General features: G+C 35.8%; 11 protein-coding genes and 1 pseudogene across 14 annotated transcripts; 6 read left to right on the plus strand and 6 right to left on the minus strand.

Moving 5' to 3' along the window:
* Positions 1–275: 275 nt before the first annotated feature.
* Positions 276–2,013, plus strand: LOC132179847 (dirigent protein 16-like). Its single transcript, XM_059592639.2, has one exon. It carries the CDS (start codon positions 1,261–1,263, stop codon positions 2,011–2,013), a length of 753 nt encoding a protein of 250 aa, XP_059448622.1. The 5' UTR covers positions 276–1,260.
* Positions 2,014–2,284: 271 nt separating this feature from the next.
* Positions 2,285–3,610, minus strand: LOC132179846 (hydroxyethylthiazole kinase family protein). Its single transcript, XM_059592637.2, is given in 3 exon segments — positions 2,285–2,954; positions 3,119–3,306; positions 3,309–3,610. Coding segments are annotated over 3 exon segments (834 nt in total). The 5' UTR covers positions 3,559–3,610; the 3' UTR covers positions 2,285–2,558.
* Positions 3,611–6,016: 2,406 nt separating this feature from the next.
* On the plus strand, positions 6,017–10,419 carry LOC132177767 (Core-2/I-branching beta-1,6-N-acetylglucosaminyltransferase family protein). The gene is made up of 4 exons (XM_059590214.2): positions 6,017–7,106; positions 7,221–7,296; positions 7,384–7,499; positions 9,888–10,419. The coding sequence occupies exons 1-4, from the start codon at positions 6,506–6,508 to the stop codon at positions 10,400–10,402; spliced, it is 1,308 nt and encodes a 435-aa protein (XP_059446197.2). The 5' UTR covers positions 6,017–6,505; the 3' UTR covers positions 10,403–10,419.
* A 16,741-nt stretch (positions 10,420–27,160) lies between these two features.
* LOC132178350 (uncharacterized) lies at positions 27,161–32,533 on the plus strand. The gene is made up of 3 exons (XM_088515687.1): positions 27,161–27,575; positions 29,868–29,971; positions 31,982–32,533. Exons 1-3 carry the CDS (start codon positions 27,161–27,163, stop codon positions 32,531–32,533), a joined length of 1,071 nt encoding a protein of 356 aa, XP_088371813.1.
* A 660-nt stretch (positions 32,534–33,193) lies between these two features.
* Positions 33,194–36,863, plus strand: LOC132180013 (putative F-box protein PP2-B12; annotated as a pseudogene). Its single transcript, XR_015911975.1, has 4 exons — positions 33,194–33,490; positions 35,105–35,241; positions 35,370–35,771; positions 36,776–36,863. The product of XR_015911975.1 is annotated as a putative F-box protein PP2-B12 (transcript).
* Positions 36,864–39,143: 2,280 nt separating this feature from the next.
* On the minus strand, positions 39,144–47,343 carry LOC132178654 (protein PAM71-homolog, chloroplastic). The gene is made up of 10 exons (XM_059591134.2): positions 47,094–47,343; positions 46,267–46,426; positions 45,127–45,310; positions 44,204–44,251; positions 42,854–42,950; positions 40,396–40,559; positions 40,200–40,265; positions 39,784–39,834; positions 39,592–39,696; positions 39,144–39,512 (listed from the first exon to the last, which is right to left on the minus strand). The coding sequence occupies exons 1-10, from the start codon at positions 47,212–47,214 to the stop codon at positions 39,447–39,449; spliced, it is 1,062 nt and encodes a 353-aa protein (XP_059447117.1). The 5' UTR covers positions 47,215–47,343; the 3' UTR covers positions 39,144–39,446.
* A 2,882-nt stretch (positions 47,344–50,225) lies between these two features.
* Positions 50,226–52,104, plus strand: GATA1 (GATA transcription factor 1). Its single transcript, XM_059592013.2, has 2 exons — positions 50,226–50,587; positions 51,276–52,104. The coding sequence occupies exons 1-2, from the start codon at positions 50,408–50,410 to the stop codon at positions 51,873–51,875; spliced, it is 780 nt and encodes a 259-aa protein (XP_059447996.2). The 5' UTR covers positions 50,226–50,407; the 3' UTR covers positions 51,876–52,104.
* A 9,011-nt stretch (positions 52,105–61,115) lies between these two features.
* LOC132177453 (uncharacterized) lies at positions 61,116–73,810 on the plus strand. Of its 3 annotated transcripts, none has more exons than XR_009439763.2 (4): positions 61,116–61,860; positions 62,378–65,354; positions 65,726–66,104; positions 73,588–73,810. XR_009439763.2 is itself a non-coding variant. In XM_059589786.2 (3 exons), exons 2-3 carry the CDS (start codon positions 62,429–62,431, stop codon positions 66,043–66,045), a joined length of 3,246 nt encoding a protein of 1,081 aa, XP_059445769.2. In that variant the 5' UTR covers positions 61,116–61,860; positions 62,378–62,428; the 3' UTR covers positions 66,046–66,558. The 3 variants fall into 3 exon arrangements, 1 of the variants encoding a protein (XP_059445769.2); XR_009439764.2 differs by having other exon boundaries at positions 65,726–66,100; XM_059589786.2 differs by lacking the exon at positions 73,588–73,810 and having other exon boundaries at positions 65,726–66,558.
* Positions 73,811–73,823: 13 nt separating this feature from the next.
* LOC148586554 (Plant self-incompatibility protein S1 family) lies at positions 73,824–76,372 on the minus strand. The gene is made up of 2 exons (XM_088515688.1): positions 76,058–76,372; positions 73,824–74,201 (listed from the first exon to the last, which is right to left on the minus strand). The coding sequence occupies exons 1-2, from the start codon at positions 76,370–76,372 to the stop codon at positions 73,824–73,826; spliced, it is 693 nt and encodes a 230-aa protein (XP_088371814.1).
* Positions 76,373–85,257: 8,885 nt separating this feature from the next.
* Positions 85,258–85,882, minus strand: LOC132179994 (S-protein homolog 5-like). Its single transcript, XM_059592827.2, has one exon. It carries the CDS (start codon positions 85,774–85,776, stop codon positions 85,333–85,335), a length of 444 nt encoding a protein of 147 aa, XP_059448810.1. The 5' UTR covers positions 85,777–85,882; the 3' UTR covers positions 85,258–85,332.
* A 3,695-nt stretch (positions 85,883–89,577) lies between these two features.
* On the minus strand, positions 89,578–97,186 carry LOC132178652 (holliday junction resolvase). The gene is made up of 7 exons (XM_059591132.2): positions 97,086–97,186; positions 96,367–96,460; positions 95,219–95,352; positions 94,998–95,087; positions 93,967–94,116; positions 91,283–92,883; positions 89,578–90,818 (listed from the first exon to the last, which is right to left on the minus strand). Exons 1-7 carry the CDS (start codon positions 97,146–97,148, stop codon positions 89,924–89,926), a joined length of 3,027 nt encoding a protein of 1,008 aa, XP_059447115.2. The 5' UTR covers positions 97,149–97,186; the 3' UTR covers positions 89,578–89,923.
* Positions 97,187–102,940: 5,754 nt separating this feature from the next.
* Positions 102,941–103,915, minus strand: LOC132179836 (glycine-rich protein). The gene has a single exon (XM_059592621.2). The coding sequence runs from the start codon at positions 103,811–103,813 to the stop codon at positions 103,202–103,204; it is 612 nt and encodes a 203-aa protein (XP_059448604.2). The 5' UTR covers positions 103,814–103,915; the 3' UTR covers positions 102,941–103,201.
* Between the last annotated feature and the right edge of the window lie 4,087 nt (positions 103,916–108,002).

A 108,002-nucleotide genomic window follows, 5' to 3' on the forward strand; every position in this document is an offset into this window, starting at 1 on the left:
AGTGGTTCTAAATTGCCTTTTTGGTTACAGTTGGAGCCGCAGCTTTGTTTTACAATGAATTCTACATTTCCCTCCGTGAAGAGTTTCCATAATCATCAACACCAGATAAAGATTGCAAATTTGCTGAGTAATTACTCAATTTCACCAATTCCAAAAGGTGAAAAGTAGTGTCTGCTTAATTTGATTTCCACTTAAAATGTGGTTTCCGAAACCTGTCATCCCTACAAGTCAGGCATGTTCCCGAAACCTTGCTCTCAGCTGGCCTGTATTATGAAGAAAAAGAAAAGAAAAGCTTAAATCTTATTTTAAACAGGGAATCATTTCTAGAAACGGATTCAATGGCGCTTGGCATGCTCAAGGTGAATCAGAGCAAAAGGTGCGGAATTGTTCCAGATTAGCCAAAACTATAGCAGTGATATGATTTTAAACTTTCCCCGTGACTCCTCCACACAACCAAAGAGACCAATGTTAAAGAGACTCTGCCACTTCAATCATTGGCAAACTCAACGAACATTGATGCGCACACATCCAATGAATTTTGAGCCCATGACTTCATCCTTTACCCTATTTTTATGGAGAGAAGATGCATCATTTTGAGCTAAAACTCATGGATACTGCAATGCACACTCTTGTTTTTAGTGCTTTCAATGAAAATCTTTACTTATCAATGGAATAGGAAGCGTTGCCTATAACTAAAAACTTGTAGACTTACCGTTTGGTCTCCCAAGAGTTCCACAATATCAGCTTCATTACTAGTGTAGACAACCAGCAATTGCAGGGGGTTTGACGCGCTCAACATATCATCAGCTTTGAACCAACGTTATCCCAGCAATCTGTTGCTGCTATTAACCAACCGTGAATCAGCAGCTAGGAAAATACTCCGAAATTTACACGGGTGGGGTGACAATCAATTCAAATTTGTTGTGAATAAAGTTTGGTGTGGAACCAGCATAGATGAGACCATGCTTCTGCATGCCATATGTAACTTACTTATTTATTTATTTTGGTTCCCTTCTAAAAGATCAATAGCTTATACCTAAAACAAATCTAGAGGATTAGATGATCAACAACTACTACACCTAAAGCAAAAATAACTTCCCATAACTAACATTGCTTCAACAACTGCACCACCTTCTTCCAACAACTCCACCTTAAGCTGGTTATAAGAAGCAAGATCCATAGGCCACTTGGATAATCATCCATTAACCTTTAGTTTCAATCCTCAAGGATCCAATAACCCTTGGATATACACACACCAAGATGTTCAAGAAATCATCACCATCAATTTTCATTGCAATGCTAATTGCAACTGTGCACATGGCAAGAGTCATTGCTGCAGTTGATCCTGCAGCATCCAGCAAAGAAGAACCAGTGCTTGAGTTATACATGCATGACATTCTTGGAGGCAGTAGCCCTACAGCTAGGCCAATCACTGGCTTGTTAGGTAGCATCTACGACGGTCAAGTGCCCTTTGCGAAGCAGATAGGGTTTGACACTCCACAAAACGGGGTTGCCATCCCCAATGCCAATGGTGCCATTCCAACCGTTAATGGTGCCACTGGTCTCCCACTAGGAACTGGCTTAACTGGTACTGCTTTTGCAGGAAATCCAAATGATCAAAACCCACCTCAGATCCAATTGGGGCCTGATGGGTTGGGACTAGGCTTTGGAACGATCACCGTCATTGATGACATATTGACCTCCAGTCCGGATTTGGGATCACAAACACTGGGAAAAGCTCAAGGAGTTTATGTGGCAAGCTCTGCAGCTGGGACCACCCAGATGATGGCGTTTACGGCTATGATGGAAGGAGGGGAATATAATGACAGCCTAAACTTCTATGGAGTATACAAATTTGGGAGTACTGTTTCATATTTGTCAGTGACAGGAGGGACAGGCAAGTTTAAGAATGCTTATGGGGTTGCGGAAGTACGATCGCTGATACCTCCAGGTCAACATGTCACAGATGGTGCAGAGTCATTGTTGAGGATCACCGTCCATCTAAAATATTAAGAATGTATGAGAAAACAGAATGTATGATAAAAATGTATGCTGGTTTGTTTGTGTGGAAGTGAATGTGGGGATGATTAGTATCTATTAATGTAAGTTATGCAATTGCTGTAAGTGAAGATAATTAAAAATTGTGTTTCTCTTAGTTGTAATCCTGTCATGACTTCTGAAGTGTTCTGCTTTTGGTGATGGCATATGAAAGATGATGTCTTGGTACTAGATTCCCCTACTAGGGGTACAATTGCTATTATTATTATAGATAATCGAGATATCATTAAAAGTGCAACACGCCGCAGGTACGCATGAAGTATAATCATGATAACTAAGCATCAAGGAAAAACAAGTATAGTTGTTGAGTAATGAAGAACAAAGACTTGAGCTCCACCAAAGCTGCCTACAATTCTCATGAAACAAAACTAATTCAGCAGCTCTATTTCCAAACAAAAATGTGTAGCAGCAAACACACTGACCAATTACAAATATGGGCGCTATACACTCGTCTATCAGGTCTAGTGATAGTCAACATACCATATTTACGGCTCCCCCATCTACCGTGACAAGCTGGTTATGTTAACGCGAGAAAGAACATCAGCCTCATCAAGCCCATAGAGCGAATCTATCAAGTGCATTCGCAATGTGGCCGGACCCTTGGCCATGTTCATTCCCATCTCACCGGCAACCCCAAATATGGATAAGGCCGAAGCTGTTGCTTCAAAAGCATTTACAGGATCAACAGCAACAAAGGCAGCAATGAGGGCAGTGACTGAACATCCTGTTGCTGTAATTCTTTGCATCATGGGCACCCCATTGTGAGCACCTACAACTCTCTCCCCATCTGTAACAATGTCAACAGCTCCAGACACTGCAACTATGGCACCACTTGCTTGAGCCAACGACTTTGCAGCTTCCACTGCATCAATTGACTCGTGAGAACTGTCTACACCCTTGAAAGCAAATATTTATTAATTCTTAATATTAAGTATTTTATCAAGTAGATTTTCAAAGTATATGTTAATCTAATAAAATTATTTATCGTTTTCGCGATCACCAATTATGCTAAACCTCCAACAGAACAAAGCAAAATCATCGTATTCTTTAACTGAATTACCTTAGTGGGTCCGACAGAAGCCTTGGAGAGCGCGATGATCTCGGAGGCATTTCCTCGGATAACGCAAGGCTTAAGCTCCACAAGCTCCAAGCAAGCCCTTAACCGGAAACCGGAAGTTCCGGCAGCAACGGGATCAAGAACCCACGGCTTGCCGGACTTACACGCCAACTCGGCGGCAGCCAGTTGGGGGAGAGTGTGCCCACGTTTACGCAGAGCGCGTGGGTGTGAGGGGTGAAGTCCGGGATCTCCTCCACGGAGTGGATCATCGCCGGCGATGCTCCCGCGGATAGGAGCGTGTTGGCCATCAGATCCATGGAGACGAAGTTGGTGATGCATTGGATGAGCGGTGATTGGCTTCGGATTGCGCAGAGGAGTGCCCACGCGTTCGAGGCCCACCTCGTTAAGTCTGGTTTCTCTCTTGGCTTGGTTTCCATTTCCATGTGTTGCGATTTGAGTCGCTCAAAGAATTGTCTTCAGTTTCATTTGAGTCGCTCAAAGAAGAGAACCAAGGTGTGTTTTTTTTCTTTAAAGCACCCCCCTTGAGCCACCCCCAAATGTCCAAGGATTTTTTTCTTTTATTTTTTTTGAAAAAATATATTTTTTTAATTTTTAATTTTTTTTAAAAAAAAATTAATTAGGTGGCCACGTCATCACTGAGGACGTGTCCACTTGTGCTAAATGTCAACTTTTAATTGGTCCAGTATCAGTCCGTTAAGTCAACTAACGATTAACGGACAAAATTATTAATTTGGTCATTTATATAATCACAGGGATCTCCTGTGATAAAAATCAAATCTTAAGAATAAAAAAATAAAGTTATGAAACGTCAGGGTATTAGATATTTAACCCTCGCAAAAAAAAAAAAATTATGAAACATGTTGGATTTAAAAAAAATATAATTATTAATTTTTAAATTAAATGATACATATTGTATCATTCTATATTTAATAAATTAAAACATTAAAAATAATCTAAAAATGATAAATGTGATGTGATAAAATCTTAATGAATTATTTTAAAAATAATAATCTTTTTTTTTTAATTCTTGAATTATTGGTAAAAAGAAATCTAAAAGATCCTAATTGTGTCTTGTCCATTTTTATTATGGGCTTTTGTTTTTAGACATAACATTTTTACTATGGGGTTCATGTAAATTTGGTTTAGAAACTAGTTTTATAATTTTTTTTTTACCAATTCTGATCCCCAATTAAATGAAAATATTCTCTAGAATTTGGTAGTATTACCTCAATTATTGTCTTCAAATTTAATGGTAAATTTTTTATCAAGTCAGTATTTGTCACATGTAACAACTTAACATTTATACCATATATTTCCCCCCCCCCCCCCCCCCTTATTTTAGAATTTAGAACAGAAATAACAAAATTTGAAAACAACCATTGATACTATGATAATGTAATATTCACATCAACCACCATTATAATTTGCAAGAGCTTAATATAAATAACAACTTAACATTTATATATACCATATATTTTTTCCCCTTATTTTAGAATTTAGAACAGAAATAACAAAGTTTGAAAACAACCATTGAAGTTATAGTCTTGAACATGAGAATATGCAAATGCAGCCCTATAAATAATATGCAAATGCTTAACATAATATTCACTTCACCCACCATTACCAACAAAAAATTACAGACAAATAATTTAAACTAGAATGATGAATCCATTCGGTATTGAAAATGTAGTATTGAAGGTGTTGATTCTTGTGTTGCTGGTGGCAACCACGAGCAACGCCGCTGCTGTCGATGACGACAGAACACGCGTCCAAATTACTAACAATTTGGGTTCGAACATGACGCTTTCGATTCTTTGTCGATCCAATAAGGGGGAGTATCTGGGAAACCAACGAATCGTCCCAAATAGAAGCTATGAAATCAGTTTCCATCCAAGCTTCAAGGGGACCAAGTCCTTCTTTTGTAGGTTTCTGTGGCATGGAGCCAAAACTCGTTTTTTTGTTATTTATAGGATGGACAGGGACCAAAGCATATGCAACCTCCAATGTTTGTGGAGTATCAAAACAGAAGCCACTTGCTTGTTTAACAAACACACTAATAAGTACGACATATGCTTTCCTTGGACCTCCTAGAAATCACATGATGTGATAATAAGGGATTTACATATATATATATATTTTTCTAATAAGGATTTACATGTTATATATGTACTCCTTAATCTTAAATCTAATAAGAGTTATGAGGGTTTGAGTGATTCCTATTCTTTCTTTAATAAGTGAACCATCTTTAGCTTGTTGATCATCACTTCTTTCATTAGTTGTTAAAAAGAATATGAAGTTGGTCGGATATTCTCTGGTCATAACTACAAATAATTAGAATCGTTATTTTCTTCCAGTATCATGTTAATTACACCCATATATAGCTTGTATAGTTGAAAAATTAAAATGCTATGAGCTATTAACAAAATTGGCCTAGAAAACATAAGGGATTTGTAGATAGATTTTACCCTAAAATTTTTCTCTCTTCTTCAATTTTCATTATTTCTTGCGAAGGCAACGCCATTAGACTTAACAACCTGGATACCTGACTCGCTTAACCTATGACCCAAGCATCCAAGTCTCACTATAAAAGGGACATGTTCTCCCAAAGCCAAAGGCAAGCATGTTCTCTCTCTTCGTGATACTCTCCCTTCGATTTTTATCTCTCAAGCAAAAGACTAACTTTAAGTATTGAAATGTTGTCGATCTCTTGAGAGACCGACCGCCGACGGACTCCAACCGTTCAAAACTATCTAAACAGCTGTTGGGCCTAGCAACCCGAATATCTAGCCCACTCACCATAGGGTCCAAGCATCCAATCTCACTATAAAAAGGAATACTCTCTCCCACAGGCAAGACATATATCTCTCTCTATATCTTATATTCTACCTTCGATAAGCAGAAGACTAACTTAAGCAGGAGATTTATTGCCGATCCGATTGTCCGAAAACTATCCGAACACTCTCCAAATAAAAGTGAAAGTGATGCATTTCTTCCTCATCTGGAGCCAGAGTTGCTGAGTTGGATTCATAGAACATCAAAAACTAGGGAGCAAGTCTCGTTCTCACAACCTCTATATCTGTCTCACGGCGCGCGCGGGGACATAGTCGTGCGGTAGTTTTTGGTAAGACTCTCTCTTCCGCACACGACCAAAAAACTAAGCAGACAGACAACACATCGAAGCAAGCATCGAGTAGAGACAACAAAAAGGTGAAACTTGTAAATCAAGAAAGAGCTCAACACTCCCAACACACCCACAGCCACATAGTAGAACACCATAAAAAATTATAAAGAAAAAAACCAAAACCAATACCAAATCCATCTCTGTCCGCAACCAAACCCACCCGAAGAAAGAAACAGGAGAGACAAACGATGCAAAATCCGCCATCACCACCGCCACCTGGACATCCACCCTTCATGTCCACCAGCATAACCACCATTTCCAAGGACCCCAAGACCACCCTATACGTTATCTTAGCCATTTCCCTTTTCTCCCTCTTCTTCTTCCTCTCCCTCTCCTCCTCCTCCGCCTCCACCTCTGCCTCCCAACCCCGAGCAGACCCGTTCCTCTTCCCGTCACACCAAACCCACCAGGTCCTCTTCCCCAACCCCAACTCTGAACCCACCCCTCCCTCAATCGCCTACCTCATCTCCGGATCCGCCGGAGATTTGGGTCGGATCCTCCGCCTACTCTTGGCCACCTACCACCCCAGGAACTTCTACCTCCTCCACCTAGACCTCTCCGCTCCCCAGACCGACCGCGACGCTCTCGCTCTCATAGTCCAATCCGTGCCCGTTTTCAAAGCTGCCCGGAATGTCAATGTCATTGGCAAGGCCGGCTTCGCGTACCCAAAGGGCTCGTCTACGATCCCCTCCACCCTCCACGGCGCTTCCATACTGCTCCGACTGTCGTCGAATTGGGATTGGTTTGTCAGTCTCAATGCCGCTGATTACCCACTTGTCACACAAGATGGTACAGTGTCGTTGGAGTTTTTGTTGGCATTGCTTTTGGGTTTACACTGGCCTGATTTGTAGGTGTTTTGTGCTTTTGATTGGTTTTCTGATGTGAGTTTTTGTGGGTTTGCAGATCTTCTTCACATTTTGTCATTTCTGCCCAAAGATCTTAACTTTGTGAATCATTCAAGTTACATCGGCTGGAGAGAGTATGATATAATTACTTCTCAGATTTGTGAAATTTGTTGGTTTGTGTAAATTATAAGGTTTTGGCTTGTGTTTTTGGTGCTTTATAGGTCTAGGAGGTTGAAACCGATAATTGTTGATCCGGGGCTTTATCTTTCGGAGAAAACTGGGATGTTTTATGCTTCTCAGAAAAGGGATTTGCCTAATGCCTTCCTGCTGTTTACAGGTGTGGCTTTATCTTATATGCTCGGTAATTGTTTGAGTACTTTCAGTCGTTCAGTTTAATGATTGTTTGGGTACTACCAAGCAATGAAAAGCTCGATCGGGATTGTTTCATCCCACTAGCAAGTTTTGAGTTACATATGCGATATTGAAATAGTGAGGAATAGGTGCATAACTAATGAGGAATACTAAATAAAGGTAGAGATATGGTTGTACAAGAAAACGATATCTAGTTTTGTTTCCACAGCTATCCTAGAAAGATTTTCCCTGATCGAGCTTTTCATTGCTTATTGGTATGATTCTGGCAATTTGAATTGCAGCATTTAAGTTTCAGTTAATGGGTCCATTGAATTAATTTTTTTATGACTGGAACCCCCCAAGACAGGGTCACTTTGTTTACCCACTCTTGAAGTTCCCGGACCCATGTAATTAATCAACATAGAATATTTATTTGCATTTGGGTATGAAAGTACTAGGTTTCTCAGATAGTACTGGGCCTTGCTCCCTCAGTTCCAGGGGGAACATACACCTCCTTCTTTGCGACACCGCCATTCATCCCATAGGGGGAGTATTGCATTAGAAAATGACTTGTTAAAAGATAGGACATTGAGAGAGTATGATTTATGAGCTCTACTCTGTGCGATTATAAAATTGTTTAATTTGGGTGGTTTATCAATTCTAGTCTTGTGCTTGATGGGGTTGGACATAAAGGAACTGAGAACTCTATGCTGTATTTTCTTGAGTACTGGTGCTATAACTACATTTTTGGAGCAAGGATCTTGAAGCAGCTATTAGCTCAAGACCACAACATTACTCTTGAGCTTGAAATTTGGTTATTAATCCTGTGCTGGTCTTGCCTGTAGAGAAAGGAAAGTGGAAAGAAGCACATTTGGTTCATTTTTGGCATTGTCAATGGTGCCAAACATTTGATAAGTAGTCGGATCTTGCAGTTTTGGCCTCTGTCATTCTATTTGTCTCTTCATTTTTATGTAGAACATAAAAATTGGGTAGTGATTCCTGTTGATAGAAGGTTGTTGCTTGATGTAGAGGTGATGTATAGAGGAGCTAGAGGTTTGTATGAAAACCAGCAATTTCCATTGCAACATAGTGATTTTTATTTATTGGTTTCATGCTTTTTTGTGGATGCAAAAGTGGTAGGCCCCCCAGAAACCCCTTAGTTGAAGAGAGTGGGTTCTGTTGCTCTGATTCCTTTTTAGAGATTTGAGACTGAGCCAGTGCCTTAAAAATACTCACACACTGATAGAGAGATCACCAAGAGGTGTAGAGAACTTATGTGGAATTGTAAGATACAGAAATTCAAATAATCCGCTCTGAGCTTAAATTCAAAAGGTTGAATCAATAGAGATTTTAAACAAGATCATTGATATGAACATAAAGGAATTTTTTTATTTTTTTAAGTAATCATGATTTGAATTATTCAGTAAGCTTTTGCCTGATTTAGGACCGATGAATACCATGGTTATGTGATGTAGTTTGGTTGGGTACTGGAGGTCTCAAATTGTACCTTAACTTGACACAAAACATCCAGTTGAAAATCTGTTAGCTTAGAATTTCAAAATAACCAACATTAGGAAGTTTCTATTTTGATGATGATTTAAATGTTGTTTTGTATTGAGGAGTGTTGCTTAAGAACATTTTTGTATGTGTGAAATACCCAAGTCTTCAACTATGGAGTTCTTGGCAACTGGTTTGACAAAAATTCGTCGTTGTGGTTAATCATTATTGCCAGGGCTGTTTATTTGTTTCCATTGCCTTCCAATCAGAAATATCCAGTCTACAACATCAAAATCAGAAGCAACCAAATAGCTCTAGCAATATCATGACCATTCTTTACTTGTTTGTCATTAAGATTTACAAGAGTGTGAGCCATATTTTTACCCATTTGAAGTTCTTTTGTGTGAATAATTTTACTCAGCCCATTAAACTGTTGTTTGTATGTTTATAGTGTAATGCATCGATCTAAGTTCCTAGTTAACTGTGATTATGTTGTGCTGTACCATTCAAAAATAGCGTCGACTATATGAATTCTATTTCATTTCGAGTTTTATGGTGTCACAGTTGGATATCTATGACAGATTCCAATACTTCAACTTTTCCTACAGAACACTTGAAATTATTACACTTGCATCTAATTGCTGTTGTGTTAAGACCAGGGATCTATTGGGAAAAGAAAAATGTAGACCATTAGCCCACCCTGAATTATTTATTAAAAATAGCACATTGAATAGGCAATGTGAAACTTATTTTTCCCTCCCTTATAGCATGGGCATTTCATACTGGGAAAACTTTTTAGGAGCATTCGCTTGTCCCATCCCTAACAAAAAATTAAATAAATGGTCAAACTGACACTTAATTTTCCTTTTTTATGCAGGTTCGTCTTTCTCCATTTTAAGTCGAAAATTTATTGAGTTCTGCATCCTGGGTACAGACAACCTCCCGAGGACTCTACTGATGTATTTTGCAAACACTCTATCATCCCTTTCCAGTTACTTCCCCACCATTCTTTGTAATTCCCATAAGTTCAACAGAACTGTCATAAACCACAACTTACAATATGCTGCCTTTGACAAGCCCTCTAGCGCTGAGCCCCGCCTACTCAGTTCCAATGATTTTGAGGTTATGATTCAGAGTGGGGCAGTGTTCGCCACACGATTCAAATCAGATGATCCGATGCTTGATCGCATTGACCGAGAGATATTGGGGCGCGAACATGACAATGTAATCCCTGGTGGCTGGTGCTTAGGTGAGTCTGGAAATCGCACATGTTCGGTTTGGGGAAATGCTGATGTTCTTAGGCCTGGTCTTGGAGCAAGAAGACTTGAAAAGAGAATTGTTGAATTGCTCTCAAATGGTACATTTCGGTCTCAGCAATGTATGGTTGAGTGATCTGATTCTGGTTTCCACTAGAATGAACCATAACCCACAAAACAAAACAAAAAGGGGAGTTAAAAGTTGAGAGAATGAGATGCTTTGATTTGCTTACCAAAAGAAAAACTTTAGGATAGATGTTAGTTCAATCAGCTGATTATTTTAGCAAAACTGAGGTTTTTAGCTCATTCAAGATGAGATTATTGGAAAGTGTGTTTTGCAAATGATTTTACTATTAGGGTTGACTGAAGTGCCTTTAGGGTTGATATGTAAAATTCTGGTTTTCATTATATTTCTAACAGAAATACCATGTTGGATTGCAATAGTAGATCGAACTTTCATATTCATAGATTCTGCAACTCCCGTTCTTAGAATTTTTCTGACTTTTATTTCTCAAACTCGGGAGTTTGTCCTGTGACTCCTGGAGTGAGTCTGAGGAGACTTGAGCATGCTTGCTTCTTTGGAATATAGGTTGAGCACACACCACACAATTGACCCCCGAGAAGTTTCTGAGATGGGTGTTCTTGCAATTCATCATCTGAGATGGGCAATTTTTTGTCAGGAATTTCATCAAAATTTGCGGTTATCCCATTAGCCACCATTGACTTCTTCAAGGTCTCAAAACATTAGGAAAACCATTTGTGATGGCCAGTCATGTTAACGCCATTTTGGCTGTGGCAATAGATCGAGCAGTACTATTTTTTATACCGACAAACACCTTAAACGCTTTAGTAGACAACATTAAAAAAAAAAAAAAAAAAAAAAAAAATTGAGGACAACAATAGACCCAAGTACAAAAATTAACAGTGCAAGTAAATGAAACAAAGTAGGAAATGGGCCAAATAAATGGTCTGGTCCCCTCTAAAGGACCGCATAAAATGGTTTTAAAAGTAAAAAGAGTACAGGAAGAATCATAAATCTCAAGAGGTTTACAAACCCTAATTACAGGTATAAGAACCCCATGAGGTCCAAACCTATCTGCACCCCGGCACATAACAACATCAATCACCCGAAGGAAGTCAATACAGGAAAGGCATTGGTAAGATCCGAATCTGGAACCAAAGAGAAATGAGTACTGTTTCCGAAAGTACTAGTCACAAAACAGCAGAAAATACATGGAAACAAAGGAAAAAACAGAAAAATAAAAACTACAAGCGGAAATATAACACAAAACCCAACAACCAGAAGTGACAGCAGTGAAGAAGGTGGAGGAGCGGCGGAGAAGCGATCAACATTTTTTGTTCACATCAAACACTTGATTACAAACATGGTAATTAAAGTAGTTTAGAAAGTAATGGTGGCAATTGCCAAATTAAGGTTTGTGTATGAGACAGGACACGTTGCTCCTAATGAAGCTATAGAACGTCGTCGTCCCAACTGCATGCAATGCATTTTCAGTAGTTGGGATTTAGCATATGCCCCAGCAGATGCATGCATAAGCAACAGAACCCATAACACATTTTCCATTACTTGCTTGCTTCTTCTCCTTGCAAAACCTGTCACATTTCGCTGAGTTGAAGCGGGAGTTACAGAACTTGCCGGTTGTATGCTTACAGACTCGATCTTGATAATCATCTCCTCGTGAGTGCTGTTATCATACAAACAGATCGTCAGAGAGAGATCAGAAGAATGTGCATTAAATATACAGAAACTGGAAACTATATACATATATATGCTAGCTTCTTGTTATATATCCTTGGAAACAAATATGAGCTACACCTACTCACCTGCGTTTGCAGAAGGAGGATGATGAAGAAAGTGACGATTGCAACAAGTTTAAGAGCCTTTGCCATTTTTGTCACTCACTTGTGCCAAATAGAATGAGGCCTCAGGGCTTTTATATATAGCATCTGTTAAAGTGCTTCTTTTCATGCTTTTAGTCCGGCCAAGGATATGATTGGCAGAACGCCATATATATATACAAATTAAGCTCCAAGATCTTTCAAATCTTGTTTGAGATTGCGTTTGAGAAATAGAGCTTGTAAATCCTAAAAGTGTGTTTTTGCCATTTTTAGGCCTTTTAGACCCTTCAAAGCTCTTTCAATTTTTTTTACCATTTTTCAAATAGACTTTCTGAGTGTTAAACGTACTTTTATGCTCCTCAAATGCATATCCAAATAGGCCCTTAGTGCATTTTATTAGGATTAATTGGAGGATCTACGTTATCAATTATAACTTTTTTTAATGAAACTATGATTCAGTCCAAAGCAAGAGACACAGTTTGATCAGTACTGCACCTCTCATTTTCCTTTTTTTTTCTTTTTTTTTTTTTTTTTTTAATTACATTAATTTTCATTGTAAAAATTTGATTACAACCTTAATATTATCTTTAACATATCAAAAATATTTTTTTTTCCTGGAAAAATATTAAAATAGAAGTAAACCAATAAATCGAATGCCAAATTTTGTTTATTTTAAGAATATTAAATATAGGGACGAATTGATTGATACTAATACTATCAAATCTGATTAGAGAGACCCCATAACAAGTTGAAAGAACACTTGAGCATTAAATACATGGAAGTATCTTCAATTGGTTACCCATTATTAGCCACCATTGATTGATTTCGTCAAGCTCTCAAAACATCAGGGAAACCATTTGTGATGGCAAGTCACGTAGGTTAACGCCATTTTTGCTGTGGCAATAGAGCAGTACTATGTTTTATACACAATATAAGAACTCATAGAGTATAGAATGCGAAATAATATAAAATAAAGAAAAGAGAAAAAGATACAGAGATTAAGGTAGTTCAGCATATAGTTTATATCCACACATCAAAACCTTAATAGGCTACATATTTCATCGGAGTACATAACTTTATTTATAGAGCTTTACATATCAAATATTTTCTAAATTTCTTGATTTAGGGGATACAAAATCAACATTATATCCTTAACAATACATGAGAATATATATATAACTGACAAATACCTTAAACGTACACTTTAGTAGATGGACAACATTTAAAAACAAGACAAGAATATATTTTTGTTCACATCAAACAACACACCATTACAAACAATATTTGTGGAGTATAAATCTTGTGCTAAAGTAACGTACACTTTGGCAATTTAGAAATTGCCAAAGTTTTTTCAGTATTTGGGATTTAGCATTTCTTCGAGCAGATGCATGCATAAGCAACATAACCAGCTTGACAGTTTCCACGAACTGCTTTCTGCTTCTCCTTGCAAAACAAGTCACATTTCGCTGAGTTGAAGCGTGAGTTACAAGGCTTACCGCTTGAAGCCCTACAGACTGGATCGTCATCGCCTCGTGAGTGCTATCATAATCATACAAAGAGATCGTCAGAGAGAGATCAAAGAATGTGCATTAAAATATACAGAAACTGGAAAATATGGAATTAAACTAATGCAAAGTTTTAAATTAAGCCACTATATATAATTAATACTTATATATTTGTTATATATTATGATTGTTGTAGTTGTTCAAACAGCTGCAACTTGTTTAGGATGTTTCTTATAGCAACCTACTCTGAATTTTTTTTTTTAGGAGAAACTTCACAAAGACCCCCTGAACTTTCATGTGCTTTGAAAAGACCATCATAAAGTTCAAAAACTCTCAATTTCACCCATCGATCAAACTTCTATTTTGATGCAATTTACCCTCCCCCGTTAGGCTTTGGCGTTAAACAGACGTAGAAGTTCGATAATGGGTAAATTGAAGGTTTTTAAACTTTAGAGAATCTTCTCAAAACACGTGAAAGTTCGTGGGACATTCATGAAATTAACCCTTTTATTTATTTATCAACCCGCAGACAACTCACTCATAAATGTATCATGACATGATGACTTTTGTTTTTAATGTAGTTTTTTAGTAAAAGGAGATGCTGAAATGCTAATGGTTCATCTTGGACAGAACATATATATATATATATATATATATAGAATCCCTATGCTATTCACGTTGGGCATTTTTGAGCAAGTTTTTTTTGTAGGAGATTATAAATGTACTCCTTTATTTATGTAATTTGAATTTCACTAGCTATTTTGGTGCATCATAATCACCTGCGTTTGCAGAAGGAGGATGAAGAAGGTGACGATTGCAAGAAGTTTAAGACCCTTAGCCATATTTTTCACTCATTTCATGTACTAAATAGAATGAGGCCTAGGGGCTTTTATAGCATCTGTTATTGGATGTTTGGAGCGTTTCATTAGGATCAATCGGAGGATCTACGTCATCAATTATAACTTCTTTTTTTAATGAAACTATGATTCAGGCCAAAGCAAAAGACAAAGTTTGATCACTTGTACCTCTCATTTTCCTTTATATATATACACATTAATTTTTTTCTATATTGTAGAAATTTGATTACAACCTTAATATTATCTTTACCATATCAAAAATATATTTTTCCTGGAAAAATATTAAAATAAAAGTAAACCAATAAATGGAATGTCAAATTTTGTTTATTAAGAATATTAAATACAGCTAGGGACGATTTGATTGATAATATCCAATCTGATTAAAGAGACCCCATAACATGTTGAAAGAGGATCAAGATCCCCTCAAATTTCTTTCAAATTTGATATTCTCTTATTATTAAATCCTAGCCATACTTTACATCTAACAATCCACAACGTGTCATTTGTCACACAAAATAAATACTAAATTTAATGAAATTTTAATGCCTCAATGAATTATTGAGAGAAAATAAATTTTCATTAACTTTAGCAATTATTTTGTGTGACAGCTAGCACATTATAGATTGTTAGATGTAAAGCATAACTAGGATTTAATAATAAGGGAATCTTAAATTTGAAAGAAATTTGAGGGGATCCTAATCCACACTAGACCATTAAATACATATTTTCAATATGATTGGTGGTAATGTGGCACAATTATGAGTTATGTCAACTTGTCGTCAAAATTATGTCAACATACTTCCAAAATAAATCTCATAATAATAGACGCAATAAATACCTACTTTCGCTAAAAACCCCAAAACTCACATTCTCGCTCACTATTGGTTTTTCTGAGGCAAGAGGGCATCCAAATAAAGTAAAAAGGCATAAATGATCAACATATAGGCTCTCATGCACCTACAAGATAAGCGAAGGTGTCGACTTTCAATTGCATGGAATTGGCATCGAATGTTCGAGGCACACATCAAACGATCATTAGGGTTTTTGAACATCGAACAATCCAACTTTTTGTTGATTGTTCAGCCCTTGCAAAAAATTATAAAAGTCCAAAATCTCTCACTTAGAGCCTGTTTGGAATTGTGTTTGAGAAATATAGCTTTTAAGTCAAAAATCATTTTTGGGCAAAAGCTTCATTTTTAAGCTTTTGCCAAAAGTGCGGTTTGGTCATTTTTAGGTTTTTAGACCCTTAAAAGCGCTTTTAATATTTTTTATCAAACGAGTACTCTTTTTTTTTTTTTTCAAACGGATTTGAGTGTTAAAAGCACTTTTAAACACTTCAAACGCAATCCCAAACAGACCCTTAATCTAATCCTAATATCCTCGAGTTTTAATTAAGGTACTCCGTACTCTTACCTTCGATTAATATTTTGGGGTGTTACACATTGAGGGCATTCAATCCCCATATGACAAATTGCTCAAAGTTATCATAAGAATGAGGGGCTATTGGAATGGTAGGGCTGCCATGCCCCAACAGCCCATGCCAAAAGCCTAAAAAGGGGGAGACCCAAACCCAGTCCCATAAAAGAAGACAGAGGGATGAGCATTGCCAAAAAAGGCAACCCTCATAAGGAAAAAGGTCCCATTATTAATGATACAATAAGACCATGAGAAATGATAAAAATAATTATTTCAATCATCTCTGTATACCGAAATGGTGAATCTACTATTAAATTTTTGTGGGATCTACATAAGTCCACAAATTTAATAGTGAATCTATTAGATTTGTAAGAAGAGGTGGTTGAAAGATAGGTGATAAAATGATGTGTACCATGCCTCTAAGCCCACATGCGTAGGAGGGGAAAGAACAACAGCCAAACAAGTTGCTTAAGGAAATGTCCCACTAAAGGCAAGGATTCATTGGTTCCACAAGGAAGGAAAACGTCAAAGAAAACCCAGCATCAAAAGTGATGTTGCCACCACCAATGGCGTGTCACTTTGACTCTTGGCTTTCTTACAGGTTTTCTGTGTCGAGGATGCTTGGTGTATGTAATAAGAAAAGGTAAACCAATAAATGGAATGCAAAAGTTTGTTTATTAAGAATATTAAATATAGAGACAAATTGATCAATAATATCAAATCAGATTAGAGGGACCCTATAACAAGTTGAAGTTTTGATCGAACGCTTCATTCTCGAGTTTCGTTTGATTGAAGATGTGCGTCATGTCTCATATTAAAACCCGAGAACTTCGTTTGTAAGTTCGTTCGATCAAAAATGATGCATGTGCATCATGTCTTCATACTGAAACCCGCAAGCTTCATTTGTAATTTCGTTCCTAATTTGTTCATTAAATTGATGCAATTTTTTGAACCCTAAAGTGTCACCTCATCTTAACACATGGCAAGGGGGGACCCTCCAAGCCCCCTTTGTTAGTGAGAGGATCAATCCTCAGGGGTCAGAAACCTTAAGGATCGAATGAGATTTTTGTTGGGAAAATTGATAATTAATTGGCAACCAATTTTCCACCAGCCCTTTATGCAAAAGACAAGTTTGGAAAGAAAACACATGAGAACACACACCAATCACACACATACACAAAGAATTTATGTGGTTCGGCAATATGCCTACGTAAATGGGGCGTGATCTGGTATCCTTCTTTACTATTGAGAAATATTGAGTACAACGATACAAGCCTGAACCGCTCAAGTTTAATATCCCATACCCAAGCCCTTAACCCCTTATACACCCCACTCAACTGTCTCTCTCAATACCTAATAAAGAAACACTCCCTACACTTTGTAAATGCCACAAAGTGCTCTCACCAATTTGGATTTTCCGGATCCCCCTTAACCAAGGATTGCATGTCCTTTTATAAAGGTTTAATCACGAAAAAATAGGAGAAACAATTCTAATACAATTGCTGCTGGAAAAACGAAACCATCATGAATACAAAGTCTTTTCCATGATGAAGATAAGCATTGCAGCCCACATGTTTATCCACACACGTTTTCTCCAAAAATCCAATTCCAAGTTGTTCTTGGACTCCTTTTAAAACTAACATTATCCTCTTATAGATAAATATGACTTGAGCCCACCAACTTGAATATTGATATTTTCCAGCAATTATCTTCACACTTATTGACAATTTGAGCCATTATCAACAATCTCCACCTTGGTGAAAATTTGGCAACCTCCACTTGAGACCTCAGGTTCGCATCTTAACCGATGCCCATCCCCACGCCCTGGGATGTCGTACAAAACACTGTCTACACCAACAGTAATAATTCTACAAGAATTATCATGCTCCACCATAAAGAGCACATGCACTTAGAATTAAACCATTCCAAGAATTTTTATTTTCAGCACATGTCGAAAAAATCCTGCTGAAAAATATGGTGCAACTTCCATGTTTGGTTCCCCCGGAAGTTCATCAGCCATCGACACCCTTTTCCACCACATACCCAACATCAAAAAACCAAACCAATGTCTCGTATGCAAATGTGGACCCGCTAATAGAACACATCCATTATCCTGACATTTTTAGAGGTGATGCCAAATGATGTACATGCCCTTATCAAAGAGCATCATCATAATCATCTCTCATTGCAGCTAGAGAAACACTATTAGCGTTTTTGGAGCAATCTACCGAACCTACTCCTCTCAACGTTTTGTGTAACCCAGATTAGATGTCCTTGACTTGTATTTGCCACAAGCCAAAGTTCATTCTCCCGTCGAACCTTTCAATCCCAAACTTCAAGGACCGCATTTCTTCTTAACGAGTAGAAATCCGTAACCAAGCTCTGATACCAATTGTTGGGAAAATTGATAATTAATTGGCAACCAATTTTCCACCAGCCCTTTATGTGAAAGACAAGTTTGGAAAGAAAACACACGAGAACACACACCAATCACACACGTACACAAAGAGTTTACGTGATTCAGCAATATGCCTACGTCCACGGGGCGTGATCTGGTCTCCTTCTTTACTATTGAGAAATATTGAGTACAATGGTACAAGCCTGAACCGCTCAAGTTTAATATCTCAAACCCAAGCCCTTTACCCCTTGTACACCCCACTCAACTGTCCCTCTCAAATACCTAGTAAAGAAAAACTTTCTACACTTTGTAAATGCCACAAAGTGCTCTCAACAATTTGAATTTTCCAGATCCCCTTAACCAAGGATTGCATGTCCTTTTATAAAGGTTTAATCACGAAAAAATAGGAGAAACAATTCTAATACAATTGCTGCTGGGAAAACGAAACCATCATGAATACAAAGTCTTTTCCATGATGAAGATAAGCATTGCAGCCCACATGTTTATCTATATACGTTTTCTCCGAAAATTCAATTCCAAGTTGTTCTTTGACTCCTTTTAAAACTAACATTATCCTCTTATAGATAAATATGACTTGAGTCCACTAACTTAAATATTAATATTTTTCAGCAATTATCTTCACACTTGTTGACAATTTGAGCCATTATCAACAATTTTAAGGTTTTCTAAAGGCTTAGTGCAGTCGTAACTTCTTCATATTCATCATTAACCTGCTCTCAATCAATTTGCACCAATTATAACATATTGAGAGGTTGTCAGTGTGCCAGGGTGAAGAAAGAGTTGTCGTTTCGTCATTTTGAAAGTAGTTGTGAGTTTGTAAGCCCTAGAAGGTTAGTGTGATGATTTGTTATTTGTTGCAGAATTGTTTATTGTGAGCGAATTGTCTAAATTCTACATCTTAAATTGGTATCAAAGCGATGTACGTACGTACACTTCGTTTGGATTTATCTCCCGAGTATAATCCTTGACCCCAATTATCAACGGCTCAATCACATTATTTGTTGTGCTCCCTACTTTAATGGGAATGGAACGAGATATGCCACAGTTCAAATGACATCGGGTCAAACACAGTAAATTTTCTTCGAGTTAGTGTCACATCAGTACTCCACGCAAAAATTGACACTTAAAGATTCCTTTTTGGTAATTAAAAAAACACAGTAGCCCATTTAATTGCAATCTAACACGAAACATTAAAATGTGCGTCAAATCAGTCAATTATATATGTTTGTGACAAGATCCTAATGGTCCATCTCGAATTGTGATTTGTTCTTGACTTGACACTTAGAGATGCTTTGTTGTTTGAACGACACGTTCCACCATACGAATTACATTCTAGCATCTTCTTGTTAAGTAGTATAATTCCATCATTCCAAGCATGAACTATAATTTTCTCCCGGGTGTTACACTAGTGATTGCATGCAACTGATGACATTGCCATTTTAGCAATTGTGGCAATAGAGCAATACTATGTTTCATACATAATACAATATATATATAGTACATGAGATATAGCCGATCAATAAAGACCTTAAACACTTTAGTAGACAACATTAATTGTTTTTTAATGTAAACCAAAAAAGACAAGATATTTTTGTTCTCCTACTGAAGCTATAGAACGTTGTCGTCCCAACTGCAACGCATTTTTCAGTAGTTGGGATTTAGCATTTCTCCCAGCAGATGCATGCATAAGCAACAGAACCAGTAACACATTTTCCATTAATTGCTTGCTTCTTCTCCTTGCAAAACCTGTCACATTTCGCCGAGTTGAAGCGGGAGTTACAGTACTTGGCGGTTGGATGCTTACAGACTGGATCTTCATAATCATCTCCTTCCGAGTGCTGTTATCATACAAACAGATCGTCAGAGAGAGATCAGAAGAATGTGCACTAAATATGCAGAAACTGGAAAATATTACACATATATATGCTAGCTTCTTGTTATATATATATATATATATATATATATATATATATATATCCTTAGAAACAAATATGAGCTACACCTACTCACCTGCGTTTGCAGAAGGAGGATGAAGACAGTGACGATTGCAACAAGTTTAAGAGCTTTTGCCATTTTTGTCACTTACTTAATATATTGTGCTCAATAGAATGAGGCCTCGGGGCTTTCTTTAGTGACACAAAACAATTGGTTTAACTACTTACTAAGCTACGGCATTCTTTATATATAATAACCCTTTTTTTTTTTTGGTTTTTTAAAGAAACTACCATTTAGGCCAAAGCAAGAAACAGATCGCTTGGGTTGTTTACCCTTCAGCTCATTTGCTTTTTTTTTTTTTTTTTTTTTTTAAAAAAAAAAAAAAAAAAAAACATTAATTTTCATTGTATTATAGAAATTTGATTACAACCTTAATTAACCTTATAACATTTCGATTCAGAAAATGTATTTTTCTAGAAAATATTAAGGGAAAATTACACTTTACCCTCTTAAAGTTGGCAGGGATTTTCAATTCAACCTCCAAAGTTTTAATTTTTGCAATCTACCCCCACAAAGTTTCAATTTTTTTCAATTCAGCCATTCCGTCGGTCAAAGTCGTTATGACTAACGGAACAGTAATCACGTGCGTTGCACGTGATCACTTATGCCTTTTCGTACCCAAAATGCCCCCCATCCCAACAAACTCTCACTCCTCTGTTTGCCGACAACGACCTAGCTCGCAGCTCTGATTTCCACTCCATCTCGTCGTACACGAAAGCTAGGATGTAGCATAACTGGGGCTACTTGGAAGGAACGAAGGCTCACCGCCATTCATCTGTTCTCCATAGATGTGCTTCCTTAGCTCTCCAGTGAAGAGGTCTACTTTGGTGAAACCCGATACTTTTGGCCACGCTGCTTCAGCGACGGCAAGAGGCGGGTTCTAGGCGAGGAGGAGCGCGCTGTTGAGAACGTCTACATCAAGGTCTTCTATTGTTTGGTGAGAAAATGAAGAAAGCGCTAGGAAAAAAAAATGGAGAAGTGAAGAAATTAAATCGATTACAATCAGGTCCAATCAATTAAATCGATTCTAGTCCACCAATGGATTAAATTGATTCCAGTCTACCAATAAAAAAAAAATTGAACAAATTTATGTTGATTTAATTAAATCAATTCCATTTTTTTTTTCCATCAACCAATCAAAGCGATTCCAGTCCAACATATTAAGCGGACCTCTGTTTGGATGCTGAGAAAACTTGGAGAAGTGAAGAAATTTTGATATTGAATGCTTACTTTTTTTTCTTTTTTTTTTTTTTAATCTGAGCGGCTTTGAACATCATAACCCACCTTGTGGTTCTCGGGGATGAAGGAGATCGACTGATCGTAAAGTTCAAGATCAACATTGAACCCATCTGTTTTGCTTCACAGATGAAGCCTGCAAATTGCAAGCAACTGGTGGAGGCTTAGTCTCTCAAAACCGCATGTTTATGTTGAGAAGGTTATGAGAAGAATTGCAAAAAGGCCTAGCTTCACATATTGACCTTCCTGTTCTCAAAACCTGTATCAAAACAGGTGAGGGTAGTTTTTGGTAATTGATTTGATGAGGGTGGGGACATTTTGGGGAAAAAAAGGCAACAGTGATCACGTGCGTCGAACGTGACCACTGTTCCGTCAGTCAAAACGGATTAGACTGACGGAATGACTGAATTGAAAAAAATTGAAACTTTGTGAGGGTGAATTGCAAAAATTGAAACTTTGGAGGTCGAATTGAAAATCGCTGTCAACTTTAGGGGGTAAAGTGTAATTTTCCCAAATATTAAACTAAAAGTAAACCAATATATAAGTGGAATGTCGAAAGATGGGCTTTGATGCGAAATGGGTGGGGCTTGTAATGTCTTGTGTTACTAGTGTCAATTATTCAATAATTATCAATGGGGAACCCGTTGGTCTCATCCGTCCTTCTAGAGGGATTAGACAAGGGGATCCAATTTCGCCTTACCTTTTCTTGCTTTGTGCAGAGGTCCTCAGTTTTAAATTCCAACAGGCTGCTTTAAATGGAAGGCTTAAGGGAGTCCCTACTTCCCAAAGGGGCCCTAAGATTAATCATTTATTTTTTGCAGACGACTGCCTAATTTTCTATAAGGCTAATTTGCAAGATTGGGCCTTTTTGTCAGAAATTCTAGAAGATTATGAGGCCGTCTCAGGGCAACGTTTGAATAAAGAGAAGACTGCTGTTTTTTTCAGCAGAAATACTAGCAGGGAAGATCGGCTGAAAATCCAGAATTTGTCCGGGATACCCGCTTCGCAGCGTTTTGACACTTATTTGGGGCTCCCAGCTTTGGTGGGAAAATCAAGGACTAGAGAGTTTCATAAGATTAAGGAGAGAGTGAATAAACATGTCAATGATTGGAAAGCAAAATTCCTTTCACAAGCAGGAAATGAGATTCTAATTAAAGCTGTGATACAGGCAATACCTGCTTATAGTATGAGCATTTTTTTGCTGCCCAAAACACTATGTAGTGAGTTAAATGGAATCATGCAGAAGTTTTGGTGGGGACACAAGGATAATGTGAAGAAGATACACTGGATGAGCTGGGAGAAAATTGGGAGATCAAAAGCTAACGGAGGTATGGGATTTAGAGACCTTATCTGTTTTAATATGGCCCTTTTAGCCAAGCAAGGATGGAGGATTATCCAAAATCCTGATAGCCTGGTGGGGCACATTTTAAAAGCCAAATATTTTAGCCGAAGTTCATTATTGGAAGCAAAAATTGGTAGCAGGCCGTCCTTTGCGTGGAGAAGTTTATTGGCTGCTACTGTTTTGTTGAGGGAAGGGATGATTTGGCGGATAGGGAACGGGCAGAGTGTCAATATCTGGGGGTCTAAATGGATCCCTAAGCCTATATCCTTTAAAGTTCAGTCTCCATGCTTATCTTTGGCAAGTGATGAGAAAGTTGCAGCCCTAATGGACCCACATTCAAGGGGCTGGAATGTTCCTCTGATACAATCTCTGTTTGAAAAAGAAGAGGCAGAAATTATATGCAATATCCCTCTCAGCAGATTTGACTGTCAGGATAAAATGGTCTGGAGAGCAACGCCATCGGGAATATTTATTGTCAGAAGCGCTTATTTTTTGGAGCAAGAAAGAATTCACGGTGAGGAGGGCGCGAGCTCAGAAGGCAACGGCTGGAATTTTTTCTGGAAATTGATATGGGGCCTTCCAATCCCAAATTCCACGAAAGTCTTCCTATGGAGGGCGTGTAGTAATCTGCTCCCAACCAGAGATAATCTTCTGCGGAGGGGAATGGACCTGGAGGTGGGGTGTTTTCTGTGCAGTCAAGAGACCGAAACAATACTCCACGTGTTGTGGGAGTGTCCAGCTGCACGGGATGTTTGGGGGGTGTGTGATAGGAAAATCCAGAAAATGGGGAGTCTGGGTACAGATTTAAGAGAGATATTGGTGAAGCTTTCGGAGAGGTGCAGTTCTGAAGAGATGGGATTAATTGCAACAATAGCCCAATGCATTTGGAAAAGGAGAAATAACGTTTTGCATGGAGGTATCTTTATACACCCAAACCGGTTGACCCATGAAGCAAAGGAGACCCACGAGATGTTCCTGGAAGCAAATCAGAAGCAGGACAGGTTAAATGAATTTTTACGTGAAACAGGGGTGGATGCGGAAGTCTGGAGGTGTCCACCACCTGGGTTCTACAAAATTAATTGGGATGTAGGTATGGATGAGAGGAATAATCAGTTGGGTGTTGGGGTGCTTATAAGAGACTCCTTTGGAGAGGTCATCGCAGCAAGGAGCATGACAATCCAGACTAAACAACCACCAGTTATAGGGGAAGCCATGGGAGCAGTTTATGCAGCAGAGTTTGGACGTGACACAGGTGTTCAAGATGTAATTTTGGAAGGGGATTCTCTGATTGTGGTTAAAGCGCTTCAAGCTGAGACTGAAGACTTGAGTCCTTACGGACACCTCATAGATGATGCTAGAATGCTTCTACGACATTTTCGAACGGCTCAAGTCAGACATGTGAAGAGAAATTCTAATAAAGCTGCCCATGGTTTAGCTAAAGAAGCAGTTAGAAAGTGTATTGATAATATATGGATGGAGGAGATGCCTCCATGTATTTCTGATATACTTGCTATAGAGCGTGCAGCTCTTGTAATTTAGAGTTTTGAAGCTCTGGTTTTTCTCATTAATGATAAATTCTCAACATTTTTCAAAAAGAATATTTTACATATAGGGACAAATTTATCGATAATATCAAACATTCTGATTAGACGGATCCTATAACAAGTTGAAAGAGCACTTGAGTGTTAGATACATGCATCAAAACATCTTCGATTAGACTAACAAACATTTTTGTTTGTTAGAATATAAATTAAATAATTAAATTCATTATATCTTAACTATTAGTTTAGACCTTTCGAATAATTAGTAATTTAGCATTGCATCAGATCAGATGTTCTGAGTTTGAGCTCACACGTAAGAGTGAATATTCGAATTTTAATTAAATGATTAATTCACACAGGGCCGGCCCAACCGCTAAGCGAGTTAGGCCGGCGCCTAGAGCCCCAAATTTTTAGGGCCCAAAATATTTTTTAATAAGGCCAAAAAAAATTTGCATAAAGGCCCTCAACATGCTTTAAGAAAAATATTTTTATTTGTTTATAATATCAAGGCCCCAACATGCTTTCTTGAGGCCTTCAACCTGCTCCTGCTTTAAAAAAACAATATATATATAATATGGAGGCCTTCTGCACAACAACCACGAGGGCCTCAACACTCAACATGTTTTTTAAAAAATAATATTATTTCTTTATAATATCGAGGCCCTCTATAAAATAAGAACGAAAAAAAAAATCTGAGAATCCCACAGATTTGTCTGTTGTAGTTATTTTGCAGAAATCCAACCCCTAAAAAAAAGATTAAAATGTTCAACTTTTCACATTTCAAAAAGGTTAAAATGGTTATTTTGCAATCTACAAAAATGTTGAAAGACAAAAATAAGCCTGTTTAATTTAAGTATAAAGAACAGAGAGTAAAGGCAAAATGGTAATTTTAGTCTCAAAAAAAAAAATCATTAAGTGCGGAATCGCTTATTAGGTAAAGATCTTCTGCCATATTAAAATGAATATTATTTAATTAATATTTAAATATTAAAAAAATAAGGCCCAATTTTAAAGTTTTGCCTTAGGCCCCTAAATACATTGAGCCGGCTGCCGACCCTGCATAAACCATAGCTCCTCACCCCTAAATATAGTGACAAGTAGTGAATGTCTAAGTTTTGCAGAGATAGATAAAATGAGGTATACCAAAAGATCTATAAGAATTTTGAAATTTACATTTGTGGTTTCAGAAATTTGATATTGACATGTGCGGTTTAAGGATCTTGATATATTCTATAGAATTTAATGGTTTTGAGGTGGAATTCATAAAAATCTTTGAGGTAATTCTTAGAATTTGAGGTGTTAAGTCTTATGTGATTGAGATAAACGATATTGAAGTGACGTTTAAAGTTTTGAAGATGAATTGATGCTCATAGGTTGTGAATAATAGTTAAAAGTATTGAGGCGTTAGTAGATATTGTATTAATGTATTATGATAATTTTAGTTTCATACCAAAGCCTTAGTTAGAATTTTCTTCACTAGGTAGAGATGATGGATTATTATTCTGAACGTAATTTGAAGTATAGAGCTAAAAGTTGGAAGACAGTATAACACTTACAGCCAGGGACGGAGCCAGCCAAAATTTTTTTTCAGTTCTTTAGAAATTTTTTTATTAAAAAAAATTATTTTAGTTGTTTTTTATAAAATAAAGACTACCGTAAGGGCCAAAAAAAAGTGAGCATTTGAAAGTAATGGCCAAAAAATGGACATTTGAAAGTAATGGCCAAAAATAAAAAAACTTAATGGGTATGGCCCAAAAAAAATTAAGAATAGGGCCAAAAGTTTTTATTGGACATGGCCAAAAGATCTAAAAATAGGGCCAATTTTTTTTTTTGGCCCAAATAACTAAACTTAAAACTTTAGTTTATTTATTTATTTTTTTTTTTTTACTTATAATTTTTTTTTTCCTTATTTTGGGGGGGACCATGGCCTACCCTTGTCCCCCCCTCCCTCCGTCTCTGCTTACAGCTCGCATGTTTTATGAATTTTTTTTGGAAGACAGTATAACACTTACAACTCCCATTTTTTAAAATTGGGGAGGAGATTATTTGTCTTTTGCTTAACTCTGCAGCCCACATCTTTTGACTAATTTGAAAAATTTTAGCTGTTGCCAAATGGAACCTAAATTGAGTTTACCAAGGTAAACAACAAATGCTATTTAAAGTGCCCACACACACATATATGTATGCCTATATAAACATATGAGAAAGGTAAATTATTTTATGCTCGGTATATCACATAATAGATAGGAGTGGAATTTAATTATGACTTGATACAAATATAACCATTACAAGAATGAAATGTGACTCTCATAAATTGATTATCTGGTACATGATGCATTTTATTGGATCCTGAAAATACAGATTTACTATATAGGCAAGAAAGGACATGGGTAAGTTTTCAAGCTGGAAGTTTCAAAATACCCATGGTATATATTCTCCCTATTAGGTCTTGCAACGTCAAGAAAAGAAAAAAGAGAAATTAATAGTCCTGCTATGCCTTATTTTTTATGCTTTTTTTTTTGGGTATATTTTTCTCTTATTCTTTTGGTTAATCTTGAACTTTTTGTGGGTATTGATTTTTGGGTTTGTTTGAGAGCTCCATATTTAATGAATGTTTGCTATGAAATATGTGTAAGTACTCACCGATATATATTTTGATAAATTATTTATGATTAACATTCTTTGTATGAGATACTAACTTGTTATTTAACGTACAAGAGAGGATGAAGGAACTGATACCCACTGACCTGACATTGACGTCGAGTGTGACTGAACGAACGGTATGGTGGACACCTAATGACGCATATGCTCAAGCGCACGAAAATAAGCCTGAGTACGTTGACAAGGTCCGACAGGTGGGTCTGAATGTTCTACCAGTGCGAGGCAGCATATATTCGTACTATACACCGTCCCAGGCACGGTCTCAGAATCCTGGGAGCTCCTCATTCTCACAGATGACAGATAAGATTAGAGAACTTGAAGAGGAGCAGACACAACAAAGACGTGCGATGGATGAGATGACCAAACAGATTGAAGAACAAAAAATTCAGATAGCAGAGAAAGATGCCATCTTTGAGGCCCATTTCCGCCAACTTGAGGTCATGCTCGCGTCGACCTCTGGATCTGCGCCCCACAGAGGTAATGATATATTTTGTGTTGTTTTTCTTATTCTTCGGTTAACATGACTATAGCCCGCATCGATCACTTTAACTGTTAGAAACCCCTATTCTTCACAAAAGTCACAGTTAGCAACGCTTTCTTACCGTGGTTCATTTTAGAACTAACATATATTTGCATCACTGTATATCTGTGTTTTGAACTTTTTTTATTAATTATCATTAGTTCATAACTCATTTGCAGGTAATACAGATTAAGCGTTGGGGGATGACTATGTTGACTTGGGCTGAGCATGTCGTTTCTCATCACTGTTTGTTGAGTTTTATATATATTTTGTTACTATTTGTTGATGTATATAGTTAGATCGAACTATATGTTTGTTGAGACTAATTGGAACTTATTGTAGTAGATAGAACAAAGATAGTTTGATTGTATATTTGTTTTGCCTTATGTTGGAACGTATTTTCGATCTATATGTGTTGGAATGTAGTATATGTAGTATATGTGTTGCCTTGTGTTGTGTTGGAACATAGTATATGTGTTAGAATTTTGTTTAATTAATTTGTGTTGGAATTTCATATGTATTAAATGTATTGGAAATTTGATATGTATTGGTGGATATATATTTGATATGTATTGGATATTGGATATATATTGGATATGTATTGGATATTGGATTTGTATTGGATATTGGAATGGATATTGAATATATTGGATATTAGATATATTGGATATATATTGAATGTATTGGATATCAGGTTAATACGTAAATCTAGGTATAAACCCGAATAATATAAAAAAAATATTTAATTGAAAAAAAAAAATGATTTTTGACGTGTCAAACGGAGTGACATGTCAAAAAATTTCTCCAAAATTTTTGACCTGGCAGAAAAATTTTCTAACGTGGTAATTTTCACCACGTCAAAAATTTCTTGACGTGGTATTTTCAGCACGTCAAAAATTTTTGACGTAGCAAAAGAAAAAATTTTTGACGTGGCATTTTCTGCCATGTCAAAAAATTTTGACGTGGTGAAAATGCCACGTCAAAAACTTGGATTTTTTTACACCCCCTTTAACCGTTAAGACACGTCAAAATGCACACGTCAAAGGGGTTTCTGACGTGTCAATACCATTGACACGTCAGAAACTCCTAGTCAAAAAATTACTCAATTTTTGTAGTGCCTCCTTTCTTCTTTCCTTCGTATTCACAACATCTTCCTTTGTTCCTTGTTTTGAGGCTTTCTCTTGCTTCTTACTTCTTCTGGTTTATTCTCTCTTCACTTAAAACTGATTGTGTGGTTCTATTGGTATTTGGTTTTATGTTATTCAGGAAAAACATAATTTTAGGAAAAAATTACTTGTATTAACATTTTTATTGCAGAAAAGTTGGTACTATAATAGACTGTCGTGTATAGGTAATATTTTTACTTTTTGTTTTCCTTCTTGGTTCTCAGCAGCCAAACATAGGTGTACCTAAAGCAAAACTTTAGTGAAAAATGGCCTCAGATCCGAAGGTTGACATTCTTGAAGAAGTCACAAAGCACAACAGCACCAAAGATTCTTGGCTTATTATTTATAGGAAGGTCATATTTTTATCGGGAACTTTTATCTTTTCTCAGTTAGTGTTCTTTTCTCTTTTCTCTGAATGGTCTTATACATGTAGATTACACCTTATTTCTTTAGATCCATCACACGTATGGTTTGTTGAACATGTTCGTTCATTATTAAGTCTACAGAAACAGAAGAAAGATTTGGTGATTCATTAAATTCGCACATAAGAAAGATTTCATTCATTCAATTCGTACATAAAAAAGATTTGGTCATTCATTCAATTTGTTAAACCACTCTGAAGGTAGATAAAACACTACATAGAAACATAGGTCAGCACAAAAATGAATTTATATAAAAAAGATAAAAGTTCAATAAAGATAAAGCTTCTAAAAGTAGACTTACTGAAGGTACATAGCCTTTTTCTATTCGTTAAACCACTTTGAAACAGATGCTCTTGGTCTGTATAAATTATTTTTGCAGATTTTAAGATATTTTAGATAATTAAATCGCAATTGACTCAAAATAAGTAACATAAGTAAAAAAATGGAAAAAAGTTTTAAAAAGTAACTTACTGAAGTTTATAGATTTTTCTTTCACAACTTGCTTTAAACTTGGAAATGTTTTGTAATGATTCCCACTACACTTATTTCAGAAGCTCGAAGGTTGCTTAAAACATCATCTGATTCCATATCAAACAAGAACAATAAATGACGGTTTTCGCAATTCTCGAGCACCATCCTTGTTTTACGACTTTTTTTCCAGACATCTTTATGGCTTGGGCATTGGCAAACAAGGTCATTAAGGCAAAGACTTCTGCATCTCTAGCCTTAAAGAAAGAAAACCAAAATGAAAATGAAAATGAAAAGGTAAAAGGAAAATCAGATCGGCCAAACTGCTTCAGAAGCTCGAAGGTTGTTTAAAACATCGTTTGAATCCATATCAGACAAGAACAATAAATGACGGCATTTGCAATTCTCAAGCACCATCCCTGCTTTACGACTTTTTTCCAAAAATCACTTGAGCGTTGGCAGATAGGGTCATTAAGAGACTTCTGCACCTCCTACGAGTAGAGCTAGGGGTGGGCAAATTAATCGTTACCATTTAACCGGCCGTCTACCGGCTTCGACCGAACCGATATAAACCGTAGCCGATATGCCGATATCCTTATCGGTTAAAAAAAGTATACCGGGATTCGGTCCGGTCCGGTTAAGCGGTTCTTATCGGTTAACCAATTTAACCGATAAGAAACCGATTTTTTTTTTCTTTTTTTTTTATTTAAAATTCTAGTCCCAAAACGGCGCCGTTTAGTCTTTTAGAGAGGTTTCCAAATTCCCACAAGTGACACAGGTTTCCGAATTTGTGTAATGGTGTTGCCCATGACTTATTTTCCTTTTGCTAAGTGACTTTAATTAGTTAATACTTTGTTTATTATTCATTAATGAATTTTATTTTAATTTGGGTTTGAGTAGGTTTGATGTTTTTTTTTTTAAGTGATGGCATTTGATGGGATTTCTTTGCCTTTGGTAAAAGCATTTTTCATTAACTAGTTTTGCTAGTCTAATTAGCATTCATTATGTTAATTAGTACATTTGCTTTAGAAAAATGTATTTTATAATATTAAAAAAAAAAAAAAAAGTTGAAGTGGATCAATATAAAAAAGCTTCAATTTTTAGCCCAAAAAACAAATATTTGGTCCCTAAAACAACTCATTTTTAATAAGTTATTTTAGCCCAACAAAAAGTATTTGGGCTCTCAAAAGTCAAAAAAAACTTATTTTTGGTTTTTGGCCCAACAAAATAAATCAATATAAAGCTCTCGGTTAAATCGGTTAACCGGTTTAACCGGACCGTTTAACCGTGTACCGTTTTAACCAAAATTATCGGTTAAAATTCTTATTGGTTCGGTATCGGTTAATAAACCGTTTAACCGAAAATTATCGGTTAATAACCGATAAGGTCCTTAACCGGACCGTTTTGATCGATACCCAGGCCTAAGTAGAGCCCCAGCATGGCAGCGTGGCATAAATATTTTGGCTCAAGGAGCAAATCCGGATTTCAAGGTTGTCATTTTTTATTTATTTCTTTATGATCAAAATTCTAAGAATTACCTCAAAGATTTTTATGAATTCCACCTCAAAACCATTAAATTCTATAGAATATATCAAGATCCTTAAACTGCACATGTCAATATCAAATTTCTTAAATCAAAAATGTAAATTTCAAAATTCTTATAGATCTTTTGATATACCTCATTTCATCTACCTGCAAAACTTAGGCATTCACTACTTGTCACTATGAAATCCTCATTCATAAATCCATACTTTACAACCTCAATTATAGTACTATTATTGTCACCAACAAATCTTAACCATGATCAAAAACTCATCTAAACTCTTTTTTCACCAAATCAGTTACTAACATTCGATCATTTCACAACCTAAATCCATAAAACCATAATACAATTATTAAATTATAATCAATAATCTTTTCTAAATCTTTGAGATACCTTAAAATATATTTTTATCGATCGATACTCAAGAAAGTTGCCGATAATCCAAATGAGTAGATACTACACATCACAACCTATCTTTCATTTTTTAAAAAAAAAATATATCCATCTATATCCCCAATTTGACTGTAATACTAAAATCCTCAAAATTATTACACTAAATTGATTTTTTTTTTAAAAGGTGATAACATAACAAACAAAAAATATTAATCATTAGAAAAATACTCATGGATCATTTATTAGAGACCACAAAAATACAAACTCTACTTGGTTGGAACGTGGCTACCCAATACTTTTTTTTTTTTTTTGGGGTCAAAAATCTACGTAAGTAACGTAACCTTATAACCATTGCTATTGCTATGATATAGGAGGGATACTGGAAGTGGATTCCTTCGGCTAATTTGCCAATTTCAGCCCAATTCAAGTATCTCTCTAGCTACCACTATGTTTGCCTGTTTGTACATGCTTGTTTACCCTTTTTGTACATGGAACTGTGGGTAGTAATCTTGGTGTATGAAATGTACAGATTCTCGGAGGTGGCTTATCTTCTAGAAGTGTGTTGGCTTGAAATAGGAGGTAGAATTGAGACAAAAATCTTGTCACCAAACACAAGATATGGCGCATACCTCATCTACACCATTAAGGGTAATTTCCATCTGCTTTACATCCCAGCAAAGGTGTCCATTAGATTTGAAAATGAGAATGAAGGTAATGGTACCATTGCTTATTTGCAACCAGATACACCAGAGGGAGTTGATGGACAAGTTCCACGAAGGAGAGAGGACATGTGGTTTGAGATTGAGATTGGGGAATTCTTCAATGGCAAAGTTGATAGCCTGGTGGAGATGCACTTGATTTGTACTGCCGGTGACTGGAAATCTGGCCTTGTTGTCCATGGCATTGAGCATCGGCCAAAATAAGAAATGTAAGAGAAATAGTTTTGCAATTTATGGGCTGGCTTTTCCTTTTGTCTTTGGTAGGGTAGTTTAATTATACTCGATAAGATGCTGTGTGTTGTTTTGCTTTGTGTCCAAAGCTTACGTTCAATGAAGTTCGATAGATTAAGATGAATTGCAATTTAAGATTTATTATTATTATTATTATTTTCATATCTATAAAAATTAATTTTTATTCACATCATAGAAAATATAAAATAATTTTCTAAAAATTTGAGTTCATCTGACGAAGGTATGGCAAACTCCAGCAATTTAAAATTAAAAATCTCAAATCCTAAAAATTATTTTTACTATTTAAATATTATTTTAATAATATTTTATAATATTTTAACACCGGCGTACTTACTGTTGAAGCACGCCGGTAGCACTTAGAATAAATAAATAAAAACTTAATAAATTATGATGGTTCACAAATTTATCAAACTTCTTCTTAATAAGATTGTTTATGGGCGGATTGGCGCTCTTTACAAGCCATGTGCCTGTTGAATTTTTTAATTAATTTGTGTTTTCACATCACATCACATGGAGTCAACCGATCTGAAACATCCAAAACTAGACGCGAAGGATTAAGGCATTGTCCAGTAAACTAACACAAGCCCAGCACAATTTATTCCCAAACTGAAGAAAAAAAGAGGAAAGGAAATGGATGTTACTGCACTGCCGGAAGAGTGCCTCGCCACCATAATTTCCTTCACATCCCCTCGCGATGCTTGCAGGAATTCGCTAGCGTCCCGGAGCTTCGGATCAGCCGCAGGTTCGGATCTCGTGTGGGACAGGTTTCTGCCACCGGATTATCAGCAGATCATTTCTGAATCGGTTTCTTCGGGATCATCGTCATCATCGTCCTTGAATAACTTATCCAAGAAGGATCTTTATTTCCATCTTTGCCACAATCCCATCCTCATCGGCAACGGTAACCTGGTGAGCAAGAGTCACTAGCTGCTCATGTTTACTAGTTTCGTATTGATTTTGCTTTGAGAAATAAATACTCTTGTCATAGGAGGGGGATGCTAGGCTGTTTCACTGTTAGTTAAGCGGTACGGATCCCGAGATTGATAAATAAAAAAATCTTTTTAATCTGAAATGATTATTTTGGAATGTTTTAATAAGTAATGAAAAACTTTTACAAAAAGCCCAAATCGCCCCTAAGTCCACAGGCAATATACAAAGAAAATATGCTCCGAATATCTATTATTAGCTAAGTCCAATTTAGTAATTAGGGAAGATAAATGTTACTCACCATTATTAGGAGTCCATTTCCTAGCATTTTGTTTGTTCTTTTATATTTTCTTTAGCTTTTGCCCTTTTTTTAAAAAAAAGAACAAGTGAATGTGAATGTGCTTAATTGACAAGAATGTTAAGAGATTGACGCTTGATAATGCTAAATAGTATTTCTAATTAGGGAAAGTACAAATACTCTCATATATTTCTATTGTTAATGTTCTCCAAAACTACCAATTGTGTCAATTTTTCCTTAAAAGTGCAAACAAAATGTCAATATTCCCAATAAGGTAAAAAATAGGCTTTATAATTTTTTTGTAATTATAAAAAATATATATATATATATTTTTTTTTATAAAAGTAATCTAAAAATTGTTTTAAAATCGGCCACCTCTTGGCTGAATGGAAGTGATTTAGCCATCCCTTAGGATTAGCCTAAATAATCAATAAAATGGTAGTTTAAGGGAGTATATATACTTTTTCTAAATAAGACAATGTTTCTGAACAAACTTGGATGACTTTTAATGGCTGGGTGGAGTTTGTGTAATACTTGTCCCACTTTTAACATTCCTTTGCCTAAATGAAATGGGGAAGATCATTTTCCAATAAAGTGATGATTTCATTGATTTGGCGGCTTACTATTTTCCAGAAAGGTTATTACTTAATGATTTTCTCTATGTCACTATCCATGCTGGCTTGATCTTGCTTGGTTTGGGGTTCCTTAAGAGAGAATCATAATAACATGAAAGTCGACATGCATTTGAGATCTTCTTAGTGCCCCGTTTTAAAATGTTTTTTGTTATTAAAATTGAAACCTGAGAGGTACAGCAATTCCGATATATTTTTTAACGATAATTTCGAATGCTATTTTTCTTCTAGAAGTTCCAAATGTACAGTTTGTCACATGCTAATAATTTGTCACCTAGGTCCGTTTTGTTTATCTGTTTCAAATCGCACTGTTTGAAAAAATAGTGATTTTAAAATACATTTCATTTCATGAAATGTGATTTCTAAGAACAAAATAGGCATTTGTGAAAACGTAATTTTAGTATGCAAAATCGTAAAAACGGACTTTTAGTTTAATAATTGCTTGAATGTTGTTAGTATGAAATCCAGTGGTAGCACATCCGGTTGGACTCATGTCTCATTAACTTCTAGTCACTAGTTTGAATCTTTCCTCATTTCTTTTCTCTTAGAATCACTCACTCAAAAAAAAGTGTGGTTCGTATGTTTGATTTTATTAAAATTGCCTAAATTTTATCAAACTGAGAATCTTTGTGATGTACTTCTGACTTTTTTTTTGTCACTAAACAGAGCTTCGGAATAGATAAATTAACTGGGAAAAAGTGTTACATGCTGGGAGCGAGGGAGTTACATATAGTCTGGTCAAACATGAAGGTGTACTGGGAGTGGTTTTCTTCAGCTGAGTCTCCAGTTTTACCCCAGTCCAGGTCTCTCTCTACCGCTCTGTTTGCGTGTTAATTTGTGCATGCACATATATATATATATATGCATGCTTATTTATCCTTTTTTACATGGCAACAGTGGGGATAATATTACTGGTGTATGAAATGTGCAGATTCTCTGAGGTGGCTCTTCTAAAAGCGGTTTCGTTTGACATACGAGGTAGAATTGAGACTAATATCTTGTCCCCAAATACAACATATGGGGCATACTTCGTATACACATTAATTGCAGATAGTTTCTCTCAACTTCACCACCCAGTGAATGTGTCCGTTAGACTTGAAAATGAGAATGAAGGTAATGCTACCCATGCTTATTTGCGAGCAGATACACCAGAAGGACAGGATGGACGACTTCCACGCAGGAGAGAGGACAGGTGGTTTGAGATTGAAATTGGGGAATTCTTCAATGGCCAAGTTGATAGCGTGGCGGACATGCACGTGCTGGAGAATAAGGGCTATGTCTGACAGTATGGCCTTGTGGTCCATGGCATTGAGCTTCGGCCAAAATAGGATAGGTAAGAGAAATGGTTTTTGCAATTTATGGATTGGTATTTCTCTTTTGTCTTGGTAGGGTAGTTTATACTCTATAAGATGTTCAATGAAGTTATGTTGATTATGATGAAGTCAGTTCCCTCTCCAACCATGCTTCTTGCACGCACAAAATGTTTTTGAAGTCTGATGATTTTGAAATGATTCTTCCTTAGAAGTCGAAGGCTTGAGAGTTGAAACAATCCATATGTTAAATCACCAAAAATCCCAAAAGCTTAAGTTGATAGGAAGAGGTAAATTTAATCACTTAATCAACACTTTAACACTCCCCCTCATGTGTGGGCTCAAACTCCCTTTTATTAGATGAGGTCCAACACATGGAATATTTAATTTAAATGAGGACGATTTGACGGAGTCAAGGTTCGATTCTAGGACCTTTGGCTCTGATACCATTTTAAATCACCAGTTATCTTAAAAATTTAAATTGATAGGAAGAGGTAAATTTAATCACTTAATCAACACTTTAACACCATAGCCTATAAGAAAGTCTTACCCCTGCCCTTGGCTATTAGTTAGGAATACTATCAACACAGCCAAAAGGCTGAAGGAGTTGCAAGCCAACATTCCAACACTTGCTTTTCCCAACGAGTAAATCTGTCTGCAAAAATAGCACAATGAGAACTGATTTTACTTGCTAAAACTTTCCAACGTGTACCTAGTCATTCTAATTGCTAAAATAGTAAAATTATCATTTCATTTAGTTGATATATAAGATAATATTGATTATTTCAGACATTCTATTAAACAAATTACAGGTAATTGTTAAGGCTCCTTTTGTTTCGGTGTAAAATGTTTTCAGTTGAAAATATTTTAAAAAAAAAAACTGGCCATTTTTCGTTGTTTGTTAGCAAACTAAAGAGCAATTTGTCAGACTCAGAGCAACAAATTTTTGACGATAACACTTAGAAAATTTTCAAGCAAGTTCTATATAAGTGTACACAAGAACTAATCTATTTAAAATTTTCTGCAGGAAAATTCTGTATTCAGTGCAAGGCCAACATCTGCTGTATTTGCATAAAGGTATTGTTGGTTTATAAGAGGACAACAGTTTTTAAAAGATCAAGTAAAGGTATTGTAATTATGAACGTTTACATGTTGTATCATGATATACATGTGAAACCTTTATTATTTGTGTTCTTATGAATTCTGACTAGTTAAGATCCATGGCTTCTTTGCTAAATTATTGGGGACCGGCAAGAACGAAATCAATCTAAAATTGCAATCCTAAATAGATTAGCATCTAAGAAATTGTAGATTCTCAAATTATGAAATTTATGCCATTTTTTAAGCATCAAAATGTTTTAGACAATGACATATTATTTAAAAAGTGGCTTGTTACATTTGAGAATTAAGTATGTTTTCATCAGGTTCTTGCTTTTTATGTGGTAAAAAAGGTTGAGCAAAAAAATTGTTTTTTGGATTTATGAAGAAAAAGTGTCTCGAAAACAGTTTTTTCTTTTTTAAATAAAAAAAACATTTTACAAGGGAAAGTTTTTCTGGCTATTTCGATAATATGTGACTTTTTGATAAGTGACATGTTTCAAGCGTTTTAAAGCTTGGATAGAGTTATATAGTGTCATGCAAAGTGGTATCTTGTCTTAAAGTTAAATGACCATAACTTATGAAACTAAATTGTGTTAAAGACAAACGGTTAAAAATAAATCAATGAATAGTAAAAGATTTTATTGACTAACCGTAGAAAAAATCAATGGCACTTGCAAAGCTTTTAATGACCAAATGGCTTTTTTTTTTTTTACATGTCCACACAAGAGGAATAGGGGGACTCGAATTAATGATCTCTACTGGCCGGATGGGGGTGGCCGAAACCACCCCCAATGGTGGTTGGGGGTGGTTTCAGCCACCCCCTTGGCTCCAAGGGGGTGGCGAGTTGCCTCATCTGGCCAGATGGGGGTGGCCAAGCCACCCCCATGGCCAAAGGGGATGGCCAAGAGCCACCCCCAACTTTTTTTCTTTTTTTTTAAATACATTTTTTTAAAAAAAAAATTAATAAATAAATTTTAAGTATGTGCCACGTGTCAATACTTGATTGGTCCACGTAGACTTCCGTTAAGTCAACTGACAGAATGACTAATTTTGTCTATTATTAAAACCACAAGGACCTTCTGTGATAAAAATCAAACCCTAAGAGGAAAAAAATAAAGCAACAAAACCCTAGGGGGGTATGAAGTATTTAACCCTTTAATTTATGAAATAAAATATCTTTTATCAAAAAAAAAAAAAAAAAGGATTCTTTCCAGTACACAGATCTTCCATGCGAATTATATTCAATATTTCGAAGCATAAAAGATCCAAGAAAAGGATGAAATCTTTCCATATTCTATGCATAGCACGTCTCTTTGCATTTACTAGCTAAATAATTTTTTTTTTTTTTTTTTCCTTAGCAAATAAGGAAAGAGGCACAAGGATTAAAACATTGAAAATGGGGTGAACTCCCTTATAACAAACCCAAAATAAAAATTACAGTGCAAAACATAAAAGTAAAAAGTAAGAAATTGGTCATGACCTGGTCCTCTCAATAAGGGCGGTAAAAAGCAATTTAAATACCAAAACAGAATAAACGGGTAAGGGCATCAACTCTACCAAAACACTTCTAAAGTAAAGGCAACCACCAAGAGGAGGCTGCCGAAGAAAAGGCATCATAAAAAGTATGCATGATGTAACTCCATACAAGTTACTTGAATATTAATTTTAGTGCCTGAATGTAATTCCCAAGTATGACTAATCTAGAATTATATGCTTTTTCTTTTATGAGCAAATCATTAAGATTCCAAATTCCTTTCATTTTTGAAATTATACATTTTTATCCTACAATACTAATGTGACAGTTCCAATCAATCTTTATATCAATTGATGTAAAAAAAAATCCAAATGTTGGTTGAGACTGCCACAACGTCAACCTTGTAAGGTATTTTTAGGATAAAAATGTTTTTATATATAGCATTACTCTTTAATACATATATCAAAGTTTTGGCATAAGAAAAAATTAATAGAAATATGTATGGTATATTACAGATGTTAAGGTAGAAGATTGGTAGACGTCTTTCCTATATCCTCCTTATGTCTCGATCTCCAAAATTGACGTAGCTTTTAAATCATCCTCCTAACTTGATCTAATTAATTGTGATTTTAAAAGCTGCATTAGTTTTGAAGGATATGAAGAGAATGTCCGGCATCACTCTTCCAAGGCATTTTAAATAAGAGAAAATCTGAAAGTATTAATTAAATAATTAAATTTACTATTTCTTATAAGATTAAGCCTTTGAGAACACTCGTAACAGCCACATGTTTAGACATTTTGCGAGTAATTCATACCAAAAGACAATAATAGAGAAACCAGCGTCTTAGAAGAATCACAGTACAAAATCTTTTTCTTTCTAAATGACCCAGAATTCTCAAAGATCCTAGTTATCTTACAAATCTCTCTATCAAGCATGACTTACAAGTCATCAACCATGAGCCTTATGAAGTGTTTTATATGCCTCTCATACAATAAATCTAAAGTTCCTTATGCTACCTCTTTGCTTTAGCAAGTAACTCTGTGTGGGCTGTTGATGGCACGGTTCTGTTGAGGCTGACCTCTCCGTCTGGCCGTCTCTCACTGGTGGCTTGAGAAGACTTTGTTAGAAAACTCCAAAGAATGTGGCCACAGCAAAGACTAGGAACAGTGCTCCTCCCAAATAGCCAACCTGATTGAGGATTGAGTGAGTTGCAAAGATATCAAAATGCAACAGTTCTTAACCGCAAGTAACAGTTTGTAGCTTTTACCAGTTTTTCAGAAATGTGGTTGGCGAGAAAAGCTCCTCCTAGAATAGCAATAGATGTTGCAAGTAGGTGTCCAGCGATGGCTCCACCTGCTACTCCCCATGGGGACTGTAGAAAAGAGACGGGTGAGGAGCTCTGGTTTATGTATAAATATGGAATTGTGATGTTTCTGTTTGGAAATTGAGAAAATCATACCTGCGCAGCACCAAGAGCAATTGTTGCAAGCATTGAGCGGTCTCCCCATTCCTAGAAGCAATCACAAGATACTAAATTTGTAATGTGTAGTTCAAGATGTAAAACTTATTAACCCTAAATATACCCAGATGAAGTTCTCATTGTTCCACACTCTGTACATGCATCAAGTTACCAATGGCCTTCTGCCTTTTTATCAAGAAAAAAAAAAAAGTGAAGCATAAAACGTTCTGAAAAGATCTATAGATTCCAGGTAAAATGATGGTAATTTTTATACCGATGCAATGCTAATGGTTGCCAAGTGCAAAAATTATGGAGTCTGAGCTAATCAATTAAGTTTTCCATGTTTGCAACTGATCAAAGTAATTAAAGCCTCACCTAGATAAAAAATGACTGCAAATAAGGACAAAAGAACTAACCGCAAAGAATACGAGGCTGAATGACTTCCAGACAATTTCAAATGGATTAGAGAGCTTTTTTGACGCCTGAAGGGAAAAAAGGTACATTTGTAGGTATCAGCTATTTGAATAGTTAGACAGAATTACGGTCTGCCAAGATAATTGGGAGAGCAATGAACCATGGACTAAAGCCCCATTATATGCAGGCTAAGATTACCTTTTCTTTGACAAGCTCCTCAGCTTCAACAAATTCATCAAGTTCAGGGTTGCTCTTGCCACCACTTTGAACTACATTTGATGGAAGGTCCCATGCATCTTTTATTGATTTAAGGCCGAAGAACAATAAAAGTGTTATGGCTGCATATTCTCCAATTGGCAATGCTGTTTGGATGACAACAGAATGAAATTTTCATGTGAAAAATGAGAGACCAGTGGTTCATCGGGACAAAAATATTATATTTGAATGAAACGAATTTGAAGATGTGCAATTTGATGTATATAGATTTATTCAGATAAAGACATGAGCAACTGTCGATGATATTATTAAATCAACTTCTGCCACTGACATAGTTACCATACTTCACCAATTAGTAAAGCAAAAGATATATCCACCTAGATGCCTAAATTTATAATGGATAACCATTGTAGTGGTCTTTGGGGGCAATGACACTCAGATTCGAGGCTTTTCTAAGAGATTTTTTTTTTTTTTACAAATAATAATTTATTGACAAGAGGCAAAACCCTCATACATGCAAAGCATACAAGAGAGACAACCACACTAAAGGCGTCTAAAATCTAAAAAGTTGACAAGATCTAAAAGAATCGAAGAGGAGAAAGCAGGAACATAAACTACGGCCCAATATAAGAGAGATCTCAAAAAGAGGATTTTAAATAAAGCACAAGGGTCTTGCTCACAGTCCACGAAAAGGCGCTGATTAATTTCTCTCCAAATGTTTCACATTAAGAATGCAAAAATGACTTTCTAGATAGCCTCTTTGGAATGTCCCTACCCTTGAATCTTCCAACAATGTAGGAGCTCTATGATGTTGCTAGACATAGTCCACGAAACTCAGAATAAGTTGAAAACCATGTACCAAAGGTCACTGGTGTACTCACAGTGGATGAGGAGGTAATTCACGGCCTCCTCATTCTTTTTGCATATGAAACACCAATTGATAATAGTGAAACCCCGCCTTCTAAGATTGTCCACCGTGAGGAAAGCTTGGGAGACAGAGCCTTAACCTTCCAAACACTTTACCAAAGGAAAGGACAAGGATCTCCGGCCCATAAAGTTTTATAATAGTTCTTCACTTTAAAGTCATGATTACTAACTAGAGTCCACAACATTCTATCTGCCTACCCCAAATGAGTTCTCGAGAAGTATAACAGATTGAGGAAAGAACTAAAGATTCCAACTCCCAACCTGAACTGCCCTTGTAAAACTTGGATTCCAATGGAAAGAAATGCCGAAGGAACACAAATAATCTAACACCATAGCCTCTTTGTGACGAGCTATCGAATAAAGGTCTAGAAATATAGTCTTGAGAGCAGCTTCTCCGCACCAAACATCATGCCAAAAGCAAGTGCGGCACCCATCCCAACCTCAAAGGAGACAAAGTTGGAAAAATCCTCCCATACATTCTGTATATTCCTCCAAAAACACACCCCGTAGGGCCTTCGAGCTTCCACTAAGAACCAACCACCTCTATGGAACCCATATTTCCCAGCAATCACCCGACTCTATAGAGAAGACACCTCTTACACATATCACCAAAGCCATTTATTGAGTAAAGCTTTATTGAACAACATGAGGTTTTTAACTCCTAAGCCTCCTTTAGGAACTAAGGAGCAGATAGTCTTCTAGTTCACTAAATGAAACTTAGGTGCACTGCCCATTCCATCCCAAACAAAGTCTCTTTGAAGACATTCAATCTTCTAGCTATACCGGCTGGCAAAGGAAAAAGGGACGTAAAGTACATAGGAACGTACTCTTGATTAGTTTAGGCAAGCTCTCTGAGACAAGTAAATCTTCTTCCAACTAGCCAATCTTTTTTCCATTTCTCAACAACCCATCCCAAATAGCTTTTTATTTAAAGGAAGCATCCAGAGGAAGTCCCAAATATTTCAAGGGCAGAGAAAAGATACTATAGCTGAGAAGATCAAGTCCAAGAATATCCAAATCAAGCCTTCGTTAAATAAGGTAATGTATCAAACAATGCCAGCTACATTTTAAAAGATTAAACTGCAATTTGATTTTCTTTTTCATACATGAATATTTTAAACTGATGAGATAGAAGCAGGATCCTGGTGTGTCTTCCTCTGGTCAGCCTGCCATCGAAGGATGACTAATGTGCAACAGAGACAACTATTGCACCAGCCCAAAGGGAAAACAATTCACAAGAGAAAGTCCATAATGGACATTGGTTGAAGACATATAGAAAAAGATGACACTGCAATGATCTAATACAGATATAGTGGAAGATTGGGCAAAATACATAAGCAGTGAAAAATCAACACATCGCATGCTATGATAATATTTTAAGAAGAAAATGTAGTGTTAGAAATACAATTGGATGGCCTCTATGCTCAAATTGTTAGCTGTTTTTCAACTGAAGAATAATTACACATATAAGCAAATATGGTCAAGATGACTGATGCTCATGAATACAACTTACTGGTCTGAAATTGAGCAGGCACGGACTGAAATATCCGTCCAATTACAACAGATAGCACGGTCATAAGTGCAAGAGCGCCCATTGACCCCAACAAAACCTGGTCAATGATTAAATACCACGTGAGAACAACACCTCTCAAATTACACTTCTATCATTCAATGAAAAATCTGCTTCTGGACATTATTAAACATTGTCTGCAATACAGTAAACATTTAGTTGATCTCATAAGTTGATTTCAGAGATAGTACATAATACATTCACCTTAAAGTAGTAGGGTGCATGAACGTCACAACATTTCTGTATAACAAAAATGCAACCCTAATCCAAGTAATAATCAAGGCATTAAGAAATTGGTGTAAACTTAAGAATTAAGAAGATTATTTTCTAGGAAAATCTAAACTATTATGTCTGCATACGATCTAGGATTACTAATATTTGGAGCCACTCCCCCACCCCACCCCACCCTGCGGGGGTAAAATTCAGGGAAAAAATATGAAAAACAATAATATATAAACACAAGTTTGACCCCCAATATCTTCAAAAAAATAATAATAAAAATAAAAAGCATAAGCCTTTTTTAAGGTTTTTTTTTTTTTTTTTTTTAATTCAAACTAGAATGTTTAATATGGCCAAAGCCAATGACACTATGACAAAGTGTTATCTTAGATAGTAATTGACCATAATTTTGTCATTCAATTTTTTTTTCTTGCCTTTTGTTGCTGATCAAACAGGAACTTATGATTCAATTAAGAATGCTTTCACTCCGCATCAATGAGCCGTTAAAAAAATCAATTGATGACAAAATAGATACAAATTTATCAAAGAAGAATGCACAAAAAGAAACTACAAACAAGTGCAAGAACTATATGAAAAGTAAAGCTGAAAAAGAAAAGGTTTAAACGACTGAACATCTTCATGTTTTTCCATTCTATCCTCTCCTAGAAAAAATTTAATATCTAAGGAAAAAAAAAAGAAGCCTTTTGTTCTCCTTCTATGTCCCAAGCAAATAGTCAACAGCAGAAATATTCAAATGCCCCTTATAAAATTTCATGCTTGGAGACCTCGATCAGCAAGTCTTTCTATTTCTTCTGGAAGAATAGGCAGAACTCTCTCTATATATATAACTTAAGTTGCATTCAATTAAAAATGGAAAATAGATATAAATACAGGATGAAGAATGTGAAGAATAATAAAACAAGAAAGAATGTGAGTGAACAACATTAGAGGGTATGTAGACATAGACATATTTAGGGAGAGATGTAGACACAAACACACACGAGATATATGTGGAGAGAGAGAAAGAGAGAGAGAGAGAGAGAGAGAGAGAGGAAAAGTTTGGAGAGATCGTACCAGTCCTTTCTCATATTGCATGGCCAGGAGTGCAGCAATGAAGAATGTCTGCCAATTGACAACAAGTAAATTAAGGCTCATTTTTTATTCTAGAATTAAGCATAAAAAAAATATTATGGAGTGAAGGAAAAATCAAAAGGGCCCCGGGGGGGTTAGCCTTCCAATCGCAAGTAACACTTTAGGTTTCAAATCTTAATGATAATAATTACATTTTTATCAGCCAAATAAAGTGATTAAATGGAGACATTGAGAAGACAATAAATTTTTTTTTGAAAAGTAAGAAGACAATTAAAAAAAAAAAAAACTGCTGTCTTATGTGGGAAGACAATAAAACTCAAGATATAAATATATAATATATGTGAAACAACACAAATATTACACTGAGTAAAATAAATCTCAAGTCTACTTAATGCATAAAAGCCATCCCAAGTATTTGGGATCAACTATGTTTATTTCCATATATTAATCCAATGCCTATGTCCAAAAAGAAAAGCCATCTATAAAGGATTAGAAATAAAGATTATACTAAAAGAAAATTTGCATTGAAATTATTAGCCCACCTTAACAGATAAGGGTGCAATAACATAAAAAAAGAATGACAGCGACAAGGAAAAGAAAAACATTTGAAGTTTAAACTGTTACAAAACAGAAGTGCTTTTCCTTTTTCTTCTTTTCCAGCAGAGACACATGATAGTTTCAATTTGCTGTGAACCAAATCCTCCAAAATTTGGAATTAAATTTTTATTTGAGGAACATAGTTCTAGATATTCTCAAGAAATGAATTATCCAATATACAATCACTTTACTACCCAAGAGAAAGACGAATGCACTCACGGCCGTACATAAATTGAACTATTTTCCCATTAGAATGAATTTTCAACAGAAAAGACGACATATCATCTAGTCTATGCTATTTTGTTTACCTTGTCTCCAATTTCAGACACAAATATCAATGTAAATGCAGCAGTGAAGCCTGACTTTGCAATTGCTGCTAAGAGTGATGAAGGTCCTCCTTTCACAAAGGCAACCAGCGAAAACACTAAAGCACATGCAAACAGCACAAGAGCAATTGACAAAGGATAAGGTATTCGATTAGGATGCCTCCCACTGCCAAATTGAGAAAGATATATACATGAGTATGAACCGAACTAAGTTGGCCATAATGGTCCATTAGCAGATTAACATACAAATTTCAAATGCATTGAAATAGATGACATATAAGGCAATTCAACAAGATAGAAAAATTGTGTATGTGTGTGTGTGTACAGTGTGTGTGTAAACAAGGTGTGAACATTAAGGATCTTTAAGTACTCAGAGCAAGTGTGCTTTTTCGATTCAAGCTTAAAATTAAATTCTATCTGAGCAAACTTACAATCAGATCTCTAGCAGAATGTAAAGTAGGTTCCAAAGACATTTGGAACTTCACTTAATGCTTTGCAATTTTGTGATCCACGAAAGGGGAAAAAGTAAGGTCAAAATATATTCAGTTTATATTTCCAATAATAACATGCATATGACATATTTCTATAGAGTGGAGAACAATGGAGAAGCTACTTTTCTACTTATTCAAACAAAATAACAAATTTCACTTAACGTTTTAAAATATATATATATATACTTGCTTTAATATTTTTTGTAATGTGTAATACTTATTTTAATATATATATATATATATATATATATATATATATATATATATATATATATGTAAGTATTACACATTGCAGAAGAAGTACTAGCTTCCATTCTGGACTTGAAGTTGTTACATTTCGGGAACAAAAAATATTAAAGCAAGGTAACTTAATAATTCTTACATTTGATTATATCCTCCAAATTATTTGACCAATTTTTAAAAGATAGAAGGAATGCCTCAAATTTTAGTAACAACCACAGGTACAAGAATTCTACAGCGCGGAATCAGTTTCAAAATCAAAAGAGGTAAACTAGCATCTAAGACAAAAAGTAGCATCATCTCAAAAGTCAATCTAAAAAAAAACAAAAAACCCTTAAAAGATTACCATCTTCTAGCATCACTAATATTAAACCAATCTAATATAACTCACATGTCAGATGAACTATCACTTGGTGGACCATTGGCAAAGATTTTTTGGTTGTCTTCTTCTCCCCGGCCTTCATAGCCCTCAGATCCGATACTGACATTTGATGCCTGGGCTCGGACTGTGCCGCAAACCAAATTCAACCTTGATATCTCTCTACATCTTACTATCAATCAGTTAGGCAATATGTTACTCAAACAAGAAAGGTACAATGATAACCTTCAGAGATGCTAGAATCAACTAAGATAAAGAACTTGAGCTTCAACACTAGAAGGAATGATACACTCAACAGAACCTAAATATTTATTACCCCAACTACTTAGGGACAAGAGCTGTGACTAGATTTACATAAATTGAAATTATAGTCCATACAATGCAAGTCCGTGTGTGGATTGATTCAACTGCTGTCAAAGTAAGTGCATCATCTTGCAGTGAACCAAAAATCCCCATGCAATTGATCTAAATCAAATAAGCAACTTCCACAGCAACTAATTCATGTCCAGTAGCTCCACTTACTCTCCCCACCAACATCAAAGTGCATGTAACACTTAAGTTTTACAGTACAAAGTTAATTCATGCCCAAATTTAATCAAAATTCTCCCAACCCAGATAGCTCAAATTCCACCAAAATCCATCTAACATAACCACACAAAAACAAAATCCTCAAATCCTACCAACCCTTTTTTACTTAAATACTAAAGTTATAAAAGTGAAATTTCATCCAAAATTCATTCTAAACTAAACCAATATGAATAATTAAGTCTCAACTACTTAATTCTGTGCCAAAAACAATACAAATATAGCTAACTGACAAAAGTTTGAGAAGAACTTACATGGGGGTGAGATGGCCTTTCTAGATATAGTGGCAGCGCATGGTAGAGTGTCTACCAAAGCTAACAAAGGAAGCTTCTTCCCTCTTGTAATGAAAGGTGTATGAAGCACCAACCCCTTCATTTTCTTTCTTTCCTAAACTGCTCTTACAATTTCATGTCCACCCACTTTCATAACCTCAAAATCTACTGTGCTTCTTTTTCCCTGTTTTGTGGGTTCTGGGTTTTGCAAATCTGAGGAAAAACCGTTGCCCAGCTGAGCAAGTAGAAACTACGTTACCTGCTATATTTTGATTGCTCTTGTAGGCTGCCACGTGTGTAATGTCGGAGATGACGCAACGACGACGTTCTGGGATCTTAAACTTATTACGGCGCCGTATTGCTGAGGACGGCGAGAGCGGAAAATTAGTTAATTTGGGCCGAGCTTTTGGGCCTAGCTTGTACTGTAGTAGTTTTCTAGGATTCCTACCATTAGAGTTGACTGGTTGAGTCAGGTTGCGGGAATAATGGCCCAAAAAGTGCGTGCGACTTATAATGAATTTTTTTTTATCCCCCAGGGCCCAGTTTATTGGTTTGATACCATGAAAGATTTTATAATACGAAAATATAAAAATATATATAAATGCAGAATAATAAGAAATATAAAAGATAAGGACAAGGATCCTCTCCAGTCCAAAATGGACTGGAGAGGATCCAGTTGTTGGCTAGGATCTCTCTTTAGAGATCCGAAGGCCATCAACCCGCCACGTGGTGTATTAAAAAAAACATATATTATTTTATTAATTTACTTTTAAAAATAAATAAAAAACAAAATAATAAAAAATTAAAAACAAATATAAAAAAGTGAACCCATGGCCCTTGGGGGTGGCCGATCCACCCCCAAGGGCCTTTAGGGGTGGCGTCGGCCACCCCCATGGGCCGGTTGGGGGTGGCCAAAGCCACCCTCATGGCCCGTGGGGGTGGCGCCGCCACCCCCATGCTCCAAAATGTGGTGGCCGGCCACCTCCTGTGGTCAACATGGGGTGGCTGGCCACCCTTTTTTTTTTTTTATATTTGTTTTTAATTTTTTATTATTTTGTTTTTTATTTATTTTTAAAAGTAAAATAATATTATTTTTTTAATATGCCACATGGCGGGTTGACCTTAGGATCTCTATGGAGAGATCTTAGCCATCAACTAGATCCTCTCCAGTTCATTTTAGACAAAAGATAAAGGCATACAAGATTAAGGTAATTCGGCAATATGCCTACTAGCATTCAATTGTAACTTTTATTGCTATGTCAGAAAGAAGGCACTTGGGCATCTGTGCAACTTACGTGTCCTCGAAAGTCGTTATAAGAATCCAGTATTGAGAATCCACCGTGATCGTTCAAGGCTGATAAACAAATCTTTAATATAACGCCCAAATTTTGGAATTCTCAGGATTATAAATTATTCCAATCTCGAGAATCAGAAGATGTTATTCGATGCGAACCGCCTTATCCTTCTATATAAGGAGGCATTTATCCATGTAAAAGAAATAGTCTCTTTATCAATCGAGTTGTTATTGTTATTTGGAAAAATCACTAACTTAAGCATCAAAGCTATTCCCGCCCTCAAGTGGGAAATTGTTCTACCAATATATAGATATGAATTAAAACTAGGATAGCCCACATGACTATTTTTGTTAACAAATTTGTTTTCTTTATTTAAAACAAAGCATTAACAAATAACTTAAAAGTTAAAACACAAGAATTCTCCCATATATATATATATATATAAAACTTTTCTTAGAGCTTTCATTAAGTCCAATGAAGAGGACACTGTGTGTGCTGGCGAGGCATTCACTTTCTATTGATTGTAGAAGTAAAAAACCATAATAATCCACAAAAAATTACAGTTGAGAGAGTTCAGGAATCAAAACGGTGTAGTCTTGAAGTGCAAAAACCAAGAACCAAGCTGGAAGCATTATTGCATTCATGAAAGGTTGGTGTATCTTTCTTAAAGAATCACATGGCTTGTCTTGTCTATACCTATAAACAACGAAGTGGCTTGCTATGAACCTTAACTTTGTTTTCATTCAATTTCTACCAACATCCTTTTCATAATCGAATCATAATTCATTCAACATTTTTTAATCATGTCAATTTCTTTTATACTGGTTTAAGTTTATTCTTGTTTGCTTACAAAGTTTAGTCCAAGTATAATAGGTACGATTCGAATGGACCCGAATATTGAATACAATATTTCAATTACAGCTTTTACATATATATATATATATATATATATATTTCAATTAGGTGTACTCACAAAGAAAAATCCCATGGCAATTAGGAAAGATTGGAGAATTAATTCATGGGATTTTTAATGAACAATGATGCACGTGACATGCACGTATTAGAGAGAACGTGACAAGTGCGTTGTCTTCCCTTCGTATCTATCCAATCCACCTACTCTTACTCAATTGGCAACGTGGGTGGACCCCACAATACACATGCAAATAGAAGCACGCACCGGGTCCCACCACTCAGCCAATTGGAGCACAGTAACCAGAAAAGGACGGGCTGTGAGTGGAGGCATCAACTGCTACTCTCTATTTTATCATCAAGATCATCGCCGCCACGTGCGGTGTCTATGCTGGTGGGTCAAAGATTTTCAAAATTCAAAAACCATTATTTCTCCACGTGGCTTTCTCCCATTGGTGTTCTGACGTGTACGTTGGAAGCCTATTGGGAAGGCGATGAGGCATCGTTAAGGTCGTCCACGCAACGGGACCGTCCTTTTGTTTTTTTATTTCTTTCTAAAGAAATCATAATTATTCTCCCTATAATGCCCCTCCTCATTCCCCATATTTACGTCTGTATCCTTATACACACCATTATTGGGCAGAATAATTACAAATATGGTAAATCTCTCATGTGTAATAATTATTCATAGCGTTCACACAAAAGTACGGTGTACTGCTCTGTCACTCATTATTACCGCTAATGGACCCACTTTAAAGTCATCGACGGCTGTGGTTACCTTTAAGGTCGGACCGCTTGTCCCTTTGTGCTTTCCGGAGCCTTGACGGTGGAGGTGCATGGGAAAGCCCGTGGGGATTACCGCGGGGTAGTACTTACCATGTATACGTTTCAGGAAAGGGGAAATTATAAGAAAAAGCGACAAACAAAAAAATAATCCAAAAATCGACGTCCCTTCGTTCTCACCCAAAAACCCTCAACGCATCGTGATAATAATAGCCAAAAGAAAGAAAGAGAAAAAGCTCTGTGTCTGTCTCTCTGAGGAAAGAAGAAAAAGCTCTCTGTTGGGTTTGGTTTCTCTCTATCTCCGTAGAAATGGAAGCTCCTGACACGGCTTGCCTTGTGGACGACTTTCTGGACTTCGCGTCCGACATAGGCGAGGAAGACGACGAAGAAGAAAAACCCAAAAGGCTTCTTGCTTCGCTTGACCCAAATGGCCCTGAACCGGCGCCGTTCGACGTTTTACGCCCAGACGATTCCAGCCGTCTGTTCCCTGTAAGTTGTTTTATGGGTCATTTTCTAGGTGTTTATTTGGGGGGAGGGGGCTGTTCTGGGAGGAAAGTCACGAGTCTGGTGGTGACTCGGTCGTGTAGGGGGATGGGTGCATGTTTGGTGACTCGGTCTGACCGAGTTGACTCGGGCCAGTTTCATTTTCTAGTCGAACTTGTTTCGTAGTGTCTCGGCCGAGTCAAAGGTGGTGGCTTCGAAGACTGGGAGGTAGCTGGTTGTGCGAAAGACAATTTAGCCCCCTTGTAACCCTAGACCGGAGTATAAACGAATAAATATCACACCACCTAGTTGGCTTGGTAGCTCAGGGGCATTCCTGACAATTCGAAACTCCAATTGTGGTCTTAAAAAATATCGTGAGCTGTTGCTCACAGTCACGGGATTGGAGTTGTGCCGAAAAATGTCCCACGAAATTCAATCATATTCGCCCACCACCCTTTTTTTTAACGTAAAAGCATGCAAAAAGACAGAATTACCCATTCCATCCTTCTATGGAACATTCTCTCCAGCTGTCCTGTCTAATATGGACGCTACGAAATATAATTAATGCCCTCCAAATTCAGAAATTAGAAAAATCCCCCATCTCATTTTGCAAAATTGACTCGCCCGAGTTACCTTGTCAAACATTATAGCTTTGTTTTTTTTTTTTTGTTAATGGTATCTCTGGTGCACGCAGGAGATAGCAGAGGAAGAACTAGAATGGATATCGAACAAAGACTCGTTCCCCGAAGTGGAAACATTCGTCGACATCCTCTCGGGGCACCCGGGAAGCCTATCCAAGCACCACAGCCCCGTGTCGGTACTTGAGAGCAGCACCACCAGCACCCACAGTAACAACAGCAACAGTAACAGCACGACTCTTATGAGCTGCTGCGGCAGCCTCAAGGTGCCCGTGCGTGCGCGCAGCAAGCGACGTCGGACGCGCCGCCGCGACATGCCGTGCCAGCTGCAGCACTGGTGGACCCGCCAGCAACCCAGTAGGAAGCCCAAACCGGTGTCCGCCACCACGATTGGGAGGAAGTGTCAGCATTGTGGGGCGGAAAAGACCCCACAATGGCGGGCGGGGCCGGCCGGGCCCAAAACGCTCTGCAATGCTTGCGGAGTGCGGTACAAGTCCGGCCGGCTCGTGCCCGAGTACCGCCCGGCCAGCAGCCCAACGTACTCAGCAGAGGAGCATTCGAATTCGCACAGGAAGATACTGGAGATGAGGAAGCACAAGTATACGGGGATGGGGATGGGAATTGGAATGGTAGTGAAGCCTGTGGATAAAGGGTAGGGTAGGATAGGATAGTGGTGAGTTTGCTAGTACTTTAATCTTATATTTGTCACATTTTTAGCATAGGTAGGAGTTAGGGGTTTGTTGTAATGCGGGGGTTAGATAGTTAGTGAAAGTTCTTTTTGTGTTGGGGGAATTTTTGGTCTTTAGTGTGTTTGGTTATGCTATAGACTAGAAACACAAGATAGTGTTCTTTGGCTTTTGCCCAATTTAATTCTTTTTTGCTCTATTGCTTGGTTTGGAGATGATGGAATTGGGGAAAACTATTGTGGAATGCTGCATTTGGAGGCTTTGGTTGAGAGAAGTGGTTGTTAAGCTTGATTAGTTTGAACTAACTTAGCTTTGATGGATGGATGGATGAAATCCTTTTTGCTTCTTAAATACCAATACAGGGTATTGTAAGTTTTTCTTCTTCATGGCTCGCTTTTTTGGCTTGTTGGTGTTCTGACGTGTGTTGTATATTGTGCTTTGTCTTAGAAAGTTTTTATTTGTATGCCAAAGCATTGTTCAATTGCAACTTCTAGGCAGCAGCATGTGGGCGTCAATGAAGGAGTCGTTCAATGGAAGAATCGAGGAGTAGTCGGTGCAGATGAATGGACTGGTAAAATTATTCTAAACTCTCTCAGTATTTAGATGCTGTGGCATGTGCGTCATTGGAAAGCGTATACCTGAATCTATCAGAATTGTCGTATGGCATGCATGCATTACAAGGAGCAGCATAGGCTTAAGCTTAACAAAAGAAGATCCAAAGGGTGGTTCTCTATTGTTTTCTTAACGTTCATTGCTAGGGTTTTGGTCACTCAAAGCAACACATGTTGTATAAACATACAGCCAACATTGTTATGAATCTGCAGAAAATTGCTTGCTCGGAAGGTTGGTTTGCGTTCAACGGTCTTCCCTGTCAAGAGCAGAGTTGAGGTGCAGTTTTCAGACGAATCTCTCTCAATGTTTAGATCATGAAAAGAAATAGTTGGCATACTTTTTTGAAGGCTTGGTTTGTGATTGAAATTCTCCATTGGATTAATTGGTGAAAAATGATTCTGATGGATGATTCTAGTTGGACACTAGGAGGCAGTGTTGACTTCCCAACATTTCACAGGAGGAATGAGGAAAAGGAATGGAAATTGTTTTGTTCTTAGAAGGAAAGGACAAGACTTGTAATTGACTTCCTCTCTTGAAGCGTTTCACAAGTCGGAAGCATTATTCCTTTCCTTTTCTTTCACGTTGCCTTATGAACAATTAGATCGTAAGTTTCGAAAGGGCAAGGCAAAACTGATGGTGACACATTCTGCGCTAGAGTAAATGTATGGGAATCTAACCAAGTGGGGGTGATGGTTCTGCACACTGCTTCTTCAAATGGTTTACAATTTGAGGCCCGTTTGTTTAATATTTTTGGTCCAAAAATACTCGGTTGAAAATATTTTTCGGAAAAAGTATACATTTTTCGCTGGTTGTTTGCAACCCTGAAAATGGTTTGAAAATATTTTTTGGCGTTTGGCTCATATTAAAAATTGCCAAATGTTTTTTTTTATATTTTTATATAATTTGAGGAACTGTGAGAAAGAGCAAGATAGTGAAAAGGATTTGTCGATAAAGAGAGATTGAGAATATAAAGTTTTTGGGGGTGGAATTAAGATTCAGTACAATTACATGTTCATATTGTTTGTAGTTTGAGTAGACAATTGTGAGAGAGCTTGCTCGGGATTGTGAGAGAGTGACGAATAATGGTTTACGAAGAAGAGAAGTGTAAACTATTTTATGCCTTACGAAGGTTATTTTTATTTTGTGGTTGACCAATATTTTTCGTTGCACAAAACACTCAAAAATAACTTAAACGGTGTTTCTCATAGGGGGGGAAAAGATTGTTAAATTGAAATGGTCTTACAATATAGTTTTCTTTCAAATTGATTCATACACCATAGTTATTAAATTGACATATGTTTAAAATGCATTTGATTATCATATGCATTTTTAATAGAGTATCTAATTCTCCTATCCATTTTTTAAAATGCATATAAGAATTACATCTATTTTGGGGATACATGTCAGCTTAATATGCTAGATTGAAATAAAGTATTCCAACCTAATTTGGAGAAGCACTTTTTCCCAATTTTTATACTCTCACATGCATTTTGGACACACTTCAGCTTAATAGACAAGATTGAAGAAAATTCATTCGACCTAATTTGAAGAAAATTTTTTCTGTTTATATCTTCACAAGTATTTTGGACAGAAAATTCTTCCAACTTTATTTGGAGTAAAACTTTTTTAAGTCTATATTCTCACATACATTTTGAATACATTTCATCTCAATTTTCTCGACCTAATTTAATGAAAAACTTGATCAGTCAATAAAAATAGTTAATTTAGATGGATTTGTTGCTCATCTAGCTTGACATGTTTGCAACCCGAACTGTAGTCATTCCCACCGAAACAAAAGAGAAATAATTATAGAAGTGCAACATTTGTTTCCTACTTGTGTGTATTGACCATGAATTCAATTTTTACTATTAAGAAAGAAAAAAAAAAAAAAAAAAAAAAGTAATAACATTTGTTTAAGTGTAAAAATACCATTTAGGTTTGTAGTTGAGCCGAGCTGAGTCAAGTATTACACGTTTGAGTTCGGTTCAGTCGCATCAGATTTGGATTCGAATTTGGCTCAAATTCAAGCTGAGTTTGAAGTTTTGTTCAGTCTCGAGTCAAGTTCTAATTGAATACTCAATCAGCTCGAGCCCGATAAGGCGATAAGACTTCTTTTTTTTTTTTTTTTTTTTTTTATTAATCGAGAATCTAGAGTTATAGCCACCTTAGCAGATCATAAGGGAATCTTTTTCATTGACAAGGGCATTGGCCAACATTTTGAATTTGAGTCATGCTCTCTACTTTCCAACTCCTTGAGTCGGATTAATTAAAGATGGCTTCTTTCTGAATTGGTTGGTCGGTGCCATGTCAGCGTTATACGTGTCTTCCACTTTCCTATGCTGCCTACCCTCCCCATACCTCGCCACAAACAAAACGTGTGGATCTCTCATGTCTCATGTCTTACTTTATGTCCTTTCCTACCCACCAAAAGAGAGGAAAATTAAAGTTTATTTCTACCCAATGTGGGATTTCATCAAACGAATTCCTTTGATGTACCATGTTATGTGCAGACTAATGGCTATGAATAGATGTAATTATTTAAAAGAAAAAAGATAATTAGATGAATCAACTAGTTTTTTTAATAGATAATCTATCAGTTAGCAACAATAAAAAGAACTTTAAAAACCAACAAATACCGTCTAGACTCTGCTTTAATCCAAAGCACAATAAGTTATCTATACAACAAGTAGAGATTTCTTTCTTTTTTTTTTCTTTCTTCATTCATCCATAAAAAGAGCAATCATCTCTTTTGTGAGAACCATGAATAATAAGAGTTCTTTTGAGAGTTTGAGTGTTTTCTTTCGCATTGTGTTTCTCATGTAATAGACAACATCTCTCCCGGATCAAATGGTAAAATAATATATTAAAAAAAAAAAAAAAAAAAAAAAAGAGTAGAAAGAAAACATTTTGTAGTGACAGAATAAGATTTGTGATGATATATTAATCATTTTAAATTAAGATAACATTAATTAGGTTTGATTTGATTCCACACTTTGTATGCTTGAAAGAAGCATACAGATTTTCAAAGGCTAATTGTTGTTCACACTACAAGTAAAAGACTAGCATAAGAGTGGAGATGTATGGATAAAAACTCCCATTCACATATATGAATGTGGTCCAACTCCATCCATCTCATTTATCTAGTGTCATTTGTACGATTCCACTAACAATTTAATTTCATCATAGTGGTTGCTTGATGTTACAGTATTGAGAATTTCTGTGTCTCTCATCTATTTCTATCGATATTTTTTTCTTCTTTAAATTTAGCATTAAATTTGTAAAACCAACGTGATGGAAGATGGATAAGAGATAGAAGAATAACAAGTCTAATACTCCGTCTTTGTCGATTGAAATTACAATTTTCTTCTCATAGGGGATTAGGCAATCAATAAAACCTTCTGGATGGATAATAGATTTTTGTCAGTCATTTATGGAATCAAATTTATGATTTAGTCCCTAATTGCATGCTTCATTAATAGAATCCTTGTGCAAATACTCTTTCTATTACTTTTTTTTTGTTTTTTTTTTCTTTTTTCTAATTGAATAAAGAAAAATGATACAGGGGAGGATCTTTCTTGTTTTTGATCCAAATGGAAGAGAGAATGAGAAATCTTATGAGAATGCTTCCAAAAACATAATTGGAAGCGGCCAATTTAACTAAAGCATGTGCCCTAAAATTGGCATATCGAGACACTTTCAAAGCATTCTAACTTTGAAATGAAGAAAAAACTAAACTAATATCCGAAATATAGTTTGCAAAAGACCAATAAGAAAAAAGAGCAGGGTTATTAATAACTAAAATAACAAGGAGAGCATCTCTTTCTACCGAGAGAAGACCCAAACTCAAAGAAGCAGCCAAACGAACCACCAAAAGGGTTGCATGAGCTTCACCTTACAAAACATTTGTGGAAACTAGTTTCTGAGTAGCAGCTGCAAAAATGGAACCATTTTCATCACTGATCACCGCTGTAACAACAGCAAATGAGCCTCTCACTGCAACATCAAAATTCCCTTTTAACCAACCTGCTACCCGAGGCGTCAAAATTCCCTTTTAACTGTTCCAATTACTTATTAACCTATATATGTTAGGTTTCCAAAATTCAAACTCAACCATACCCACTTGTGAGCCCAATTTACAGGTTAGTATTGTTAGAATTTCTATAGAGTAATGCTAAAAATTAAATTTTTCTTTCACAATGCTTACGTGCCTATTCAACTCAAACAGGTCTTTGTGATTTTTTTTTTTTTCTTTTTCTTTTTTTATAGGTAGCACCTAACTTATTCAGAGCTCCATACCTACTCTTTCATGGCCACACCCAAGGATGTGGTCCTGTGGATCTCCATTTATTTGTCACTTGCATGTGCAGTTGATGATTGATGATGATGATGATATACATATCTTGGTTGAATTTCGCAATGGGCTGAGGTTTTTCTTAATGGGTCCCTACAGAGCTGGTTAAAGGTCCAGGACCCACAAGACTATTAGCCCCACTAAATACATATGGAGTTGGCATACAAATCCTGATTAGCTTTACTTTTTGTTTAATTATAAATCTTCCTTTTTTTTTTTTTTTTTAAGGGTACAATCCACTTAATCCCCTCAAACTATCATCCCAATGACAATTTACCCTATAAACTATCAATTGCAATAATTTACCCCACAAACTACCAAAACAATGACATTGTACCCCAAATTTTAACAAAATGAAGAAATTACCTTTACTAAAATAAAACAAAATAAAATGCTAAAATTTAATTTTTTTTTCAAAATTTTAAGGGTATTGTTGTCTTATTAAAAATTCTATAGGGGTAATTTCATCATTTTGTTAGCATTGGGGGGCATTGTCATTATTTTGGTAGTTTAAAACTTTAAAAGGTAAATTGTCGCAATTGATAATTTGAAGAGTAAATTATTATTGGGATGATAGTTTGTGGGGATTAAGTCGACTTTACTCTTTTTTAAAATTCACGTGATAATTCAAATAATATTTTTCTTTAATAATTGGGAGGCAAAAACAAGATTCGACTAGGGATTTGGATTTAACGCGTTGACGGTGGAGTCAAGGTAAAGCTTGGGAGATGTAGCCCTTAATCAAAGGGGTCAAAGTCAGTTAATTAAACTAATTTTCTTAATCAAGAATCGGTGATTGCACTGAAACCCATACAAAAAAAAATAGCGTGGAATAGAATCAAAAATCAAAATTTTATCTTATTCTAAGAGGAATCATAGTTGGGCAAGTGTATTTCTCAGTTAAAATAAAGAAGAAATAAGTTGTTTTCACACCTGTAATATGAAAAAGGAGACGTGGGCAGCGGCGGCAGTGGCGACGGAATGTCGGCCCGGCCCACCCAAGCTCTTAAATTATTATTTTTTACATGGGCTGGCCAGTTCAATCATTTTAAAAAATAAATTCATCAGTGAATTTTTTTTTTTTTTTTTTAAGCAATTGTCTGATTGTTGGAACATATATGTGAATTAATCCATTAGGAAAAAGAAACGAGCTTCATGTGAACATAGCACCAAATTGTTGAATAGGGTTTTTCTTTTTCCTCGGGATAGTGCATGGCTAGGGCCCTCTCGAGACCTTATGATTTTCTTTTTTCTCGAGATAGTGTTTTTTGGGTGGATTCTTAGTCGTAGGTGGATATTAATTTTTAAAAATTAAATGAGAGAGATAAGTGTCATTTTTTTATTTTTGTCTTTTTTTTTTAAAAAAAATAATATTTATTTAAGGCTAGAAAAAAAAAAATACCATGAGAACACCTAATAGGACTTGAAAAATCAAAGTCATACACCAACATCAATTCAGTGAATTGACGTCCACTTTGAGTTCTTTTCCTTGTGCAATTAGATCAAAGCCCAAAAGGGTAATAATTAGTTTGAAAATGGACCTATACGGAAAATAAACTAGGTCCAATGAATTTAGGATACTTGTTATCTCATGATTTGTTCTAAGTTACCATTAACTACAACTTATTTAACTAAAAAGTTATAATCGCACTTTTAGTATTTATTTTGATTAATCAGGAGCTCTCTTTAGTTGTTATAATTGCATTTGACCATTCCATGAAATATCCACAGTGAAATTAAAGCCAAAATAAATTTATTGTTTTTTTTTTTTCATTGTCTCTTAATCTTTGACTCCCCGATTTAATATCTTGATAATTTTCATACTCTTAAAATCATATTTCAGGTAATAACCCCTTACTAAAAGACTCAAGCCCGAGATTTAGAGTAATCAATTTTCATTAAATTTATCTTAACGGGTGTGTTCCTATCTCTTTGGTTTCAATCAAAGTGATTATGAATTCCATTTTGAGTAGTGCTCCCACAATGCTATATGTGATGACCCAACACATCATAATTTTAACCATAAAATGTCTCACTCTTAAATGCATCAAAGTAACCTATACTTTACATTTGCGTTCACATTCGTTCCAAAATTGAGAGCCAGTGCTATAAGCAATTGCGGGTTCAAGTTATTTGATTGACAACATATCAATCAAAATTAAGTCTCAAAGTGATTATGAATTTCATTTTGAGGAGTAGTATTCCTACAATGTTATATGTGACCTTCCAACACATCAAAATTTTAACCATGAAAGATTTAACTCATAAATGCATCAAAGTGACATATACTTTATATTTGAGTTCACATTCCTATTAGAATTGAGAGTCAATATTATAAGTAATCACGTGTTCAAGTTATTCGATTGACAATAGTTTATAAAGTAAAAACCCGCATGGTCCAGTTTTGCATTATAATCACACAAACATATCAATCAAAAAGTATCAACTTCAATAACAACCTGATATGAACTGTTCATTTTAAATGAACAATCTTAATAATGCATGTAAGTATTACATGAAATGAAATATCGATCCATTATTAGGATAACATTAAGATAAGAAGTATAGACCTCTATTGGTCTCCTCCTTTCTTTTATTTTTGGTAAAAAGAAAAGGCAAAAAAAAGCAGTTCAATACCAATTCCATATGATATAAAAAAAGATTTGATTTGTATTTTTCTAATAGATGGATATTATTATTATTATTATTATTATTATTTTTAAAAAGAAACTAATCCTTATTTTTCTCACCCAATTTTTATTTTTATTTTATAAAAAAAAAACAACGCAAGAAAAACGCCCAACATATCAAATCCATAAAGAAAAAGTTGGGTAGGGAAAAAGATGGGTACCCGTATTATAGTGGAGATGAGCCAACCCAAAGAAAAATAAGAATATTCACATGATCACATATCTAGAAGAACTAGGGGAGTCCAACAGTCTTCCACATTCTCCTAAATTTCCACAATCTCATGTGGGGGCCATGGATTTTACCTTTCAAGATTACATGATTAGTCGTCAGACTGATAACCACAAAATGTGGACCGTCTGATGGGGACATCAACCAAGTGGGTAGACAGCATAGGAAGCCATCTCACCCCAATTTGTGAAGACTGGTGGGGCCGTGGGGGCATGCCTATGATCATAGCTAAATGCCCCACTTCCTGTTTTTGGTCTTCTCTTCCAACTGAAATTGACCTAAAATGTGGTCGTTATAATTTTGATAAATATAAATCCATTTTTTTTTTCCCTTTATTCATCTTAAAATATTTTGAAATTGTTATATTTACTTGTTTAATCAAAATGTTTATCATTTGAGATAGAACAAAAATAGTATTTTATCATGAGCCTTATAAAAAATAAAAAATAAAAAAAATACAAGATTATGTACACAATACCAAAAAACATATCTCTAGATTCTATTTAACAAGTAATCGTGGTCAAACAAAAAACATTTTTAGCATTTTTCGGTGTTTGATACCGTGAAAAATTATGGTCAAATCAAAAACATTTTCGGTTAATTAGAAAACATTTTTTAATTTTTGTAAAATGATTTTTCTTTTTTAAAATTGTAAACTATTTTATGAGTTTGAACTTCTCATTTTTTTTTTTTTTTTGACATGTCTGCATAAGAAGGGGAGGGTGATTCGAATTAGTAACCTCTGCTTCATGAGACGTAGTCTCAGCCGATTGAGCTACCTTTTGGAGATTGAACTTCTCCTTCTTAAATAACTGGAGTTTAGGGTTGAATCATTATTAAAAGTGGTCGACTTTTTCACAGCCGCTCAATTTCTGTACCAGCCAAATGCCGAAATTTATATATATATATATATATATATATATATAAAACATTTTGTTGAAATTTTTTTGATACTGCATCTTCATTCCACCAATTGAAATTCTTTGTACAATGATAACAACTTTAGGGCATCATTGATTCACGACAGTATATTCTGCATCTTTTGAGAAAAAGAAAATAAAAAACCAAAGAAGAAGAAAGATAACTTTTTAAACAATTCAATTATTTTTGTTGTCTTTTTCTTTTTAGCATTGATTTAAAAACAAAACATTCATCTTTTCTATCACCTAAAAAATAGTATGAAATTATTTTATATAAATATTTTAAAAGCATTTGATGCGGTAAAGTATGAAATAATTCATGCTAACATGAATCTGTGGAATCTAAAAATAATTCGTTGACTACTTGGCGGCAAGATTAGAGGTAGAGAGGGTATGACTGGGCAACACCAGAGAGGCCGGGTGTACTGATGGTTACAGGGGAGGACAAACCAAAGCAGCAATCCATGTAAAGAAAATCCCAAAATTTTCTCAAGAAAATCATCTCTCTCACTCTCAAAAGTTGACAGTTTTTTCTTAACTTTTTCAAGCACTAAAAAAGAGAGAAACTTATACATAGCCCTCCACTCACAGAGAGAGAGAGAGAGAGAGAGAGAGAGAGAGTCGGCCATAACAGACCAAATGGCACATTAGAGAGAGAGAGAGAGAGAGAGGGAATGGAAGCAGGCTTGTCGGCCATTAGAGCTTCAACGGAGAGCTCTCGCCCATCCCTTTGAGCCCACCTGAAGACCCTTCACGAATCACGACACAAATCGAGACTGTAGCATAAAGTCTCGGCTTTGCAACTTTTTTTAATAGAATAATAACAAGGAAATCTCTCTCGGATTCATTGCACTTTGAGTTCCCGGGCTGAAAAGCCGCAAAAAGGGCTGGAGATTTTTCGGATTCTCTTTACAACTGTTAGTTATTTAAAAAAAAAAAAAAAAAAAAAAAATTGGGTCAAAATCTTGGCCTGTGGATTGAGGATCCCCACCATTTGTGAGAAAAAAAAGCGAACTGGGTTTGTTTGTTTTTGCCCTTTGATTCATGAATTCCACGGTATTCAGTTTGTCATCGCAAGAGGGAATGTGTTGGCAGTGGTGGACGTGCTGCTTTTATCATCTTTTGTTTGATGAGTGATTATGGGCTCTGAGAGGTATGTTTTATATTCTCTTATCTTTGTTGGGATTTTTCAATTTTGAGAAGTGATTTTTCGGTGGTTTTGTAACGACCTGGCTTCTTTGGATGATTGAATTTCTGGGTTTTTGTTGGAAATGTTATTTGGTTTGTTAAGTTTCTGAATTTTGACTTCTTGTGTACTTTCACTTGATGGGGCTATCAGTGTTTCGTTTGTCTTTTAATTGCTCTTAGGTTGGTCTTTTGGTTCTTTTGGATGATTGAATTGAATTTATGGCTCCATTTCTCAATTATCCGTCTGTTGAGTTATTTGAATGCAGAATTTGAGTACACTTTCATATAATTGATCTATCACTCTTTTGTATGTGTGCTTGAATTTTGTACCCCGAGGATGGCTTGTCAAAGGCTGGTTCATGACTCCATTGACATTCTGTTGTCATTTTCAAAATCCAATTACCTTCTTGTAATTGTGAAATGTGATTATTTTTTTTTGTTAATGCTATGGTATGCAATCTGAAGCAGTTATGCACGTGCAGGTGTTAGTTATCTACTTCTGTCATAGTTTTGATCAAGTGGAGGGCCATAAAATGTCAGGGAATATCAATTCAAGGAGCATTCTGGGATTGAGGTTTGTCAGTTTCCTGTTTGTTACTTCTATACTTGTTTCTTCTTCAGAGGGGTTGAATTCGGAGGGGTTCTACCTCCTAGACCTGAAATATAGTCTTCGTGATCAATCTAACCTTTTGAAAAGTTGGAATCCCAATGATCAAACACCATGTGGATGGTCTCGTGTGAATTGCTCTTATGGCAATCATCCGGTTGTATTCTCGCTGGACTTAAATTCAATGAATCTTTCAGGAATCCTGAGCCCTAGCATTGGTGGTTTGGTCCATCTGAAAAAGCTTGATCTTGCTCGTAATGGATTAACTGGAGAAATACCTAGGGAGATTGGAAACTGTTCCGCGTTGGAATCTCTTTCTTTGAATAATAATCAGTTTGTTGGGCAAATTCCTGCTGAGTTGGGGAAGCTGTCTTATTTAAGAAGCTTGAATATATGCAACAATAAAATCTCTGGTCCTATTCCAGAGGAGTTCGGAAATTTGTCTGCGTTAGTTGATTTTGTGGCATATACCAACAATCTAACAGGCTCGTTGCCTCGTTCCATTGGGAATCTTAAGAGTCTAACTACATTTAGGGCTGGGCAAAATGCTATTTCTGGTAGCATACCGGCCGAAATAAGTAGATGTGAGAACTTAAAATATCTTGGTCTTGCCGAAAATAGGTTACAAGGGGAAATACCAAAGGAGATTGGGATGCTTGGGAGGTTGACAGATCTGAAAATAGAGACTAACCAGCTTTCAGGGTTTATCCCCAAGGAACTCGGGAACTGTACGAGCCTTCAGACTCTTGCTTTGTATGATAATGTTCTAGTGGGATATATACCTAAGGAGATTGGGAACCTCAAATCTTTAAGGAATTTGTACCTCTATAGGAATAAGTTGAATGGAACAATTCCGAGTGAGATCGGGAATCTTTCTTTGGCATTAGAAATTGATTTCTCGGAGAACTATTTGATAGGTGACATCCCCTCTGAGTTCAGCAAGATAACAAACCTTAGCTTACTATTCCTTTTCGAGAACCAGCTTAGAGGTCTTATACCGAATGAGCTCACTACCTTGAGGAACTTGACAAAGCTTGACCTATCAATTAATTTTCTCCAAGGTCCCATTCCTTTCGGGTTTCAGAATTTGAGTAACTTGACCCAGTTACAGCTTTTTGATAATCTCTTGATTGGTGGCATTCCTCAGGAGCTTGGTCTTCATAGCCAACTTTGGGTGGTAGATTTCTCAGTTAACCAGCTATCAGGAAGAATACCTCCTGATCTTTGCCGACATTCTAGACTGGCTTTGTTGAATCTGGAATCTAATAAGCTGTATGGAAATATCCCAGCTGGGGTATTGAACTGTCAATCATTGGCCATACTTCGGCTGGTTGGAAACAGGCTTACTGGGAATTTTCCAATAGAGTTGTGCAAATTGGTGAACCTTACTGCTGTTGAGTTGGATCAAAACAGGTTTGGTGGTCCAATTCCTCCAGAAATTGGAAGCTGCCAGAAGCTGCAGAGACTTCATATTGCACACAATAACTTTACGTCAGAGTTGCCCAAGGAAATAGGAAGTCTGTCTCAATTGGTGACTTTTAATATTTCATCAAACTTGCTCACGGGACAGATTCCACCTGAAATTGTTAACTGCAAGATGCTTCAACGACTTGATCTCAGTGAAAATAGTTTTACAGATGCATTACCAAATGAGCTTGGAATCCTTTCACAGTTGGAGCTTCTCAGATTATCAGAAAATAATTTCTCCGGAAACATACCTTCCACACTGGGAAAACTCTCCCGTTTGACAGAGTTGCAGATGGGCGGCAACTCATTTTCTGGTGAAATACCTCGTGAGTTGGGTTCCCTTTCAAGCTTGCAGATTGCATTGAATCTCAGTTATAATATTCTCACTGGGAGAATACCACCAGAGCTTGGAAATCTTAATTTACTGGTATACCTCCTCCTCAACAATAATCAATTGAGTGGTGAAATTCCCAGAACATTTGGAAACTTGTCGAGTTTGTTGGGGTGCAATTTCTCATACAATAACCTTACTGGACCTATACCTTATGAATCACTGTTTCAGAGCATGACCATCAGCAGCTACATTGGGAACGAAGGGCTTTGTGGTGGCCCTCTGAAAGCTTGCGGTGGAGATTCATCTTCTCCCATAAAAAGTTATGATGCTCCTCGGGGTAAAATCATTACAGCAATTGCAGCTGCTGTAGGTGGGGTTTCTCTCATTCTGATTGTGATTATTTTATATTTCATGAGACGTCCAGCAGAGACAGTTCCTTCCTTGCAGGATAAAGAGATTCAATCTCCAGATTCAGATATCTACTTTCCTCCAAAAGAGGGTTTCACTTTCCAAGATCTGGTTGAGGCCACGAACAATTTTCATGACAGCTATGTTGTTGGAAAGGGAGCTTGTGGAACAGTTTATAAAGCAGTTATGCCTTCTGGACCGACTATTGCTGTTAAGAAGCTAGCATCTAACAGGGAGGGGAACAACATCGAGAACAGTTTTCGGGCTGAGATTTCAACTCTTGGGAAGATTAGGCATCGCAATATTGTGAAGCTATATGGTTTTTGCCATCACCAGGACTCCAATCTGCTTCTCTATGAGTATTTGGCTAGGGGCAGCTTGGGTGAAATGCTTCATGGGGATTCTTGTAGTTTGGAATGGCCAACTCGGTTCACAGTTGCTCTTGGAGCAGCTGAAGGTCTTGCTTATTTACATCATGATTGCAAACCAAGGATTATTCATCGTGATATAAAGTCCAATAATATTCTAATTGATGATAGCTTTGAAGCCCATGTTGGTGACTTTGGTTTGGCAAAAGTAGTTGACATGCCTCAATCTAAATCAGTGTCAGCAGTTGCAGGATCGTATGGCTACATTGCTCCTGGTAAGCTTCCTTTCAAACCCTTTTAGACTCGCTACAAATACTGTCTGATTATTTTTAGTTTATAAGAATATTTCTGATAAAAGGAGTTGTTGGTATAAGCATTTAGTTATCTGTCCTAGTCATCATAGGGCATCTTTGATTCATGTAATATGACACTTTCATAGTGACATATAGAAAAAGCAATACTAATCAAGTTTGGCTCTGAGGCAATCTCTCTCTCTCTCTCTCGCTCTCTCTCTCTCTCTCACACACACACACACACACACACACACACACACATGTATTGCTTAATTAAGTCATACTTTTCGGGTATTACAATGTGGAGAATTAATTACTTCTAAATGATTGAAATATTTACTTTCTTCATGCAGAATATGCATACACTATGAAGGTTACAGAAAAATGTGACATCTACAGCTATGGGGTTGTTCTATTGGAGTTGCTGACTGGGAAAACTCCTGTACAACCACTAGATCACGGGGGTGATCTTGTCACATGGGTGAGAAACTATATTCGGCATCATTCCTTGACATCTGGGATACTTGACCCCAGATTGAATCATGAAGAAAAAAGTACGGTCGATCACATGCTTACTGTCTTAAAAATTGCTTTGATGTGCACAAGTATGTCCCCTTTGGACCGACCCTCAATGCGACAAGTTGTCGTAATGCTGATGGAGTCTAATGAGTGAGAAGGGAACTTTACTGTCTCACAATTATGACCTTCCCTGAAAGTTGATGCCTCCTGTAAGTAAGTGACTGTTTCAAGTTTCTATTAACTGAAATGATTTTTCAGTGCTGATTCTTCCTCGTATTTTTTGAAACAGCAAAAAATATACTCTCTTGTACATTTTTTTGGTAAAAAAAATTATCATTACTGGATTTCTGCTTTCAGTTTATGGGGTTTTGACGTTTCTCTCAAATACTGTATTTCCTTTTGCAATTGATACAGTATGATCACTCAGGTGTACAGCTGTTCCACTATTCTATGTGTATGTTAAAGCTTCTCAAGTTAATTAATTAGTTAAAAGATGACTATCTTTATATTTAAGTATATAACACTTCCAAGGACGTGAATAATTTATTTCTGATTATGGTGAAGAACACCTTTACATCTGACATAATGTTCTAAAATGACCTGTGTATACTTCTGAAATCTGATGGGGGGGGATTGTGCATGACTTGATACACATAATGAAGAATAGCTTTGGCCTAGTCATAGATGGTATACAAGATTCATAGAATTGGTTGTTCTGTTTCGATAACTACAAGTCAAATTAGGAGTTAAAATGTTTAACAAATTTGGGAAGATGTATTTTCAAGCACTTCAAGTTAAAATAATTTTTGAATCCTTAATTGTGATATATTGTTTCTCCTGTCACTGTTTCAATGTATGAGATTATCTATAGTACTACTAAGTGATGTGAGGTTTTGGTTTGCCATAGGGCAAGGGTTTATCTCCTGGTCTTAGACCTGAGGAGGAGGGTCGGGAAACATAGGAGAAGTAGAGAGAAGAGGGGATTAACATAATGGCTCCCCCTCCCAAACTCACAACAAAGCCAAAGTAATGAACTGGCGTCCCCGAGAAGGTTTCTTGAATTCGGGAGTGGGTGATATAGAGTATGTCTCCAATCAAAAAAGAGAATCATTGAAGGGGTCAATAAGGGAGTGGGTGGTGAAGGCACTGTGCAAGAGGAGGGAAGCAAGAGGGGGGATAAGGGTAGTACTACTAGTAGGGGTAAAAAGTTGGGCGGTTAATGCCCGCTAACTGCTAACTATACTAACCGTTAATCACTAACCGCTTTTGAAGACGGTTAGCAAAAATCGCTAACCGCCTAGGCGATTACAGTTAGCTTTAAGTTTTTTCAAAACCGCTAACCGTTAACCGCTAATCGCCTATATATATATATATATATATATCGTTTTTGTATTTAAAATTTTAAATATATATAAAAATTTATAAACGATGTCGTATATAGTATGATATTATCGTATTACCATAGAAATGACATCGTTTTGTTTTTTTTTTTTTAATTTAAAATTTTAAAATTTTTTCTTTTAAAAAGCGGTTTGCAGTTATTAGAGTTACTAACCGCCTAGATGGTTAGCGGAGGCAGTTAGTCGATTTTACTAACCGCCTAAGCGGTTATGGTTAACGATTTTAACCAATAACTGCTAATAGTAACCGCCTTTTACCACTAGGTAGTAGGTAGAAAATGAGTCGAGTATGGGGACAAGAGCAAGGAGAGCAAAACCATGATGTAATGGTGGTGGCTGGGGCCTAGACTCGCCAATCATTATGAATCTCATAAGCTGGAACTGCTGAGGACTTGGGAATTCTTGGACAGTTTGTGACATTTTCTAATTGGTTAAGGATACGCAGCCCAAAATTTTACTCATGGAAACAAAAATTTAGAGAAATAGATTCCCATATTTGAGAAGTAAGTTGGATTTTGAGAGGATGTTTGTGTAGATTGTGTAGGGTTAGTGGGAGCCTAGCACTCCTATGGAAAGAAGAAGTTGAGTTGGAGATTCAAAAATATTCTATCTGACACATCAATGCGGTGGTTAAAAATGTAGGGATGGATTTTCAATGAAAATTCACAGGATTCTAAGGAAATCTAGAGGCAACATAGAAAGAGGAAGGGCGGTGCCATGGGTGTGTGTAGCTGATAGACAAATGGAGGTATTTCAAGAAGCGGTGGAAGAGTGTCAACTAAGTGAATTAGGATTCAACGGGTCAAAGTTCACTTGTAATAATCGAATGGACCACAATTTTACGAAGAGAGACTTGACAGAGCGGTAGCTAACTTAGGATGGTGTGAAAAATATGGGGTAGTTGAAGTTATGGTTTTGGCAGCAAGAAGTTATGATCATTGCCCAATCCTAGTCACTTATGGGAATGGTGGAAGATTTATTTAGAAGAAGAAGGAGAAGTTTTAAATCTAAAGCTAGCTAAATAACAAATATTGTGCCAGAGTCGTAAAGGCAACTTGGAGGGCGGAGGACTAATGTGGAGACAAGTTGAGCAATGTTTAGAGGAGATTGAAGAGCTGCAAACAGCAACTCATCGCTTGGAGCAAAATACGTGTGGTGGGTGGAGTTGATGCTAAAAAAATAAATTAAAACAAGTAGAGGCATTACAAGGGGGGAAGTGTCAAAGTTGGTGGGATTGATTAAGCAACTTCGAAGGGAGATTGATGACATTTTGGAGAAAGAAGATATGAATTGGAAACAAAGTGCAAAAGAGAATTGGCTTCAGAATGGAGACAGGAACACAAAGTTTTACCATATGTGTGCAAATCAGAGACGAAGAGTAAACTATATCAGCCATGTGGTTGATGAAAGGGGAAACTGGTGCACAACTTCAGATGAAGTTTGTAGAGCGTTCATTGAATATTACCATCATTTTTTTCTCTACATTGGAGGTGCATGCTGCTCAATAAATGAATGAGCAGTTGATGAAGGAGTTCATTGCGGTGGAAGTCAATTGGGCTTTATTTCCGATATCTCCGGTAAAGGCCCCAGGACTCAATGGTTATGCAGCATGTTTCTACCATAAATATTGGGCAATTGTAGGCAATGAGGTACGTCAATTCTATCAATGTCACACACATTGCACTTATTCCAAAAGTCAAACAACCCTCCAAAGTTACTGATTTTAAACCTATCAGTTTGTGTAATGTCTTGTATAAAATAGTGTCCAAGACTCTAAGGTACTAGCAAATAGACTAAAAAAAATTCTTCCCCACATTATTACTCAAATCAAAGTATGTTCATATCTGGGAGACTCATTACAGATATTTTTTACCTGCTTATGAAACCCTACATATTATGAGAAAAAATTTACAACTATAGAGAAAAAAAATTATTTAGGTCTCCCAAGAAATGTAAACTATTTTCTAAAGATAAATAAAAATATATTTTTCTTAATTTCCCTTTTATTTTATTTGAAAATTAGGGATATCTTTTCAGTATCTTGATGCTTTGGAAAAAATAAATAGAGTGCTCCAATTTGGATTTAAGCACATCTTTTTAACTTGCTTGACCTTTTGAGAAGAATAAGTTTAGAAAGTCATATATTCGGATTTTTTTTTTGATAAGTAATGAAGTTTATATTATTAAAAAGTGTAAGGTGCCCCTAAGTACATAGATAGTATACACAAGAGGCTCCAAACGAGCAAGAAACCCAAACGAAACAGCAAGACTACCCACAAAACCAAACACCCAACAAGCCCTGAAAATCAAAATCCTCAAAACAACAGAGCTTGACACCCCCCAAGGCACTCATCGCTAGAAAGTGTGAGTCTTACTTTTCCCCGGCCTAGAGGATGCTCCCTTAACATCATAGTTGATGGAGCACTCTAGGTTCCTAAGCTCCTTTCTACCCTTAATCTTTTGAGGGGTAACCTTTAAGGTGACATCGATCCCATCACACAAATCCTAGTCCAAATGGGTGGAAATCCCCCAAAGGGTAAGGAAAATCTCCTTCATCCCCACCCCAACAATCATCGTCTTCCCCACCCTAGAAATTTCCGTCCTCTTTTCCATCCAACAACTCCAAAGAAGCCGCACCAAAAGGGACAAGCGGGGCACAAAACGACGACATTGCCTTAGTGATCAAGCTATTGTCCATACACAAAAATATGCTATCCCTCATCTTGCGGTTATAGCATTGCACGAGTTTAGAAGTCAGCAAAGACGGGAGCCCTAAATCAAAAGCCCGAAGCCTTTTAGTATCAAATACTTGAAGCCTTTTAGTCACGACACCCACAGCAACCTCCAACCTAGGAAGCCCTCTCGGAACCAACCCAATAGGAATGGAAGGAGGATGGGTCAAATATGAAGCTTCCTTGCTTGGACCCCCAACGACCGGCGGAAGCACAGGGCTAAGAAAACCACACCGAAGAAGATTCTTCGCCGGCTTAGGGTTCCTTCCATCACTGGGCCGATCCACCACAGAGGAAGAAGTCGAAATCTGAGATTCTAGTGTTATCTAGAAGAAAGTTGACGACAATCTAACACCATCAGCACCAATTCAAAAAATAATAATATGAAGAGGAAGTTAGGCTATCTGGCCTTGAAACTAGATACAAGCAATGCTTATGACAAAGTTGATTGGGGGTTTTTTGGGAGGGAGTCATGAGGAAGTTAGGGTTTGATAATAGATGGATACAATTGATTATATAGTGTATCAACTCATTGTCTTATTATATCCTCATTAATGGTGAGCCAAATGGTAGGATTAGTCCTACAAGAGGTCTAAGATAAGGGGATCTGCTATCTCCATATATGTTTATTCTATGTGCAGAGACACTTAGCTCGCTTCTTCAGCAGGCTGAAAGGTCTGGCGATCAAACTGGGTCCCAATTTTAGAAGAAGTATGAGGTTAAATTATTATTATTAATTTTTTTTGCAAATGACAGTCTCTTTTTTGCAAGGCGAATTCCATTGAGTGGAGTAGGCTACAACTATTATTAAATATCTATGAGAAAGCTTTGGGGAAAAAGTTGAATAAGGAGAAGATGCCTATTTTCTTTAGCAGAAATACTAGTGCGAAACCAAAAGATAGATCCTTCTTGTTTCAAGGGCACAATCTACTAAGAGCTATGATAAATACCTGGGTTTGTCAGCGATGTTAGGAAAGTCCAAAATTAGGATGTTCAAGAGTATTAAAGACAGAATTTGGAGTAGGATGAGTAATTGGAAGATGAAATTTTTGTCGCAAGTAGGGAAAGTGATCCTATTGAAAGCAATAATTCAAGCATTCTCACTTACAGTACGACTGTACGAGTGTCTTCAAGTTACCTAAAGGTTTATGTATAAATATTAATTATGATGGAGAAATTCTAGCGGGGACAATGGGAACAAGAGTCCAAGATCCATCGGATGAATTGGTCTAAAATGGGGACTTCAAAATGTCAGGGGGGGATTGGGTTTCGTGATTTAGAATGTTTCAATAAGGCATTCTTGGCGAAGCAATGTTGGTGAATACTTTAGATTCTAGATTCTTTGGCTGTCAAGATGTTAAAGGTAAACAATTACCTAAGCGGTTCTATCCTGGATGCAAAGTTGGGTTATAGACCTTACGCATGGAGGAGTATTTGGACAGCTCGTGACTTATTCAAGGAGGGACTTATTTGGAGAGTTGGGGATGGGGAGAAAGTTAAAATATGGAAAGATAGATGGATCCCTAAACCAACATGTTACTTAGTACAATTGCCAAAAAGGGTCTTAAATGAAGAAGCAGTAGTGACAAATCTTATTGATAAGGATACAAGGTGGTGGAATATACCCTTGATCAAAGAGGTGTCTGAGGAGGATGAAGTAACAGCAATTTGTCAAATTCCAATTAGTTCCTATAATGGTAGAGACCAACAAATATGGAGGTATACAGAAAATGAGGGGTCCACATTGAAAAATGCCTATCATTTAGAGATGGCGATGGTTGCAAGTGGTAATGGGGAATGCTCATATGTTATTGGGGAAGGTAGTGTCTGAAAGGGATATGGCAATTGAATGCTCCCAATGCAATGAAGGTATTTATGTGGAGGGCTTGTAATAATGCTTTGCCAATGAAAGCAAATATGGCAAAAAGAAAAGTAGTCTTGGATCCTCTATGCTCTATTTGTTGTTTAGAGGTGGAAACTATGGGTCATATTTTATGGAGTTGTGTTGTCGCACGAGATACATGGGGTATGTGTGGTCGGAGGTTACAAAAAAGTTGAAAGGAAGATGAGGAGTTTATTCATGTTGTGGAGGATCCGCAACATAAATTGGAAAATGATGAATTTGAATTAATTATGGTTGTGGCAAGAAACCTTTGATTCAGGAGGAACTCTTTGTTTCATGGGGGAAACTTTAGCCATCCTACTATTTGCTTCTGTTAGGCGGAATGAAAGACGAGAAGGTGGTAATCATGCAAACCAAACTTGGAAAGCCTTTACACGAGGTTTTGTGAAGGTAAATTGGGATGCAAGTTGCAGGCATGGATAAGAACAAAAAGATGGGTATAGGTTTGATTGTAAGAAATTATGTGGGAGAGGTGTTGGCTACTTCGATGGCTCCCAAACCATACATCACTGATCTAGTTGTTGCAGAGACTATGGTGGCTTTGGCAGCTGCAGTGTTTACTAGAGATGTGGGGTTACAAAAGATGGAGTTAGAAAGTGATGCTCTTCAGGTTGTGCAGGCACTTGTTGAGAGAGGGAATGAATTGAAGATGCTAGGGTTGTCTTGAGCGGTTTGTAGGTTTGGCAAGTGAATCATGTTAGAAGGGAGGCAAATGGAGTTGCTCACAGGCTAGCTAAAGAAGCGCTTCTATATGGAGGAAGCTCCTCTTTGTATTATTGATATTGTATCTGTTGAACGCTGTGTTCATGCTCATCTTTATTAATGAAAGATTATTAGCTTGTTTTCAAAAAAATAAAATAAAAACGGTGATGCAGGACAGAGCCTGGTCTTTGAAATTTCAGCACTAGAAATTGGACATTTGAGAGAGAGAGTTTGATCTAGATAAAGGGTTATGGTTTGATTGGGGATTGGCGGTAAAGAATACTGGTACTGAGAATGAAATTAGGGCTTTTATAAGTATATGTGAATGTTTTCATGTCTGAATTGGTTCAGTGAATCAGTTTGGCTGCGATGGTGAAAATAGAAGAGAGAGAATCCTAAATAAAGAAATATGAGGGTGGAAGAGAAACCAGTATGAGAACGGAAAGTTGTCTAAGTTTTTGGCATGCCAATAACCTAGGTTTTGGGCTTCCAAATTGATTGCGTCTTCTGTAATACTCCACTTGGGAAAACATATAGCTATTGTCTGGATGTTGATTTCAGAAACATTGAATGCAGGTTTATTGTAGTATGATTTGAGTCAGCATACTTGCATACAGCAGGTAAAATCACCAAGTTACCGGAGGCATATGAGGAGAAGAGAATCACAAAGTGACTTGTATATTAGAATCATTGTAAATGCCTTCTGTAAGTTTGGCCTGAGCTAGCTTAGATTACCTACAAACTGCTTGTATGTGTGATGTTCAGATAAAATAATAGCATAAAAAACAATCTGATAGCGAAATGGAAGTTTCGTCGTTAGTTAATTAGGTTAACCAAAAGCTGCTATCTGTGTTTAAAAAGTGAGGCTCTTCTTTTGTTTCCGTTCTGTCATTTTGTCTTTGTCAACCTTTCTTTCTAAACACAGATATGTCAACCTTCTGTTGAAATATTCTTTACAGTGGCTAGCAAGAAGGCCAGAATCAAATTTCTTCAACCCTGTTCAGAGAAGCCCAACCTCAATATATATATATATATATATATATGCATGCACAGAAGAAGAAGAAGAAGAAGAAAAAGAGACTTTAATATTTATTCTTATTGATGCGTATAAAAGGAAGGAGGGGTTGTTTGTTGTATCATTGTTATTGAAGCTTTAGGCCTTCCCATTAATTTATTTATAAGAAACAGTTGATGATCATGGTGGAGAACATTCGTAGCAAATATCATACTGATGGGTCTTGTAATTGAACATGCATGGACGTTTCTCTGTTATGCTCCACACACAAGTGTCACAATGAGCCTGATCCCTGCCGGCAATGTAGATACTGAAATAATGGAATTGACTTGGCCATGAAAAGGTGCAATAGAACTCCGTCGTGCCCCAAAAGTTTGGTCTGAACTGGAATTTATACTCGTCTTTGTACGAGATTATGTGAACGCCCAGGTCGTCATCCTTCAACTGACAACGTATTACCAGGTCCTCTGCAACTCCCACGTTGTTAAAGATGCGTACGAGTGCTTTGTGTTGAAAAAACCCGGCATCGCTCACAGAAATATGCAGCACAAGAAACAGCTGTGCAACCAACTAAACATGTTTAATGTTTGTATTCTCTGCAGATACTTCTTCTTCTTCTTCTTCTTCTTCTTCTGGCGGGGGATCAGTTATAAAGCAAGCAATACATGTGGGGAGATGGAGAGGTGCATTAATCTAATGTTATTTTGGGTTGGATTCTTTGAATGATTCATCAATACTGGAAAAGGAAACAAATCAACAATGGAGGGGGATTTAAAGAAGGGGAAACTATTCTCGTTTGGCTATTTAATTAGGCTTATAAATTGAAGTAATCCTGACGAACGTTACAACTTACTGTGATAAATGGTTGTAACAATTTTGGAAAGAAGTTGATGGCCTTTGTTTTCCAAGGTTAATTAGAATATTAATTAAGGTGCATCAAGTTTTGTTTTATATGTCAATTAAGAACGTTGGGGACATTAATTATAATTAGGAATAAGATTTATATGTTAAGCGAAATAGAGATGAATTATTTAAATTTTTTAAATGATAGGACAATATATTTACCATAAAAGTAACATATACACAGTAGGTCCGTAGGGTTGTGCAACGTCATCATATACTCTAACACTTGGAATAGTGAAAGTATTGATTAAATTATTAAATTCATTTTTTTTTTTTTTTTTGTTACTTAGGCTTTTTTTATAAGTAGTGATTTAATATAGTATTAGAACAGATGTCATGAGTTTTAATCATTTATCTATCATTCACATCCCATTTTAAGTAGATATTCTGTGTTAAATTAATATTTTTCTATTAGCTTAAGCTTGACCCTAAAATGTACTCTTAATATACATCATATAATTCCACTTACTAATAAGATCATCCTAGGAGATTGGAATCAAATTAGCAAGATGGGTCTTTATTTCATTGCTTTTTCTATAGGAAGTTCCAAAGACTAGCCCTATAGTTAATGCTGAGCCAGCTTCAACGGCCATTAATCTAGAATCTAATGGATCCAAGCCTAAGGACACATACATTGGTAAGGGTAGCTGATAGAGTCAAGGTTTGATTCTAAAACCTTTGGCTATAATACCATGTTAAATTACCAGTTATCCTAAAAGCTTAAGTTGAGAAGAAGAGGTAAATTATTACCTTAACAATCCTGACCGGGAATGGAATCGAGAGGAAACTGCGAGGGACAATCATCGTGTGTTCTAAGGATAGAGAAAAGGACTCAGGTTCTTTACAACCATTATGTTCATGACATGTCCTTGATTTTGATTTTATAGCTGTCTTTGATTTTGTAATATGGTTTAGCCCGAGAATGAAATATTAAACAGTGGGGAAAAAAAAGATCTATTTTATTACATGCTTTTAATTTGATTATTGAGCCATTGATCTTGTACTCAGCCCTTAGCAGTGCAACTCCTATTCTCAACAGGTAGATCAATTAGATGGAGATCACTCCTCATAAGGCGAAAGTCACTAAATTGAACCCCCCCTGATCCCCTTGCAGACATGTAAAAAAAAAAAAAATGCAACTCCTCTTCCATATTGCTTTTCTCATATTCTATATTATGGCATGCTGCAACTCATAGCAAGTACTATACTTGGTATATACGTGGCAGCCAGAGTGGGCTCTAACTTGGGGTAATGTGATCTTTCTACAAATTTAAGAGACATATATCATACAAATATAAAGTTATGGCATTGGCACCACAGAATTTATTATTATTAGTCATATATAATCACAGAAACAAATAGCAAATAGCAAATAGAACCAAATACACTTGTGCAGACGGCCGGGTGCCTGTCTATGACAAAAAGCTCCACAGCAATCAATCAGTTTGCCATACTTCTTCTCTTGACCAATGAGAATTATCCAAGCTGAGATAGAATCCATCATCCTTTACCTGCCAATAGATATCCTTTTGAATCCCATCTCTACTGGGCTCAAACGCATGCCAGGAAGCAAAGTAATTTCCCCATTCAGCTTCGCAGAAATGTAAATCATTTTCTACTGCAGTAAACTGGTAAACGTCGCCCGCTTTCAGCGTGTGCTGTCCGAGATGCTTGCTTGTACGTTGCGACGAGCATTCAATCTTCACCGGTTCTGAGTTCGCCGGCAATTTGTCGGTGACATGAATGGTGGGAAACGCTGCAGATGCTAGCGTACTGATGAAAGTCGACGCAAGGACAAGGCACAGAAAGCGGCTCCAAGTTGTCATTTCTGTGAATATTATGGTGGCTCCTGTGAATTAATGTGCATGAAACATGTATAAATATGTCAGTGTCGACTAAAAATACCTTAATCTAAACACCCCAAAAATAGATTATCTCCTCAGATATAGCATTAAAAGCCTCTTGTCCCCAAAGGGTATTAAAGTTCTTTGAACATAGCGTTAGAAGGTTGAAGGTTCCTAAGAGAAAGAGAGATCATCATTAAAAATAGTATTTTTCTAAAAATGATGAAACAAAATCATTAACTATTATTATAAGTCAGGGACTCAGGCTGTAATATGCCTTAAATATATTTTGTTATTTCGCCACGGTCATAGTGAATTAAGAAAAAAAAAAAAAAAAAAAAAAAAGTAAAAGGTTCTTGACCTTCAATATTTGCTTCCCATACCAAGAAGAAAATTTTATTTTGATTTTAGTGTCTATTAATTATGAAACGAGAAGAATGCTTTTGAATAATTTTTTTTTTCAATATTTTCATTATCTACAAGAAAAATTTATTATATTATTTTATATAAAAACAAAAAAAAACAGAAGACCTCATTTAGACTGTTTAACTTAAGTTCCGCCAATTGACCACATTGAAACACAAATGTTGGTCATAAATTACTAATTATGTGATACTAGTTGGAGAAAATTATAGATAATCATATATATCGGGAAAAGTGGAGGATCAATTGACCAGATTGAAACACAAATTTTTAAAAGATAAGGGGAAAATGCATTTTACCTCCTGAACTATTCACCTATTTGTACTTTGACCTCAAATGTTTAAAAAGTGATACTTAACTCTCAAACTTCCAAATTATTGCAATTTGACCATTCTGACTTTTTTTTTCTTCCTAAAATACCCCCATCCCAAGTTTTTTTTTAAAAAATTAAAAAATTAAGGGGTGGCCGACCACCCCAGACTGGACACCCCTTAATTTTTATTTTTATTTTTTCAAAACTTGGGATGGGGGCCGGCTACCCCAGACTGAACACCCCTTAATTTTTATTTTTTTAAAACTTGAGATAGGGGCATTTTAGAAAAAAAAAAAAAAATCAGAATGGTCGAATTGCAACAATTTGGAACTTTGGGAGGGGATCAAGTGTCACTTTTTAAATATTGGAGGTCAAAGTGCAAATGAGTGGATAGTTCATGGGATAAAATGTATTTTTCCCAAAAGATAATTAACAATTTTAATTTAATAATGCATATATAGAAATTATTGAGGCTAATTAGCTTTTTGGGAGACAAACTAAAGCACTTCCCTATTTTTATCGGACCGTGATATAGAACACACTGTAAAATTATTTTCTTTTATTTTATTTTTAATTATAAAAAAAATAAAATAAAATAAAAAATAAAAAATTTACAGTGCTGTTTTACTTCACCCATTTTTATCACTATATAGATATAATTAACTACTCCCTTACCAAATTTCTATTGGATTGTCCTCCATGACGTGTCCCGGTGTTTGTGCAGTCTGCCTTTAATCCTAAGACAAAGCGTACGTAGCAATCTCTTCGGAAAAATAATAATGAAAAAAAAAAGGAATAAAATAAAATAAAAAGTGACGTACCAGTTAGTTCTAAGACATAGTATGGCATATTTTCAGGGCTTGTTTAATAAGGTCGATTTTCGAAGTATACCTTATTATTGGTCGACAAAGGATGGAAAGAGAAATGATTATCAAATCCTTATTATTGGTAATCAAATCATAGTTGATTACCTTATTTTTATTTGTAGTGTGTTCCCCTATTTTATTTTCCCTATAAGTAGGAATTTGTATTATAAAATCAATCAAATAAATAAGAATATAATATTTAATAAATTATTTTGGAGCCCTATGTTGAGTAGGGTTGCACGCTTAACAAGCCCAATCCACATGGCCAAGGTAAGTTATTGGAGCCCTAAGTTGATCGGGATTGTACTCTCAAAATGTTCTAATTGAATGAAAATTGTTCATTAGACACTAGTCCGGACTCCGAGAAAGGAAGTAGCACAATTAAATAATTATTTCAATACACACTACAAAAATCAACATTTTTTTTTACCAGCCATTTCTGACGTGTCAATGGCACTGACACATCAAAAAACTCTTCTGACATGTCTCAACGGTTAAAAGGACGGGTGTCAAAAAATCCAAGTTTTTAACGTGGCATTTTCACCACGTCAAAATTTTTTGACATGTCACACCGCTTGACACATTATATATATATATTTTAAAATTTATATATTTTTCAAATTATTCAAGTTTATACCCAGATTTACGTATTAACCTGATATCTAATATATTCAATATCAAATATCCAATACATTCAATTCAATTCAATCCAATATCTACATTTACATTATCCAATATCTACATTTAAATTATCCAATACATTCAATTCAATTCAATTCAATCCAATATCTACATTTAAATTATCCAATACATTCAACTCAATTCAATCCAATATCTACATTTAAATTATCTAATACATTCAATTCAATCCAATTTCTACATTTACATCCAATTAATCCAATACATCCAACAACATCTCCAATACATCCAATACATCAAATACATCCAATTAATCCAATACATCAAATACATCCAATTAATCCAATTAATCAAACATATTATACAACCTTATTTCAAACATATCCAATACATCCAATTAATACAATACATCAAGTATATCCAACCCCATTTCAAACATATCCAATACATCCAACCCAATACACATATAAAATTTCACTTCAATTTGCATATACATCCAATACATATGGAATTCCAACACAAATTAATTAAATAAAATTTCAACATATATACTACGTTCTAACACAACACAAAACAAAATAAATATATACATCGAAATACGTTCCAATACTACAAATATTTACATCGAAAATACGTTCCAACACAACACAAAACAAATATACAATCAAACTATCTCTGTTCCAACTACTCTCAACAAACATAGAGCAAACTATATGTTTGTTATACATAGTAACAAAATATATATAGAAACAAATACATCAACAAATAGTAACAAAATATATATACAAACAGCAATGAGAAACCATGTGTTTGGTCCAAGTCAACATAGTCATCCCCAATGCCTAACTGGCATTACCTGCAAATGAGTTGTGAACCAATGATAATCAATAAAAAAAATTCAAAACACAGATATACAGTGATACAAATATACGTTAGTTCTAAAATGAACCACGGGAACAATGCGTTGCTAACTGAGAATTTTGTGGAGACACAATTCTAACAATTAAAGTGATCGATGCGGGTTATAGTCATGTTAACCGAAGAATAACAAAAACAACACAAATATAGCATTACCTCTGTCGGGCGCGGATCCAGATGTCGACTTGAGCATGGCCTAAAGCTGGCGGAAACGGGCCTCAAAGATGGCATCTTTCTCTACTATCTGAGCCTTTTGTTCTTCAATCTATTTTGTCATCTCATCCATCGCACGTCTTTGTTGTGTCCACTCCTCTTTAAGTTCTCTAATCCTATTCGTCATTTGTGAGAACGAAGAGTTCCCAGGATTCTAAGACCGTGCCTGGGACGGTGTATAATATGAATGTATGCTGCCCCGCACCGATAGAAAATTCGGACCCCCCTGTTGGACCCTGCCAGCGTACTCAGACGTATTTCCGTGCGCCTGAGCATACGCGTCATTCGATGTCCACCGTACCGTCCCTTCAATCACGCTAGACATCAATGCTGGGTCAATGGGTATCAATTCTTTCATCTTCTCCTGTACGTTAAATAACAAGTTAGTATCTCATATAAAGAAGGTTAATCATAAATAATTTATCAAAATATATATCGGTGAGTACTTACACATCTCTCCCTGATCACTTCATTTGGATAGTCACCATCTTTCTTCGTGTGTGTATATATATATGTGGTAAATAAGACAAATACATCTTCATGTGTCGTCCTAGCAAAGCTCATCGACTCAGTGCAGTGAGGTGTGTTGTTTTTTGCTCGCAATGCCTTCATGTAGGCAGCATATCCAATGCATTTGTTATTTGTTGTTTTTTTTTTTTTTTGGTTTAAGCAAGTTTTTTGGTTTTTTTTTTTGTTATGATAACGTGCATTTGCAAAACCTGTACAAAATTTAGGTCTAAATCTAAATGCAAAAACCAAACCTACACAAATTTAAGGTCTAAATTAATCTAAATGCAAAAACCTGCACAAAAAAACATACTTTCAAAAAATTTACGTACATAATTTTGATACATTGAACAATATTCCCACCATACAAAACATATATCTCAAATAAATAAATTAAGTAAACAAATTCACAAATTAATACAAAACATATATCTCAAACAAATAAATTAATTAGCTAACATGTAAAATTAATTTGCTAATATAACTATATCAATAATATATAATAATATACACTGTAAATTATATATTTATATAATATATAAATAAATAAATCAATTAATATATATATACTTTATCCAATAACACACACACACACTATATATATATATATATATATATATACCTGATCTGGAGAGGCCGGAGAATCGCCGGAGGGAGAGCTCGTGATGGCCGAAGGGAGAAGCGGTGGTGATGACGGCCGGTGAGAGAGAGAAACATTGAGAGCTAGAGAGAGGGTGAGAGAGAGAACGCCCGGTCACTAGCAAGCTAGCTAGTGAGAGAGAGACGCGGGTGAGAGAATGCATATGACTATGACGAAGACGGGATACGGCCGGCGGTGAAAAAAAAGTGGCGGAGGGGAGGGGGCTGTGGTGCACGCAGGGAAGAAAGAAAGAGAGGGAAGCAAAAAGAAAGAAGAAAAAAAGGAGCTGAACCCAGGCTGGATTTGCGCCTTCCCGAGGTATGCTTCTTGATGTGTCAACACGGGACACGTCAAGAAGTTCTTGACGTGTCCACATGTGACACGTCAAGAATTGCAAGATAAATTTTTAAATTTTAATTTATATCATTTTTTTTTTCTCTTATATAACACATTATGCATACAATATACTTAAAACTAATTAGAGAGTAAATAAATTAATATTCTAGATGTACAGATAATAAAATCTATTTTTTCGTGAGGCCGGGCTCAATAATCCACTCACTGATGAACACATATTTTGTGTTGGCGTGGTTCATGTGGGGTGGGTCTTATAAAATAAATGTATTTTGTATGTCCTATTTTTTAAAAATTAATATGACTATCATATTAATATTAGTAGAGTGATTTATGCATGATAATATCATATGATATTAATATGGCTATCATTTCATTTCAAATTAATATTAATGAAATGTTTGATTCATATGCATGATAATATTAATTGGTATGATAAAATATTATCATGCATATGATAATATTATCAAATATTAATGAAATGTTTGATTCATATTAATATGGCTACCAATTAATTTATACTAGTATGATAAAATTAATTTTTCATACCAATTAAAATTAATTTACTACCTCATTTTTTTTAATACATATTGTATAATTAATTTACTACCTAATTATAATTATTGACGTGTTAAAATCCGACATGTCAATAAATTTTTTATTGACGTGTTTATTTAGACACGTCAAAAATTATTGACATGGTTGGCAAACATGAGTTACTATTTGCCACGTTAATAAAATTCCTATTTTTTGTAGTGACCGTTTCCAGTTTCTAATATATATATATGTGTGCGCGCGTGTGTTTGAGTTGGTAAAGCATGATTTGTTTTTAGTATGTTGCCTCAATATTACTTTGAACGAATTAATAAATGTTTATATGTACATGTTTATGTTTTAATGTGAAGTGGAAATATGAAAGCTAGTGCTAAAGCTAGCACTGAGTTCAGTTTTCAAGTGAGAAACATAGAGCTCAACACTAGCTATATCACTGTTGGGAAATGAAACATATAATCAAAATACTAAAAACAACACAAAAAAGAAACACCATATATATTTATGTGGTTCACTCAAACTAGGTTAAGCTACGTCGTCACATATATAATTGCAACAATGTTTCACTATGTTATATAGATGAGAACAACATGACGATCGAATATATATATGTCGCCCTATTCAACCATCACTAGGGCTATAGACTCTTAAAAGGTCGAACCTATCCTCTCTAAAAAATTGTCGTAAACTTGTTCGAGCAACTGACGAGTAAAGTTAATGTTTCAGGTGGCTCAAGCAACCGTCAAATAAGGGTGGAGAAAACGTTCTACACAAAGATAAGGCTCTACATGAGCCATCAAGAAGGACAAGAAGTATACGATGATGATGAGTAATTGGGTAACTTTAACGAAGCCAAGAAGCCCGGCCAGGACAGCACTGTGAAGGAAACAGTGCAAAGATAGAAAGATATGCTAGAAAGCATATTGATGGTGTTAATTAATGGATCAATAATTCTGTGGAAGAGGATCTTTCAGGGGCTCCATTTTGGTTCTAGAAAAAGACTGCAGCTCTAGTGCAAAGCCGCTTTTCAGATTGAAGATCTTTCTTTTGGTGCGTTTTGCTCTGATGCAAGTTGAGTTTGCACAGTGTTTTTTTCCCTTTTGATCAATTCTAACACCTAATCATTATACATATATAGTTTTATGCTACAGCAAAGCAGGCATGCGTGACATATTATTTGATGAACCATTAATCTCATGGTGCCCTGCTGCCTGAAAATGACTTCACTAAAATTGACCACCACAACACGACTAAAACTAATTTCTATGCGCCTCCAAATATATAAAATACCTCCCTCGAAGAGTACGTCCAAGTTTCTATCTGCCCCACTTAGTCAAGAAAAGTCTGAGAAAAAAGAAAAGAAAAAAAAAATCAAACACACAGTAATCAATTAGTTCACAAGAGAGATCATGGTCCAATTAAATATTAGTTCCGCCGCTACCCAGCGTTAAATCAATACTATTAAATAGTATTGATTTAACGCTGGTAGGAATTTAAATTGTATTAAATATTAGTTCCGCCGTTACCCAGCGTTAATTTGTTTCAAAAACTTGAGCGGGTAGGAATGGATGATCAATTTTTCTCACGTATGGGCTGAAACTCTCCAATATTAGAATATTTAATTGGGAGACTAGTTAGGTTTCAAACTCAGTACTTTCGCTTTTATATCATATTAAACCACTACTTGTCTCAAAAACTTAAATTGATAAAAATTGATGCATTTAATCATTTAATTTATATTCTAATACGTTTTTTTAAGTTGGGTAGTTGACCAGGGACGGATCCAGGAAGTTTTATGGGACGTGACCAAAGCAATTTTTTTATTTTTTTATTTTTTATTTTTTGCATTGTGTAATGAACTGGTATTTTTTTTTCTTCTTTTTCTAATCACGGTACTCAAAAAATGCAACCTGCGTTGAATTATTTTGCATGTACATCGTTGATTAACATCATATTCCCATATGTGACGTCGACGCAATCTAGGATCAAACTCCAATGAACTAATATCAAATTCATTGCCATCAACTTTCGAAGTCTTTTAGGAGAATTTTCAGAAATTGAGATATCAAGTATTGTATTTGACTCTCCCATCATCTACAAATAAATTTACATGATCATTTTGGAGTCTTTAGAAAATAATACTCATATTCACATACAATAATCAATATGATTCTAATACGACATATTAGAACCTAAACCCCATATGCATCAATTTCCATTGAACTCATGAAAGTTTAGGGTTAATTAACACTTTAAATGTAATTAACCCATCGAATTAGCAATCTTAGTGTTCACATACCAAAAACCCTAATTTAATTCATACTATACAAATTAGGGTTTATGTCCATACTATGAACATTAGTGAAATTGAAGCTTTCAACCCATTAATCTAACAACCCGAGCTTAAATCATGCATAGAAATCCACTACACACAAAAGTCTCAAGTTAATTTTAGGAATTTAGCTTCTTACTAAAATTTTCCCAAATTCGGACCTAATGAAAAATTCCCCAAATCAATATGATTTCAAACTTGAAATTCAATGGGTAGAACACAAACTCAAAGAGAAACTAGAGATTTCAACAATATAGCAAAATCCCCAAAATCCTATGCATGAAACCTAATTTTCGGACCAAACCCAAAATCTCACAAATCTTCACAATTTCTAGCTTCTAATCCTACAAGTATCATGAAATTTACATGAAAATGGTAAGGATTTTACCTATATCCGAAAATCCCCCTCTAGATTTAATGAAGATGAGAGCAAATGGGTAATTTTTTTTTTTTTGGCAGGGCCAAATGGGTTTTTTTTTTTTTTTTTTTTTATTACCTAAAATTTTTTTAGGAGGAATTGGGAGGGGCCCTGCCGCACTCCAATTTCTTGGGGCAGGGCCAATGGCCTTAATTTTTTTTAATGCCTAAAAATTTTTTTTTGGAGGGATTGGGGTGAGGCCAGGGCCTTCCCCCCGTCCCCCCCCCCCCCCCTAAATCCTCTCTTTGGTAGTCACTGTTTTTAAAGGTACAAAAGTTGTGAGTGAGAACCTGGCTCGTTCGTATCAAAACTCAGCTTACTATCCTCATGAAGTTAAATCTGAATTAATTATTGAAAAAAGTACACCATATATATGTCCTGTAGAACCAGAGGTGCTGTAGTACGGGCTATACATGTGGTGTGGGGTTCCTTTCTTTCCAAATCTGATCAGATTTTTCCAATCATAGACGCTTAAGAAACTAAAAATTAAGATAAGTGTCACTACTACATACTTCTTTGTCTTTTTTTGTATCACCATGCCAGCATTCAATTTCATAGTCCTCCTCAAGGTGTGAGAAAAAAAAAAAAAGATTGTGCTCATCATTCAATATATATATATATATATATATATATATATATATCCTGTTACAATATAAATTAATAGTCCTTTATTATCATATTATATATTATGAATATATATGATGATTCCATTAATTTCCATATAAAAATTGAGTGAAATTAAGATAAAACATATGCGAAAGAGGTAGCTACCATGAGAAGTCTTTTCTCCAATGGACATCATCATTGCTGAAGTAAAAGCCATCCTCTTTGACGAGCCAAGAGCACCTCCTGAGGGGGCTGCAGCGGTAGGCATCCCTGGGAGCCTTAAAGGCGTCGAAACTCTTCCTCTTTTGGTCCCATTTGATAGTGCACGAGAAATGGGTGGCGCTCCAGAAGTTGGTGGATAGCTGCCAGCTGAAGTCGTCGCGCTCTTGGAGCGCACGTCCCCCGAGATCACTGTCTTTTGATGCGCACCATATGACCAAAGGCAGAGAGGAGTTGTCTGTGAAGCCGTTGACCACTCGGACGTCGTAATATTCCATTACATGTAAGTGCTCGGGTTGTAGTATTGAGATGAACACAATGAGCAATGCAATTGCGAGGGAGAAAGTAAGCAGGAGGCTTATGGAAATCATCTTCTTCTTCTTCATGCTCTCGATCTCTTGATGATGATGATGATGATGATCATACAATACTACTACTGCAAATGTCGGCTGTCAAATGTTGTGATTTATATATACATACACCCCACCAGCATTAGCATTAATTTTGGCCGACACATAATTTAAGATTATGAAATCCGTATGTGTGTGTGAATTGAATAAGTAACCAAATTTTAATAGATTTCCTTTCATTCAATGATGTGACAGCCTGCTCCACCAGATGTACAGCATTCAGCCGTGTTACACGTGTCTTGATGAAAGAGTTTTCATATGCATCATTCTGCATGAAAGGGAGGTCGCGCTAGTGCAATGAACAGTGACTCTCGTATGAGAAGATAATCGAATAGAAGAGAAGCTCGCTCGATCATCCATCGATACTTGCCCGAGCAGAGTGGGATTCGAATACTTACTCACATGCCTCATTGCATCCAAACTCCATACGTGACAATTTTTTACATGACTCACGAACCCATAAATACAATTAAAAGGTTAATGTTGACCTATATAGTCTCATACTCGTACTTCGACACGATTTAAATTCGATACACATCAAAATGACTAGGTAGCAGTAAATGGTGGTGGTTTCCTAATATGGTGCAGGGCATTCCAATTCTGCCCCAGCTACTTTATAAGATTTTTCATGAAATTTTGCATAAAAAAGAAAGTAAAAAAGAAACCGCACTTTTGTCATAAAAATAAGCATACAAGAATGCAAATGAAAGGGAGAAAGTGAGGAGAAACCAATGGGAATCTTGGTGCTGTGGGAGTGGGTCATAGTGGTAATGATAGATTCATAGTGGTGGTTTCACTTTTGGGTATTTGTTAACTAATAGATATAAAGAAAAAGGAAAATAAGATCTGTACTTCAATGGACAAATCCATTTGTCAGCTGTAAAGGACCATAGATTGTGTATCTTAGCTGAACTTTTTAAATTGACTGAGTAATCCTATTTGGGATAAATTCACGAGCTTAACGTCTTCCTTAAAGTCAATTACCTAGCTATGAAAAAGACGTTGATATTACATGTTATTTAATTGTAAAAATGAATGTTTTGTACTTATCCAACGTCAACTCCAAACTAAACAATCAAGTTGTGTGTGTGAAACAATGTGTGTTGTTATGTATGTGCCGAATCGCCACATCCCATCAAGGTGTTTCGGACATATATTAAATCCTTCCACATGGGTACACCCAATAATTATTAAAGGATATAAATGTCTTATAAATTGGATTGGAGGCATCACATGATGATAAGGGAGACATGGCATTTTTAGAGGTTGAGTTGGAGTAATTTTCTTATAATTCAATTTGTAAAAAAATTTTATTCATCAATTACTAAATAAAAGAGTAATGCTATAAACCACATTTTTATCTCACAACAAACTAAACCAATCCCAATATTTTTTTTAAACAATAATTGATCCAAAAGTTGATTGTGACTAACACGTCAGTATTATGAAATAATTATAAGACAAAAATGTGGTTTTTAGAATTATTATAAATAAAATGGCAATCAAAATGGAATGAATAATGTTATTTAGCATACCCTCGTCCCATTCTCATCTCACTGGGTTGACGTGATAGTGTATATCAATCATTGTTTAAAAAATAAATAAATAAACAAATAAAAATGAAGAAGAAAGGAGTAACTAGGTACTGTTACGCCAACCTAGTAGGATGGAGGTATGATGAGAGTATTAGAGTATGCGCGCTGAATAACATTTCTCAAATGAAATAGGTGGGATGGAGATATGGAGATGATCCACTTTAAGTTTATGGTGTAGATTTTGTTTTATTGCATTTAACAATGTATATCATTTAAAATTTTAAATCTCATGTCAACGTCAAATCTAATAAAATAGCTTTGTGTATACAATGTACCACTTCAACTTGATATGTGACCCAAAAATTAAAAAAGGGAGAAAACTAAAAACAAAAACAAAAAATAGGGAAAAAAAGAAAAAGAAAAAAAGAACAGAGAATACCTCCCACCAACCACAAAGGGCATGGGTGGGTCGCTCTACCCGCCCACACTCAATAGTGAAGTGTGTGAGTGGGTCGACCCATGCATGCCCTTATTGGTGAAGGGGACGTGGTTAGGTTATGATTCATGTCCTGCGCAACTAAGCATAGGTGGACCCATCCGTACCTTCTGTGGATGAATGGGTCGCCCCACCCACCAACAGAGAGGAGGGTGTGGGAATATATATATATATATATATATTAATGTCTACTGGGCATATATGAATTCTCTGCATCATTTATGTTAGAAAATTGATGGGATTCAATATGACTAGATTTCCCCTGATTACACTTCATTTAAGCAGATTAAGTTCAAATGTAGACGTTATAAGCTTTTCTGGCCGAGTGATTTATGATCATATTGGAAAAATCGCCATTGAGATCCTCTTACATTTATGATTGTGGACAGAGTTACGAATGTTTATTCATCTTATTGTTGGACAGTGAAGACAAATCATTCACAATAATACCCATCTTTCCTATTTGTTGTAATTTTTGTGTGTTGGATGCCTCAAGGTAAATTAAAATTAGTTTTTTGTATGCGTCCAGTTTGGTCTTTTTATTATTCTTTTCCATGACGTCATGATAAAGATATATCAGGGATTAGCGTTAGTGTTTCCTCAGCAGCTCCATCATTCATTTGCTATCACTTTTGTTTCGGCACATTATGCCATTATATTCTTTCGAAATTATAGGGCCACCGGCAAGTTAATAAGAACATATTACCTTTTTAAAATTTTTTTTTTATGAGGAATATATATATATATATATATATGGACACAATTTTAGCCCAAAAGTTTAGCTAATTGACTTGAATCTACCTAGATATATTAACTACTATTTTCTTTATACTTTCTCAATGTGAGACACAATATTCACAAATGCACTCACAACAATTCATATATCCAAAAAAATTTATTTTTATATCTACAAGTTGATGACGCCCACTATTGGGACAGCCATGATAAAGACCAACAATCAGAACAGCTGGAGCATGCAAGGACTATTAAAGATGATGAAGATAACAAGTTGACTGTTAAAGATGATGAAGATACCAAGTTGATAAGGATAGATAGAAGCCGAAACTGCTGTATTATGAAAATCATTGTCTAGTCCATTTTATCATGTCTTTTATATATATTTTTTAATATTTTTTATAATCATAAAATAGTATAACTATATGTTTACAAAAAAAAAAAAAAAATAGTATAACTATACATGTAAATCATTTCATAACCACATGAAGATAATTGTTAGAATATTCATTGAAGAGATCTATTATTTTGTATTTTCTTGCCCTTTCTTTCATCATTCTCTGCTGACGTGACATTGTTAATTCACCCTTAGATCAATCTTATTTAGAAAAAAAATAAATAAATGGTGAATTGACAATACCACGTCAATGAAGGACAAAAGAATACAAAATAACATTTCTCTTCATTAAATAATTAAATTCGCTAGGACATCCACCAATATTCACAAGAAAAAACAAAAATGCCTCTAAATGTGAAGAAGAGAAATTAATTCAAATCATATCAAGAAAATGAAATCCATTCAACCTTATGAAGGTACACTGAACCAATTGCAGCACTATAAATCGTGCTATTAGTAAAATCTGCATCTTCACCTCTCAAACCTGTAGAAAGAATAACACCTCATGTAATTCATCAAGGTCAAAGTGAGACCATGGTATACACATTGGGACATTTATTAAGTTCAAGTGAAAGTATTATATGTTGAGAAATATGGATTAGGACGCAACAATATTATGTTAATCATTTATTTTTATTGTTATTAGTTGATATGTGATTCTATCATGCGTGGAACTCTAGCACCAATAAAACTAAAAGCAAATATAACTAAAATATTCAAGACCATATTTACATACGACAAAATCTCAGTGTACAACGGCAAGCTGATTGATAAGACACCTAAAGCATGCCTCAAAAGTCGTGACAGCTCTGATTCATCACATAGAAAATACTATTTCCAGCTTAGTACTCGATTCAGTTGTATCCACTCCTTCAATTACTATACAAATTTGAATCAAGGACATACCTTGGTTACTAAGCCGCAATCGATTATTTTCCAGCAGAGGGCTGTAGCGAGAATTTAACCACTACCAGCCAGGCCCACTAATTGAGCAATTGCATCTTCAAGGTAAGAAATGTGAGTCAAGAACTTGTCATTTAGTTCGCTGGCATCGTGATTTTGCTGCCACCGGGAAAGACCGTCACCAATAACCTTTAAACCACTCTGCAGCAATTCCACTCCCTCACTAATTCCGTCAGGAAGTTTCCTTTTCTTGTTGGATTGATTTTCTTCATCAATCTCCATGCTTTGACACCCCACAGCCTCTACATCAATTCCTGAAATCTTTCGAACTGTTTCTTTTAGCATCAAACCTTCCCTTGCAAGCAGCCCAAGCTGCTCTGAACTTGGTGTAATTGTAAGAAGAGCCATTTCCTTCTCAAGAAATGCCTTCAATTCAGACATAAATCTCTCCACGTTTGCGTCGTTTCCTGACACTAAATCAAATGAAAGAGCTGCAGTCTGGGGCACAAATCTCCAGAGTTGATTGCAAGAAGTGCGGGCAGCAAAATATCCAAATGCTGTAATTGCCAAATGAATTAATGCCCAATGCTGCTCTCTCAGAAGCATGTGATACAATTCCCAGACAGCACAACACTTTGCACTTTTATCACTTTCTGTAATTTCCATGTGACCAAGTCCTGCCATGAAAAGAGCCAGATTTGGTTTGCATCCATACAATTGAGAATCTGAGGCTGCTGGCCCTGAGATAAATAGGTTTTCAAGCTCCAATATGACTTCTTCCATCTCATCTGCTGCATATAGGTGCTTCATACTTGAGATGATTCCTAATGTTTCACTCAAAAGCTTACGGTAATGTTCTTTTGTTAGTTGGTCCACCGAATTTCTGTAGTTCTGACTAATAGTAACTAGAAACTTCAGGGTCTTCGCATCAATATCAGGCATGCTGACCTGACTACATGATATGAAAAGGTTTCACTTAGCAATCTTGTCAATAAATTGGAGTGGAAAATTTGTATGTAAAACTTTCTGGATTGAGAGTAATTTGTACTCAGGATTCTCTTTTTTGGAAGAACTAAAAAAATAAGGCTAAAGCACCCTGCCCCCGGCAAAAAACCAGAACAAAAATAAATAAATAAATAAACCTCAAAGGAGAAGTAACTCATGCAGGATAAAATAATATCTTTTGACCCAGAATTTATTCATATCATCTCAAAGCTTCTGAAAATCTATTCAAAATGTGCACATTGTTCATGACTTATGAACTATTGGAACATATAATTGGTTGTCTAGCATAAATTTTGGGCCCTTTTCAAAGGATCAGTAATAAATTCAAAACTCCAAAATAAAACTGAGTAATTGATCATCATTTAACAGAAACAGTTGATGTCTCATGCTTGTAGGAATCTGATTACTTACACAGATTGCAAGGAGGCAGACAGAGTAAAGACTGGAACGCCATATAAACCAGAACTACAAACTCTCATCAATTTGTCATCAAAACTCTCTAAGAAGCCAAAGTACTCAGTACAGATTCTCTGAGTAGCAATACTTCTCATTCTCTCTGATAGCAAATTCAGCGGAAAGCCTTCCATGAGCAAGGCTACACACATAAGTGATGATAATTGAGATCTGTTGTCATCGACAATGGACCTGTAAACATGGTCAACCATAGATTGTGTACCATAAGCAAGAATCCTGCTAATGGATCTTGCCATTTTTCTCATAGCAGAACCAGGAATAAAAACTGATTCTGAAAATGCCACCAACTTCAATAATGAGCAAAGTTGATCAATAATGCCATTCACCACACTTATCTCAGCATGACGCACCATAAAACACCAAAGCTCAGTTACAATCTCCCAGCAAAGAAAGTGAGGATGAAAGAAATTCTCAAGCAGGAAAGACTCGAGTTCCCTCCAAGCAAGACTTGAAGAGAGCACAATCATGAAGGTTTCCAGTGCATGCAAAACCGAAGAAAACATAGGCTGCCAATCTATTTCAACAGTTTTTCCAGAACCATATAATTCAGGAATTTGCATGACAAGAATGGAAGAATATACTTCTTCATCAACTAATATGTCCAAAAACCATCCAAGCTTGCCAGTCATTCCAAGTTTTACATCTTCATCAAGATCCAGAGAATATTTTAGCAGATTAAGAAACAATGCAACCCGACCGAGCAACAATATTCTTGCTCCAGGCATGTCTTCACAACCTACCAAAACAATTTGGCAAATTGGAGTTAGTACACAATTATTACTTAAACCTCCATTGTCAGAATTTGAGTAGCTTTCATCGGTGAACAACCAGTCCAGAATTCTCAACTTCAGCTCCAGTTTCACTTGAACTGAATTTAGCAAAGACTTAAGAAAATCCATGGATATTTGCTCCAAAAGCTCTGTCATTACTTCACTGGCAGTTTTCATAAGTTCTTCGTTACTCATTGAAATTTTTAAGGTTGAGATTATCAGGATGCAGTGTGTTATCTCCCTGTATACCAGATATGCTTGGCTTGGATATAGAGAGGATATTTTTACTGCATTAACCAGGTAGAATTTTATTGGAACGAATGTTCTTCTAGCTTCGGTTACAGAAACAGTTTCCTTCAGGGAAGAGGACCAGGCTTTAGCGGCACATCTCAGAGACTCATTAACCAGTGAAAGAAGATTCAGAATGATATCTGCTACATTCACCTTTACTGCTAAAGCCCCCTTGCCAAGCTGAAGCAAGTTAACCACGCCTTTCCATGAGACATTAAGAATGGTAACCAACCTCCCACCATCATTAGCTGCAAAGATGCCCAATTCACACAGTTTTTCTATTGCACATTTTGTTATGTTACTAACGTGGCTCATATTACTGGCCGCTTCAAAGTCAATGCAGCTTTTCTCTTCCTCTGGATTTGCGTCACAGAACTTCCAATTTACAGCTTCAGAATACACTCTGCAAAGTCTTATTACAGCATCTATGACAACCTGTATAACCTTTACTACTTCTGTGCCGAGTGAACCAATTCTCTGCTTAGATATAATTAAAGACTGCCTTTAGGAAAAGATGCCAAGTAGGTCCTTCAGATAAATATAAACTATATACAAACAAGATCTATACGTACTTAATTAAATTTTTAGATAACTAAATGGCTTTACATCTGTGAGGTTGAGACGGAACACAAGAGAAGGAAAAATTTAAAATACACCCACATCTGCCTCTAAGATGTCTGAAAAAGTGATGTTCAGGTGACTTCTCTTTCAAATCTCGAAACCTAATTAAAGTTCTTTTGACTAAGGGTAGCAAGTTTCGAATCCTCCAACAAACAAAGATCAATCAATGCATATATCTTATAACTACTGTAGTTATACACCACAAAGTGATATGACAAAAGGGGGAAAAAAAGGACACTTTCGAGTCTCAAAATTCATTGGATACCTATAATGTTTAAACCCCCGCCCCCCTTCTCTCTATCTCTCCACACAACTCAGCAATGAATTTCATCCTGAAAGTTATAAAATACCACATGTAAAAATAAAAAAATAACTAGTTAAATTTCTTTTTCCCCTGCCTTCTCCTTTTCTAGCTCCCACGAAAACATTACAAATATTTTACGTGCAAGCATGTCTCCATTCCACATGACCAGATTTTTTTGAGTCAATTTTCTCTGTTTTGTCCTTAACTGATCCTAGATCATTATGCTATTTATAGATCTACAAATTCAACAAACTTTATTTTATCCTTTCTTATCTTTCCTTAATTTTTTGATAAGCTCTCTCCAAAAAGAACAAAAAGAACAAACTCTTAAAAAACAAAACAATGGAAATGGGGACTACCTTTTTCATAGAAAACACAACCTCACACTCTGAAACAGGATTGAACCCATGGCCCCACATTTAATCCCTTGTGTATGGGAGAGTGTTATTTAGTCAAAGCAGGAATACAATTAAAAATTAAAGAAAAAAAATTCTCATAAGTGAATATGAATCACAAGCATTCTTTTTTTTGTTTTACTTTAAGCTACTAATGCAGGATATAGATCGCCAATATCTCCAAAATTGTAATAATATCTCAGCGATTAGCATCAAGAAAATAGTGCAATTATTCAGTACCTTAACCTCTGATATTGAATCTTTTGTTAAATTTAACTGTTCCAAGATATATTTCTCTACAATATCTATCAACAGTTTGTCATCCGAAACAGGGTATCTTGCCAATGCCAAAACAGTAGCAGCAGAGAAGCTAAACAAATCCAAAAGCAGCTGCAAAAGATAAGTTCATAATGTCAAAGAAAGTTTCATAAAAATTGGATAGCTGACACATGATATCCGCAGCGAGATGATCAAACTAATGAGTCATAACAGAGCCTTGAAAACTTTTAAAAATAAAAGCAAAATGGTATCCATCTATGAGAGTACAAACACTGCACTATAAGAGAAAAATCACATGCATGAAAGTTTCCAGAGTAAAGAAGACATTCATCACAGATAAAAACTTCGAAACATCTTGGGCAGAGCAGGAGATTAACTCATGAAGCAAATACAATCCATCATAAATAAGAATTTATGCTAGATACTAAAGTGTACCAGTGAGCTGTTAGCAACAAATCTCTATAAATCTTGACGTGTAGCATTTTTCACCCAAAATCACTATCTTGACCCGCCGAGCTTGACTGCTCTTAAGAGTGATGCTTCAAATTCAGTTCCGTACACAATAATTTTTCTTATATAATTATAACACCAGCAGAAAAATTTGAGGGACTAGGTACAAGATGTTTTGAGTCATATATCACACATTTTGATTTCATAGAACATTGTGAAAATGTATTGAACTATGAGCAATCAAAAGACTGTAACAAATACTACAGAAGCCAATTTTCTCAAGACCGAACGCAAATCAGAATAGTCTTTCAAGTACTACTTGGACTGAAGAACAATGGAAAATGATGAATATTGGATCATGGTACCTCTACTTGCACATTTTCAGAGAAGTTTCGCCCTCAATCCCTTGATGAGGACAAATCCCCACTCAAGAGAACCCGTCAGATTAACATTCAAACCAAAGACTATGGATGGATAGAAAATCAAATGAAACTGAATTAGCAACTTTCCATCTAACTGAGTCCGACTCTAGTATTATTTACCTGAAAAAATGTGTCACAATGCTCCTCTTCTTGAGATTCCTCAGTTGACATAAGAGTCATCTTCAGATGCTTTCCACACCATATGCTTGCCTAATTATAGTGCTCAATATATCAAATACTACAGCAATCCCAATATGGTTAAGAAATTGATCTACGCGCCTCTGTACAAGCGCACAGATATAATGACAAATGGAATGAAAATTGCACGTGAACATATATACCTTGGTCCCAAGGGCAAGAAATTGTGATAAACAGCCAGATATATCCACTTCAAGATATTTTACAGCACACTGTAAAATAGCTTTGTTTAGCACGCACTGGGATACATCCAAACAAGTGAAGTCTTCCCAAAATGCCAATCTTGTTGTCAAGGTTAAAACAATGCATATCATAAAAAGCGCTGACATTGACTGTTTGTAAACTGAAAGTGGTTGTGAGTCGTTTATCAGAAACCTCAAATATGAAGATGAGAAATTAGGAACATTAGCAAACAACTATCTCTTATCTTCTCCTTTCAGCAAAAAGAGTTAGAACAAGTTGCTCACATAAAGCACTTATTCACGTTATAAACATAATGACTCATAGGACCAGCACTTAAAATGTCTATAGAAGTCATTGATTTAGTACACAAGCAACTTCAATCAATCCTAACCACGCAGATAATTGAACAAGAATATCCTCAAAGTTGATGCTGACAGCATGAACTTGTTCATACTCATAATAAGTAAGCCCTGCGAAGAACTAATTATAAAAAATTTCACCATCACAATATTGCATGTAGAGCAAATGGGCTTTGGGAGGAAGTCAGTCCCTTTGGAATAATCATTAAATTAGTATTTTAAAAAAATTTACAACTATTTCTTCTTAGAGTATTCTTTACTGCACACGACCAAACCATCACAGCCAAAATTTATCCTACAAGGTCACATTTGAGTGAAACGTCTCTGAGACATGATACATGAATCAATTTCTAATTCCATGAGTTCTTATATTTCCTAATCATCCATCTAAACATCCACTTTCCAAATTACGTTTTATGGACTTTCTTGTACACTAATTACCTACATTGAATAGCAGGCCCAATATCCATTTCATGAATTCAGTCTCTAATTTGATAGGTATGAGTCTTTTGTTGTGAATCTCTCTCTACATTTTGATATTAGTACATTCTCAGAAGAGGAAGTTCTATTCCAAAATGGCATTGCTAAAAAAAAAACAATTATTAATTATCACTGGAATCGTTACAGATACTACAGAGTTTGCTTTATTTAAGCGGATCAATAGCAAGATGCACAGATTCTATCTGATATACAACAAAATAAATGAATGGAAAAGATGAATATAATATGAATGGACATTGGGCTGGATACTGTGAGGCATTCCATAAGGGAAGCCAGGTTGGATTGATCTGATATTTCAAAGTCCCGAAGCTTGTTTATTAGTTGAACACGACTCTCCACAACCTGCAAGAAACAATGTCCAACTTATCGATGCATGAAAAATTTACAAGATTGCATAGGAGAAACTTTTTATAAAATAATTCAATTATATACCACAAACTTATGAATATGATTACAAAAATTTAAAAATGAAAGGAAAAGAGAATCTTCCACATATTGAATCATAACTAACATCGAGCAAAAACAAGGGATTAAAAATTCTTGTAGCAAATCCAGTCAGCTAATAATTTCTTATATCAAACGTTTCGGCTACTCTAATGCTTTCCTAAATTTTCAAGGTAACCACCAAAGAGTGAATAATTTTGGTCAAATCATGAATTTAAAAGCGGGACCAAATTAATGCTCAGAGAGGCTAACAATCGGGCAAAAAGCAAGGCAAAATAGCTTAAAATCCTTAACTCCATGATTTAGCAGCCAAAACAACAATTTATAATATTCACAAAAATTAACAAAAACAACGAAACATTTACCAAAACAAGAACACAATTTGCAAACACCATTGCTCATAAATGCATAAAATCCAAACGGATTGTAAAAATAGATCGCAAAATTTTTTAAAAATAATAATAATGAAAAGAAATGAAAATAGAGGTTCGAATTGAACGTGGAAGCTTCGGAATAAGCTTACATCCGAGGATTTGATAGCTTCTAGTATGCTCTGCAAGTCGCTGCTCGAGCTCTCCTTCGCCATCTCTCTCTCTCTCTCTGATTTTCCCTCTCGGATTTTCTTTTGGCTCACCTTCCCGCCTTTGACAAAGCTAAAATAAAGTTAAAATAAAAATTGGGAAAAATATAAAATCCCCCCAAAACTAATAAACTATCCGTCGTTTTGCAATATAAATTTTCAATGTTAAAAAAGTACTAAATAGCTCTAAACTATCAAATTATATCAAAAAGGCCACTTATTTTTTCATATTTCTATAATACTCATATTCTTTTAACAAATAAAATAATAAAATAATTGTAAAAAAAAAAAAAAACCAAACCATTTTAAAAAAAGATACAAGAAAACTGAAAACCAATGGACGAATAAAAACCAAAAAATATATATATATATATATATTTTTTGGAATAAATAATTAGTTACTGTAGTTGACCTAATTAATCAAATTGCTTCATGTCATATTAAAGTAAAATCAAAGGTACAGAATTTGACTTTAGGGACTATATTATGTTTTTTTTTTTTTTTTTTTGAATATTTCAAGAACTGTACTTTTGATTTTACTTTAATACGACATGGTTCCATTTATTCCAAAAAACTTTTTTTTTTGTTTTTATTTGCCCATTGGTTTTCTTGTATTTTTAAAAAATTGTTTGGTTTTTTTTTTTTTTACAATTATTTTAGTATTTTATTTGTTAAAAGAATAGAGCCATAGGAGTATTATAGGAATATAAAAAAAAGGGGGAAATGCAGTTTACCCCCTTGAAGTTTCAGAAGTTTTTCAATTTTAACCCCAAAGTTCAAAAATTGACAATCTACCCCCTTGAAGTTTCAAAAATTGGCAATTTAAACTTTCCGTTACTAATTTATGTTAAATTGGACAGAAATTAAAAAAAAAAAAAAAACTGAGGGTAATGATGTAATTTCATAGATTTCCGTCAATTTAGACGGAAAAATTAAACGGATTGTTTAAATTGCCAATTTTTGAAATTTCATGGGGGTAGATTGTCAATTTTTGAACTTTGAGGTTAAAATTGAAAAACTCCTGAAATTTCAGGGGGGTAAATTGCATTTTCTCCTAAAAAAAAAAAAAAAAAAAAGTGGCATTTTTTATACAATTTGGTATTTTAGGATGCTACTTTAGTACCCTTTGAACATTAGGGGGTTATATTGCAAACAACTGATAATTTTGAGGGTTTTTTTTTTATATTTTTCCCATAAAAATAGTACTGAGCGTACACCCAATTTATATTTTCGCCCCTTCATATTTGTATTTCTTCGTTCTTGCCCCCATTTTTCAATTTTTATTCAGAGCATAGAGCATAAACTGTTAGCAAGTCAACAATCGTGTATTTGGTTTTTTTCAGTGCGTATGTAAAGCTATTTTCATTTTGCTACAAATTAAAAGAGGATTAAACTATTAATTATCATAAGTAATTGCCCTACAGAAAAGAAAAAAAGAAAAATTGAAATTAATAACCTCCGTTTCAACAGACAGATCTACAACCATATCAACCTACTGTGTAGCGCATGCCACCATATAATTTTGATAGTAATTGCACAAATTTAGAAGCAAAATGATTTTTGGAATTTGTACAGCGGGTTGGCTTCGTTGAGGGTTTGGTTTTTTTTTTTTTTTTTTTTTTTTTTTTTTTTTTTTATTCTCGTTGAGGGTTTGGTTGACTCAAGTTCGTGTCATTTTGGTTCGGCATTGATATGTATAAGGAATTGAAATTAAAACAAAAAAAAAAAAGTTCAACGCTCAATTGTTCTGATTGAAGTTTCTAGCTCGCAATAGCATTCAGTATACAATTGATTCAACATGTTACAACTTTTTTTTTTTTTTACATGTCTGTACAAGAGAGCAAAAGAGGGATTCGTACTCTATTTTTTTTTGCTTCATTGATGATCCTATAATTATTCTATCTCAACAGTTATAGCCTTTCTACGGGTGAGTAAAATGACTTTTTCATGACCGTGTACCTATGTGAAATAATGTTCTTCAATTTATTGGTCCCAATTAATAGAAGAAGAAAGTGATATGACCATGCTTTCGGCACCATATAGTAGACATGCCATTTTTTGTATTTTTCTATGAAACAACACAAATTGAGTTTATAAAACATAAAACACCGAAACTTAGCTAGGGAAATGAGATACATACTTTATTCTCTAGTTCTATGATTTACGCTTGGTTTAGGTTACAGCACAAGGGAGACAACCAACGAAGTACGCTTTGTATTCGGTGGCGGAGCCAGCTATTTTATATTGGGGGTGCCGCTAAAAATTTTTTTTGCGTCCTAAAAATTTTCTTCACCTTAAAAATTTAGTAATTCACACAATATATGCATCACAAAAAATATCTATAAAAGTTTATAAATATGTGGTAAAATTGATATATTAGAAATGTAACATGTCAACACTATATCAAAAAAATATAAATACAAAAAAAAAAAAAATGTCTAGAACTGCACTTTACGGTCTTTAACCATAATCACTCCAAGAAAAACAAAGAAAATTTGACTTATTACACATCATTGAGATATTACATCAAACATGTGATGTATGTTCAGTTTGAGGGTGCCATGGGTTTAAAAAAAAAAAAAAAAAATTTAAAATCCTTGGGGGTGCCGTGAGGTACCATGTGGCTCCGCCACTGTTTGTATTTATGTTGTGTTATCTTTGCTTTAATTTTCTTGTATGGGTTATTTGGGCTTTTGTCTCCATGATTCGATGTTTTGTTTTATTTTGGAGACTTTTGTGTCAAAATTTAGGGGTGTTCTCTCCAACGGCTCATGGAAATGCAATGCATCCTCAAGTTGGTTAGCTTCTTCAAATACCCTTTGTGGTGCCCTTTCTTGGTTTTTCAACCAAGATCCATAGGATCATGCCATTTTTTGGCTCATTTCTTATTATTTGCTTGTTTTTTCTTGTATTTGCTGCAATATATTTTCATTTTGAAACTGTTGTTGGGAAGCTCACCCTTAATTTGACTTTAGGATCTCCCACTCTCTCTTCCTTTCGGATCAAGAGTGGGAAAGATCGTCCCATATAAATGATGTAATCCCTTTTATTATTTGTTTAGAAATAAAAGTATGAGATAAGTACAAAACTCCATACATACGGGTAGAATTACAGTGTACATAGTAATATATTTCTAGTTAGAGCCTGGGAAACTCTTCCTCGCTTTCTAAGGTATGTATGCCTTGGACACAGTGGCGGAGCCAGCTATTTTATATTGGGGATGCCGCCAAAATTTTTTTTGCGTCCTAAAAATTTTCTCCACCCTAAAATTTTGGTAATTCACACAATATATGTTTCACAAAAAATATCTATAAAAGTTCATAAATATGTGCTCAAATTGATATATTAGAAATGTAACATGTCGACACTATATCAAAAAGACAAAAAAAAAAAAAAAAAAAAAAAAAAGGTGTTTAGAACTGCACTTTACGGTCTCTTAGAAGTACAAAATCATCAAGTATCGAATCTAAATCGAAGTTCTCAGCAATTTCCCTTTCAATATAGAGAACTAAACTATTTGCAAGAAAATCATCCTCCATTTTATTGCAAAGTCGTGTTTTAACAATTTTCATTGTTGAAAATGCTCGTTCGGTAGTTGTTGTAGACACTGGAAGAGTCAATTTTCATTGCTGAGATTTTTTTTTTTTTTTTTGGTGTGGGAGAAGGGTTGCTGTGTCTTGGGTAATGGGTAGGTAAAATTGTAAAAAGAATTTATTTTTTATTTTGAGGGTGTCGTGGGCTAAAAAAAAAATAAAAAAAAATTAAATCCTTGTAAAAAGAATTTATTTTTTATTTTTTATTTTTTATTTTAAGAGTGCCATGGGCTAAAAAAAAAAAAAAATTAAATCCTTGGGGGTGCTGGCACCCACAAGGGGTAACGTGGCTCCGCCACTGCTTGGACACCAGCGCCATCACCACCAGGTGCACCACTACCACCACCAAAGCTAGAGCCACTACTGCCACCGTTGCCACCCCGAAACCACCTCTACCTCCACCGCCTCCTCCACCTCCTCTGCCACTGCTACCCCGGCCAAAGCCGCTTCCTGAACCAAACCCAAAACCAAAATGTCCACATGGAGCTGTGCTGCCATCTCCACCTCCACCGCCACCGCCGCCACCTCCACCGCCAAAGAAAGGGGATGGAGGTGAAGACTATATCCAAGAAGGTGGTGGCGGGCCTATAGACTGGACATAGAAAGTGAAGCTTATCAAAAGTAAGAAAGCTGATGAGCAGAGAAAAACCAAACGAGCCATGTCTAAACACTAAAACATAAAAAATATTGTTGGGTGGTCTTGGTCTCTCTCAACCTAAAAAACGAGCTCAAAAGTTGAACATTTTTCTCGCACTTATAAATTGACCACTAGCCCTTCCACAACCGATGTGGAATAACTCTAACAAATATCTATAATCTTTTGGTTGGCATAGCATGAGGCGCCGCATGTGCTGTATTTATACTATTCAGCAAGGCTGCAAGGGAGAGATTTAATACTGGATCCTGTTTCTGGATGTTTACTGTATACATGCAACTAGATAAATACATTATATCGATCATATTGGTTTTATTTAAAAAGAAAATTATAAATTGGTCTTTCTAATATCACGTACGTCACCCATACTTTCAAACTTACCGCTCGCGAGCATTCACTGATGCACCGTCAGTGTCTCCTCGATCTAGGCTCTAGCTCCCATAAAATCTGGCTTAAGACGTTACACCAATTGTACTTTGTCTTTTCTATGAAAGAACATTTTGTATGGACTTCAAGCTCTGGATAAGCAAGAGAGACTAGTGCTTTTGAATCTTCTTTCCTTTCTTTCTTGCTTCTTCTTTTCACGGTTTAAGTTTTATTTACTTTAAAAATTATTTCACAATATTTAGTTGTCCATCGGTCCACATTGCTTATGGAGTTGCCTCCACGTCAACCAATGGTCAAGTCACGTGTAGCCATGTATTTAAAGAGACGTCATGCATGCCCACAGTTTGTGTGAGAAATTTCAATTTTATTTAGTAAAAAAAGAAAAAGCAAGGATGGAAGGATTGGAGCCACCTCCTCGATCTGCTATACGTCATCCAAGCTTTGATGGACAATAACTGAGACGCACGATCGATGTACATGCTAATTATACAGGTTGGGTAAGTATATACTTAGGGTGAAATACTGCTCAAGTTAACCTTAGGATTTACTTTAAAAACTTTTCTTGATTCAATGCGCATATTTTGGGTTACCACTCGTATAGACATCATATATATGATGGTCACATGGAATACGTCATTCTTGGTCGATTGAATGACTTGCACTCTTTGATGAATTGAATCCAACATTTCTTGCAAAACAGTAACAATTAATTATAAAAGAGAGTTGGGAGGGGGCGGAGAGAGAGTGAAAGAGAGCATTTTTGGTTAATTGGTACAATATTCTATAAATTAATGGTTAATTTTCCTCTTTTTTAGCTAGTTTTCACTCTTTTTTTATTTTTCTTGACAAACGGATCGAATGAATAACAGGGAATGACAGTGTCGTCAGGCATTAAAAACAAAGATACAGTACTGTTGCACTGTGCCTGTGGGAGCCGTTCATGTGGTCGCCATGCAAAAATGAAAAATGCATGCAGTACATATGTACTTCATTTACTGCATTATATGCCAGCGCAATAAATTGATATGTAATTATATATAAACAGCGACATGCACACGCTAATGCATAGCCAACTGGCTTTCTTAAGTTTTTTAGATAGATTGATCAGAAACAGGGATATGTTGTGCTGTGATTTGCTTGCTTAGTAGGAGTAATGAAGAGGAGGGAGCTTTTAATTAACAACACATGATCATTAAACATTTAAACATCAAAAAGCCAGCAACTGATGAAACATGTAACTCTAAATTAAACGACAGCTGCAATTAGCATTAAAACATGAAAAATGGGAAACACAGCAACTGATACAACTGACAATCATCGGATCTCTCATAGGAGCCACCCAACGACCACAGTTAATTAGGCAGGGTACACGACAAAACCCAACACAAATGACAAAACACACATTAAGCCAAAAATAGGGTAACTTAAGGAGATGGGAACAGGCCATGGCTACCACCAACTCCGCCACCGGCAGCACCACCCAAACCACCGGCAGCTCCACCGAGACCACCGGCACCACCAACTCCAGCGCCAAGGCCACCAGCACCCCCAACTCCACCACCGGCTGCACCACCTAGACCACCAAGACCACCTGCACCACCTAGGCCACCAAGACCACCTGCACCACCTAGGCCACCAAGACCACCAGCACCGCCAAGACCAGTACTAGCACCGGCAATGCCACCTATCCCACCAACCCCACCAATTCCACCGACTTTGCCAATTCCACCAAGGCCACCAAGTATCGGCAGCACACCGCCAACGCCCGCATAGCCACCCAACCCGGCAAAGCCACCTACACCGCCGTAAATAAAATTCTTCTTGTCACCCAGGCCCGTGCCGCTAGGTGACTCTGCCTCTGGTGCACTAGCATGCACAGGCAGTATTTGCTCGCTGGGCATCTTACGTGCATCTGCATATTGTACTACCACTAAAACAACCACAAAAATCACACACCAGTACTTCGCCATCTCTCTCTCTCTCTCTCTCTCTCTCTCTCTCTGAAGCACATATGAGTTGGTGTTGCATGGGAGCATTATATAGGAGGTCAAGCGGTCGGGGACGGTTGCGAGTAATAAAGGGTTGCAGTAAATGGGAATGAGACTTTGCTCTCTAGCGATCTCGAGAAAGGAAATTCTTTCAATTTGGAATCAGAGTTAGGTGGAATCAAAAGAAGCGAAAATTTATGGAACTTCAATTTGTTCATAATGACTTTGTGACTTGTGTAAAGATTCGGCTTACATGTTATTTTAATAACAGCATGTATGACGTAGTTTAATTAACTGTCGACTAATCAACATACATCTAAGACAATGACCCGAATTCTTCTTATGTTATATGGTTTTTGGTTTTCGGGATCGGGCACCAAGTAATAGAATCCAAAAGAATAGTGCATATATACATTACTAGTCTAAAGCAGCATGCTGCATGCATAACCTGCTTCCTTAATTGAATATATTATATGGTTTTTATTTGTAGAGCTATAAAAATCAACTGAGATTGCTGCTTTGTGGGAGCAATATTTGAGCTTTGAAGGGTTATAATGTAGTAAGGGTGTAATGGCGGCATTCCTTCCCCTTGCAACCTTATGGTCCTTATTCAACCTATAACTGAATTGCTAAGAGGATCACGACTAATTATGTAATAAAAATCTCAAAGGACAACAAATATTTTATCTAGTTGTAACAAGAACTAATTATTAATTAAGCACGATAATTATATATATAGCTCTACCTCAAAAAAAAAAAAAAAAAAAAAAAACTAATTATAATACATGTTGCTCAAAGATCAACAAAATAGAGTGATACTTCTAGCTAGGTTATTAATTAAGGATTAACAGAGTTACAGAGGCATTAAGATAAATTAAAAAAGTTTGGCGCAGGAACCCAGGTCTTATAAGGATCTTCTTCGCTTTTCTCAACCTTTTAGCAGTGGATTTCAGCTCTCACTACAAAAATTATTTGGTTTTGTGATGGCCATATAATGACTTTTTTGGCCAAAAAAAAAAAAAAAAGTCATTAATTGTTTAATGACATTCAAATAGTGACTTTTCCAAAATAGCAAAGAGTGCAAAGACTAAAAAATAGGATAGTGTCGTTTGAACAGTGCAAAACGAGACTATTTGGTGACATTTTAAGCAAAACAGCACCTTTTACAAAAGGTGCCTTTTTTACTGGTATTATAACAGGCTTAGCTCTATTCTAGCTTGTAGCCCAACAACTAGCAACTTCTTATTACAACTCGGCATAACAGCTGAAGCCCAACTACTTAATACCCAAACGTAACAGCCTTTCATCCAATTATTTTACAGCCCATCTCGCAGCCCATAAGAAGCATCTCTCTCTTCTTTATGTTTCCTTCTTCCCTCTATGAGATAAATGTTTAATTTAAACCTATAAATTTTGTATAAAGTTAAACCTAGAAATTTCATGTAAATTTAAACCAAACACCAAATCCATTTTTAGTTTTATCTTTGGATGAGAGTAATAATATGGTGAACCTTGATTTCATAAAATGTTTGAAATCAATAGCGGTTAAGAATCTATTATGTGATTTTATAATTAATTAGAAAACAATTAATTAAGATCTAAAAAATATAGAGAAGTGCTACACATCCCAAAACATTCATCAAAGAGTTACCTTAAAAAAAAGATTGAGAACGTATTCATTGACTTTTGACTGGAGATAGATAATACTTAGGGGTGGGTATCGGTTCAGTTAATCGAAATTGTCGGTTAAATTAGTTAATTCACCAATTATATTTTGATAAGAATTTATTTGAAAGTTTCAGTTAAACAGATATTTCGGTTAATCGGTTAGCCGTGGGCTTTTTTAATTGGGCCAAAATTGATTGTTTTGGAGCCCAAGCTATTTTTTTGGAGGCTAAAATGACTTATTGAACCAAACAAATTTTAAATTGGTCCATTAATTAACACAATAAAAGTCCGCCACACATATGTTATACGAATAAATTGGTCATAGAATCCACCAACTAATATGTTCTACTAAAAAAACATAGCTAATGCCCTCGTAATCTTCATTCTACTAAAAAAATATTTACTATCGGTTAATTGTTAGTTAACTTCGGTTAACCGACAAAAAAATATTTATACCGATTAATTGAACCGACGTCGGTATAAAAATCCTTAACCGATTATCGACTGACTTATGGCGGTAATCGGTTAATATCGGTTCGGTCGCAGTAGATAGATAGGCGGTAAACGGTTAATCTGTCCACCCTTAATAATACTAGTCTATTGAGGCATCTTGCGATAAGATGGTGATACCAAACTCTAACTCAAGATAAGGTTGTGCAGTTTAAATTTGAATTTTGTAATTGACAGAAATTTCCTTCAACCTAATATGTCATTTAGCATGTAATAGGCACATGATTTTTTATTACAAAGTTCCTCTTCCGTTAACTCGCTCCCTTTTAACGTTCTCTCTCCAACACAAAGAGAAGACTCAGCTGCAAAGATTTTGGTCGGAACTGCTCAGAACCACCATAAAATCCGGTCATCAACCTCTAGCCAAGCACTGTGCTAAAAAACTGTCCAAGGATTGCTAGGTTCTTACTGTTAATAATGGGAAAGTTTGTGTTGCAGGTTGGAAGACGATTACACCTGTAAACTACAAATAAATTAAACCCCTAATCAATTTGAATTGCCAAATGAAACGAAAATGTAGAATAGGTGAACCCAAAAGAGAGAGAGAATTCAGCAAAAATGAACAAAAGGGACAAATTAAAAGATCAAAGAAATCCCAACTGAAATTCGTTCGGCAGATTGAGTCCGACCCTGCTCCACCGCACCAATCCTCAACACAAAGGCAGCCTATAAAAGAATCCCAACAATCCATTCTGCTTTAGGAATAGAAATAAAACCACGTTCAATCATGTGCCCACAAAGGAGGAAGATGAATGGTTGAGGAGAGAGACTCTTGAACTCTCCTCTCTGTGTTGGAGAGAGAAGGTCAAAAGGAAGAGAGTTAACGGAAGAGTAACTCCGTCAGTCATAATTTTTTTTAAGACACATGACAGTTTATTAGTTTGGGTCGAAGGAAATTTTCTCCGTTTGAAAGAAATTTATGTCATTTTGTATAATTTCAGTTAAAAATCCAAGTATCTACCACGTGGTAGATGCCTGATACCCTCTGGATACGCACGGCATGCATGCAGATATAAGAAATCTAGACATAATTGCATAATTAATATACTACTCCACCTTCCATCTATGTATAAGATATACTATATATTCCTAAACTTCTATATATATATATATTCCCTCACACTTCTGTAGCATGCACACCTTCCTGCGATAAATTAATTAAAGAGGTGAAACAATATGGCCAATGGATTTCTCTCTACCATTGCCAAGAAATTGCTCATCCTGGCTGCCTTTTCCCTGCTCGTCTTTTCACTTCTTGGTAATACAAAAATGGAAGAAAAAAAATTGACTTCTTTTCTTTTCTTTTTTATTTTTTTAAAGAAAACTTAACTTAATTGCATTTATTTTGCGATCTTCTTCAATCTAAAACTCTAGTTCCGCCCAGTACTAAATATGTTATATAACTAAACAAAATTAAATTCGACGTTCATTTGATTAATTTCTCTTTCTTTTTGCAGGAAATGCTGCGTCGACACTTACATGCATGGGAACATGTGAAGACATTCCGGATTGCAATCGCTTTTGCAGAAGATCGGGTTTTCATGGAGGGAAATGTTATCCACCCGGCCCTCAACAATACGAATGTTGCTGCAAGTGATGCCTTTGTTTAACTTAATTTTCACATCAGCGTGGCAAGGTTTCTTCCTGCCTTAAATAAAATCAAAGTTGACGAGTACAATAAGACTTTGTTTCTGTTTGTATGCCTATTGTAAACGAATCTGAGAATCCGTTTGTTTTTCGTCGAAAATAATTTTCAGCTGAAAATATTTTTTTGAAATCTCAGTGGTGATGAGTGCGCTCTTACTTATAACTGCTGATATATATATATATATATATATATATATATATAAAAGCTTTTATTGAGGTCTCGGTGGTGATAAGCTTTCAACAAATAACATGCATGGGTTTTTTAATAGGGAAATTATATCTAAACACTTTGGGTAAACACGCTAAAATATTTTTGTCCCTAAGTTTTTTTTTTTTTTTTTTTTCGACAATTTACTCTTTGGGCCAATCAAAATTACAATAAAATCCATTCCGTCAATTTTTTTTTTAATTG

This window comes from Corylus avellana, chromosome 4, assembly GCF_965113065.1.
Source record: "Corylus avellana chromosome 4, dhCorAvel1.hap1.2, whole genome shotgun sequence".
Classification (NCBI taxonomy): Eukaryota; Viridiplantae; Streptophyta; class Magnoliopsida; order Fagales; family Betulaceae; genus Corylus; species Corylus avellana.

What these genes read in the sequence shown, in the direction of transcription:
- LOC132179847 (XM_059592639.2), top strand. Translation starts at nt 1,261, where the DNA reads ATGTTCAAGAAATCATCACCATCAATTTTCATTGCAATGCTAATTGCA.
- LOC132177767 (XM_059590214.2), top strand. Translation starts at nt 6,506, where the DNA reads ATGCAAAATCCGCCATCACCACCGCCACCTGGACATCCACCCTTCATG. An exon ending in CCCACTTGTCACACAAGATG is followed by an intron (nt 7,107 to 7,220) that starts GTACAGTGTCGT and finishes GTGGGTTTGCAG; the next exon opens with ATCTTCTTCACATTTTGTCA. An exon ending in AGTTACATCGGCTGGAGAGA is followed by an intron (nt 7,297 to 7,383) that starts GTATGATATAAT and finishes GGTGCTTTATAG; the next exon opens with GTCTAGGAGGTTGAAACCGA.
- LOC132178350 (XM_088515687.1), top strand. Translation starts at nt 27,161, where the DNA reads ATGAAGGAACTGATACCCACTGACCTGACATTGACGTCGAGTGTGACT. An exon ending in TGGATCTGCGCCCCACAGAG is followed by an intron (nt 27,576 to 29,867) that starts GTAATGATATAT and finishes CTTTTTTTCCAG; the next exon opens with ACATCTTTATGGCTTGGGCA. An exon ending in ATGAAAATGAAAATGAAAAG is followed by an intron (nt 29,972 to 31,981) that starts GTAAAAGGAAAA and finishes GCTATGATATAG; the next exon opens with GAGGGATACTGGAAGTGGAT.
- LOC132178654 (XM_059591134.2), bottom strand. Translation starts at nt 47,214, where the DNA reads ATGAAGGGGTTGGTGCTTCATACACCTTTCATTACAAGAGGGAAGAAG. An exon ending in AGTGATAGTTCATCTGACAT is followed by an intron (nt 45,311 to 46,266) that starts GTGAGTTATATT and finishes TCAATTTGGCAG; the next exon opens with TGGGAGGCATCCTAATCGAA. An exon ending in TTGCTCTTGGTGCTGCGCAG is followed by an intron (nt 39,697 to 39,783) that starts GTATGATTTTCT and finishes TCTTTTCTACAG; the next exon opens with TCCCCATGGGGAGTAGCAGG.
- GATA1 (XM_059592013.2), top strand. Translation starts at nt 50,408, where the DNA reads ATGGAAGCTCCTGACACGGCTTGCCTTGTGGACGACTTTCTGGACTTC. An exon ending in ATTCCAGCCGTCTGTTCCCT is followed by an intron (nt 50,588 to 51,275) that starts GTAAGTTGTTTT and finishes TGGTGCACGCAG; the next exon opens with GAGATAGCAGAGGAAGAACT.
- LOC132177453 (XM_059589786.2), top strand. Translation starts at nt 62,429, where the DNA reads ATGTCAGGGAATATCAATTCAAGGAGCATTCTGGGATTGAGGTTTGTC. An exon ending in GTATGGCTACATTGCTCCTG is followed by an intron (nt 65,355 to 65,725) that starts GTAAGCTTCCTT and finishes TTCTTCATGCAG; the next exon opens with AATATGCATACACTATGAAG.
- LOC148586554 (XM_088515688.1), bottom strand. Translation starts at nt 76,372, where the DNA reads ATGACAACTTGGAGCCGCTTTCTGTGCCTTGTCCTTGCGTCGACTTTC. An exon ending in AAAAGGATATCTATTGGCAG is followed by an intron (nt 74,202 to 76,057) that starts GTAAAGGATGAT and finishes TTGGTTGCACAG; the next exon opens with CTGTTTCTTGTGCTGCATAT.
- LOC132179994 (XM_059592827.2), bottom strand. Translation starts at nt 85,776, where the DNA reads ATGAAGAAGAAGAAGATGATTTCCATAAGCCTCCTGCTTACTTTCTCC.
- LOC132178652 (XM_059591132.2), bottom strand. Translation starts at nt 97,148, where the DNA reads ATGGCGAAGGAGAGCTCGAGCAGCGACTTGCAGAGCATACTAGAAGCT. An exon ending in AAGCTATCAAATCCTCGGAT is followed by an intron (nt 96,461 to 97,085) that starts GTAAGCTTATTC and finishes TGTTTCTTGCAG; the next exon opens with GTTGTGGAGAGTCGTGTTCA. An exon ending in TTCTTGCCCTTGGGACCAAG is followed by an intron (nt 95,088 to 95,218) that starts GTATATATGTTC and finishes CACTATAATTAG; the next exon opens with GCAAGCATATGGTGTGGAAA.
- LOC132179836 (XM_059592621.2), bottom strand. Translation starts at nt 103,813, where the DNA reads ATGCTCCCATGCAACACCAACTCATATGTGCTTCAGAGAGAGAGAGAG.